The 136915-nt window shown below is 28.9% G+C and overlaps 1 protein-coding gene across 1 annotated transcript; it reads right to left on the reverse strand.

The window, feature by feature from the left end:
• Window positions 1-22198: 22198 nt before the first annotated feature.
• Window positions 22199-121174, reverse strand: LOC123305365 (protein vestigial). The gene is made up of 6 exons (XM_044887064.1): window positions 120902-121174; window positions 77621-78005; window positions 76252-76434; window positions 65098-65314; window positions 62867-63117; window positions 22199-22295 (listed from the first exon to the last, which is right to left on the reverse strand). Exons 1-6 carry the CDS (start codon window positions 121136-121138, stop codon window positions 22246-22248), a joined length of 1323 nt encoding a protein of 440 aa, XP_044742999.1. The 5' UTR covers window positions 121139-121174; the 3' UTR covers window positions 22199-22245.
• Window positions 121175-136915: the final 15741 nt, after the last annotated feature.

Raw genomic sequence — 136915 nt, forward strand, 5'->3', positions numbered from 1 at the left:
AAACCACCCACTTTAACAAGATCAACATAGCGTTTGAACAATATCCAATCTAAATTTTAAATTCACTTCCTTAAAGGATAACTATTTTGAACATCGTTGTACTAAGAATAATACTATGAATCAAGACAACTCTACTTGAATGAGTTTGTTCTTAGTGTGTAATTATAATTGCTTTCAAAGAACACGACGCCTATACACATCGACGCTTTTAATATTTTGATTATCTTCGTTTAGTAGTTATTATATTAAAATATTTTGTGCCCTATAATTAAATTCGAGCAAACTTTAATCAAAGAGTTAATTTAATTGCTTAATACATTATTTTGTGCACCTGAGTGAACAGCATTATATATCATACAAATTTTTGATATATTATTTTTTATAAAACGTAAATTGGTAGATATATTTAAGCAAATGATTATACGAGTATCTTTCTAGAATGGAATTGATAGTAATCTTCTAAAGTCTAATCTTTTAAGGTTTAATATAATCTTTATTACTAAAGATATTTTTATACCATATATATATGAAATATATCAAGGTATACTCAGTTTAGTTCCGAGTTTGCACTTAGGTATTATAAAATTACCAAATCAGTCCATTTCCGGTTGTTCGTCTGTTAACGTGATAACTCAAAAACGAAAAGAAATATCAAGCTGAAATTTTTATAGTGTGCTCAGGACGTAAAAAGTGAGGTTGAGTTTTCGAATGAGCAAGATAGGTCAATTAGAGCTTAAGTTTGTTAGACAAATTTTATCAAACGTTAGAGATGAAAAGTTTTATTGTAAAAAAGTTTTCTTATAAAAAAATTAACAACTTTTAAAAACATTTTTTCTTAAACATCACTGTTTACCTGTGAGGGTGCAAAAAAGATTAGAACATTATAGTATGTATTACCTGGGAATATCAGTTATATGTGTGGCCCCATAGTCATGTTATAAATCTTTCTTGACCTACATTACGAAAAAAAAAACGATGTCGTTATCAACGCTGTCTATAAATGATATTTCAACAATTAACTTGCTCATTTGTTTGTTTTCATTGTTTTTTTGAAATTTTCAGAAACACAGTTTTGCTACTGTCGCTTATTTAAATGCCACCCTTCTTATATACAATAAATGAAACAAAATGGGTATACATTGACAAAAAGAATTGATGTGGACGAATCACCCTTTATAAATTCAATATCTGTATGACCGAGCTTTCCTCGGTATTCTTAAAAAGACACAAATTTTATCACTAATAGAAGACCGTTTTAAATGTCTCCACACAAATACCAATTTGAATGTCCCGGTAATGTATTTTATTTCATTAACTACGATATACACCAATAGATGTCAGGAAGAGTTATAATTTGCATTGCCGGTTTCATTTTTTCATGAAAAGACGGATAAAACGACGTTTTTTAAAAATGAAACCTTGCTAGATCGACTTTTCGCCCCAAAAAAACCCTGCATACTCATTTTCATAAAAATCGTTGGAGCCATTTCCAAGATCGTTGATATATATATACAAGAATTGCTCGTTTAAATATATAAGATAAGATAAGATATTTTATATGGAGTTCATTTAGAAAATATAAGTTGTTTGTTGCTGGATTGGAACCTGAGACCTTAAGCGATTCCTAATTCCTTTCAATTTTCATGTCTTTAAAGAAACAAATTCGAGAGTGGAATTCAAAATCTAGGTATCTGGATCCAAAATATGTATTAATAAGAATGAATTTCTAAAAACCAGACATTTGGTGAAAAAGTGTCTAAACTGTCGTGAGAACTTATAGGAAATACTATGAAAATTTATCGGAAATACATCATTTCCGTACAACTTTTTTAAGCAATTGTTTCATTGATTTTTCAATATAGAATATTTAAAATAACTTGAGCTTATAGCAAGATTCGCTATGAATATAAAACTTTGCACAAAGCTGCGTTAAACATCAAACGATAGGTGTTAAAAACTATAATATTTTATTATAGAAGCCATGGAAAATAATGACAATTTGATGTACACTCTGTGTCCCAAAAAAACGGATTAGATATCTATTATATATATTTCGAGTAGGTAGATGTTAATCACAGTACTCCTCCTAAACGGATAGACAGATTTTAATGAAATTTTGTTGTCTGTTCAAGTGAATCTGATGATGATTAAGATTTATCATTCGATCCACTACAACTGTTTTTGAGGGTTCTGTACCAAAAAAAATTAAATTTTATTAATTGGTGGGAGCGCATATAAATCATATATTATAGCCAACTACATACATACATATACTCAATGTCAGAAAAAATGCTCGTTTTAAAACATTCTAAGTGTTACTATTATAACATAACATATGATGAGCACGCTTAGAATGTTTTAACTGTGGCATTTTTTATGACAGTGAGTATACATTATATTACAACTTATTATGTACTATGTATTTTAAATAGAATTGAGATATTATTTCTTATTATTCAGATATTGAAAATAAGTGTTTATTAGAGCTATATGCGAGTGCAACAAAGGCTGAAGGTTAGGCCGTGGCCGATGGGTTTAACGGGATGGGTATAGCGGGATAGGTTAAGCGGTTGGGTTCATCAGGATGGGTTAGCGGCCAGGTTTAGCATAGTATAGGTATTAATGAAATGGAGTTACGTTTCACAGGACAACGTCTGTCGGGTCCACTAGTAGTGCTATATTGCTCTTTACAATGCTTTAATGATACTGTCGATGCTTTTGATACTTTAATTTTTACTTTAAGTATTATTATTTCTTTACAACTGAAAAAAGCTGGTTATCTTCAAGCTCAAGTCACCTGCTTCAAATTAGAGACTAAACTTATAACAACCTTGTAAAAATGCACACACATGTACATATAAAGAGTATGAAAAATATACACGCTTAGGTGCTAAGATAGATGTATACTAAACACATCTTAATCTAATTAAAATCAGCGATCTTTGCATAACAAATGGAATGGTTCGATGCAAGCCAATTACCGAAAATTGTTAATATTCTCATCAACTATTCTTGCGGTACTCTATAAGGTTCACAAATACTGACCTTTTGCATTTGTGTACCATAACGAACATATTACTAATAAACATCTTACCTACTTATATTATATGTTTACATCAGGATGTTTGAAAGTAACATCTGTGAATTTTTATGTTTTTAACTTTCTGCCAGATAGTACTTTTTTTTAATTTCTGTTAGTAGATTGTATTCACCCCGAAAAGAAAATGTGTATGTCTTTATTTTTTTGTCGCGCAATATAATCCATTTATAAATTCGATTGACGAAAAATTTTCAATGGCCTCTAATAGCTTTGGAATGTTTGATAAAATGTAAGCTTTTATAATAATATATAAAGTAGTACTTTAAATTTTTCTTGTCATAACGTTTCGTTAGCAGTATTTATACGGTTTAAATCCTAATTAATATTGGTATCCAAACTAGGGAAATGCCTTCCTGTCACTACTGTTTTTCGTAAGTAACTAACTTACAAACTTGTAAAATATTTTCGCGTTCTAATTCCACGGATATACTTGAATGGGTAGATATTATACACATGCGATGTTATACTACTCATACAAGTAATTCAAACTTCATATTTTTATTACAAGACCAAACGTATAATTGTTTCTAATTTTTGTGTAATTTTTTTTAAGTCAAAGTCCTTTATACGTGATATTTTTAATAGCTTTGGCCATATTATACCACATAACATATGAAGGCGAGACTATACACTTTCATTGGATTAACGCCCATTGCGTATTTTCATTAAAACAACTAGAAAGAAATGAAAAAGTTACTTAGTAACCAGGGATCAGACTAAGTAAGTACACACAAATTCCAAACAAATGTTCGTTTGGTATTATCATATAGCACAGCAGTGCGAATCGTAGATTAGTTTAAAATGGAAAATCGAAAATTGAAAGTGTAATGTATGATGATGTATATGTGAATGTATATGTGAAATGTGTATGCTTTTGCTGTGACTATATATACAGGACGTCAAATAGCCCTTTTTCACACCCTTATATCTCAGAAACTACTTGAGCTATAATGTTGCGCTTTTCAACTTAAGGAGATATATACCCTGGGACGCCGTAAATCAAAGCTCACGTTCACGGCTCTCATCGTTTCCGAGCAATAACGCGTCAAAAAACGGCCACGCCCCGAAATTTTGTTACTCACTGACATAAATTCACAGCAAAACTGAGAAATGGTAGAAAGATGCGGTTTTCATTAAATTAAATTAGAGAAAAATCATACCCCAGAAAAACTTCCAAATATCAAAATTTTTAACGGGAAATGGGAAATTTCGCTAATTAAAAGTGCATTTTTTCCCTATTTAAAAATACATGGTAAAATATGAACCAATCAGAAGGCTAGTTTTTTTTCCTATACAATTTGTATGGTAAAACTTAAATACGCTTAAAAATTTGTTATTTATATAATTTTAATTAAATATTGATTAAATTTGAATAAATATTAAATAAATATTCAAAAATTAATTGTGTATTTCAATATTTCCAACTTAAAATATTATAAAAATTAAATAAAATATATCTTATTACTAAGACCCTATGAAATTCAAAGTACCATGTAGAAAACATATTAAAATTATTATGTTACATTAATTAGGAAAATTTTAATTTGCTTTTATAGCGAAAACTGTAAGAGATAGAACAAAAGTTTAAATGCAAAAAATGTTCCTTGCATAAAATTAAATAATTCTGTATGAAAAATTTTGTTGTAAAGGTAATTGTTTTCCCGTGAAAAGCAAATAAAGTAAAAAATTAAATTGCAATTTTCGGAAAAACGGTAAGAGATAGAACAAAAGTTTACATGTAAAAAATGTTCCTTACATAAAAATAAACAACTTTTGTTTGAAACATTTTTTCGAAAAAACAATCATTTTCCCTCGAGAAAGTAAATAACCAGTCCTGTTTTTTTCGTTAATGCAAAATCCAACTATTTTTGTCCTTAAATTTAAAAAAAGTATAAATATAATTTCACAAGAAGTTTTAAGCCATTTTGCTTGTATGTCTTGTAGTGTTCACTACTAACGGTTGCTATGACAACGAATTTTATTTTCTTTAAAACAATGGTATTGTTATGTTCAACAATAAATAATCTTGCAACCCAATTTTGAAGCCGACACCCTCAATCGATTACGTTGAAATTTTGTAAGCACGCTGACTTTGAATGACATTGAATTTTTATGGTTGACTTGATCAAATTTTCTCTTCGCTTCCGCCATATTTTGTTAAATGGGGGGGGGGATGTTATTACTCAATTTTAAAGCAGATATCTTCAACCGATTGAGTTGAAATTTTGTATACACGTTTAGATTTGATAACAAAACATGGTAAGGTTAGTGGCGTTATTATTTTTCCATCACTTCCACTATAATTGATTTATCTATAAATGATTCAGCTAGACCGATTCTAAGGGACTTCTAAATTATAGAAAGATGCGATTTTGGACATTCGACAGAGACTTGCTTGAATTGAGGGTCAACCTATGCGCAGTACTATTACATGTAATCCTCGTGTGCGCACAAGCAATTTTTAAGGCCTACATGTGCGCAGTAACAAAATATAAATTTAGCGTATGCGCAGTTGCAAGATTCAGGATAAATGCATGCGCACAACTATAATTATTGATTAATCTGTGGGCACTTCCCGGATATAATACCCAAATATGCGCACTAACAAAATATAAAGTCCCTGTATGTGCAGTTGTAATATTCAGGATCAACCCATGCGCAGTATTATTACATGTAATCCACATGTGCGCACATGCAATATATAAGGCCTACATATGCGCAGTAGCAAAATATTAACCAAGCTAATGCGCAGTTCTAAGATTCAGGTAAAATGCATGCGCAGAACTATCATTTGTGATTAATTTATGCGCATTTTCAATATTTAGGGACCAAATATGCCCATTTACAAAATATAGGGTTCCCGTTTGCGCAGTTGTAATATTTAGAATCAACCTATGCGCAGTACTACATCATGTAATCCACATGCGTGTACTAGCAATATATAAGGCCTATATACGCGCAGTAACAAAATATAAATTCAGCGTATGCGTAGTTGTAAGATTCAGGATAAATGCATACGCACAACTATAATTATTGATTAATCTGTGCGCACTTGCCGGATATAATACTCAAATATGCGCACTAACAAAATATAAAGTCCCTGTATGCGCAGTTGTAATATTCAGGATCAACCCATGCGCAGTACTATTACATGTAATCCACATGTGCGCACTAGCAATATATAAGGCCAACATATGCGCAGTAGCAAAATATTAATGAAGCTAATGCGCAGTTCTAAGATTCAGGTAAAATGCATGCGCAGAACTATAATTTGAGATTAATTTATGCGCATTTTCAATATTTAAGGACCAAATATGCCCATTTACAAAATATAAGGTCCCTGTTTGCGCAGTTGTAATATTTAGAATCAACCCATGCGCAGTAATATTTCATGTAATCCACATGCGTGCACTAGCAATGTATTAGGCCTAAATACGCGCAGTAACAAAATATAAATTCAGCGTATGCGTAGTTGTAAGATTTAGGATAAATGCATGGGCCGAACTATAATTTGTGATTAATCTGTACGTACTTCCAATATATAAGACCCAAATATGCACACTTACAAAATTTAAGGTCAATGTGTGCGCAGTTGTTGTATTCCAGATTATCCCATGCGCAGAACAATTATATGGGATCAAAGTGTGCGCAATACCAATATATAAGACCCAAATATGCGCACTTACAAAATATAAGGCCCCTGTATGAGCCGTTGTAATATTCAGGATCAATCCATGTGCAGAACTATTTTATGAAATCAAGCTGTGCGTATTACCCATAAATAAGGCCTAAATATTTGCAGTTACATAACATCTGTCTGTCTGTCTGCCAACACGATAACACAAAAACGAAAAGAAATATTAAGATGAAATTTTTATAGAGTACTCAGGACGTAAAAAGTGAGGTCAAGTTCGTAAATGAGCAATATACGTCAATTGAGTCATGGGTCTGTGGGACCCATCTTGTAAACCATTATAGATAGAACAAAAATTTTAATGTAAAAAATATTCCTTATGATAAAATAACCAACTTTTGCATGAAACATTTTTTCGAAAACATGACTGTTTACCCATGAGGACGCGACGCAAATTAGACCTAAATTATATAGAATGTATTATAAAATAATCAATATCAGTTATATGAAAATGAAATTTTCATTACAATATTTATAAGTAACACAATTTTGATGACATCTTGTCCGCCATCTCTCTTGACGTACGAGGCTCAGTATTCAACAGTAATTCAATGTATTCATAATGTTGAGTTTAAATTGTTACAAACACTTTCAAACTAAATACTATTGCCTTGCAAAAAGAAGTGATATCCCACCAAAAACATAAATGTGAAAAAAGGCGTAGATGTCACAGAATCCCAATAAACTCAATTACGTCAGCCCAAAAAAGTTGTGAAATCCCGTAGAGAAAAAAATTCTTCGAAAAAAATTTATAAAAATGACATAAATTTATTGAGTAACTTTTCCGTAAAGACGCATTAAAGTATTACATTAGCAACTTTTCGGTGACGTCATACCTACACGCACCTGTATAGGAGAACAAAAGAAAATCGTTAACCCCCTACTACCTCCCTCCTCCCCTCTAATGTTATGACGTTATAATTTTTTCACAACTTTTTTTAAACATCAAAATTTAAATTTAAACAATCGAAAGTATTCTTCAGATAAAAGTCAAGCACTTACTTAACAAAAGCCTAATTTTTTTTTACTAAAGTACGAAAATTATTGGTTTAAATTTCTTGTGTAGGTTTCTCCTTAGTACGTATTTATTTTATATTTTACTTCGCAAGTTTTTTATTTTTATATTCGTTTTTCTATTCCGAAAACTTGCGAAGTAAAATATAAAATAAATACGTACTAAGGAGAAACCTACACAAGAAATTTAAACCAATAATTTTCGTACTTTAGTAAAAAAAAATTAGGCTTTTGTTAAGTAAGTGCTTGACTTTTATCTGAAGAATACTTTCGATTGTTTAAATTTAAATTTTGATGTTTAAAAAAAGTTGTGAAAAAATTATAACGTCATAACATTAGAGGGGAGGAGGGAGGTAGTAGGGGGTTAACGATTTTCTTTTGTTCTCCTATACAGGTGCGTGTAGGTATGACGTCACCGAAAAGTTGCTAATGTAATACTTTAATGCGTCTTTACGGAAAAGTTACTCAATAAATTTATGTCATTTTTATAAATTTTTTTCGAAGAATTTTTTTCTCTACGGGATTTCACAACTTTTTTGGGCTGACGTAATTGAGTTTATTGGGATTCTGTGACATCTACGCCTTTTTTCACATTTATGTTTTTGGTGGGATAATAAAAAAGAACGAGAGGTGCCGTGGGACACCTGGTAAGAACTACATTCCTTTCGTACATTTGTACTTTTTATTTAGAAGAAATTGAAATTGAAATTTTTATTTGATATTTTTTTGAAAATTTAAGGTAATGATTTTAAAAATCAAATACTTGTTTCAAGAATTTAATTTTAATTGTTGAAATACCATGCATAGTCAGTGTTGATTTCTTTATTACATTACCCATACAAACATGTGACACATACATAACTGATAATCAAGTATAGTATATTTTACAAAATTTCCGCCTAATTGACGCCCTCACGGGTAAATAGTGATGTTTACGAGAAAATGTTTCAAACAAAAGTTGTTTAATTTTTGATAAGGAACATTTTTACATAAACTTTTGTTCTATCTCTAACGGTTTACGTCCTGAGTACGCTGTAAAAATTTCATCTCGATATCTTTTTTCGTTTTTGAGTTATCGTGCCCACAGACGGACGGACGGACGGACAACCGGAAATAGACTAATTAGGTGATTCTATGAACACCTATAGCAAAATTTTGTTCATAGCATCAATATTTTTAAGCGTTACAAACTTGGGACCAAACTTAGTATACCTTGCATATTACATATATGCATGGTATAAAAAGACTGATTTAGTAGTGAATCCAATATGTACATTACCTACATTTGGTTTGATCAGGATATTTATTATGACAGGACATAAAAATTGCATTGTACTTACTTTAAATTATCCCTGTTAGCTTTATCTTCTGATAACTTTCACAACTGAATTTTTTTATTGTTAAAACATATGATTTTGACAAGAAGTACAAATTGATAGTTATACAAATACCTTTTTGCATTTTCCCAAAATTCATAGCAAGTTTAATCGATTGAAAAAGTTTTAGTTTCTTTGGTAACGTGTGATAAGGAACATAGTTCCAAAAATATAAAGAAAGTTATTGGTCTAATCCCTAGAAGGTATATCAGTACAAAATCATATCTTGTATAAAATGTAATATGTCATCATACGTCCTTAAAATATGTGACAGCCAGGGAATAAATTCTTAGATAGGATATGTTAATTATAATTTATGACATTTTTTCTATTCGAATGATTAGTTTAGATATATATAATTTTGGCAATAAATATTATATAAACATAATAATATTAATAATTAATCATTTTTATGTGTAGGTATTATGAATACCGTTGTCTTAATTAAAAATTTTAAACTTAGTTTTTTTTTGTATGTGAAATAAATCAAAATTTTTTGATGGATTGCATGCAATCTAATATTTGTGATAAGTCGGAAGGAACGTATGTTCAGAATGTTTTCTTTTTATAATAAAATTTACTTTTTGTATATGAGCTTCTATTGAAATAAAAAATTAAAAATTAATTTTTCTTGCACCTATGAATGATTATGTACTTACAAAAGTTTGAGACGTTGGGTTAGACATTATTATGTTTGATAATATTAAGTAGTTTGTTCATAAATAGGATTTTACACTCATTTTTAATTTGTGACTAAAATGAAGCAAGTGAAGTCAATTTACTTTAACATCACTTAAAACGTATTTACATTCTTTTTTCTGTCACAATATTATTACTTATTATGACAAATTAATTTTGAAATACAAGATTTGTCCCGCCCATCCATTTCTCAAACAATCTAAGATTCCACAGTTGTTTACTAGATTCTAAAAACTTCGTACCAAAAATTCGACCTTGTTTAGACTGCCGTTTAGTTAAATTTTCTGGTTCCGGTCAAAAATTTAATTAAAAAGCCTTTAAATGTTATATTTTGGACGATTCCAAGTATTTTTTGACTCGTGTTAATTTTCACCAAACCACACCGTTATCGATTATAGTGTGCTATGGACGTAAAAGTGAGGTAGAGTTCGTAAATGAACAACATAGGTCAATTGGGTAGGACCCATCTTGTAAACCGTTAGAGATAATACAACAACTTTTGTAAGAAACATATTTTTCGTAAACATCACTGTTTACCGGCGAGGGCGTTGATTAGGTGCAAATTATATAGTATGTATTAAATGGGAATATCAATTATATGTGTATGTATGTGTGGCTACCTAAGAGTGGTTATCTTTCTTTTCTTACATAACGTAAAAAAAAATTCCGTGTTGAATACAAAATAAAATCTTTTTGATCTTCCAGCGGGACTTGGTGAAGACATATTCCAATGAATTAAATTAGGAGTGATTTTTCTAGTTAGATAATGCATATATAGGAATACAAATATTCAATTAGGTACACTAAAATTAGAAGGCAATAAATTTTCAGCGTTGGTCACAAATTAATATCTCTATGAATGTTATTATCGAGAGTGTCTACACGTGCCATGTTTCCCTAGCAGGTCGAAAGAAGCACATATTATTAATTGGGCATGAAAAATTAAGCGGAAAAACATCTCAAATAAATGCTGATATCAAAACACCCTGTCTTGGTGCATATACATTTCCAATAGGATTCCATCTCGATCATTTTAATCTTTCAGTAGGTATCATTAGGTCAATCTAATCTCTTCGCATGATTTTTTCTTACTTTATTACAAAATTCTTTGTGGGTACTTGTATACTTGTTTTGCTATAGTTTTTGCATTTATGGAAGAGCGAGTTTTAATAATAACAAAAAAGGTATGTCGAAATTAATTTTTAGCTAACCTTTTTGAAACCGCAGGCATATTCAAAATATACATTATCTATTATTATTCATAAGTTTTCTTTTAAAAAACATATTTTGACAATCAATACGAGATAAATCGTAGTTTTTCTATTGATGTAGTTGCAGGGAAATAAATAAATGTTAAAAATTACTTACTCATGGAAAGTTCGGGTTACACTTACTCCAATTCTATCCTTATTAAAGATAGTATTCAAAGTTGCCCAAAAGGGACCACAAGTGTTTCTTTAAGGATCTTTGCGGTTTACGCTAGGAAAAATTTGATGTTGATGTGTGTGTGTGTGTGTCTGCCTGTCTGTTTTTGCCTGTGTGAAACGGATGAAAAGAATTTGATTTTCGTTTTTATGATTAAAAACTAATTTATTTGAGTGTGTTCTGTGCTTAGCTTCCAAGAAGAAATTTTTGAGGGTTTTTTTTAAAATTTAGTAAACACTTGTTGAAATAAGCTTTCTCTATGTACTTATGTACAAATTACGTTTAACGTAAGTAGATATGTGCATACCTAAGTAATAATAATAATAATAATAATGGGGGTTTAACCTCCGTTTTTCTACCGCATGCCTAATCACAGAGGCCACCCACATCATTATTTGTTAATCTTTATTTATTCCATTACAAACATATTTACAATTACATTTTTGATGTGGGTGGAGTCGGTTACTTCGTTCTTATCCAAGCGACGACAATGTGATCAATTCTGCACTCCCATTAATTATAAATTGTTCACACTGCCGCTGCCTGGATTCGAACCCGCAACCTAAGTCTAAATAGTCCAACGTTCTAAAACTAGCATACCTAAGTATGTATGTACATGTACATACAAAAATGTATATAAAAATAATTCAATAGATTTTTGATCAAACTTTTTTAAGGTACTGATCACTTGTTTATAATTTTGTTGATTTGATAATGATAATCAATTTTCCTTACGAAATATGATTGGTTTATAGAATTTTCCTAAAAGAAAATTTGCTGTGTCAAAATAGTTTCTACGTTACAGTATTATTTTGCAATCAAGAAATACTTCATTCGAAGTATGCATGCTTTCTTTTATTATTATTATTTCTTATTTTATCTCTTGTGCTGGAATTTTACTTACTTTTTCTTGTAGCTTTAATAGATTGTATTTTCAGGTCAAAAACATAAATAAAAATATATATGTAAGTATATATAGGTAGGTCAATGAAAACACAGTAATACAATTTGTAATAACATTTTATTTTTATCTCTAAAATTTCATGTATAAATTCAAATAAAATTATTTCAAACATAAATTTTTATCATTTACTATGAAAAACAATTAATTTTTGCGTTGCGTTGCGTTGCTTACAATTACAATAATATGTATAAACGTTTTAATTTTGACTATTCATCATCAATAATATTAATTCTAGAAATTGTTTGTATTTTTCTTAACGCTGTGGTTAAAGATACTATTTCGTATCTTTAAATTCATTTATCTGTACACCAATTCCTTAAAGATACAACTGACATAATTACATTTAATTTGTAAGTTTATCGGTTAAACTCGAAGCAAAATTTAAAATCATGCTTGACTTGAACATTTAACTGGCATGAATTTTATATTTAATTATGTTCAATAGAACTGCTTTTAGAATTTTTTATCAAGAAACTGAAATTCCAATTGAATTCTATAAAAATGATTACTGAATTTGTTAAAATCTCGTTTATCATGATTTAAAAATTCGAACGATTTTCAATAAGAATATTTTCTTCCGATTGAAACCCATTTAATCCGATTCAATGAATGGATTTTTGAATACGGTTTAATAGAAGGTAATTTCTGAAAAAACACCTCTTTTAAAGAATTGCTAGCCTTTCAATTTGGTGTCATCTAATCGACTATTTTAACAGTTTTGAATTAATCCATTAGAATATTTTTTTCCTTATTTAATTCCTTTATCTTCGAATTGAAATCTTTCAATACAATTCACGAAAATAATTTGCACATAAAAATAAATTTAATTAATTCTTTGATATTCATAAATTACGTAAATAAGATTAAAATTTAATTTTAATAAATGATTTTTAAATAAATAAATAAATAAAAGTGGTTCAATATAATATAGAAATACGAACGTTAAACGAAACATGATGTGCTTGGTCTGCCGTATATTATTATTATTACTTATCCAGTATATATAACCAGGGTTATTATTAGTAATAATTTTGAATGGAGTATGCACAGTGACGTCACATGATCAAGGTGTTCGTTTAAATTTTAGAAATTTTTTTTATTATTAAATATTTATGAATAAAATTTTTTTTCCAAAATTATTAAAATTTTTTTTAAATAATAAAATATTCAATAGATTGCAAAATTATGAAAATACTCAATTTGAGATGTTTGTTCCTTTTTTACTGGGTTAAATTGTTTGGCACTATATAAATTGTACGACTATTTTTGCTAGTTTCAGCTTTCATTAATACTCAACTCTGGTTTCCAATCGAATAAACTTTTTATTTGTTTGCCTTTGTACAAGGTCATAGTATTTTGGCTTACTATCAAAATTATCAATGATTACACTATTTATTGTATTGACAGCAGACGTACCAATTTGAAATGTTTTTTTTCGTGTTCAACTGGCAAACTCACAGATAATATGCCATTAAGACGTACGATTCTTTAAGAAATTTTTTATCCGCAGGGTTTTTTATCGAATTGTTTGAATTTTATTCAACAAAATGATTATATTGTACGAAGCGCCGCTTGTAATTAAAGTGATCATTAGAGTAGTAAACTTCTAACATTATGATAAAATAGAGAACAGCAATCATATTGACAGCGCAAAGTCAATAAAAAATATTTTATAGCACATTTTCGTTGGTTTTTTTATACTTTCGGTTGCGATCCGATGCTTCAAAACACTTCCCGATGTTACACTTTCCTAGGATGTGTATCAGCTATCTTTATAATTTAAGTTTTCTAAAAAAAAAAAATGTAATAATTGTTCTAGAGAAATTTTCTCAAGTATTCATTAATTCAATCCAATAGATCTCGATAAACCGAATCGCCGTAATTGGGAAAATCACCAAGGCGGGTAGGAATATAAAGCTGTAACTTTCTTTTTAAAAATCATTAAAATAGAATAAGATTTAATTATTCTTCAAAATGATGTTTAATAAATTTTACGATAATTTATCAGTTTTTTTAAGTTGGAGGTAAGAAAATCTAATTAATATAATAGTGAAATTTTCAGGATAGAGAAAGTAATCGTTGCAGTTACTTTAACAAAAACATATTCTGCTATGCTCCTTATCTGAGAGCATGGCGATCTGTATAAGACTTTCCTGGAGACTGAATCAAGTTATGATAAAACAAGTATAGTGATCTCTTATGGTTTCAACAAGTAATATTTTCCCTGAATATTTCACTAAATAAGATCTTTTTCGTCTATTGTAACTTCTGGCACAGAGTATTTACAGAAGTAGGTATTTGCGATTTGATATTGCTATTCAAAGAAATATTAAACTACAAAATCTTTCTTTTGAACACTAACAAAATTTTTTTGAAAATGTAGAATTTTTTAACACTCGATATATTTCTTTTTATTGAAATATAAATTTAAAAAAATTGTTGTGTCTAATTTTTATAATTTCAACTAATCATTTTTTGTTTCATTTTTAAAAAGCAACGATATAATTTTGTTGTATTAATAATACACAGATGAGATTGCAATTTCTGAGCATTAAATATCCGTGGAAAAATCTTTAGGACATCTACGGAATGAAAATTCTCGAGAAATATTTCTGTGTATAAAAGTTACGTTTGTTGAATGGAGTTACAACTGCTGGTTGACTTTTTTGATAGCTTGCATAAGGGCTAAATATTTGAGAGGGTATACTTGTTTTAAGTAATTATGTATTTTATAATGTTATTATATGATATCGACGGATACGTTCAACTGCGTCCAAACGGCAGTGCTCCCACTGTGCTGAGTATTTCTCTCAGTGTAATACTGAAATGATCACTTTTATACAGGTCACGCTTAACGAACGTGTAAAAATTGTCTGTTGTTTTTTTCTTTTTTAAATAATCCTCATGGTAGCCTCTTTGTATTTTCATTACAAACACCATATTATATTGGGTATAATACAAGTTAGGTCAATATTTTATTTATAAAACTACTAAATAAGAGGATGAGGAAAGTGTTTCTACTTGAGATAACTAGCTAGGAATAATAATATATTTGTACAATTTACGAATAAGTATACAACATTCATTGCCGTTCTAGCGAATATTATCAACAAAAAAGTCGTTTTAAACAAAAATTTTGCAATTTGATAGATAGATTTACTAGATCTAGAGGAAAAATTGGTAGGCATTTAATATATGTTTTTTTTTAATTTCCTATAAAGATTTATTTTCATGTTAAAAAGTGGAAGCGACGGGAAGTTAACGAGGTAGGTATATATTACTCACTAAACAGAGCATAAATTAATATTTCAAGATAAGCTTCTTTAACGTGAAGTAGTTTGGAAAAAAATAATATGATCTTATCAGGCAAGTTAAGAAATTGTAATAGTTACAAGTCAGTTCTACAAGATTGTCTAAATTTTTTTACCACACATTTTTTAGGTCCAAACGCTGTAATTCTAGATGTAGTTATATTTTAATTTTCTTTTTATTAGTAGGTATTATTTGTTTCGTATGCTTAAACTGATGAAAAGACTTTAGATATAAGCTTAAAATTTGGACTCTTTTCATTCACAATTGGACGAAAATTTCACTTCAAAAAAATTGAGTGATCATTTTGGAAAAAACTAATCTTGAAATATTGCTTCCAAAAGTATACATTTATTAAGAAAATGTATAATAATGTTTAATTCTCATCGCTTCCACCAGCGTAAATTAAAACGACTATAGGCAATCGAAATTTCACGATAGGCAATCGAAAATGAACGCATTCATCTAATATAACGTCTAAAACAAGGAATTTATTAGATTTAATAACAAATTTAACAATTTTTCCGTTAGATGGAGTTAAAAATGCGATAATGTAATCCATGGGAGATCCCGCTTTGGTCGAATATTTACATTTTTTATTATTGGAAAAATCTGCAATACATTTAGATCAAAAAAATAAAAAAATAACGAAGGTAATTTTCCTTATATAATAAATTTTAATTTTCGAAAGAAAAAGTTATTAATTACGCTTAACTAGTTCAAAGATGATTTAGAACCCGTCGAGACTTAAAAATATTCGTTTTAATGCCATTTATAGATTTTAAATCATCAATAAAACACTATATATTCACAAAATTTTTGTTTAAACGGAAAATGGAATTTAAATGTTATGTAATTCTGAATTCACATTATAGACATAAACTCTAAGCAAAAAAAAAAAAAAATTATGATGGAAAATTATTTCGTTAAGAAAAATTACTCTTCTCATATACGAGTTATTCATGTTAGGGATATTTTTCCCCACTCGATTACAGAACAACCACGCCTGTGATGTTGTGCGTTAAGCCACACCCATGAAATCAACGGAGGAGAAGTGTAATTTACTCTTGGATGTAGTTTTAAGATATATGCTAAGTACACTTGAATGCAATAAAAATGATTCAGTTGAACAAATAAGTAACTATTATTATACTTACTAATATTTATTGCATTCGACTGTCTCCATTCAAAAATCACAAAATTTTTGGTAGAATTGATTTGTCGTGAAATATTTGAGAAATTTAAATAACTTCACATATTTTAAATATTATATGGTTTTTAAATACATATAATATATCATTTAATTTGAACTTTGTCGCCTAGAATTAGAATTCAGAACATTTAACATTTTTATATAAAATGGTAATTTTTACAGAAAATCTTAACAATAGAATTAGGTATAAATATTTACATTAATAATATTTTTTTTTTACAAAATTGCACTAGTGTTTCTTAAAATTAACAAGACAGTAAAATATGGCCATATTTGTTTATTTGAACGAATAAGTAATAAAAAAAAACTTATAGCGTTTTCTACGGCAATCAAACAAAAAAGTACTTTTTTAATTTCACTTTTTGATTAAATACATAAAATATTATTTTATTTACATTCAATTTGTTGTTCACTTAATTTTGAAAACATTTATACATTCGATTAAAATAAATATAGTTTCTCACTGGTTCATATAGTACGTATTTCGATATAATTTATGTTTTTAATGTTAAATAAAATCAGTTCTTTTCTAAAATTTTAATTTTTAAGAAGATATCAAGTATGGTTTTTGGAATTTTGAATATAGAAATTTATCAAAATTCTAAATTATTTAATACAACAGAATACATATAAACCCAATTAATGCTTAACTTGCATACTCTGCTAAACGATAATTTTAAATCTGTTACACAGAAATACAGAGATCGGATCGAATAAATTATTCCTTTAAAACCATATGTTTGTTTTCTTCAAATTATTTTCATATTCATGTCGGAAAAGCTTGATTTTGGTACGATCGTGAATTTATGTGCGACAATGACACCTATTTAATGGACAAAATTAGTGTCGTTGCTCGGAAAACCATGCACAAAAAGAGAACTAATCCGATAGCGATACTATCTTTCTGTTTTTAATCTCGTGGGTAAATAACAATTTTCGGTACTTGTTGTTCCGGTACAATCAATTATTTCGACTTTTAATACCTTTTGATAGTGGCTATCATAAAAACTTGAAACATTTAATGTTTGATGGTTATTATTATCATAAGACATCTAGATATCGAAATGCAATTATTGATTATCTCGGTACAAATTAAGTACATAAATTTAGCATTCATTATTGTGAATTTTTCAAAATTTTTATACAATTTATAGTAATAAATAAATTTTACTTTGCCTATGTTTAGTTTCAAAGCTAAGACAAAAGTAAATAAACGTTTGATAATTCTTTTTAGTTTAATTTTTGAAATCAATTATTTATATTTAAGAGAACCTTTTCTATCATAAAGAAAGGAAAAAATATATCTGTTTAGGATGCTGGGAGTAGCTTTCAAATGGTTGAGCGGATTTAATTCACTTTATTTTTTATTATTTCCTTGCGCTTCCACCATAAATAAATAATTTTTATTACTTTGGATTGCTTTACGTCATTTTTTGTTACAATTTTGCCACGCAGCTTTAAAGCTTAGTAAGCGGCAAACAGTAATAAAAAATCAATGTATCATATTAAATAGTATTAAATACAATGAACTTGCTTTTTTGAGGATCGACGCAGAAAACAAAGAATTTCAATATGAGGTATTCGTATGTCACGCTAAAGTTACGCAATTTTAACTGTTTTACTTTGAAATACAAAAACCTCATATATGTTTGAAGGCTACTGAAGATGGCAGGATTTAATAAATTTGGGAGTTATCATATAATATTAACACCCATCCCAAACTGCGCCGTATTCCAAAAAATGCAAGTTTTTTGAATTATTCCCTAAATTATCTTATTTTTCGCTTAATTTCAATGAACAATAAAATGGGTATTATGATTCAAAACATATATGATTATTTACTAAAATTCTGATCACTATTTACCGGATAACAAGAACTGTTTTCAAACAAATGAAATGGAATTCGAATGGAATGCTGTACCGTTAAGATACCTTCACTCAGATCCTCAAATATAGATGAATCATTATAAAAGTAAGTAAATGCCGCTTCATTTTTAAGCTAACAGAATATATTTTTATATACCTATTTGGAAAATTTTGAAAACCATTCTTTGTTAATACATTTAGACTTAATAGTCTATTAAAATTGAAATTTAAACTTCTATCAAAACGTAATCCTGCATTTTTGAATATAAGTTCGTTGTGACATAGATTTGAAGTATAGGTACATAGTTAATTTTTAAGTTATATTATCGGGATAGAAAAATATTAAAACTTACTCCTAAAATCACTTTTATTAGTTTTAAATAAAAATGTATATATCAAAATTTTCTATAAAAATCATTTCTAATCACTTTTGACATATTTGCAATAGAAACCGAGATATTTGCAATAAAAAAATATAATTTATAGCTCAACCGCATAAAAAATGGAATCATTTTCCTCCAGAAAATCAGAAAACCCTCCAAAACTACGTTTTTCAGTTCTATGGTTATGAACAATTCGGTATCAAATCCTGTCAAATGAAAAGTATCCAAAAGATATTTTTTATTGCAATTATCTCGGTTTCTATTGTAGAAAGTGATTAAAATTGATATTATAGAAAAAATTGATATCTACATTTTTTATTTAAAACTTTTCCATATTTTCGTATGTTTTCGAGATTGCAAAAGAGTGATTTTAGGGGGTAGTTTTTAATGTAGAGTTCTAAATTTTTAAACTAAGTATACGTAGTTTAAATCTTCATTTAATTGGACTATAAGGTATTACGATACCATATGTAATGCCACTAGCTAAACCATTTTAAGTGTTATTACTATAACATTACATGTGATTCACAAACAATATTATAGTTGCAACACTTAGAAGGTTAAAACAATTGAATCTTTTTTAAAACGAAAAAGTAAAAACGAAAATATAGGTCTTTTGTGAAAAATTTATATCGATTCTCTGTACGGTATATGAGAAAATATAGTCGCGTTTTTTGGTATAATTGCTCGTTTTTTTTATAAAGATGCTGAATATAATTGACAGATACTTTCTCCTAAATCGTACAAAGAATCGACACAAATTTTTGAGACGTATATAAAAAAAGTGAAATAAAATTTAAAATTTTTAGTATTCTTTTCATTTTTAACACATGTACTGGATATCGAAATTCTTTAACTAAATGGGAAACTTAGTAAATTTCCAAAGGCCCTGTAAGAGAGGCTGTTTTGCTTAACTCCTACAATTTTTATTGCCACAATTATTTTTACAATGCATAATCATTTTTGACAAGATATATTGTAAAGTAGATAACAATTATTACGGTATGCAGGTAATATTTAGAAGAATATTTGAATTGCAATTATCCTACTTGGCACGTGAAGTCGTTGTTCACCGAAAAATATTAAACACATTTACTCGATAAAACTAGTTCTACATATATTTAAGGTAGTACGAGCGTCAAGGCAAGTATAGACTTGTGGTTGAAATTACTTGTGCCTTATTTTCAACTTTGATAATGAATTTTGTTATAACTTCATGAATTCAGATGAAAAAAAGAATACTTACTTTTCGTCTTATATTGTCAAGTTGTAAAATAACTCAAATTTAAAAAAATAATTTTAAATTTGTGTCCTCACTACCGTGCTCATAACTAGTGTTGGAAAAATCCATGAAAACAAATCATCCATCTACCGTTTTCCCATATAAGACCAATTTAAAAAATGCCTACTTATTAAGTCATTTATTTATTTAAATAATTGGGCAATACCCTCTCCCCTTACAGTCCAATTTCATTAAACAAAAATTAAGCCTTTTATCGAAAATTGCCCTGGCGCTTGGACATCCTTAAATGGATTGTTATTTAATAAATACCACATTATAGATGTTTAAAACTTAGAGATATTTGAAAGTTTTATCATATAATTTTCTTTAGAACTAATCAGGTTTCTACAATTAGTCTCATTTTCTTAACTGATAGTGAAGTGTATGTAGGAGTTTGAGTATTTTTCTACTAAAGTTTCTTTTTTTCTTTTTTGTTTATTCTGAATCGATGTTTAAATTGATAAAGAAAAATTATGATTAGCTAATTCGGTTTCATGATGATTGCATTCCAATTGAAATATGCTTTCGAATTTCGCTTTAGGTAGGGTATCTCATTAATATTGGAAAGGTAAAAAGGAATCACATATAATTTTTAAGTTGTGGGCTTGTTGTTTTCGACATACGATGATAAAATTTCGAAGTTAAATACGAATAAAAAAATTAAGCAAAAAATTTTCTGTGTTTCGATTCAAGATTCTTTTTGCAGAAATAAGAAAAAAGTAGGGTAATGACATATAACCAAAAACATTTCAATTTTGAAATAACCGATAATATAGTTTTGAAGAAATTTTTCCATCCAATATCTCGAAAATGAAAAGATTATTTCGATTTTAAGAATAAAACACCATTTTTACTATTTTTGTTCGGAACTTTATCATCATATATATCTCGAAAACGAAAAGTCTTCGATGATAGACTTATATGATTTTTTTTTCATTTTTATACAGAATAACTTTATAAAATTTATTTTTTTTTCCAATATTAACCGTACAATCTGAATTCCTGAAATCACTGAGTTTAGTAAAAACATGTAAGACTCAATCATTGAGGTTAGAAAAAACATGCAAATTAATAATACCTCATAATTTTTAAATATTTATATTTCCATTTTATTTTAATGAAGAGCATTGTAGATATTTTTTAGCTCTTTAATAAGAAAAGATCGAAATTTCACTTTTGAACAAAAATTATAAATTAGATATGTCTGTTTCCGCTTCCAACCCTTGTTTCCAATTTACCTCGGTGGGAATATGGCCTTTTTTTTCTTAAAAACCCATTATTTCAAGTAGTAGTAGGTACAGCCTAAGTCACGTTGCAACGTCCCTTTTTCAACCCTTTCAAATGAAAAAGTTTAGTACATGTAACATCATGATCTATAAACAATTTTCTTGTGGCATTTGCTCTAAATAATATGTATTGTTGGTGTTGGCGCAGGAAAAATTGTACAAATCGATTTGAAAACTACTACCCATTTTTCAAAACTAAAACATTTTCATATGTGACACTCAATGTACATGCTTTATAGCACATCATAAAATAACAAAAAAAATGGTAGGGCTAACTTGTGTTTTAATGCTATTTCACTATTTTTGTTTTTATTTAATATGCACATTTATTAAACATTGGATAAACTGGTAGCACATTCAATTAAAACATAAGGATAGAACTGACTTATAAGAAACAATTTTACTTGAATTTTGAGTGTTTTTTTATTTATTTTTTTAAGTTTTAAATGGGAACAAGTCACTTAAGGTCTCTTTGAATTTAACTTTGAAAGAGATAAAATTTTTTTTAAATATACACCATTATTTAATAATTAATTAATATCATACAATAATAACACTTTGATAAACAGTTTTTATAATATTAAAAAGTCACTATATAAATTAAAATATCACTGTACGAAATAATAATTAAAATTTAAAACCAGTATAAATCCTTTGATGACTCTTGTACTTGGGCTTCCAACCCTGTAACAAATTAAAAAAATTCGTTATTAGTTTTAATTCTATTTACTTTCGGGAAATCATTTTTTTAGGAAAGGCGAAAGAATAAATGTCTTTTTGTAGTAGTTCAGTAAAGAGTATATTAAGATTAGTTCACTTAGGATTAAATATATTGTTGTTAAAAATAAAGTTTTGGTGTAGGTGTTTAATAAAAATCACATAATTAGTCCATTTCCGCTTTTCCGTCTTTCCACCCATCTACAAGATAACCCAAAAACTAAGAAATATATCGTAATCGAGCAATATAGCCCAATTAGATCATGGGTCCGTAGGACCTATCTAGATAGAACAAAAATTTAAATTAAAAAAATATCCCTTATGTGAAAATAAACAACTTTTGTTTAAAACAATTTTTCGTAAATATTTCCATTCCAAAAAACAAAACCAAAAAATTATTAGCAAAATTTTCGGAGAAAAGTGACCGCCATTTTATATGCAATAATCTCTTCTTAATTTTTTAAACTTATCTCATTTATAAAAAAAAAATATACATGCACTGATATCTAACACTTTATATATAGAGTATTTCATCGATTAACTCGGTCAATTGTATATTTTCACTTGTTTTATTTAATATTCAATCAATTTTGAAATATGTTAAAATTCACCCATGTCACCCTAGCCCCCCCACCATCGCAAACCAAATTGGCTCAACCCAAAAAATTTTGTGCTATTTATGTGCTAATTAGTTGCTCTATTCCCGATTTTTGTGCTCCAGCCGTTTGGCAGGAATCGACGATTGAAATTGGGGGGGCTAGGTTGACGTCACGCTAGCCCCCCCAAATCGTAATGACGACACAAATTGAAAAAGTGAATACATGAGAATTTTGTGCTATTTATGTGCTAATTAGTTGCTCTATTCCCGATTTTTGTGCTCCAGCCGTTTGGCAGGAATCGACGATTGAAATTGGGGGGGCTAGGTTGACGTCACGCTAGCCCCCCCAAATCGTAATGGCGACACAAATTGAAGAAGTGAATATATGAGAATTTTGTGCTATTTATGTGCTAATTAGTTGCTCTATTCCCGATTTTTGTGCTCCAGCCGTTTGGCAGGAATCGACGATTGAAATTGGGGGGGCTACGTTGACGTCACGCTAGCCCCCCCAAATCGTAACGACAGCACAAAACCAAAAAGTGAATATATGGGAATTAGTTGCTATTTATGTGCTTTAAGAAACCGGTAAAACATTTACGAAAATGTCTACCGTTTACAGTGAAACCTATACATGCCCTTCCCCTACTAAAAAAAATTCGTTCTATCCAAAAAATTTAGTGCTATTAATGTGCTAATTAGTTGCTATATTCCCGATTTTGTTGCTCAAGCTGTTTAGCAGAATACGACCATAACTTAACACGATGGGACCAGGTAAACGTTAAGCTATTCTTCATCACCATGTAAAATACAATACAAATTCAATTAATAAATTTTTGTGATTTTGTTGATTTTTCGTTGCTCCGAGTATCCACTGTAACATTTTCTCAATGGCACTACTTTTTACAGTGAAACATTTACATACCTTAAAACTAACGACACAAACTCTACATAGGTTACTCGTATAATCGATAGTTGTATAGAAAGAATTTAAATATCTGTCTATCTAAATTAATTATATAGAAAATCCAACAAGTTTAGATAATGTACCCGTGTACTCAAATTAATTTGATTTTTATAATTTGTTTTGAAATCTACCACTAGAAGTGTTGTCATCAAAGGGTATGTGAGCAACGGCTGTGATTACGCAATTATTCACGAATATTTGTATTGCTGTGATCCGAGTACCCGTAAAATTGATATTATTTTTATTTAAAATTGTATCGATTTGCAATAGAAAAATCCTCTCGAGCTATGTTTCAGCACCCGACACATTTTTAATTGTTTATCGAGAATTAAATAACGCGTAACAATTTTCTAAAAAGTTGCATAAATTTTAATTGCTTACGAGTGTCCGGGCCACGTTGGTGCACTCTGCATATTTTTCAACCGTATGTTCTCTCTAAAACTCAATACTTTTTTTTTTGGTAATACACATTGCTGATTAAAAAAAAAAAAAAAAAAAAAAACAAAAAAAAAAAAAAAAACTGGTTCGAAAAATATAAATTTATTCAATAAAACATAAAAATTTTGCATATATACATATATTTTTTTTACAAAATGTAATAGTTATGAACTTATTCCCACAAAATTTGGGAATGTACGAAATTATCGTGCGGATTCAATTTTAAAAGAATAAAGTTATATAGGAACGCGTAAATTGGGTTTGCACGTGGTACATGCAAATGCGGGTCATTAATAAAATGTTATATCGATAACAATGAAAATATAATTACCAAAATAAAATGTAAATTTATTAAAGGTGCAGGGAATCTTTGCGGAAAACGCTACCTTAGAAATCCAGTTAGGGAAGCGGTTGCACAAAAATTAGATGAAATGAGCGTTGCAAAATTAATGGTCGATATGGCAGAAAATTTAATGGAATGCGGTGATAAAATTGAGCCTCCGCATTTGTTTAAATCAAATGTTTTACGAAATGCAAAAAACAAATCAAAGCAACAAAAATATTATCATAAAGATCCGGTTAGTTCAATAGAAATAATGAAAATGGGACCAATGAAAAATGTAATTCATAACATAGGATTAAATCCATTTTTTGTGCATTATTGGTCGAATTTTCAATTAGATGTGTATCGTTCATATGCATCAAATGAAACTGTGTCTATTTACATCGATGCTACAGGAAGCATAATAAAAAAAATTAAAAAGGCTGATAAAACAAAAACAGGCGAAATATTTTTGTACAATTGTGTGGTGAAGAAATGGACTATTTCCTGTCACACAGATGATATCTGAAAGGCATCATACGGGAATGAAGCAACTAATTAGCACATAAATAGCACAAAATTCTCATATATTCACTTTTTGAATTTGTGCCTTCATTACGATTTGACAGAGTTAACGTAACGTTAACCTAGCCTCCCTACATTTAATCGTTGATTCCTGCTAAACGGCTGGAGCAATAAAATCGGGAATAGAGCAACTAATTAGCACATAAATAGCACTAAATTTTTTGGACAGAACGAATTTGTTTTGTGGTAGTAGGGGAAGGGCATGTATAGGTTTCACTGTAAACGGTAGACATTTTCGTAAATGTTTTACCGGTTTCTTAAAGCACATAAATAGCAACTAATTCCCATATATTCACTTTTTGGTTTTGTGCTGTCGTTACGATTTGGGGGGGCTAGCGTGACGTCAACCTAGCCCCCCCAATTTCAATCGTCGATTCCTGCCAAACGGCTGGAGCACAAAAATCAGGAATAGAGCAACTAATTAGCACATAAATAGCACAAAATTCTCATATATTCACTTTTTGAATTTGTGCCTTCATTACGATTTGGCAGAGTTAACGTAACGTTAACCTAGCCTCCCCACATTTAATCGTTGATTCCTGCTAAACGGCTGGAGCAATAAAATCGGGAATAGAGCAACTAATTAGCACATAAATAGCACTAAATTTTTTGGACAGAACGAATTTGTTTTGTGGTAGTAAGGGAGGGGCATGTATAGGTTTCACTGTAAACGGTAGACATTTTCGTAAATGTTTTACCGGTTTCTTAAAGCACATAAATAGCAACTAATTCCCATATATTCACTTTTTGGTTTTGTGCTGTCGTTACGATTTGGGGGGGCTAGCGTGACGTCAACCTAGCCCCCCCAATTTCAATCGTCGATTCCTGCTAAACGGCTGGAGCAACAAAATCGGGAATAGAGCAACTAATTAGCACATAAATAGCACAAAATTCTCATATATTCACTTTTTCAATTTGTGTCGCCATTACGATTTGGGGGGGCTAGCGTGACGTCAACCTAGCCCCCCCAATTTCAATCGTCGATTCCTGCCAAACGGCTGGAGCACAAAAATCGGGAATAGAGCAACTAATTAGCACATAAATAGCACAAAATTCTCATGTATTCACTTTTTCAATTTGTGTCGTCATTACGATTTGGGGGGGCTAGCGTGACGTCAACCTAGCCCCCCCAATTTCAATCGTCGATTCCTGCCAAACGGCTGGAGCACAAAAATCGGGAATAGAGCAACTAATTAGCACATAAATAGCACAAAATTCTCATGTATTCACTTTTTCAATTTGTTTCGTCATTACGATTTGGGGGGGCTAGCGTGACGTCAACCTAGCCCCCCCAATTTCAATCGTCGATTCCTGCCAAACGGCTGGAGCACAAAAATCGGGAATAGAGCAACTAATTAGCACATAAATAGCACAAAATTTTTTGGGTTGAGCCAATTTGGTTTGCGATGGTGGGGGGGCTAGGGTGACATGGGTTTAAAATTCGTGCTTGGTACAGACTTTGGGAACGAGATCAATGACTTTCTTATTCAGTAAATATTAGGTAGCTTTACATACTTATATAATTATTCTGTCCGTGTGTATGTGACTGATCTCCTAAACGATTCTCAGGTGTCAGGTTTAGTCTTAATTTATTTCAATAACGAAAAGAAATTTTCCTTCAATTAAATCTTCGTAAAATTTTCTTTTTCTTTCTACATAATGGCTTTCTTTCGTTCGCATTAAAGTAAAAATGACTGAAATTTATCAAAACAGGCTATATCTGGTTAACATTCGATATTAATTGAGTGCACATTAGATTTCGGACCAATTTTTCGGGAAAAATATGGAGCTATTAATTATTTTTCAAAGTTAGCAGAGATACACTGTTGAAGTTAATTTTAAAAGAACTTTATAATATGTGATTAAAGATCAGTGGTAAATAACATTTTTGAAGTTTTTTTGGTAGGCATTGTACTGTTTAGCTGTTTTGTATTAACCGACGCAAAAGAAATGGTACGTTAATTTTAACTTTTTGGAGAGTATTACTTTGTGTAATATAGTATCAAAATTACTTCAAATGTACAAATGCATGAGAAAATTTTCTACAATGTAATGACAATAAGCCTTTAGTAGTATTTTGGAATGAAATATAAAATGTTAGTGGGTGTGGTTTGTATTACGTATGCTGTAATATTATTGGTTAAAACTTGTATATGTACACATAATATGTAATGGTCATTTTATACCCCTTTTCCAATGGTTTGTAGGAGCAAATACTCTCTGAATATTGTAGTCAATTATATCATGTAAATTGTGGGTGTTATATTGTTCAGAGATGAGGCAATGTGTTAGGAAGATTGTGGCATTCTGAATAATATACTGTAGAAGTAAATGTTCTGGATGTACGTCAAATTTGGAAAGAGCGAAATATAACCTTTGATTGGGTAAACGAGAGAAGTATAACACCTGAGTTATGTACTTTGAGCTTCAACAAAGTTTTAGCACAGTGAATGAACGATTCACTCTGTTGGGAGTAGCCACTGTCTTTCTGCAATTATTGATTTAAAATGCACTGGACTTTGTAATGGTGTATACCAGAAAATGTACCATTTACACCAAACAAAGTTATATGTATCGGTCTTGAAAGCAGTGACGGATTAACCATCATGCGGATTAAGTAACTGCCTAGGTGATTTACGAAGTTAAAAAAAACGACGCCAATACTTTCATACCGCCTAGGAGCCCCGGAGAATTGCATTGCCTAGCGTCCTTGAGGTGGGTTCATCCGCTCGAAAGATACACCTAAATAATATTCAAATATATTTTTATTTATACATAGACTTATTTATGTTTTGTAGGTGGGACCGCTGATCATTGCTCTAAGACAACGAGAAAACAAGCTACACGAAAAAACATCGTGCTTTCACTGTTGAGCATGTTTTTAAAAATAAGTAAGTTTAAGCAAAGTTTTCGTGCGAAATTTGATTGGAATAGTAATTTATACTCATCGAATGTGACAATACCAATTTTTTAAAAGATCAGAGAATCGGCCTTAATTGACCCCTCAAATCATGTGATTTAACTCCATTCGATTTTTTTCTTCGGAATATTTGGAAATATAAAGCTTATACGAACAATTTTCCAACCGTCCACGCTTTGATCCGTATAAGATTTTATGAACTACCAAAAAACGGTCCAGGATTGAGTGCCAGGTATACTAGACTGACACAGTCATGGCAAACAGGACTGTTCGTTCAATGGCTTATGCTTGGAACAAAACTTGGGTGCAGGTATGGCAAGCAATCATCGACCCAGCATAGTCAAATCTTCCCCTCGAGGGAGAAAATTTAAAGCTATATCATGAAAAATTGGCCACATTTATGCAAAATGGTAAAAAAAAGTTCGACAAGAAAGTTCATAAGTGCCAATATAACCTTGGAGTTTTATAGTTTATGAATTAATAAAATGTTTAGAACTTTTAATTAAAAACCTATTTGATCAAAATTACTTGTTGCGTTAATTTCGAAACACGCTTTATCAAAAGTCCAGTTTCAGTCTAACTTCTACGTAGGTGTATTGTAATTCTACATAAAAGTCGAAGAAGGATAATTTTAGTGACCCATAACTAATGTATAATACATTGTTGTCCTGTTTTCTGAGCGTAAAATGACCCCTCTTACAATATACAGTAAAGTATTTATATTAAAATTCATATATCAATGTACAAGTCTGTATTATTGAAATACCAAAAACATATTCTTTGAATATATTAAAATACAACCCCATTTATTATAGCAACCCTGAACTATGTGTGTGTGTGTGTGCATTGTTCCTGTGCATTTATTCTTATTCACCTGTTTTAATATAAACGATCCCCTAAGTAATAAATAAATTAATAAAACATCCCTTATTTCAATATATTATTTTTATGAATGCATTCTAATTCATTAATTTTCACCCTCAACTACAAATTTAATAATAATAACTGAAAAAACATACTTGAAATTAATATACCTTCAATGTGATGATGCCTACCTAATATCATATTATCTAAAAATTACTAACCCTTATTGTAAGCTAATTCATAAGTACAGTAGAGTTTCGATACTCAGGACTCAATATGAACCAGGGATGTTCCGATTATTGAGATTGTATGAAAATTCTTGTAAATAAACTGAAATGAAGCATTTCAAATCAAATTAATAATTAAAAAAGTAAAACAACAGAATGCGTTAAATAAAATCTGAATAGAAAAGAAAGTCTAGTAGTTTACATAGCGACTTTAAGAGTCGGGGTTCATTAATGGGAAAATTTGAGTCGGTCGAGATTTTAACAAGCCCAGACTGTTAAAGTCGGTATGTAAACTACTGGACTTGTTTCTTTTATTCAGATTATATTTAACGCTGTCGGGGTTTTATTTTTTTTTTTAGTTATTTGTCTTATTTTTGACTTTTTAGTGTCCTATCAATAAAAAAACGTTTCTATTATATTATATTGAAACTTTTGAAACAATTTATTATTATACCATGTATATATGAAATATACATAGTATATTATTCGTCCCAAGTTTGTAACGCTTAAAAATATTGATGCTACGAAAAAAATTTTGGTATAGGTGTTCATAGAATCACCTAATTAATCTATTTCCGGTTGTCCGTCCGTCCGTCCGTCCGTCTGTGGACACGATAACTCAAAAACGAAAAAAGATATCGAGCTGAAATTTTTACAGCGTACTCAGGACGTAAAAAGTGAGGTCAAGTTCGTAAATGAGCATCATAAGTCAATTGGGTCTTGGGTCCGTAGGACCCATCTTGTAAACCGTTAGAGATAGAACAAAAGTTTAAATGTAAAAAATGTTCCTTATAAAAAAATAAAAAACTTTTGTTTGAAACATTTTTTTGTAAACATCACTGTTTACCCACGAGGGCGTTAAATAGTTGCAAATTTTATAGTATGTATTAATATAGGAATATCAGTTGTGTGTGTGTTGTGTATTTAAAAGTGAATATCTTTTGTTATTTACGTGACGTCAAAAAAACAAACGATTGCGCATCAACACTGTCTATACGATTGCGCATCAACACTGTCTATACATGGTATTTCAACAATTAACTCAGTCAATTGTTTGTTTTCACTTGTTCCTTATTAAATTTAAACGTATAAGATATATATTTTTGCAATCCTCTTTTAATATCCTTTATTTTGACAGCATACTCGATAGGTTTTGTTAACTTTTTTTAAACTTATTACTATTTCGCTCCGAAAATCCGAAATTTTGTGTCGTTTTTTAAACATTTATATCAGAACACTTTGGTTTTTGAGACAAATATAACGATACCTTAAATCCATTGAACCGTTTGGAAGATGCGAGGTAATAAAGAAATTTACAAACAAATATATATACGTACATACATACATACATACATACAAGATACGCGCGAAAAACATAACTTCTTCTTGATAGTCAGGTAAAAAAGAACTGAAAAGTATTTAAGAAACGCTGTACACACACACCATTAAGCACGCGTTGTTGCAATTCTATTCTGTTTTTTGAATAATAACTATGAATCATATTTGATGTATATACAAACAAACAACATCATTTTTGAGTGATTGTTTAGAATGGTATGGAAATTGTGGGGGGGGGGATGAAAACTGTTATGATTACTAAAATTTTCTGCCTATCGAGACTCTAGTATTGTGTTTTTAAATCCTACAATTTTATCATTTTAATAATAACTTTAACTAAAAAATAATAATACAGAATGAAAAAACAAAAATTAATGGTAAGTAATGCATTATAATCCTGAACAAATCTTTTCATTTTAACTGTACATGATCAATCACTTAGCACATTCAATAGTCCTCAGACTCCATGTACAAAAATGTACTCTTTATGGTCTTGCAGGCAGCGTTTTACATCCAAAAAATTATCGGTAATTCTAATCGAGAGATAATTAAATAACAAATAAAAACCCAGCTGTCCGACCTTCAGGAGGTGTCCGTTGACTTGACCTTAGTAATTGCAAATTTTGCTGAGTTTTGGCTATTGAAGGTAGGATAAAATGATTTTCATTTTTTAGCCGATTCTGTTTCTGTTAGACCAATATGGATTATGCGGTGATACGAATGAAGTATCATAAAATTTATTATGAGCCAAATTATTTTATGGTTCATTTATCTTGGCTGTATATAATACCAGAATTGAATTAATATCATCTTAGATGCATGGGTTTTCCGCATTTTACAGCGAAACAATTACGAAATATTTGGTTTCGATTTGAAACACAAAAAGGTTCAGAATACCTTTTTTTTTCTAGCTGTTTTTGATATATTTTCAGTTTTATCATGTGTAATTATACTTTCCAATGAAGTAATATTTATACAAGTAGAGAACGGTATAGAATAATGTCTCAAAATTTACATTTATGTGTTTTAAAATAATTTTTACACTGAAAATGATCACTTCTTATAGCACTCTTATTTTAACTCTAAATATTATAATACTAACTAAATACTAACTAGAAAATATTTTCGAGAGATAATTTAAATAGTAAATAGCTTTGATAATATGTATGATTCATGGTACATAATGTGTGTTTTATAATGTAAGGAACACACCAAAATATATAAATGTACATAGGATAGCCCCCACTGATTGTAACTGAAGGCACTCTCTTCCATACGCAATCGTTACAATTTTTCTCTATAATAAGTACCATTTAATGTATGCGATTGATACATTAAAGCCCTACACGTTTCTCTTACAGAAATCCACTATTCTCAGCGTTCAACAACAGCTTTTATTTACTGACCCAATAAAACATATAATTAACTTATCTATATACTTCATAATCCTTAAAAACAAAGATATACCTAATTGTATATTTATATGTCACCATACAATTTTACCATACACATTATTCTCTATAAGTGGTGAAATATGTTGTTAGATTCAAGGTACAAGACGTATTTGAAACTTTAACTTTTCAAATTTAACGCTGTGTTTAAAATTGGAATATGGTATAACAACCTACTCATCAATTTACGTTAAGTGTGATATATAAAACAATAGGGGATAATTCTGATGCCGAATTGGCCATATTACCCATAAAAATGTTAGACTAGAAATGTTAGAAGTTATAAACAATCAAAGATTGATTTCAGAGTTTCCCATTTCCTTCTAACAAAACAAAGTGTTATATGTAAACTCTAGGGCGATACCCACGTTTGACGTCACTAGTGAGTCGTAATCGTCACTAGTGATTTTTAAACGGTCATATCTTGCATACAAGCAAAGACTTTTTAAAAACCAAATTCACTTTTCTGCATGTCCAGTAAGAATTCTACACCTGAAGTAATAAAAAAAACTTTAGTCCGATCCTCTATTTACAATGGTTAGCTGGTAAATAGACAATCAGAAGTTACTTTTTTGGTAAAAAATTATGATTTTAGTTTATTTGAAAACAAAATCTAATTGAGAATTACTTTTCAGCCTGCAAGCAATCTAACCAAATGCTGCCCAGTAAATAAAAATATTGGTCGGGAACTACAGAATGATTTAAGGTAGGTACTCTTGACATTATACATGGTACTCTTTCCATTATATATTACCTTATTATAAGCAGATTTTATATGATGAAAAATTAGTCACAATTTAAATTAATTTGATTACTCTTATAATAAATATCAAATTACAAAAAGAGCGGTGTGTTATATAGTTAATATCAGGTTTTACGCTTCTGTTTTAACTAAAAAAAAAATCTTGAATAATTTTTATATACACAGGAGTGCACAACTAGCTTCGTATGCTATCAGTGAAATATATTATCGTTTATTCAACTGTATAGTTACAAAAATGAATATACACAATCCGAACCGCTTAATACACATCAATTGTGGAAAACGGGTTACAGTTTTGGAAAGAATTTTTCCTGTAACAACCCCAACACCACACAGTATTTATTTAAAAAAAATTCATAATAGCAATTCATTCTCGTTGGGTACTGACAACTGCTAACATAAGAATGTAAAACCTCTTTCAACTTTGTGTTTATTTAGATACTTCTAATGATAACTAGTACAACTCCCATTCTATTGAAAAAAAAAGTAGCGTTCAAGACATCTTAGAAAATAATGCATGTTTAATATGATATAACAACTTACTCAGTAGCGATTATTACGATTTGTATACCCTATATATATGTAATAAATATATCAAGGTATAGGTAATCGTAAAATATATATGATGACCTCTTGTTCTGTCATCAGATTATGCCTGGTTCTTCGGGTTTCTTTAGCTAACGTAGATTCAAAACGGTAAAAACCTGACAATTTTTGTTTAAACATTTAACCGAAATGTCAAAGTCATGGACACATGCTACTGTCCTCATAATGATAATGACATATTTTTAGGTTGCGTATCCTCCGAAAAGTAACGTTTTTCGAAAAAATGTTTTAAACAAAATTTGTTAGTTTTTTTTTATGAGGATCATCTTTCTAATTTAAAATGTTATTCTATCTCTTACCGTGTAGGATCTACGTTGGCTATTAAAGAAACCCAAGGAACAAGGCCCAATATGATGTCAGAGTATGATATCCCCATCAAATCCAATTTTTATGTATGCCAAGAAACCACTGAATGATTTACGGTACTACCTCTTACCCTAAATTTAATTATATATCATTGAATAATAATAATTTGAATAAAATTGTAAATATTTATCATTGAAAACTCGACATGCAGTCGACTTTCAGGGGATTTGGGATTTGCTATATATTTATGTAGCTGGCTGGTATAGAAGAGAAACATTATGCATAACCCATAATAATGCATTAAAAGTTGTAGCACAACCAGGTACGGTCATATTATTTGCAATAAAACAACATAACAGTCAAAGTAAAGTACCTAACTGACAAGTAATGTAAATTACGCTTACCATTATAATATATGCAGTATATCATCACGATTATTCTTTCATATCATGAGACAATTTGCAAGTAAAATAAATGTATACATGAATTTAATAAAATTTATTTGTTTATAGTAATTTTGATTTGTTATATTTGATTTGTTTTGCATAAATATGGTTTAATCATATCATTCTTCATAAAAATATGTTTCATAGAACAGGAGTGAGCGGGGAGACTATAGTAATGAGATGTTTCTTAGAATTGGCACTATGTTGTCTTGCTATGGGCATATCGACAGAAAATTCTAAATTTGTGTATACTTATAAGTAATATAATATTACATTAAACAAAAAATTTGAAGTCGATTGACCGTCTCTAACTCAAGTTAAATACAATTAAAGTTCGGATAATTAACATGGAGAGCATAGGGAAAGGTTGCGTTTTATTGTGTTTTTTAACAAGTTTTTTAATTTAAGAAAAAAACTAGATTTAAGATATTTTCAAAAAACTAACTGAACATTCCTGAATTTGTGCATAAAATAAAAACCAAAACTATTGACCGCTTCATTCTTGAGATTTAGTCACTCAAAGTTATTTAAATTTTTTGTATAACAGAAACAATTATATTTAGAGTACAAGTAGTGTAAGAGAGATGTCTATTATATACAGAATTACATATGTTTATTATCAAGCTATTCCCAAGTAACAATTTAAGTTTTATTATGAACTACACAACATTCTGTAGCCTTATATTCACATGCCTTTAATAAAACTATTCAATATGTAAAACTGTCATACGGCTCCATTAAACCCGTCATAAAGCTAAAAAGGCCTATCTAGATTTGATCTTCAGGACTATTTCATAAAACTCTTTTAAATCTTTGTAAGTTTTATTAAAATAGCATTGAATACATTCAGAAGTCTTCCATAAGTCTATTCATAAAACCAAAAATTAAAACAATTTAATCTCAATATTATCTCCATATGGTATAACAAAACAATTTAATCTTAATAAGGCAATCACATTTAAAAGTTATTTAAACGTGCTGTACTTATAAAATAATGAATATTAATTCCAAAAGGTTTTATGTAAATATTTACATAAAATGGAGGTAATAATTAATAGTTTAGAAAAAATGTATAATGTCATGTTACATGATTATTAGTTTTAAATAATTGCAATATTCAAATTTTTTTGGGTAAACAAATTTTACTGTATATAATGTATAAAAAACACTTAAAAATGACATTACCCTTTAAAAATGATTAAAATTTAAAAGAAAGTTAAAATTTATTGAAAAAATAAAACTTCAATAAAGATCATTATTTTTGTTAAAAGCAACATTATTCTATTATATGGTAAAAAATTGTTAAAATTTGTGTGTTTGTATGTCCACAATTTAAAAATATAATAAAAAATTCATATAATTATTCATTTTTTTCCAATATGGATGCACTTTCGATTTAAATGTCAAAATAAAAATATGGCTGATTCACTGAAATTTAATTTTTTTTCTATTGGTTTAATGAAGGTTTTATAAAGAATAATTCCGAGTCAATTTGTTCTTCAGACCAAAGAATTGTATTACTTCGATTTGAAGTAGTCTTAAAGATTGTCTTATAAAACTTGAATAAAACTACACCTTTAAGTTTTATAACGGTTGTATAATAGTTCTAGATAAGACATTATATTACCACCATAAAACTAAATATCATTAAAAACGATTTGAGACACAACAGTTTTATCATGGTATTAAAACGGCTTATTAATGACTCTTTCAAAACTGATTTAAAAGTAAAAGTCTGTATCAGCAACATGGGTTTATTATTAGGTACGTAAGATGCTTTGGAGAATGTTTCAAAAAATCAATTACTCTCAAGGTAACTTTGCAAGTTAAAAATCCAGGATACAACCATTTTACATGCTCACAACCTTAATAAAACCTTAAAATAACTGAACAAAACTAAATAGCATATAAATTGTTACTTGGGTTATCATACAGAATACGTGATAAATGGACAGTCGAGTTTTAAAGCATGTTAAAATTAATATTTATTTGAGTGTGCTAAGCATATCTATACGTACATACCACTGCTGTATGATGTAGTACACTATTTTTACAATATTGTACAAAAACAAATACCCTAAAGCTACATGAAAAACTAAATTTGAAAATAACAATTATCATCAGAGCCATAAATAATTAAATAGGTACTTTAAACACGTCATAAAGTTTTTATTTTAATTTCATTGAAGAGAAGAAGATTTACCTCGCCCCTCTCTTGTTGGTTGTGTATTTCGTAGAAGTGGAGTACATAGTTTGACTGAACAAATTTTTTTGTTACATTTTTTGGAATTTATTTAGTCTGTAACGTGTTCACAGCAAAGGTAAAAAAAAACTATGTTATTAAAGGGCGAATTTAAATAAAACCTTGACAGCAAAAAGGGCGTGTTATCCATTACAAAATTAGATTGATTTATAACAGGCTTGAAAACTCAATTATATATCAGCAAAACATAGATCTGTTTGTGCAGAACCCATTTTATTCCACTATCAGAACCAGGCATACGTCTAAAATAGTTGACATAAAATTTTTTAATTATTCATGCTCAAGAATCAGTCTCGGTATTATAATCCAATATATTTTTTTTAACCTAGATATTTTATTTTTATGATTTTTCTATAGGTTATGGAACGATTATCAAATAATTGTGGAGAAGTGCGGGGCAATGAATTAATTTAACAGTTAAAAATCTATTTATTCAGTCCCTCCAGTAGAATTACTTTATATTCTTTTTATTTATCGTATCTTTTAACGTCATCGTAGCTCCCTAAATTGGATTTCATTTCTTCGTATCTTTTTTTGGCATCGCATTTACCTTATACAGGATAATTTCTTAAAAGATTATGTAATTAAATACAATTACAGGGCTTAAATTTCACTTGTTTTAATATTTTTGTGGTTTTCATCATTTGATGAATACCATTTTATTGTGATGAGTTTTGATGTCGAATTTAAAGAGATAGCTAACGCCTCCAAACTATCGTACTATTGGCATGCTATAGAAATTGCCGTCGAGGAAGACATTTTTTCAAAGACTTAGAACTAAACTTAGAAAAAGTGTATCAACTTTTTTACGAGGTGCAATTATCTAAAGCACCTTCTTCCTATTTAGTTCATTAAAATTCTTTGAATCAAGGCCGGTTGTATGTAAACAATAAATTGAAAAAATATATGTTTTTATGTATGATATGTAAATATAAATTACATAATAATTATTTATAAAAAATATATATATAAATATTTATCAATTTATTTATAAAAGTAATATTATTATGAATTTCCTTTTTTGATTAACTATTATCTTATAAACCTTTGTAGTAAATAACGAAGAAAAAAAAATTATTTAACCTACAAATAGCCCAGGAAAGGTTTTTCTGCTAATTAAACAATCCAAAGTGGAGTTTTTTCACCGGGATAATCTTTATTCATGTGCGCAAGAAAATAGTCAAGGTCAAGGGCCGCGAAATTTTTTTTTAATATCTCGTAAATTATTAAGTTTATTGCAGTTTTAGCTACTACAAAATTTGTTTGTGAGTTAATTTTACACAAAAAAGTTTCTGTGCAAACTATCCATAGAAACAATAGTATTCGCAATATTTAACTGAGAAAAGTTAGAGTAAGTCGCATACTTTAATACATGAAAATTATCAAAAGGATTTTATAAATTAAAAATATTAAAAAATAAATAAATTAAATATACTTTTTTTAAATAATACAAATGTTATTTTTAATTTTTTTTTTGATATTTTTTTAATCCAAATATCTTTTGAGAAAAGAGAAACTCTTGCTTCTACAGATATTTTGTACAGAACTTTTTTTAGGTTTATTTAACTCACAAACATATTTTATAAAAACTAAAACTGCAATTATAAACTAAATAGTGCACATGATACAATGCAATGGACTCTTCATAGTTCAATTCCTACATCCGAATAAAGATAATCTCGGTGAAAAAACTTTACTTGAATTTTTTAAGAAGAACGACATTTTAATTTTCTTATTTTTATGGGTTAAACAAACCTATTATCACATTGGCTTTGTTGCCTTATTGACATTTTGAAGAAATTTCTACCCTGCTCTTTGTAGTTAAAAGTTTGAATCAGGTATAATATAAAGGTTATGAAAAAGCAACGTATACTTTACAATTGGCACCTAATCTTATTCTAAAAAGATTGATTTTTGTTAGAATTATGTTGATTCAATTGAACACTAATACTTACTAACACTAATAATATTGAACAATAATACCTTCTCATGGGCAAAAATCATAGGAGCTGTCGAAATACATTCTTAGTTAATCTTTTTCAATGGATATCGAGTACTTTCCCCACATTTTTCAACATTTTCACTCTCAGCCTCACATCCCCATCTTCGCATCAGGGCTGTTATCCGCCTTTACCGAAGTCCCCCCCCCACACACCCTCTGCGGAATGAAAACTACATTGGAAAGAATACAGATTACGAGCAAAGCTCGACTCTGCCTCTCCGTCTTAAAGAAGTTCGGGAAACTAAAGTATTTTATGTGAAATGAACTTTATATATTATACTCTTTTAATCGAAGGCTTTATCTGCAACAATAATTATACTAATTATGGAAACATGAGTGTAATTATTATTATAAATATAAAATATAAATTTAAATTAATACTATAATTATACATATTATAATTTATAATATATAATTTTTTTAAATAATTTTTTTTATTTAAAGTAATTATTACATTTGCCATTGTATTAATTCAATAGTATTATATTAATAATATTAATATAAATGAAATTAATGCTACCGTCGAAGTCAGAGTTAATGGGATAACAAAACCAAGCAATCAAGATTTAATCGTTTTGTAAACATGCATTTGCTGTCTCATATAATGGAGATTGCAAAGCCACAATCTATACGGTAAGTCCAGCCATAACCAACCAAGCACAATACCTTTGATAAACTCCACCGAATTCTATTTGTAAAAATTGTAAGCATCGTCATTCTGGTAAACCGGTATTGTAGTGGGTAACATAATAGTTAATTCTCCACTGTGTGAATATTAAATCGCCAATTGTAAGAAATCGTTCAATTTTTTATAAAAAAGATGTATGCAATGTTTGTTTGCAAATGAGGAAGCAATAAAATAATATGCTTCTAATATTAGAAAATCGGAGATAAACCCTTTTGTCTTTTACGTTGGCTTAGTGCTAAAAACTGACGAAATGTATGCTAAAGTTATTAAAAATCATATATGAATTGAATGAACTTGTAAGCTAAATTTCTTAGCCTACTGATTTTGGCCTGAGAAAACCTTGATTATTGTTGTATTACTCCGCTAATTAAGATTTACTAAATTTGTATTTGAAATTTTTCATTTTTCATTTCGCAATGATCTTTCTTGGAAAATAAGATATTAAAAAACAAGTCTTGGTTGTTAGTTTTAGACACACCACATAACAATTTTTTATACGTAGTTAAGCCTCTTAAAATGCCCATTGCTGATAAAAAATTCGACATAATTTATCGACATTGCTTCTTAAGCTATTTGATTTTTTATAGTTATCGTTTTTTATTAGGTTGCTTTTTTATGTATATAATATTAACACTATCTCAAAACAACATAACAACATCAATCAACATCGTGTTAACCCCCATATCATTTGATTAGCCTGTTACGAAAGTAAGTAAATTTGAAAAAATAAAAAAATTCTCCACGTAGAAGCTGTGAATGAACTTTTAAAGCTAATTTTAAGGGAACAAAAGAAAATACTCTCATTTATTCCATGTTGCATCGTGGACTTCATGTAGTATAAAAGCTAGTTGTACCTTGAATCGTCCATAGTTCGACAAATATTAGGATTCGCAGAAAAAACTTTCAGATGATCAAGTGCAGTAAAATTTGTTGGTTAACATTGCGTTTGGTTAATTGTTTTTCATTTGACTGTTTTCGATCTTTATATTTTTACAACAGATATTTTACGATTTGTGGCGATATAAATATTCATTATTTTATTTTAATAAGTAAGTTTTCAGTTTCCTTATTGTTGTTAACTTTTTTCTCGAAATAAGGTAAACTTTTTAAACACTATTTTTTTGCTCATTTTGTATATTGTTTAATCATAAATCAGTATTATTATTTTTATTATTGTTATTTTTATCATTGAAACAAAAAAACTAATGAATTAATTTTCCTTTAGTTATACAGTTAAACTGCTTTCAAAAGCAAACATAATAACATACCGTAGTTCAATGGTGTAGAGAAAAAGTTGTTAGCAGAAAGTTAACCAATTTAATGTAGAAGAACTCACTATTTTTTGAAAATACAAACACTTTCATTTGCGAAAAAATTCCCATCTTGTATCTTTTCTATTGTTTAAATTTTCTATCGGCTTGTTTCGTTTCTGTAGCTAACAATCAGAAAAATTCGCGACTGGTGTGTGGCATGATAACGAAGTTAAAAAGAGGAGCTTTAACACTTCTCTTTTGCTTTTATGTGATTACTATAGTTTTACAAAATGAAGATTTTGAGAGATTGAAAGAAAGCTCTAAGTGCCTACTACTACCGTTTACGTCTCGAATACTTATCGGACATCAGGAATTTCATAGATGGACTCGTCTCGTCTTGTACACCTGTACATTTTTGTAAATATGTAGTATGTTGACAATTTCTTGCATTATTATATTCAGAAGATGTTTAATTTACAACTCAATAGATATTAGAATACTTTTTGTTCGGATTACACCAAACCTCAATACACTAAAAAAACGCGTAAATATTAATCGAATAAGCATTTTAATAGATGATGTTCATTAGTCATAGTCATAAAATTTTCGTACCGAGTCCTGCAGGGCCACGCCATCACAAAATTGACAAACTTTTTCTGTAAAAATCTGAATGTTAGTTCAGTGCACTTACGGACTGACCCAAAAGTTTGTATTCATCCATAGAAGATTATTTGGGGATCTTAAATCTGTTTTTGTGTATTTTGATTTTGTTGGACTGCGGTTTATCTTCAAGCCCATTTATGCCAAAGAACACGCTATACGATTGATAGAAATAATCAAGAGATCAAGCTGAAAATTTTACAGCGTCCTTAGGACGTAATAATTGAGTTCAAGTTCCTAAATGAGTAACATAGGTCAATTGAGTCTTGGATCCGTAGAACCCATCTTTTAAACTGTTAGAGATAGAACAAAATTTTAAACTCAAAAAATGTTTCTTATACAAAAATAAACAATAAATGGTTTTGAAGATAAAAAGCAGGAAAATTCAACGCAAAATCAACAAATTTGAACGAATAGAGCGCAAGGTATGGACCAAAACGTAAACAAGTGATTTTCCAAGAGGAAAACGAAAGAGTTGATTTCCCGAACACGCAAAATCCGATTTAAGGTCTACAAACAATCTACTATTGAATGAATGACTAAAAACATCTGGTGTAAAAACGTTTCAATCACTCCTCTGCGATTTACATAAGTGCACCGGACCATGCCATTTTAGATGAAATAGATTGATATATTTTAAGTTAAAAAAAGAATTGGTGTAAGTGGTGTCTTACAACGACACATACAGTATTTTTAAAGTATACACAGAAGGTATCTAGTTATTGGATAAATTTGCATATTTTCAAAGAGTATCTTGCACCTTTTCCAACGAAGAGGACGTTTAGAATCATGTGATAAACCGAAATGTTTTCATGTGCGTATGCGTATTTAGGTAAATATTGTATAATATACAAGTTAATATCTCAAAAAGCTGAATTTATAACGTAGTTTTATTGTATTATTATGTAAAAAAATGAATAATGAAAAACTAAATGAATGATTTTATATATAATATTATATAAGTTACTACATAAATTCGTGCCGCCCCAGCGAACACCGACCGCTACACCAGAAGAGTTAAATAGTAATAAAAAGTTCCATACAAGAGTCTTAACTCTTGCTTACATGCTAAGGTTGAGCTATAAGAATAAAAACGTACTGTATTTTCTTGGAATTATTATTTTTAAGTCTTCATCATTCATTCAACCATGCCTTATTATGCGTCATCGCTATCGTTAACTTTACATTATTTCGAACTTAATAACTTATAAAAAACATAGGATGTTTTGGTACGGGAGATGCATGAGAAAAGATTGTTGCGTCGAGATTTTAATACCAGTCAAAGACATCCTTACTATCTATATACCAAGATTCGATTCAAAAACTCCCAATGAGATCACCAATATTTAATTAACCCAGGGGGGGGGGGTATTTCGACATGCCTATTTGGCAAAACAGGAGCAGATAGCAGACTAGTGGCGATGTACTCTATTTTACTACAAATTGCAAACTTTTATAAAAATTGTGTCACAACTTTGGGGATAACTATCTTCACCTTGTATTTATACAAAGGTGATTAAACGAAAATTTTTTCAAGTTGCAGACAAGTCCATCGCTACTCATCTGGTTTGAAAACCTCCTCGGAGATTTTCTTTTAAGGTTTATACGTTGCCCTCTAATTGAAAATACGAGATTGATTGACATTAAAGTCACGTGGCACCCTATTCCCACGGATTTTTCTTATGCATCTCCTGAAATATTTGTGATTAAAATTATTATGAAATGTAGCAAAAAATTTGGTAATAGAGTCAAGTATATTATCTTTGGAATTCAATAATCAGTTTTAAAATTTTACCGAGGCATTGAAGCGTTACGTTAAGTTTCGATAGCTTATTTATAGGTTATTGACTTATCATATCAATCATATTTCATACAGATTCTTTAAACATAAAATACAGCTTTATATTTAATATGTTGACACTTAATTATATAATTTATACGTATTATAAAGTGAAACATTTATTTGTTTCTCTGTCTGATTATCTTGATTTAATTTAAATTTTCGAAAACCAATTTCAAGTTCTCAATATTGAATTTTTGTTTCCATCAAGGAATAAATCAGGTTACACAAGATGGTGGGAGCGCAAATAAATGCAAAATTCATACGAAAGTTCATATGGTGAATAGGTAACTTGCGTTTCCACCATTGGTTCACTACAGTCAAAATCTGTTATATCCTTATTCAAGGGACCGGTAGTTTGATCGTCATAATCGATAGTTGTTATAAGAATATTTACATAATTTTATTCAAAGTATGTGCAAGTTTATTAATGTTTGTCATTATTGCTGACTAATTCCAATGAAAATTGGTGGCTATATTCGATGTATGAATTTATAAAATCCCAAAAAATTTTAATAAGGCTTACAAAAATTTGTTCAAATACCACCCTATCTTGTTTTGTATAATTGATAAAGTACGTAGTTACATGTAACAAAAGTGTGTTTGTACATGCGTCGGTCATTATAGCCGAAATATGTGCTTATAATTCCATTGAATATTGATCGCAATAGCCGATATATTCAGCGATATAAACGATTTTGTTATAGCCGATTCATTAATATATTTGTTAGCACAAGGATTTGGTCGGGACTTTCCATTGTCATCGTCGCTATAAATGGTTTTGGCTGTATATCTATAAATGATTTATTCTTTTTGCATTTATAATTTAAAATTTTGTTTGAAGCTATAGCTAAACCTGGGTTAGCTTCGCTGTGGCTCAAGCTGATTTATTATAAAATTCAATCTGATATCTTATTTTGCGTTACTGCAGCTATGCTGGGGAATGTAAACAAACCCCAATGTTATCATCGTTAGCTCGGCCACGCATATTAAACTCCGTATTACCTAGAAAATTCGGTGATATTATTATTATTTATGATTTTTATCTAAGTCCCGTAAAACCCTTGCAATTTACCATTTTCGAAGGAATAAAATGTTGGATCACAAACCAACGGAAACTCGAAAACTTAATTGTTATATAAAAAGATACTCATTCTTTAATTTATAAGTTCAAATAGAAAAACTTTTATCGAAGAAAATTAGTAAATTAGTATCTCATTCCTACAATGGATATTGGTGTTTCAAGTCAAACCCTTTTATTCTGACTCGTTGAGCCAATTTTTAGGGTTGAAAAAGAGGTTTTTGAGCGACCTAGAACTTTGAGATTATATTAATTCTTATCGAATTACATTTCACTCAACTGGACTCTTTGATTGAATATTACAAATGGAGCAGATAAAATAGTTAGAGTTATCAAAATTTTTTTTTGAAAACTTTTTTATAATTTGCATATGAATATTAATTATTTAATATTTAATTGTTTAAAATGTAAACACAGAATTTCTACAATCAAGATTCGATAAAAACCCATTGGTATTTGAGTCACTTGATTTGTTCAGATTAGTGGATTAATTGCATGGAAAAATCCATTATAAATAAAATAAAACATTGCAGAAAAAGCTTTGGCATGTATGCGTTTAAGCGAGACTGTACACATAGTAGCAAAATAGTCTTATTATGATTATATTGTGTTTTAGTAATATTTTATGTATATACAAACAAACAATATCATTTTGGAATAATTAGAATAGAGAGCAGTGTGGAAAGTGCAAGCAGCAGAAAAGTGTTTCGATTACTGGATGTTTTTGAGGATAAAAGTGTTCCGATTACTGAAACTCTGCTGTACGCAAATTAAATTTTTTGGTGATTATGTAAAAACAAAATACAAGCATTTATTCGAGAAATTCTAATAACAGTTGGTTTTGTTGAAATAGAGTGATTCAAATTTCAGAACAGTAATCTTATCTAACATTCTCATATGTATGAAGACAAAAAACAAAAACCATTATAGATAAACCATTTATTTAGGTTACTTGTGAAAATAATTTATTGTAATGGGTATATATTTCACAGCAAACAAGCGATGTTCATAAACAAACATAAGTAATCTGTCATTACCACGAATTTATTGTCATTGAATTTGTACGATAACTATTCACTTATATCATTTTATGGCAGTAAATACTCTTCTTTAAAATGTATGTAAGTTAGTAAGTTAGTTTTAAGTATAAGTAAAAACTACTCTAAGAGCTCCTTATAAGCTTTTGGGCAAATTTTCTGATAAATTTGTAAGGCTTGTTTAGTTGCTAGCTATAGACAAACGCTCTTTTTAGCGAGAAATAATGCAATGACTCAAGTTTACAAGAAAGCCTCCTGGGTATAAGTAAGTTTAGATATTAAACCATATTCTTTTTTTACCCGAATGGTGCGGATTGGCAAGCCTGCTAGTTTATTAAAAAAAATATACTTAAAACTTTACTTACTCAAAAAAAAAAAAAAATACTTGGATCTTCAAAAGTATAGCAGGAGTATATCAGTCTTACATTCGTCTTTAAATTATAGAGCTTTTAGAGAGCAGTAATGCAATAGTATAATATCAACCCAACCCAACAATCTTTTTTTGTGGTAACGGGATTCGATCTTTCATCGTATTTTGCATACTTTATAGCTTAATTCCAAACCAACTGAGCTGCCTTGAAGGTTATTTTGTAAAACTAGCATACTGTGGTCGCATGTGTTATATCCCCGAAAAACATCCCCATGTCAATATTTCCCTTACAAAATATATTTTTGACGAAATAACAACACTTCAATAAAGCCAAGACCAGCACATGTATCAATGAGTGAACGCAATTACAAGGTTAATCAGAAAGCCAAAAAACCAGTAGAAACATGTAAAATCGAGCCTGTTAAAGGCATGGCCCACCCGCGGATAAATAAATGTATGGTTACTTGAAAATATCCATACCCAGAGAGCTTGATCTGCTTTTCAGAATTGATTAGCACTTCTGCGCTCCCCAGTTTTTAATACATTTCATGTCATACTTTCTTGCAGTTACATATTATACCTTCTTGCTTTGTTTATTTTTGAATTATATTTACACTTGATTGGATTTGACCTTGATTTTCATAGAAAGGAAATGTAATGATGAAACCAAAAAGCAACAAGCTATTCATGTGAATGTGACTCTTATGATCCACATCATCAACTTCACTGGTAAAAATGATTAATATAATTTTTTTAACATAGATATGTAGCTTAAACACGCACTTTCTATTCGAGAAGCCCTGGGATCAACATCCGGCACTTTTTTTTAATTGATGATTATACAAAATCATAAAATTCAACAGTTGTAAATATTTCTGTAGATATTAGTTTTACAGAAAAAATGATCAGGGGATGCATTATGCAACTCTGCTAATTATCAAATTTTCTAGTTATACTTATAGAAGGATTGAAGGGTTTAATTTTTTCCTACAAACAAAACTTCCGAATGTCTATGCACAGCTTTTGTCAATCTTTTCAGCACATGTTGATGTTATTGACTCAACGAGTGGCACAAATACGAGATGGTTATCACCTTAACGAACACACATACATACGCGCAGGCAGACATCCATCTCAAAGTATTGTTTATACATTTTCCTGATTATGAAACGTAAAGATATGTTGTAAATTTCGATTTGGATTTTCGGACCCATTACAAGAACTTTCCTTATGAGAAGTTAATAAAAGACAGAACTATTACCTATAGTTTTTGTTTACATACAAAAATGGATTTCGATTTAGATGGTTAACTACAAAACTAAAGAATAAAGAAGTATAACTGGTTTAGTATTATAAAAATGATAAATTCGAATAGTAGTTTTAGCTAAACTATACAGTTGGTTACTAATGATTTGATAGGTTATTTAAAAATATTTGTTTATTAGTTCGTTAATATTATTCTTTCTTAAACGGTTTGTGAACTGCAAAAAGCATAACAATTTTTAAAACTGGTAGTTAAGGTGGTTTTCATAAAAGATACCGCTTCTATACACAAAAAATTATTATAGAATTTATAAACAGACATTTTGGTATTTGGTTGTGAACGAAAAAAACGTTCTAATACACTATCCTTTATGGGATAAGAACACATCAAAAATGTATTGTAACACTCACTGCTACTGTTGTCAACTTCAATCATATACCGATTGTCTCCAAATCTGAGCACGATATTTCTTTTGAAATAATTAATACTGCACCTACAATAGTATATTATAAAATTAGTACGATAAGTCAATTGCACAGTCAATTTATTGGAGCTAAAAGTACGGAGGATTAGGCTACATTACCAGTCGAGTGTCTAATTAATAGACAACCAGCAGAGTTGAATACCCTTTTGTTCCTTACGATATGATAGCAGAATTTGTATGTCTTTCCGTTGATTTTCCATGCAATGACCAACAGCAATCCAGTGACAAGTAAATTGGCGCACGTAGTAAATAATTAGCTATTTGTCACACGGAAAACAGTACAGAAATAGAAACTTATCTTGCCAGCATGAGGGAAGAAATATGTTTAATATATGTGATGAATTTTCCCACCGAACGACTAACTTATAAACTAAGCCGGATTTTGTTACATACTGTTTTTGACTTTGAAGATTTAGGAAGTAACATTACTACATTGTATCCCCTGATTTTTCCCCATTTTTTCGCTTAGTATTTGTGAAGATATTTACGGTCAATGATTTAAAAGTTTTGGAAAAATTAAATTCAAAAAATTTTCTAAATTTTATAATTTTAGAATGTTACCTATTAGTTTAGAATTTAATTAAAGTAAAAATACTTAAATAATAGAAAATGGCCAGATAGTAAATTTTTTATATTAAACTTTCCTCATTTTAAAACTTGCTGTTTTACTTATATTAATCAAGAAATTCTCAAAATAAACAAATGACTTGACATTATTTTACAATTTTGCCCAAATTTATAAGTTTAAAATGCCAATAATATGTTTGGCAGTTCTTTTTCACAAATCTGCCTGTCTGCAGGTATCACCGTCAGCACTCAGCAACTCAAAAACGGAAAAGAGTAGCGAACGGAAATTTTGTCAGCGTTTATAGAGCTAAGCAGTACCTCTGAAGTCATGGACAAACAAAATCGTCGGATTGGTTAATAAGTCCATAAGCTCGAAAAAAAAACGACAAATGAGAAAGAAGTACAAAGAAGATCAAATAGTCATTTTTTTTTTTTGAAATGGAAGGATTTACGATTATATAACGCATTTAAATCATCGGAATGGCAGTAGTGTAGAAATAATTATGCCGCCATTCGCTGTAAGTTCTTGGATTTCAGGGGATTTTGAAAAAACCTTAACATACAAATGTAAATTCTTATAGGCACATATTAATACGAGTCTGAAACATTTTTTATTTGTGAAAAATTGTGTTCTGCTTTTAAAAATTGTAAATTTCACAATTATCAAAAATTTATTACCTAGCGATATACTTTATTTTATTTTTCCATTTCAGATATTCCTCAGCATTTTAAATTGAGTCAAAATTCATTATTTCTCAACTAAAGAAAATTTTGACAATTTTGATAGCTACAACAAGTATACCGTTTATAAGAGACATAGTGTTTTACGTGTATTTTCTGCATACAATGTATATTTTTTTCTTAAATTAAATTTTTTTTCTTTGTTTTTATTTTCAAATTTGGCGGCATTGTTTGAAAACAATTGAAATAATAATACCTACATAGGTAAATAATAATGACATGCGTATTTAATTATATTCAATAATAATTATTTGTTTCAAACGTAATTTTAAATATTTGAAATAACATTTGATTGTTTTGTATGAATCGAAAGATATTTATTATAAAAAAAAAAGTTTTGTCTATCTTATTAAATGTTAATTTTAATTTCTTTTTCAGCGTGCTTGATGCACATTGATTACTTATTAGTTATTGTTTTCTTATTATTATTATTGTTATTATTGATTTATACATATAAACATAAATACATACCATCATATGTATGATTATCACGGTACAATAAATATTAAGACGATTTTTACAAAGAAAGTTTTAACATATTATGTTAAATAGCAAATTTTGTTTTGCTTTAGTAATTTTGTTTTTTTTTTCTTTCAAATAGGGATTTTATTGTGTATAATAACCTATATTTTTTATTTTCGATTTCATTATATTTCAAAGTATTTATTAGAAGTCAATCTTTTTGTTTTGAAGATACTTTTATTAGCTTCATCTGAATGAATTATTCAAACAATCAATTTTTCATTCACGTTTAATTAACGTATTGGTTTAAAGTTGAATGTACAATTAAAAATCATGAAAATATTATAGCACCAACTACCGGGCATTATAATGTAATTTGAAAAAAAAAAACTATATAAATTTAATTATCTTGTAGAAATACAATATTTATTATTATCTTGTAGACATACCATATTCAAATTTGATGGAAGTGTTGGGAAAATTATATTAAAATGGGAGAACTAGTACCAAATTCAGTTTCTATAAGCATACACTCTTCAAAAGAATCAACGGTTCTGCTTTTAATCAAAGAAGCTCAATATCATAATATTTCATGTGATTTACACAAAAATTTTATCAGTTTTGTTAGATTTTGACATCATTTTATATTTTATATATCATACTCTTATTTTCTGTAATTTGATGCCAAAAACAATAATTTGGTAATGTTTCTTGTGTCAATTATTTTGACTCTAAAATCTGTTTCGATTAAACCCTATTATATTCCTTTTTCATAAATCTGATAAGAATGGAAAAAAAACCTGGTATATTCTCGAGAGTTGCGTTCCCGAGGGCGAAGTGATTTCAGCTAGTATAAAATTATGAAAACTATTTTAAAAATATGTTTGATATAATTTATATGAAAGAGCAATACATCTGGATAATTGTAATCGAAATTAAGTTATCAATATTAAATGATGAGGTTAGTAGAGCCTACTTTTAAGAATTTAATCGAGAAAATGCATTACATTTTCCAATTGGCTGCGTTTGCAGAATAAAAAAATTTTACAGAATAATTTATGGTTCAATTAGATTGACCAGATATATAATCATCATTTTGAACCATAAATTACAGATTTCTGTAAAAGTTTAAAGTAGTAAATGTCAGATTAAATTTTATTTTTTTTTTAAATATATCTTTATAAATTAGAGCTCATGTGTTATTTTGAAGTATGAGCTATATTGCTGTACAGTATCATTAAAAACCATTTGCTAGTTTTAGCGTGAAAGCGTAACAAACAAACAAACAAACAAACATCCTTACTTTCGCATTTATAATATATAGAGATAGAGAATATATAGAGATAGAGATTCAGTACGTACATGTCGGATCTTTAAACAATAAACTGTGTTTTAGTTTTTATATCCTTATTATGTTGGTGGATCTAAAAATGAGATTATGATGTGGAACTAACGATATCTTGTTAATAAATAGTGAACTTTTGATAATTATACAAATAAACAAATTTAATGATTTTTATTATTAAAACTAAAAAACTTATTTTAACCAAAGTTTATATACATATAAATGAAATAAGCTACTGTAGATATGACTTTTGGAGATCATACTAATAGCTTTCTGATAAAAAAAACTATTGTATCCATTTCACAACGGCTACAAGAATTCATATTCTATATTTTGAATAAATTCAAACAAATTTCTAATCAAAACTGAAACGTTTTCTAATCCCTTTATTTTAACTTGTAGTGTTTGGGCTCCTACCTGCCAAACAAACTTTGAATAGGTTTTTAACCCATTTCCCGTAACCCCATCGAGCAGAAACTATGTAGACTCGTGGCGATGATAAAAAAATGTATTATCCCCTAGCCAAAAATTTTAAAATTATTTTAAACTTCATACAAATTTTATAAATAAAAAAAAAAAAGATTTATCACGTTTGATGTAATTACATGCATTGAAAGTAAAAGATATATTCTTCCTACATAAAAGTTATTATATAAGTGGAATTAAAATTTTTTCCCTTGTATTAGCTGAAAAATCTTTCAAATTAAAATTGACTTATATTATCTTTAATTAAACATAAAATACTACATTTGACCTAATCTGAACGGGTCTATACATCTCAATATAACAGCAATTTAAAATTCAAGAGCAAAGTTAAGTTCATAGCCTTAAAAATTTGTATCGCCTTTAATATTGGTTGTATCGTTTGTACAAAAGTTTTAATACCAAAATTTAACACACATATGCACACATAAATAATTTATAAAAATGATATTAAACTATTATAGGTCTTGGAAGAAATATAATTCTAACAGGTAATTGTTACAGCGGTGTAGCGAAATTTTTCGTCTTTTAATTTCTCATGGCCCAGAAGTTTTATTTCATGGCGAAATAAAACTACGAACATCCGCTTATAAAGACATTAAAAACATATTTTCGCTAAACATAGGATGTTTAGCGAAATAGTATTTCAAGTTGTTCAATTATTATCGTTATTTTTAAATCGTTCTTAATATATTCGGGGCTCCCTGAAGAACAATCACTTTTCCAGCATAGTGAAGGAACGCTTTATATTTGACCTTGAACGCAGCCGCAAATATTTCTATGTTTTATAATATGAATTGTCAAACTTCCAAAATCTGAATTATTCCCGGACATTTTTACCTTTTTTCGAGGTGAAAACAAATACAATTGTTTCAGAAAGATGGTAATCGCAGTGTATACCGCGATAGTTTGTTTTAATCATATATTATATTGTGAAGTTGGTAGATTAAATGTCATTATTTCTATTTGGCATACGAAGGCGCCGTGAAAAAGCCTTATCAGTACATACACATCTTATATGAATAAATAATGATGCCGACAGTATTTAAGCGCATTACAACACGCTAACGAAATAAAATGTTATTATTTATAGTAAAAACCTCTGTATATAACGCCTATGTATGTAAAACATTGTCTCATTTTTCAACAATATTTGAAAACATTTATTTATGTTACCCTGCAGCTTCATGAGTTTGTAATTTTTTTATACACCCAAAATTTTTTTAAAAAGCAATAAATAAAATTATTTTTAACTTTCCACGAGGAAGTTCTTGTAATGAGCTGGAAATTCAAATTAGATAGAGAATCGTCATTTCTATTCCAGTTGTGATCAAGTACAGAAAATATGTGTAACTGACTGTGTTTAATACATACGAAGGCAGGCGACCTAGTATCACATGAATCATAAAATAAAAATTTTTTGGAAAACATGAAATCTTCTAAAAATAAACATATTACCTACCGACTTCTGTCAATAATTTTCAGGTGAGCAATTATTCTTTGTCGACGTCAATGAATTGATTTTTAACTAAGGATATGATTACCGTCAACTTCAAAACGTAATTACTCACAAGAAAATTATTGAATGGAAAATTATTTCTTAATTTTTTGTACATTTATTGTAAATTTGGTTATATTTGTACACACTCCGCAGTGTTTATTATAAAGTGAAAATACTATATTCTTATCTTCTAAATTATTTCTCTAGCAAGTTCTTCCCTGCCCACGTAAGATATACATTATTCTTAAAACTGTACCGCTTAGGAAAAAGCAGGCTAGAGAAATAATATTAAGATTTAATTTTGCTCATTATGTAATTTATTTATCATATTTGTAATAAAATTGCCTATAAATAAAAAGCAAGTAAATTATCACGTATATCTATTATTTTTATAATTTTCGTTAATCGATACCGATACATAAATTGCAGAATTTGGCAAGGTTTTATTTTACATATTTTATTTTATAATTTTCATATCATCGTCATTGTGAAAACGAACCTTAAACATTGACAAAAGTAACACCGTTAAAGTGAATAAATAATAAGAAGTAACGTTTAACAAAGTACTTTGAAAAATATTCCTCCTATTGCTATGCGCTTTTGTTCGTAGCATTGAATAATATGTGTATCATCTACCTACCTTCTACATCAAAGGATATTTTTACTTTGAAATATTATGAGGTAAATAATAGAAATAATATTATCCATAAATATTTTAGTCTTTGATGTGGTATTTTATTTAAAAATATAAACCTGGAAAACTCAAACAAATCAACAATTTTCCTTCTTTTCATTGCTATTAAATATTAAAACTTGTTTGTGTAAAATTTAAAATATATTTTACGTAACTAATCAATCAACTTCGAAGTCACATCAGCAGATCACATATTAATAATATTAGTATAATTAGTATTGTCAAAATTATTAATACCTTCATAGATTATGAGTTTTAAAACCAATTTGCTGTAACCAGAAAAAAAAAAGTATTATTCATTAAAAGAACAAAATATAAATTTTATTATCTGCGATCACGTGATCGAAAGCAGTTTGGATTGGCTGTCATTGTGGCGACAACAATTAGTAAATATTTGAAATATTTAGGGAATAATTAACCCAATACAATTGACTTTTAGGTTCGGCCATATAGATGCAAGACTATTAGACCTTGATAGCAAGTCTACGATTGACAACAGCTTTTATACTAGTATAAACATCAAACCTATTTGACTGAAAATGGCAGCATTATCTTTGAACAAATCTAATAAATATGTTCATTTTATGTTTATTGATAGGTTATGACATCACAAATTTCAGTGCATAGTTACGTGTGTTGCAATTACCGTTTTGATGGGTTATTTAAATAGAAATTTTTATGGGTCCTATGAATACCATCTGAATTGGTTAAAGAAAAGATAAAGAGAACGAATTACCTGAGAAAAAAATTGTATTCGAATCGTTTACAAAAAAAAATTCAAATACTCGACCAATAAATCTCTGTGGTATAAAAGTGAATTGAATTTATTTATTGGACCCCTAAAATTAATATTTTTTATTAAACATTACGGTATTTTTATACATTTACATGATTATAGTAAAAATTAAAAGTTAGTATTCATCTTAATATTGACTAATTATAATATTTTTAAACTAATAATTACTAATTTACATCTTGCATCAAGTTAATTAAATAATATACATAAAAATTAATTAGTAATTTAATTCTTAAGACTAATCAATTCAATAAACTAATACTGTTTCTATAAACTTATCATCATTAAAAAAGTAAATAACAGGTGTAAAATATTTGGAAATATGGCATACTCAAACGATCTGTAATTCACACATTGCCTACTGTAATTAGCACATTTTTAAAGGAAATTAAATTAGAATTTTTTTCACTTACTGTACATTCTCAAGGTTCTATAATGTAGGTTGTGAAAACACCTAACTAAAAGTGTTTCTTATATCAAAGTGAATATTTTTAATAAAAATCTTGTCTTTTTGATAAGAATGAGATTAGTAGTAATAATTGAAAAAACTGTCACCAATATAATAACTAAATTATTATTTTCCCGCGGCTTCGCTCACGATAATGATTCGTTTCAATTGATTCACTTAATGATTCATTTGGTGAATCATTGATTCATTTAAAGAATCCTAAGCCTATACTTTAGCCCACTTGACCACGTTTAGCCAGCCCACTAAACACTAAATTTTCATCCATCTTTTGAAAAATATGGAAGGTGGTTTACGGTCAAGGAGCCTGCAACGGTCGTAAAGCTTTACGCCCCGGGTGACCATTGTCCCACGCCACAGGAAAAAATTGTAAAAACATGATGTAAACCCAAATTAAGCAGTAAAGGGAGGATGATTTGTAGTAAGTGTAATGTATTCGATTTATGCCATAAATTTCACAGCATTTCACGTCGCAAAAAAAAAACCGTAATTTTCCAGCATATATAAAAACGAACTAGTTTTGGAAGTGTTTTTCCCTTTTTCGAGAAGTTGCAACGTTTGACCTAAAATATTTCGAAGTTTTCTGTTAATTTGACTTTTTTTTAAAATGGAAATGATAGTTTTAGAGATGTTTTATCCTATTTTCGGGGTGTTATGATATACTGAGATATTAAAATGAATATGAACTATAACATGAGATATGATTGGTTCCAAATACAAACTTTCATCCCCTATTTCAATCTCATTTAGTTTTATTTTTGCCACAAAAAGAACCCTAGGTCCCTTCTTAAAGTCTCATATATCTTCGGCCCATATAAATCGGAAATCGTATAAATTGGCTACGCAGTTTAGGCGTAAAAACATAACAGACAGATATTTTTTTATAACGAACATTAGGCTGAAAGGCCACCATAATTTAGTTGGCTTCTTAAACTGTTCTAATTTATAAAAAATAATACAAGCACTGAGATTAAAAACTTTTTAAACAAGGTATTTCAACAATTAATTCAGTCAATTGTTTGTTTTTACTTGTTTTTTAACGTGAATTACTCATCAAAATAATTTAATTCAACATAAACGGATTCATAATGGAGAAAAGACATTTTCATGTGATATTTGTAATAAAGGATTTAAAAACAGCAAAGTCATTAAATTTAACATAAAAAGATTCAGCGTAGAGAAAAACTTTTTTCATATAATTTTTGCAATAAAACATTTACTTATCAACATAATAGTTTAAGAAAAATGGGTTCATAGAAGAGGAAAGCCATTTTCATGTGATTGTGATTTGTATTAAAGGATGTAAGTAATCAATTATTTTCTTAATAAATGATAAAAACTGTATTTGATCCTATTTAAATTAATATAAGATAAGCTACAAAATGATGATATTAAATGATTGTTTTATAGAATAAACAATTTTGCGGAATTATGCGGTTATTGCGGGATGATGAGGTTGTTGTTATTGGGTGAGATTTAAGTTCCTCGCACAATTTGTCAAAAGTTTGCGCATGTGCAGTAATATTTATTTGATCATGGCGAATGAAAGTGGATTTAATGATGTTAAAAATTTAATTATCAGCGTAATTAAAATCTGATCAAACTATTTTTCTATTTGGGCAAACGATAACTAACTTGGATTGATTAAAAAAACAAGACAAAAAGGCTTAGAAACTAAAATAATTAAAGTAGAAAGTAGATTTAGGTGAAATTGTTAAAAATTACTGAAAACAAGTTAAAACAAATCATTGAGTAAATTGTTGAAATACCCTGTATAGAAAGTTTTGAATATGAGTGCTTGCATTAGCTTCTTTTTTTTTTTAAATTAGAAGAGTTTAAAAAACCAACACAATTATAGCGGCCATTCGACTGCCATTTATTTTTGAGAATGTTCCACAAGTCCAAAAGTTGTTTATTTTTTTATTGGGAACATATTACATTTAAACTTTTGTTCAATCTCTAACGGTTTACAAGATGGGTTGTACGGACCCAAGATCCAATTGACCTTTGTTGCTCATTTACAAACTTTGTCTTACTTTTTACGCCCTGAGCACATTCTAAAAATTTCATATTGAAATTTCTTTTCGTGTTCTTGAGCTATCGTGTCCACAGACAGACAGACAGAAGGATTGCCGGAAATCGACAAATTAGGTAATTTTATGAATACCAATACCAAAATACACTTCATAGAATCAATATTTTTAGGCGTTATACACTTTGGACTAAACTAAATATACCTTGATATATATTACATAATATATATATATATATATACATAATGAAAAAAGTGAACAACGGGCAAACAATACTGATGATCGGACAGTTAGGGTTGAACAATGGACAAACGAATGAGAAAAAAAGTAAAAAACAATTTTTCCCCGTCAACTTGAAAGAGCTTATAATCAATTAAAAATTTTTATTTGAAATAACATAAAAATTATTATTATTTTAATTAAAAAATCAGATAAAAAAATATTAGTATTATTTAATAAAACCTCTGTTTGTATTTAAATAAAAGTGTTATAAATGAATACAGTAATACAGTATATTAAAACGAAACTGGTTTACGTGAGTAAAACGCGAATTGTTACTAATATAGACAATCGGTGGTGCACATTGGTATTATATTTTAATACATCCTACTTTCAAAGTCTATTGTATAGATAACGCTTAAGTTGGATAGCGTCAAGTTTATACGCACACATATATATTCGACAGAGAACTTTTCACACTGGAATCTGTTTGTTTTTGGTATAGCCAGTATATATATATCTCTATATATTATATATGTGAAAGTAAGCATGTTTGTTTGTTTGTTTGTTACGCTTTCACGCTAAAACTAGCAAATGGTTTTTAATGAAACTGTACAGCAATATAGCTGATATATCAGAATAATACATAAGATACAATTTATAAAGATATATTAATCAAAAATTTAGAAAAAAATTAAAAATTAATTTAATTTGAGATTCACCATAAATTACAGATTTCTGTAAAAGTAGTCATAAAATATTTCACAGCCATCTTATCTGATATACTCAATGAATAATTACTATTATACATTTAAAAAAATAGAAAACCATACATATATTTAACCTGTGCAAAACAATCCTTACTATTATTTCGAGTGTTATAGAAAGTGGATAAGCGAGAGCAATCTTTATCAATATTTACAATGCAAAGCGGGTGGGTATCACTCTAGTATTATATACGTATAAGTAAAGAAATATTATTATATCAAATAGACAAGTTGAGCAAGATTCTTTTAAAAATGTATCTATTACTATATTATATTATACAAGTCAAGTGGCTACTTAGTATACCTTATTATTATATATTTAAGTCAATGTATAGAATAATACATAATATTGTGTATCGACACTATCATTTATGTAAATTTTATATATTTACACTTACCTACACAATCTTTATATTTACACACTGATTTTATATACAAAGGTTGTGTGGCAGGTTCATCGAAAATCTAGAGAAAGTGATTTTTTAAATATTTTCTACCCTTATATTTCGTGAGTAGAATGGAAAATTAAACAAATTAAAACAAGCAATCGACTGAGTTAATTGTTGAAATACCATATATAAACAGTGTTGATTACGGAATCGTTTGTTTTTCACGTTATGTAAGTTGAAAGAGATGGCTACCCACAAATACACAAATGACTGTTATTTTCATGTAATACATCCCTATATATTATTAATGTGAACGTAAGAATGTTTGTTTGTTTGTTTGTTTGCTACGCTTTCACGAAAAAACTAATGAATGTATTTCAATGAAACTGAACAATAATGTGTCTCATATATCAGAATGACACATGAGCTATAATTTATAAAGAAACATTAAAAATAAATAAAAAATTAAATTTTAAATGACAACTCCTCCATCTATGGTCATTAATTTGAACCATAAATTGAAGATTTCTGTAAAAATTTAAAATAGTAAATGTCAAACAATTCATAGCCATCTTTTCTGATATAAGGTTTTAGAAGTCGGGTTAGTCAGATCAAGAGAGGCGGAGGCTATAAAGCGGTGATTTTTTACTTTTAAGCCCAGTGAAGCGGGAGGGTATCAAACTAGTACTAATAATTTGGGCCTCACGGATATAAGCAGTGATGTTTACGAAAAAATGTTGTTTATTTTTTTATAAGGAACATCGACCTCGACCTTACTTTTTACGTCCTGAGCACGCTGTACAAAATTCTGATTGACACCTTTTTGCTTTTTAAGTTATCGTGTTGTCAGACACAGATTTTGCTCGTAGCATCAATATTCTTAAGCGTTACAAACTTGGAACTCAACTTATTATACCTTGATATATTTCATATACACATGATATAAAAACAGCTAAACAGATATTGATTCAAATTCACTGCGTAGTTTAACAGACATTAGTTCTTCGACGCAAAAAAGCAACATTTGTTGTGAAATTTTTGTGGCTAAGATCTCCATTTTTGGCATCTGATTTCAGATTCTCATTTTTATCGTTAAACAAGTACATGGTAAGAAATTTTTTGTGGATATTTCTAGGTCAATATCGATGTGAACGCCATACTGTATACAGTTGTGAGCTATCCGCTTCGCTGGGTAACTTCGGTTTTAGGTACAAAGATTATTGTGCTATAACCTTCACTTCATATCACTTATCTTCCTTATGCTCAAAATTTCATTTTACCTCTGAGATTATCAGTGTTTCTCTACTATATTATGCATGTATTCTTCATAAATACCTATTGAATCACTCTATCTATTAGAAAAAACCGCATCAAAATCCGTTGCGAAGTTTGAAGTATCTAAACCTTCATAGGGACATAGAAACAGACAGCTGGAAGCGACTAGTTATTACGGACGAGTCAATTCAGTATGAGTTTCAAGCCCATGCTGGTTGGAGGTATCCACAATACTTCTGGTGGATAGCCCTATTCAATACTGTAATATTACTTATGGTAACATAGATAATATATGTATCTGCCTCTATACCATACCAGTGTTGTAGTAAACGCCATGCATTTCTTACCGTGGTGATACTTAACTTTTGCCCCAAATTATTTTTTCTATACTATTCTTATAGTTTATAATGTAAAATATTGGCAAAATCAGATATCGAAAATTGAGGACTAATCATAAATTCGAATTTATTATTTATCGAATTCCAAAATGGCCACCTTATAAATTTAAAAAAAAAAAAAATATACCATAATATTTTAAAACAATTATATATGGTAGCTTGCTTATAATGAATGCAAATATATTACATTAAATAAATAATTGAATATTGTAATAGCGCCACACTTGTTTATTTTACAAAAGTGTTTATAAATTATGCTTTATCGAACCAATTTCAGTTTCATGCAGGTTTTTTTAAAGCTGCTTTAATTCAGATTGTTCTTAGAAACCCTTGAAAAAAATACGATCCACATTTGAACATTATTATCCGGTTTTTTGTAGAGATCTGACAAACGACAAAAAGGTGGAAGCACTCGAAAGAAAAAACGTAGAACTCTGGTTGCACAATATTCCATCTTATGTTCTTGAGTACAGAAAGTTTATTAGGTTTTTCCCCGAAAAATGACCCTCAAAATTTTATAATAAACAGACTCACAACTTTCGAGTTTTTGAGAAAATTGAGACTTTTTTATAAGGAACATTTTATACAATTAGCCCAAGATTCAATCTATTTTGCTCATTTACGAACTCACTTTTTACGTGTTGAGTTTGCTACAAGAATATCTTTGTTTTTTTTTTAAACTACCGTGAAGAGAGGCGGACAGACAGGCACACTAATGGATGGATGAACGGACCTACGGAAATGGACCAATTAGATGATTTTATGAACACCTATACCAAAATTTTGTTCGTATCATCAATATTTTTAAGCGTTACAAACTTAGAATTAAACTTAATATACTCTGATATATTTCATATATATAGGATATGATAAAAATAAATTTTTTAACATCCCAAACTCAGAGAAGCATACCGTTTCAGAATCTAGCTTCTATATTGAGGGTGTGTGTCGTTCACACCATATTTGTTTTTCCTTACTACTCACTCACTTGAATTACATGAGAAATATGCGTTATGAATCAATTCCGTGAAATTTATCACATATAGCGTGCAATAAAGTAATAATATTACATTTTTAGCTACATAAAAAAAAGTTATAGAATATACATGCGTATTATTATTATAAATAAATGTAGATATTTATTTATTATATAGGTACTAGTTTTATATAGACATGATTCTAAAGAAAAACTTGTCTGGAATTCTTGTATATTACAAATGATGTTCGCTTCAATTAAAATTGTTATTCTTTGATATACCTACGAACAATCGGAAAAAAACAAAAGGTTCGGAGAAAAACAAATAATCATATTAAAAGATATAAATTAAATAGAAATATGATTGGTGTATTATAGTTACGTAGATCTTATTACGGGATTTTAGACGGATTTGATTCATTACCATAAAAATCAAACGTGAAACAACACAAATAATATGAAATAAAATTGTTATTTTCAAACATTTAAATGTGTCTTATTATACTATGCATATATGTAACATGCAAGGTATACTAAGTTTAGTGCCAAGTTTGTGACGCTTAAAAATATTGATGCTACGAACAAAATTTTGGTATAGGTGTTCATAAAATCACCTAATTAGTTCATTTCCGATTGTCTGTCTGTCCACCCCTTCGTCCGTCCGCCTGGACACGATAACTCAAAAATTAAAAAATATATCAAGCTGAAATTTTTACAGCGTACTCAGGACGTAAATAGTGAGGTCGAGTTCGTAAATGAGCAACATAGGTCAATTGGATCTTGAGTCCGTAGGACCCAATTTGTAAACCGTTAGAGGTAGAACAAAAGTTTTTATGTAAAAAATGTAATCCTTATCAAAAAATAAACAACTTCTGTTTGAAACATTATGTATGTGTGACATGTATGTATGTGTAATGTGATAGGGTATTCAAAACTTTCATTGCATGATACGGGATCCCAATAGCCACTATAACAGCGGACTTAGAAGCTGTAATTTTCTCTTGACAATTAGCATAAAGTTTATCATTGCTAGCTAATAGTTTAACTCAGTACTATAACTATAAAATTCATTCACTAGGAATATAGGATTGAATTAAATCACTTGAAAGACGACCTTAAAGCTTTGAGTGGTGAAATAACCACAAGATCAAAAAACGAACCAAAATTTGAATCAGTCTTTATATAACTTTTTATTAATTGACTCATTTAATAAACTAAAGTCAATGTGTGTGGTCCATGTTTTTAATTGTCATTAAATTTATAATATTTTTGTTTTTCAGGTACTTTCTACGTAGGTACTTTACGTACTTTTATAAATTATTCCAATTGAATTCACTTCAGTTTTAATGAATATACCAATTGCTATATAAAATTTGAGTGACCAATTTATATTTTAAATTTATCATTAATTAATATTTGTACAATACTACTTATATATTGTCAATATGTTATTGAAATACAGCGTGTTTTTTTTAACTTGGCACTTGCATGAAACTCAAAAATAAACTACTTCATAAACTTGAATTCAAAAACCCGTATCTTCAACGGGTCAAATTCGTCCATTTCAGATTTAATGCAAAACTCTGCTTCATATAAGAATGTTTTTTTATGTCTGAAACATTTTTTTGAAAATTAAATAGTTTAGGCAAAAATTGAATGCAATAATCAATTTAGTGTGTTAATCATTCAATTTAAAAAAAAAAAGTAGGAGATAGACAAAAATTTTAAATATGAAAAATGATTAATTCAACACATTTTATTTGCTTAAAATCCACTTTATTTAAGATTTTCTCAATCCAAATATTTTGTTAATGTTAATAACTTCCACAAATTAACGCTCTCAAACTTAAAAAAATGAAAAATGATCTTTATAAAAACACAAACAATTTTTATTATAAACGAAATAATATTGTTTAAAAATTTGCATTCAATTTTTGCCTGAACTATACGGTTTTCGAAAAAATGTTTCTAACAAGAAATGTTGCTTTTTTCCTAATTTAAAGTTTTCCCATCTAATCAGTAATAAAGCGGCGTGAATTTTTCTTTGAATAAATAAACTTAACATTTTCAGTGTCCACGAAACCCTGCCAGTACCTGGAGTAATTACCTTTTTTTTTTAATTTTATATATGCGTGTACGCATGCAGTTTTTGAAAAAGTTTTTTTAAAAGTTAAACGATAATTACTCCAGGCACCAGCAGAAGCTCTGCAGACATCCATCAAGTTTATACGAGATACCAAGCAAACGAGTCTGAAATCACCAAAAATGGATTTTATGGGTCATGAAATCTAGGAAATGATCTTTTTTCATATGAAGATTCATTCATCTAATGCTATGCCAAGAATTTGGGATGTTAACGGGTTTACCTATTATCAGTCGCCCCTCCATGTTACAACACCAAAAAGAAATTTTTACACGGCTTTAAAAATCCAGTAACTTCACACTTTAAACGAAAAATAAAACACTTTTGGGAAAACCATATTTATTTATTTTTATTAATAGAAATAGGGCTCGGGTAATGGTTATATTGGCATCCGGTGTACCATGAGTGAAAAGTATAAGATCGTTTAAATATTTATGTAAACATTGATAATAATAATTATATTAAAGATATTTTCTATTGTACATTTAATAAAATATGATTTATAACACTTACCAGCCATCGTTGGGTATGTGGCTGCATATGCAGCGGCTGTTGCCGTGTCGAGATGTGACGTTTGGTGGTGTTGCCAATCACCAGGTCCAGGCCCCGCTTTACACTGTGAAGCAGCTGCGGCTTGATGTAAATGGTGATGTGACAGTCTTGCCGATGGTGGTGGGGCTAATAATAATCCGCTGTATGCCGCTGCTTGATGAGCCATAGCGGCTGCCGCCGTTCCATGATGGTGATGGTAATCATGAACAGCCCTAAAAATTTATTATTTTGAATAATTTTCTAAGAAGACATCAAAATATTTTTTGGTTCTTCCACCAACAAATAATGTGAAGCATCTACCTATTTATGACATCGTAATTCCCCATTGGCTATTGATTATGTCTTAAAGAACAGGGCAATAAGAAACTAAAACGTGCATAGGTTTTTATGGGAGGAATCGTTGAATAGGTTATTAAAGAAGGTAGAACCGCGGAGTGATATTAATTTAGAAGATGGAACTTAAAGATAGAGGTGAAAAAGCACTCCTTTTGGTTTATTCCAAATATCTTGGTGCTATTAAATTTCCTCAGTAATGTTATCAATCGTATTATCGATATCATCATATAATGTCGTCTTCTGCAATATCAGAGTCTTTTAGATTGTCATAATTAATCTCCATGCATTCTTTACGAATAATTGTATCTAATTTACAAATTTATTTTTCAAACATAAATTTGATTCTTTACACACAGTTTTATCGAAACTTTACTTAGTTACGAGATATTTAGAACAAATCAAAAGGGGTGCTTTTTGACCCCAATCTTTAATTTCCACTCTCTAATTTTATAGCACTTCTCCGTTTTTTCTTCTTTAATAACCCATTAAAAGATTCCTGCTATAAAATCATGTGTACGTCTTAGTTCCTTTCTATACTACATAATCAATAGCCCAAAATGGATAAACGGATTTCAACGTCAATTATTTGCAAGGGTTGTTTCATCGAAACGTAATGTGTTTGATACAACAATTCATTATTAAACAATTTTTTTAATTTTATACCATAGCTTTTCCTTTTAAAGATATCTACCCTCTGCTCAAATGAAAACCATTTTGCATTCTATACAAATCTATAGAATTTTATGATTCTTCAAGCGAAAGTTGCTTTTTGCGGCAAAGTAAGATTCTGCAACTTGATCCCTGTTTGACCATGAGGATGTCCTCGCATAAAAAAACTAAGCACAGTAGATATTTTCATTCCCCCCAAAATGGCCCAGCATTTATATCGCTTTTTATGATTTTTTATTCCATTTTCAAAATAAATGGGTAGAAACTTTTTTAAAAATTTACCTGTTTCGTATATGCAATCAAAATATTTCTTAGAAAATTTTAAAATCCAATAATGCTAATACTTTCAGGTCATTGACAAACATGGAAAATCGATGACAAGAAATATTAGGATAGTTATAACTTTACCTGCCTTGTAAGTGCGTAAGTTAATATTAGACAAACTTAGAGAGGATAACCAAAACAAAATGGATACGTTTCTATATTAGTTGCAAATGAGCATTTTCAAAAGACCTAAATGACTTTCTAACTAATCTCAAGAACCAATCAATCTATTTCATTTTTTACCATGGCGGATAGAGAATTATATGTAATATCAAATGTAAATGTAATATTATCACAAGGTAGGGCCCGGAGTGCCATTCGAAATTTCAAAGTCTGGTGACTGGACGAAAAGAGATAAAACTTAAATTTCTCTAGGTACCATTTTGAATTTCCCTCTCGATATCTAAACGGCGTGTTTTCACTCAAAATAATAATCACATCAGGTCAAGCGTTATTAAGGTTGGATACTTTTAAAATGGTGTACAATATATAAAAATATAACTTCCGTAATAGCCGCAAAACTCTAGTAGCCGATGGAATGATTTGAAATTTTACAAGCCGCTGCTTTTATACCCAAGAGTGTTTATACAAGCTTTGCATCCCGATAATCTCACGGGAACGTCAAATGTGTTCTTAGACTATTTTTATTTACTCCCCCCCAGTAATAAATATCAGACAGTCACAACGATGCGTAGCCGGGCTTAGGTAGTATGTTAATAATTTCAATTTTCAAATTATTTAATTTATCATTCTTTAATTTTTTTAAAAACTCAAAAACACATAGATTTTCTCTAGTTTTAAGTTTTTACTTTTATCGGGAGTCTCCTGCTGGATGATTTGTTTTAATTTAACGTGAGAGATACCTGTGATGATGATGAGCTGCAGCCGCCGTGTATTGTTGGTAATGTGTGTGCCAGGGATCACCAGTCGTATGAACTGCTGCTGGATGGTATGGATCCGTTGAATATAAATCAGCACTGCTCATGTGATGACTCAGACTACCTGAGGCACTGGGAGGTGGTTGGTAATGACTATTCCAAAATGACGGTGGGAAATTTCTAGCTGACATTGGTGAAGTATCTAAAATCAAAAAAATAAATCTGTAAAAAAAGGATAATATTTTTCCATAATATTATTTCATAACCCAAACTACTGTTGTTGTTACTACTATAATCTCAACATAATACAAAGACGGTTAAAAGGACACCATCAAGTTTAAACTATGGTTTAGGGAATTTGTTTTCATGTTCTATGTGATTTATACATTATAATTATATTCTTTTACGAATCGGTTCGATGGTAATATTATTCAAAAAGACACATTGGATGTTTTTTATAGTTGTTCTTTGTGTAGAAATGCCATCATATTTAAACTCACAGATTTATTTAAATTACACAAAAGTACGCATCTATGATCCTGAAAATATATTACGAAAGGTGTTACGATCTTAAAAACAAATTCATGAAATAGTATCTTCTTATTCATAAATCGAATGAAGGCTCGTAAATTTCGTATTATTTTATATTTTTAGTGTTAATTATTTTGTATTTTAAATGTATTTATAAAAAAAATAAGAAAAGGATTCAGGGACGTAGAGATAAAGGAAGGTAGTGAACGATATAATAAAATGATAAGAAAACTGAAATGGAACTTCACTGGTGATATAATGAGGATTGTTAAAAGAAAATGGACGAAGGACGGCATGGAATGGTTTCCTAAAAACGGGAAAAGAAACATGGGAGGGTGATCTACGAAAAGTTCGGGCAAAAAGATATACGAGAGTTAAAAAAGAACAGGAATGGATAATTTCAAGAAAAACTATAAAATATATAAGAATGATCCAAGTAATAATTATTTGTAATCGTTTAAAATCGAATTTTTACAATCGTCGGGACTTTGTGGAAATATATTGCATATGATGAATTACAATAAAATAAGTGTGCTTTTCAATTATTAATTTTTTATTAACGAGCCACAATGCCATACTAGTTTGAGGATAATTACTTGAGAACAGGAATACTGAGTTACTGTTTTATTTTGGTATTGTAATAGGTTGTGATGTGTGAACACAATATTATCAATTACATAAGATCAATTAAGTAAAAAGCCAAAACAACACAAATATTTAAGGAATGTCAAAAGAACAACGTCGGCTTCCTTAAGTAAATAATTGTAAATACATAGATAAATATTACAAATAATTTACTAAAATTAGAATAAACATACACTAAAATTAAGGATTTAATGTCGAAAAATTAATTAGAAATTAATTAAAAATTACGAATTTAAAATAGTTAAGTATGTATGAAGTATACCTAGTCGCTTTAATTAATTCACAACTTCCAAGACTGGTTTTCTACAATGCTATTCGTTTAACGGTAGTAATACATTTTCCGATCCTAATCTACAAGCTTCGGAGCTTCGACCATACAAAAATAAAAATTCTCGAAAGAAGTATAATTATGATGTTGGACATGAAACTAAAACAAGTGAAATTTTCAAAACTTAAAAAAGCACCGAGAAATTTTTCGGGAACGGCACCCTAAACTCGAACTTAAAACGTATCTAAGAAAACTCTCCATTAAATTACCTTTTCCCTTACACCCTTCTCCAAACTGAACCGATTTTGACTCCCCAATAAATTACCTTTCAAACGCGATGAAAGGGCGCCACGATGCCACAGTCAGACACACATAGCGGTCAAACTTATAACACCTCCTTTTTGGTTCGTGGGTTAATAAAAAGATGGACTTAGATCACTGTCTTTTTAGTTCCATTTCAACTACGAATAAATTGAAAATAAACTGAGCGGTAAGCAAGTAAGCTTAAATAAGAACTATGGACGGAACAAACCATAAACTCAGCAATATTTAACTCAAAAAGAAGGTAGGAGCGCCAGATAAGGCACTGCAGAGTTAATCTAGTAAGGTTGCAGTGATACTTTTGTTTTCTGAAACAGGGTCACAACCAGCCGAGATGAATGTCGTATTAATAGTACTTACATTTTGTACTACATCCTCATTCAAGCAGTGACATTTAAGGATCGTTCCTTGAAGGGTAAACGAAATATGAAAAATAAGCATTTTATTCATTCAAAATGCGTCAAATAGTTCTAATAAATATGGGTTAGTCAACTAATTTCAATTAAATTCAAAGTCTTCATTAGAAAATTTGCAATATCAGTAGCTTGAGCATACATTGGAATTTCAAAAGTAATTCTTTAAAATCTTGTATATGAATTGCAAGTAATATTAGTTTAGCTCCACGATATGAACAACCAATAAGAATACAACAATCCATAGTTGTTGACAAGGGAAACAGTCTCAATAATCTGATAATCTTTTTACAATCACAACAGTGAACACGGTCATACTATTAACAAAGGTCTTTATTCAGTAATATAAAAATGAATTTATTTCGTTTGTAAGTATGTGTGTATTTTCAGTGTTGTTTTCTAACCATTATGTAGTTTTGTTGTTTTATTTTTCAAACTGTCCTCTGTGATCTTACCGCTGCTGACTCGGCAAGAGAGCCAACTATAAATTTAATTATCTTTCTTTGTTTAATATGTTATCATTTTATTTACATTGTCTCATTCTTTTATTGAATTTTTATAGTTTTCTCACGGCTACGACAATATAATATATAGAGGAATAACGCGGAGTAAAGACACACATAACCTTTTAAAACGCGCTGCGCTCTTTACATTATCAATATACATATAACACTCCAATTCTTCTTTACACTACAGGAATTGGTAACTCTTTTTAGTAATCCTTACATTTTTTCAACGCTGAATTGAAATTTTGAAACCAAAATTTTATTTGACTTTCAAGAGCTTAAAAGGAACACTTTCTCAACGATATCGCACAAAATACGGTTAAAAACTATTAGTATTAATCCTTTAACATGAACATAATCTTTTGTGAATAATATTGAGGAATAAAACTTTTCAAATATTACATTCATAGTATAGTTATAATTTTGAAAAGTTATAATATGCAGAATCAGTCACAATATTTCTCCAATAGACCAAGACCAACACCAGGTTTTAGTTTCGAAATAGTCTTGTAAAACCTTTGCAAATGTCTTTTCATCTTAATTTTATATTTTTAACATAGCGAGTTCTTTGTGTTCAGAACCTTAGGAAATTTTGTATACATTTTTGTACTCCAAGCTGAGACACTTTAATAATATTGGATTGTATCATAAGTTTTCAGCATGGAAAAAAGACAATCGATTCTACATTAACGAACGAATAGAATATAACGGCGTATGCCTAAAAAATAAAAATTGGTTCCCCATCTTCGAGTTTTAGTCCGTTTAAAAGGAGTAGATTAAATTTTTATTGAAATAAAATAATAATAATATTGGATTATCTTTATTAAAAAAGGTGTATGTTACAAATCAAAAGTGTATTAAGTAAGACCAAAATCGTAAGCATAAAACTTATTTAACTTTTTTCTAGATATTATTAGGATTTTGCTGGGTACAGGGTTCTTCCAAGAAGGTGCTTTTAGAAAGTTATCCTTTATTCTCTAGCATATCGTTAAGGAATTTATACGATGGCTCTTATGGTCGTAGATATGATATAGGAACTGTCCTTCCCGCCTCCTTTTGAATCGTTTAACAGCGAAAACCAGATTATTTTTATTATTTCTGTCAAAGTTAATTACTTTTGTTGCAGTTACTTCCATGCCGTGGCTATAGCCTTGGTGAAACGGCACAGGTTCTTGTAGAAAACACACTTTCAAAATTTAGTTATGCTTTGCTACACCTTTAGGAAATTTCCATTCGATTAAACTTATATACAATTTTGAAACATAACTAACAAAGAACAGACTCACATTTCAATATACATCAGAAGTATCTCGCACTTTGTACTGTATAATCTATCGTCATCAGCTCCCGGAGTGCTATATCAATAGCCCATGGTTGCTTCATCTTACGATACCAGCGAGCAATATTGTCTTTGACTGAGTGTTTCTCTATATTATTTTATTATTGCAAAGGTCACATAAGTTTTTTTCTTCTTTGAACAATATATTTTGTCGTTATATCCTTATCAAATTCGATCAATAAAAATAAAAGAATAAAAGAGATGAATATTTTTTTCTTTTTCTTTCCATATATATTGAAGGAATATAGAATACTTTGTATTTTCATAAAAAAAGTTATTCTCGTAAGATTTTATTGGTGTTTTTGTAGAATTTATTTTTTAGGTTCCGTGATTTAAACCCTATTAATCTTAGTGACGTGGCGGTCACATTATTTCATAAATTGTGAATAAAAAAAATTTTTTTTTGGTTTCAATGTGACAATTGTTTAAAATATTTCTTTGCAATTGGTAAGCTAAAAACTTTTCAAGAAGCAAATTTCATCGTTTTATGTTCGATGCTTATCAAATCATCGTATGTGATTGTTTCGTAAATTATTTCTTTGAGTCTCATATTTTAAAATAAATTTTACAATTGTATTCTTTTCAAATTGATAACCTTAAGTCTTTCCAAGAATTTCAATGGTCTACATACTCTAATGATACTTTTTCCGCACATTTTTTCTAAGAAAATGTTAATGGGTATGTCAAAGTAGCAATAGCAAAATAAATTAAAAATTTCCCCGCATTCTCTCCCTTCGTTCTTAAAACTGCATCTGATAAATTGGAACAAAAACCAGAAAAAAATTATTTGTACCTATCGTTTTTTATTCTCTCATTTATATACCGAGTGAGTCGGCCAATGATGCCTGAAATGTATGAAATGACATGTATATTAAAATAATTCGGTAGGTAAACAATAACTTTGAAAAATTTTGTTTTTCAAATCCAAATGTAAGAATGAACCCCTTCGTAGTTTTCAGTTTCTCTTTCGTAGTTTTCTCCTCTTTGCCATTAACACTTGAAGCCTTAAATTTTTTAGATTGCCAGATCGAAACTCATGTGTAGTCAAATAAAATGAAAATTACAGATCAATATCTGTAGTTTGACTTTCCACAATTGAATCTAATGTCAGGAAATATAAGAGTCGGGGTTGGAAAACATGAGATCATAGTCAATGTCGAGAGATATAGTTTTAAGTTTTATTTACGACAATATTAGATGAAAATAATCAACAAGATAATTATTTTAAATTTGATTTCTTTTATAAAGAAATAAATCATGATTTGAAAATGAATGAAAAAAATATACACGTCATGAAATGTTTATTTATTCAGTTAAACCACATTGATTTAGAAATGCGAGATTTATTAGTAAAATTTTATTTTAGCAATATTTTTTAATTTTTAGGACAAAGAATATTCGATATTTCATCCAATAAGTGTCAGATTTTTTGCGATTGAACACTGTGTAGTTCTAACAGGTATTTCTTAAAGGCCCATTAAATCGATTTCTTCAACTTTAAATCGATATAAAGTACATAAAAATAATAACAATCGCTATGATATTGGATCAATTAAAATGGCTAACTTTTTTAGCCCTAAGAATACCGTGATTGGCTCCATTCATGCGTAATCCTAAAGTGGTACTTTCAAAGTTTTTATCGAGCAGATACAAACCTCAAATATGCCGGCAATATCATGGTTAATTTTGGTCTCTAATTATTCTTATGTATGTAGTTGATCGGAACAATCTACCGACTTCTCATGTTCCGACAGAAAATGGAAATGTCACACAAATGAATTTTCCTTACTCTTCGAATCAAACACGAAGCCCTTTGGTCCAAAATAACTTTTTAACACAAATGGAATAAAATTAACTTTCCAATGATCCAAATATCGTTGCGATTGATATTCTTTTTTATGTGTTTAATTTCAATTAAAAGTTTATTCCCTTTTAAAAAAGCACTCTTCGAAGGTGTACATTCATGAGACTTGTTAATAGAGTAATAAAAAAAATTCTGATGTTTGTGTAAAAAATGGTACCGACTTCGTTGAGGTATTGATCGAAGCATATTAACGGCAAATATGATCTAAGAATTGCGTAACATTCAGTCATGTCGGTCGAGTTTTTTTGTATAGCTTTTTATTATACTGGTTAACCCTAGTAGATGAGTTGGTTAATGCCTAGCCAAGTTCGTTCGCGGTATGCCTAGGGTAGCGGGTTTGAATACCGCCAACTCAACCAAAATTAATTTAAGTAATAGTTGTGATGGGCTGGTGTAGTGCATGGTATATGCATGAAGGTGGTGCACTCTGCCTCTAAAAATAATTGAAGGGCTGAACGTCTGTTTCTCTATGAACGCACATAGCAAAGCAGGTTGGTGAATGAACGTCCTTAATAATAAAGCTACCCCAAGAGATTGGCGGTTGCTGACACACTCCATATAGTGTAGACTATAGTTCTAAACATAAATCGTTTCACTCTTAATCATCATCCCATGCCTCCTGCCTAGCAGATAAGAAATGGTTCATCGTCAAAGTTCATGTGACAATATGCGGTATCTCGGTCTACCATCTAAATAACATACAATTAAAATATTGAAATAATCTTACGTAAGCATACAGGTATATAATTAGTAAAGGAAATAAATATAATGATTAGATGACGAAAACGAAATGAAATTCTAATTTAAACGAGAGAACATTTCAAATTTGAAACCAGCTGAAATACATTTTTCATTTTTAAAATCATGTACGAAAAGCAAGTTAGAGGTATCTATCTACATTGTTAAATTTGCCTTAGCTTTATATTTTTTTGCTTTGATAATCAGAAAATTAATATTCAAAGCAATTTTAGCTGACCAATGTTATTAATCTTAGTTCGTTAGTGCATAAGTCATAATCATAATTTAAATCAGCGATAATACTACTAAGTATATAAATAGGAATTTTGATTGAAAATTTTAGATTATAGAAATTTTATAATTTTTGTATTCCAAATATTATGTATTCCAACAGAGTCGCAAAAATAGTAAGACAAATCGTCTTATATGGCCTGTATTTCAACTTTTCTTTTTAGAAGTAATCTTTACATTATTGAATATAGCCCGAAGCCCGGCAGCAAAATTATGATGTCATGATGAGAGCAATGGCTAAATAGATTAATTTTTTATTTTATTTTATAAATATAACGCTTTTCTCTTTTTATTAGGTATTTTTAGTAGAACCTGAGCCCTACTTTGTATACTGTGAAGAACATATTCTGGTACCAGACACACGAAATTAAAAAATGGTAAATTACGCGAATTTTTTCTTACCCGCATAAGTTAAAAAAACAATTTTTTACATAATGACACTTTCATTTATATGATTATTTCAAATTTAAAACAACCCCTCGCTAAGAAGAAATTTACGATAATTCTGAATAATTAAGAGTTCTAGTTGATATCTTATATGATTTTTTATAATTTATGATTCATTAGATTGAGATTAGGATTAATTTTTTTCTATACATTTCATAATATTTTTAAACATGATACGATGTAATTAAAAAATACATAAAAAGTTTTTTTTAGTTATATAATTATGTACGAAAAAAAAACCATTCTGAAAAAAGTTTTAAATCTTACTTGACAATAATATTTAAGGCTACTGTAGACTTCTTAATTACTCATTTGCATTCTCTTTCTAAAATATATCATAAGTAATATTTGTTTTTAATAAAATAACAAAAAATTTACCATAAAATACTTCATTCTCCATTTTCGAAAGGTATACGTCGTATCTGTCTTCTATAATTACTACTACTAAATTACCATGTCCTGGCGGACGTTGGTCCTGGCTTACATGGCTTTCCATAAATTACGATTATAGGCCATGTCAATTCGTTGAGAAATCAATAAATTCTGTGCGCTCAGGTACTTTATAAACATTTTTCTTTTGCGTGCTCTAGATTTTTTTCTGGTAAGTACTAAATATTCTATCAACTGTCTAATCACATGACCCAAAAAATGCAATTGCCTTAATCTAATTGTACTTAATAATTGCTTTTTAACACCAATACTACTTAATACTGTTTCATTGGAGATATGTACAGTCCATGATATTTTTTTTAAATTCTACGCCAGATCCACATTTCAAATGCTAGCAACGCTAACTACATTCGCTGTGATAATAATTCTTTGATCACTAAATTAAATTTTAATAAGGTAATCTAGTATTCGAGCTTCGATTCAAGCAGGCAAAATAAAGTATTTGAAAAAAAGAAAATTAAAGGCCTTTAATACGTAAAAATTACTGAACTTCATATGTATATCATACGGTATCAGTTTTTAACATTAGATTTCAGACGTACAACACAATTGTTTAAATATATTCAGAACAACCGCGTTCTGATGTTTTTAGTTTTTTTTCCTTACCTTTAAAACTCGCGCAATTTAGCTACGACTGTTTATTTAAAAATTCATTCAATTGAAACATCACGCACTTTAATTAAAAAAATTAAAATACTAATTCTAATAAATAACCAATCAAACCTGCATTGGAAAGAGTTGTTGAAAAGAATTTAATTTAAACAAAAATATATTTGAAACGCACTATTTAAATTAGAGTAATTAATAATAATTTCTCTAATTATTCAAAAAATTATTTCCTATTCATAATATTTTTCAAGAAATTAATTCATTAAAGAAAATAATAGTAATATCACCTCATCTTCTACTTTAACATCCAAAAGTTCTAATTAAACACTAATTACTTTAATATGCGAGTGGAAGAATAGGAAACAACTTAACATCTGCTGCATTTCATAATGGAATCTACTTTCCTACAAGACTCGGAACGAACCATCGGAAAAGGTGACCCTAAAGCCCCTTTCTAGTTTAAAATCAGCTGATAATTTTTTTATTTGTGAATATTTTAGTTCAAATTTTATTTCATCAGAAGAAAGTGATCCCTTCAGAAAAATAATGACTGTCCAATTTTTGTTTGGCACACTTTTCCGAACAAGCTGGATGTTCCCCAACGTTAAAAACGACGTTTCATATTATTTTTTGAATCAGCCGGTCAGTAAATTCCATATACAGGAAATATTATGGATTTCATTTAAGTGAACGGTTTAATATGTTCAGCTATTGCTACAAATAGTAGATATTAACTGGCCATTATCGAAAAATTATGTGACTATCTTCGTACTCTTGTAATGTTGTTTTTCCATATTCGACTTCAATCTAGCGAATTGAATGTTAGAATCAAAATATTCATAAATAAAAAACTTATTATCTTTTTAAATGGAAAATATTAAAGTTTTTGTTTACTTATAAAAAAGCAGGAAATGTTTCAAATTAAGGGAATAAAACAGAGGGTGTAACTAGGACAGCACAATAAATAACATGATTCGGAGTGAAAGGACCAAGTCTAACCCTTCTCCCCTTCTTCTGAGACACGGAAGCTCTCAGAAATTTATACAAAAATATCAATTCGAATAGTCATCATAGTTTATTACTTAACACAGCCTTTATGGTACTGATCTGATTTGCTACTGATTTTTTATTGTTACTTATGTTATCAAGTTGAAAAATCCATTGCGCGTTTGGAACCAGTGAGAATGTTCGGTCATTGAGATTAACATACATATAATATTTAAAGTCTGAAAACAATTTGGCATTTAACCAAGAATTTAAAAAATGTCAAAACATACTTACATACATCTTTGTTTAGTGTATGTATTGCTATATAAATGTTTACTGTAACTTTACCAACTCAGATACGGGGTATTATTATACAAAACGGCTATAAGTTTTTATTTGCTGTAAAACTGTCAGACTTCTTGAATTACGTGCCAATAAGAAATTCTCTTTCCTTTATTTTTAAAAACAATATTATTTTTTTCAATTGTTTACATTTCGAATTCGATTCTCTATTTTTCTGTTTTTACAATTTATTATTAGTTTTGTTTCGTTCAATCACTGTGTTTACTGTTTAGTTTATTATTCAATTCCCAAGAGTGAAATATTGATTTGTTAAGGAATAAGGTTAGGCTAATTAAGGTTATAGACTTGGTCGAACTAAAGTGGGAGAAACATAGATCATAGGAGAAAATATAGTGCATATTTTTATCACACCCGAGATGTCTGCCTCCTGCCATGCAACTTCTCTACCTAGTCGTTTAAGTTTAAGAAGAGCTTCATTGTAGTAAGAGCTTTATACTAAGTGTTGGAGTCTTATTTTAATATCTTCATCTTAGTCTTGGGCCATCTATAAATTAAGTAATTTGTCTTGCTTATTTCCTCATACATTAGTACACATGCAAGACCAAGCAAGACTTCCAAGGACAAGATAAATGAGTATGACAAACAAAAACCAAAACAAAAACTTGGTGTTGGTTTTTTCCAGAACTGTTACCCACGTCAAGTATATATTTCTTTGTAAGTCTTTCGAAATAGCCAAAAGAGGTGTAAGAAAATAATTACAATAATTTATGTATGATCACCTCCTTCTGCTACTTATAGCCCCCTTTCCTTCTTACGCAAAAATATTTCGGTATAATATTTTTCAACCCTTTTCTTTACTGATATCGTGATTTAATTATTGAGATGGGAAGTGGATAAGTTAAATTACAGAAGGGAGAGAGGAGCAAGAAAAGATTGTCTTAGATCTCGAGATAATGAATATGAAATTTAAGCCAATATTGTTTTTAAACTACGAGCGCTTTTACCATGAAAATGATTAGCTAATCCGCTGATAAACTGTTAATGCCATCAATTTTTATTTTTATAGTTTAAAAGCGTATTAAAAAATTTTGTTACATTCGAATTCAAAATTTTCTTTCAAAACTTAACAAAAAATACTTGTACTTTTTTTTTGAATCATATTCCCAATAGTAAATGAAAAAATATTCCTTTGAAATAATCTTCAAAAACCTTTTTCTAGATGCCCTGTTTACTATACATAGATAATATATGTAGGTTTAAGAAAATGGCCGAAAAATTTCAAAGTTCACAAATCACTTTAAACTTCAAATTTATAAATTAAAAACAAAATCTTTTTTAGAGTCACTTTGAGTTTTAAAGGAAATCGGGCTTAAATTGATAAACCACACTTAAAATTAAATTAGACAAAAAAATTGTGATTTATTTACCTTTTCCATGCGAGGGTGAACTTTTATCTAATGCTCTAGAAAAATGTTGATCAACTACTGTAGCTGCGTCTCCCGTATAATGTGTAAAAACGACACAATTTGCTGAGACGTATTGTGCTCTCGATGTACAAGACGATCCAAGTCCTTGGCATGAATCATCATCATCTTCATCAACGCCTGGTCCTAGAAAAAATTTAAAGCATACAAATATAATTTAAAAATACTGATATAACGGAAATGATTTCAAAACCTCGACTTAAATTCACCGACTAAAATGAATTTCCGAATTTAATTCAGACGATTTGTTAAGTCTTTACATTTATTTTAAATTGTATATTAATGCCAAAACAACGACAGGAAAAATAGACCTGCCAGTACACGACGAACAACATCTGTACTTTGCACATAGGTAGTTTCTAGGAATTATAATATAAAATTTCATCCGATGTGATCAAATTTTTTCTATGAAACAGGTGTTTGAGTTCCAAAATAGCCCCCAAACAAATTTATTCAATATAAATTAAATATAAATTGTCGATCAATAACCATTCTGTCGCATTTAAAGTGAAGACACCCTCATATTTTCGTTATTTATAGGAATATCGATTTGAAATCTTGCACACATACAGGGTGAGGGGTCACATTTTTTACGATACTAAACTTAATTAAATAAGTCCGTTTTTCATTATTTTGTCTAGCGTCAGAAATGGTTTGATATCGCAAAAATTATTTAAAAAAGTTGCTTAGAATATTTTTTTATACCCATTTAACAATTTTCATGACAAAATTCTCATTTTTAATTTTTTCATGATTTGGTCCACATTCATAATTATCACAAGTTCACTGAAATATTTGAATAAATAACACAATTAAATTCTCAATTCGTCCAGTTTTTACATTCCATAGCACACGAGTTATAAAATTAAAACATAAACTTTTCATTCGACTAGTGTTGGTAGGAATTCGAGAAGATCATGTATTGCACGGCACATTATATTATTTCCTCTTGTCGAAAATTAATCAATAAATCCCGAAAAAAAATGGTTAAGTTCGACTTGCCATGACCGAAATATGTCAAAATAATACTTCGATCGCCAATTTATTTCATTTTTTAAAATTTGGCGGCTATTTTAATAAAGACCTTACATATTACCTACCAATTTTCGCCGAAAAAGAATTGAACTGAAAACTGCATGCAATATTTTAGAACTGTACCCATAAGTATAGTATTAAAAAGTGTACCGATAGGGCTACAAAGAACGTATCGCAACGCAAAGTCAGAGGAAAATGATTTCTACGTCATAATGCTAAGAAACAAAGAAATCCGTGGGTGTGCGATAGCTATAAATTAGTATATAATATACAATACCTTCAGTACTAGACCTTTCATGCAGTGAAACGTCTTCTTCAACTTTATGTTGACCCAACGGCGCACTACGTATAGGACTTGGAGCTGGTGAAATACCACTGGTTGTATTACCACCACCTCCACCACCTTGACCAGCACCGCCAGGAGAACTAACAGATCCAGCACTACTATGACTTGCCGATGCTGATGTTGCCGAATGTGCTAATATTCCACTTCCACTTACTGTTCCTGAATGATGATGAAGACTAGATTGTACTACAGAAGTTGATGAAGTGGCCGCTGCCGATAAGTGTGCAGCTGACGAATGTAAATATAAATCACTAGGTAACCCTAGTGATGATGTTGATGGTTGTGGATTATCCGATAATGATCTTTGAACATTGAACTGGAAAATAAAATGAAAAAATGAATGAATATCTTCGTTTGCGTTAATTTTATGATTTGTTCCAAGTAATATTTAGAATATATTTGTTAAAAAAAACGCTAAAATATAAAAATACGATGTCAAATTCAAGGCACTTTTCAAAAAAAATTTATAATCTATTGGGTTATTCTGCAACTAAGATATACTCTATGTAACGTTTTCAATAAGAACTTGTGTTATAGACTCCATTATGATTGGATTAATAAAAATTTCAATGTTTGTTATTTTTTGTTTCCAAGGAATCAAAATTGTATTTTAATTTTATTTTGCCAAAACATTTCAAAAATAAAAAAAGTAATGTTTTGAACTGTCAAAAATTATAAGAAAATAGTTTTTTGGCATAAATTAATGATAATTTTCAATTTTTGTTATTTCGTTTTTATAGTGTTAAAAATATATTTTGATAAACAAAGTGCTATCTGATCTTAAATCAAATGTGTTCGATATTCATTAATTACGTATGCATTTTGGGGGGAGAGGGTTGAAAAAGTCTTATCATGTGCTTATGTGGAAAAGGGGATAGGACTTTAAACCCATTCTTCCGTAACATTTTATGAGTTGGAATTCAATATTAGAATTAATGTATGCACTTCGCGAAATAAAGTTTCTGAATGAAAATCTTAAATTTACATCAAACAGTAATTATTATTCGGCGACACGAGATTGAATCTTACGTAAGGTGGGGGAGGGGGTTTCGAGAAATTTTATGTATTCTTACGAGATGGGAAGGGGAGAGGGGTTAAAATCGTCAAATTTTGCTTACCTAATTAATGAATGGCCCCAAAAAATTGTTATTTTATCAAAGATGATAAAGAACGACGATAGCGATACATTAAGCAGTATCGTGACATTAGAGCGCTGAAGTATTTTTTTTTAAACTCAATTTTTATAATTTACACCAATTTACCAATTACATGAATATAAAACTGAAAGCGTTTAATAAATGGCGTAAGGATTAGTCACTTTAACTAGAATTAAAAACAGATTTCTCGCCCTTAAATTTATGAAAAGCAAACGTAAAATCTTTATATTTCCAAATAAACATTAATGAGAATTATCGGAGTAAGCTGGAGTTTTTTTAAAGAAATTTCAACAAATGATTTTACTTTAGACTAGAGCAGAGTCCCGATCCATTTTTCGATCAAAGGACCGACCCTCCATTTATTAACATAAATGTGACTTAATCTCTATTAAACATTATTAATAATGAACGTTTGGTTCCTTACCATAGGTGTATACAATATGGAATACTATTAAATATAAATTTCAAAATTAAGAATAATTTACGTGTGATTGTGCAATTAAAATAAATAACAAGCTTTTATATGTAATTACGAATATAATTTTTTTTTAGAACGTTCACTAGGAGTTGTACTTAATATACACAAAATCAAGATTATTAAATCCTTTCTTTCGACACTATTATAGAAATTACCTTATGAAACATTTTCCTAAACAATATGAAATGTTCTACTGAATATAATATTTTTATAAATGAGGAATTTTGTAACTGACGAAAAATAATTGTTAAAAGAAAAAAAAATTATGTTTTCTTATCATTAAAAATGAACTATAAAAAATTACCTATTTAATTATAATATTTCTTATTAACTTGTGACCATATCAAAAAGAATGAAAAAAAGAATTTATAATATGTGCCTCTTTGTACTAACGCTTATCTATAAACAATTTATTTTTTATATAAATGGCCTTAAAATACATATAATTTTGCATATAGGTAAATATAATTATACAGCTAAAAAAAAAAAGTGAAAATAACAATTGACTGAGCAAGTTGTTGAACTGCCCTGCGTTAAGTAAAATTGTTGAAATGAATCGATAGTGTTGATTATCAATGTATTAAAAACAAAGTTTTTTTGTTTTCGAAAATTACGATCATTTTTCGAAGTAGAATTTTCATGTTTTAAAATGATTAAAATTTTTAATTAAAGAAAATTTTTTCGAATATATTTGGTATGATTTTAAAATCTACTATTCAAAGCTTCATACATATTTGAAGCCTTCCATCTACATATGATAGTTTTGGAGAAAATGGCAATACAAAATTTAATCTAATTTGTTCGCTCGCCCTCGGGATACAATTCGTTATGACCTCGTTTATGACTTCAAAAACTTTTATTACGTCCTGAACGCGCCCTAAAAACGGACTAGTTCGATATTTCTCAATTTTGTGTTCGAGTTTGCATGCTCTCGGATAGACAGACAGACAAACGGGCAGACGGAAATAGACGAATTATATATTTGTTATGTATACCTATATCAAACATTAATTTTTCTGAGCGTAACATACTGGGGCATATATACAGGACGGCTATGGTTATTAATGAAAAATTCAACTACTGCGAGGGAGGGTGAGGGAATTCAATGAGTTTTCAGTGACTTTATTGATTCCTGGGTGGTTCTAGTTTGAAGAAAAAATTTCTACCTTAACAGAGATGGAAATTAAAAAATTTAAGGTTGAAATTTTTTGAAAATTTTTGTTTTATGGTACTTTGGTCATTAAGAAGAACGAAACTATACGTGCTAAAATCACAAAAAAGTACAAAATAAAAATTTTACCAAAAAAATAGAACCGAAGGTGTATAAAGGTTTCTTGTGAGAAACTGTTTCGAAGTCGATGCCACCCATATCTCAGCTAAAAATTGATTAATTGGCGTCTACTTCAAAACATAAGTCCTCACAAGGAATATTAGTGATAGGATTGTTATTGGTAGAACTTTAAGATCATTTTCACTTTTTTGTGCATTTTTCTTTTTGACGTCGGTTTTTTTGTTTGCAAAAAATTTTTATTTTTGTAATTGTAACTATGTTTTTTTTTTATCTATCAATAATATATTTGAATTCAAAGCAATATTTTCACTTTCTCATTTTGTAAAATAATTAATGCATTATTATTATTTATAGCCAAATAATTAGGTATTATACTACAACTAATAATTTTTAATCATTATTATTATAAATTATATTATATTATATGGGTTATTTTTGTATCAGCTACATGGATATCACTCTAGTTATATTTTTATCAGTTGTGCTATTATCATCTAATTATTAACATAAAATAGTTAAAAAAAATCCTTTAAAAAAATTTTTATGTCATAAACGAGTGTAATATAATGTGACATATTATCTATAATTAAGGTAGTACGAGCACCAAGGCAAGTTTATTTGTGGTTGAAATTATTTTTAACATATTTTAAAATGTGATGATGAATTTTGTTATAATAATTTTGTTACATAACTACACGAATGTAGACGAGTAATAAGAATACAATTTTTCGATATCTGCCTTGGTTTTTGAAATAAAGAAAGTTAATTAAACAAAATATTAAATTTTCTATATTTTGAAAATTAATCCAGATATTGCAAAATTTTATTCTTACTTTTCGTCTTATATTATCAAGTTATAACATAATTCACCATTAAAATTGAAAAAATATACTTTTTTTAATCTTGTGTCCACACTACCGTGCTCAAGCATCCTTAATTAGTTGGGCACAACGCGTTGTTTTTTTTTTTCAATAATTTATTAAGGTTTTAACTTTAACTTAAATAGTTTTTATCCATCTACCATTTTCCCATAAGACCAATGTTAAATATGCCTACTTTCGAAGTCATTTATTTATTTAAATAATCGGGACCCCCCCCCCCCTAAAATTTTCTTTAGAATTAGTTCAACTTCATAAAAGAACTCAAGTCTTTAACCCAAAATTGCTCTGGCGCTGGTACATCCTTAATATACGTTTTTTTGCTATTTTTGAAGCCATGCTATATACATGGTTTTAGTTCCCAAAATACCTCCACGTAGTTTTGGTTCACTTCTATATTCTTGCTAGAAATATTAAGTTTTTTATTCTACGCAGAATAACTTTAAATGTACCGGACATAACGAGATCTATTGGGCTATGAAAATTGAGTTCTGCCCATGTGTAGTTAAAAAATGTAGTAAAAAATGACACGTCTCTATATGCGATAATGAATAATAAGGTCAATTCATACCCAATAGTGATAAATGGGGATATAATTTTTGCTTAATATATTTTTACTTTTTAAAATTAAAATTTTGAATTTAACATTAGATTAGATTAATTCTGTTACCTAGTTACCATTTTTCGCAATTTTTGTACAAATTATTACATTATCATTTTAAATAAGAGATATAGAAAGCAGTAAGTTTAAATAATAAACTACAAGTGCGTACCCTACGAGCTCCGTTTATGCCATTTGGTAAGATAATTTTTAAAAATTAATTCAAACTAATTCCTTTATTTCTTATGCCAAGATTGTAATCAGCCAGTGGGCTAAGAGAGGGGGAAAGATCGTGAGCAGGTTAGTCTATACTTTTAAATAGAAAAATAAAAATCTCAATTCAAGGGATTCTACTAGGTAAAAAGTAATGCAGAATCTCTAAGAATTACGAGATTCGTTTTTTCGGGTGGTTATTATAAATCTCATATGCAATAGCAATAATTTGATTAAATTTGTGCGAGTCTTTAGTGATAGCAGTATCTCCCTACCCTCTCCTTGACGACATCCTGGGGGAGGCCACATATTGTTGAATCTAATTTTGTTGAAAAACAAAATAACAAGTTTATAAGATAAGTGATGTTTATTTCATTTATTATACTGTTTGTCATTTGATTTTAATACTAGAATAATGAATCTTATTTTTCAACCTTAGTCACAGTTCAAAATATTTTTAATATATTTTTTTAATAATAATAAAAGTAATAGCTCCATCTAGCAAAATAATCTAACTTTATAATTGATATGATAAATTATCTCTAAATAATTATAAACAGATTGACATTACTTTTTATTTCGTGAACAATAAAAAAAAGTTGGTTTCTCTTCAATAATTATTATTCAAAGTTGAATGAATTACAAAACTTTAGCAGATGTTAGTTTTATCTATTTACTATATTATATTGCAACACGATAAACAACCTCATAAATAATTTGTTAATTAATAATTAATTAACAAATTGGATCTAGACAAACCATCTCAATCAAACCAGCATAGAGAACAGAGTCGGATTATCTTTAATGAAGCTATATATACTCGTTGTGTGACGTCTCCTATGCCTCACAGCTATATGATTGGTTGACGTTTGTGTCTAACTTTAATACCACATTGATCATACAAAAATTACTTTGTCAAAAGAGATGTATAAGAACGTATCAATTACTCGCAGATCGAAGAAAACGTATTGTAAGCAATATATTTCATGTAAAAGTAAAATTAATCTATTTCTTGTAAGTATCTACTAAAAATAGATTGACTTCTGAAGTCAATTCAGCATACTGACCTGCATAGAAGTGCTATCTGCTGATTCGTAAATAAGCCACGTCACCATAGTAACCTAAGCTGTTCTCCTAATCTGGATTGAATTTCAGAACAAAGGTATTGTGTGATGCATGTTTTTACAAAGCGATTTTACAAAAAATGTATTTTGTAAAATCGCTATGTAAAAATGCGATAGCATTGAGATCTACCCAAAGGAATAAAATGAAACTGTAATAGAATAGTGTATTCTAGAATATGGCGAGTCAAAAATTCATGAACTCCATCTTTCTGCCACGTGGTAAATAAGTCGATTTGGAGCATTTTCTCTCATAGGACATATATATATGGCAGAACGGTCATTTCCGAGATAAAGAGGTGTGTAAAAATTTGAGACCCTAAAAAGTGGACCCTAACTGTCTGGACGCAAAGGTAAGTCAAAGACCAAAAAAAGAAGACAAAACTTTTTGGCGGTTTCAAATGGAATCTCCCTTCTCCTCCTCCCAGAATCACTCTAAATAGTGGTAAAAGCAAACTAACCAATTTTGAGAGTGTTCATAAAGTGTATTAAAAGAGCGAAACTACTTAAGGGCTTTTTGGACTGCAGGACAGGAGTTCATGGTAAAGATCGTCAGCCACTATTGAAAACAATAGACAATATTGTGAAAAAAAATTTGAAATTAAAAAATAAACCGATCATAAGTTTGGCGCAGTTACTGTTTGTATGGAGAAGTCATATTATATAACTGTCGCACATAAAATATTTTGCTGTCCTATTTTTTTTTCCTATTTCGCACACCAACATCACTATAGAAAACAGTTTTTTGACAAAATGGAAATTAATTGAGTAATAAATAATAGTCTAAGGCTCTACAAATTCACGATCTGTCCCTAATTGTACTCTCGTATGCGGCGAAAAAGCAACGTTGCCAAATTTTATCTAACACCTTTTTGTTTTCTTGACGAATATTTGTTTAATTTCCAATCTTTGATTTTCATTTCTTCAATTTCTGATACCTAATGGTAAGAGATTCAGAATAATTTGAATTTCCAAGTTGGCCTTAAAAAATTTAAAAAACTTTGTTATACATTTATTTCCTGAGGCCGACTTAATTCCGTAAAAATAAGATTAAAAGAAAAAGGATGGATAGAATTTTGCATTCAATTTCTGCCGAATCTTTACGATTTACCACAATAAGAAATGTACCTCTATCTCGACTTTTAAACTATCATGAGGGTCAAGCTAAAATTAAAGACCACCATTTGCTTAGTTCGATCTAGCCGATCGACCAAGACGAACCATCCATCTTTTATATTTGTTTGGATGAGGTATGAGAATAGTCCCCTACAGCACTTAAATTTCAATGTAAGCACACGTTAATCGTCTTCGTTGGTAAAACAAATTATGGGTGGTAGTAAACGAAACAATTAAAAACGAAAGTCCCTGTTTTTATTTTAAATAATTTTAAAATAATCTTTCTTCACTCAAGATCTGTTCTGTTATCTTGATTTGTAGATACTGCTAACTGAAATCCTATCTTTAGATCCAATCTTATTACTTTATAAAGCTCTGGTTCAATCTTTATAGCTTTGGATTAATTAGAATAAACAAATTTTTCAAACTTCCAAATGCAATATTTTGTAAAACTCTTATAGTTTAAAATTGCCTTGAGAAGTTTTTTGAATTTAAGACTAGAAAAATGTTTTACATAATTATAAGAAGATAGGACCATGCGATAGAGATATTTAAATTTTTTTCTTGATCTATGATAAAAGAAGGCAGGTGCACAGTTTGATCATTAGGTGATTTACTTATTAGAAAAAACCTATAACTATGCCTAATAATAATACGAATATCTATTGCACTTTAAAATATTAATCCCAAACTATGTTTAAAAGTGTTTATTTAATTCAGACGATGTTTATAAGATATAATCTCTCAAATTATTAATAAAATCAAACTACTTGGCTTTAAGTATCGTTTTACATTATTTATGTGCATTCTTAAAACAGGTAAGTTCCATCATTGGGTCGTAATTTATAATGTTCATTAATTAAATAACATTAATATTTTGTTTCTCATTTCTTTTAAATTTCTAACACACATTAAATATTTACATATAAAAAAAACTATGTATTTTAAATAATGGTATGGGCCTTCGATGTTAACGCCATTTCTAATTAATAACCTACAGCACTAAAGGAAAATTTGTTGCAAATTAAATTAACCCCGACAAATGTATAGAGTTTATCTACACTTTCTGTACCAGTTATATACTAGATTTAGCACGGCTCAAAATAAATTGATTAAGTTTAATTTGCCTTTGGAAGAAATTGCTTCATTTGGGAGTTAGGCGACCTTGAAGTTGAAATATTTAAATCATTCTTGGTAAATTTACTAGAAATACGAAATATTATTTTACTAAAATTCAACAAAATTTTTCATATCTCAATTTTTTCGATGAAATTGATTCCAATGAATAAAATAAAAAATTTTTTGTAAATTTTAAGAATGAAATATATTTGCCAAGATTATCTTTTTCATAAGTTAGCAAATTTAAATTCAACACATTCAATCCTGTACCATGGACGTAGAAAGACGAGGGGTTTGAAATCTAAAAACTTCACGATACACGATTCAAAGAATAAATACAGCTTTCTTCTACGGTTTTTAATGCGCACCACATCTACAATAGTCCTTACAACTTTAGAAAGAATAGGAGCATACTAACAGAATAAGTAGGGACAACTAGAAGGATAATAAGTGCCATTTGGTGGTTCGTGTACATATTCTTCCTTGAGAATGTAAAATTATCGTCGAGTTTTGCGGTTTTTAGGTATTTTCACACTTCCACCTCCTCTCCAAATTCAGCTAAAGAGTTTAAAATTACAAAGTTCAAATTACATTTCGGTTGAGTTAGCGTTAAGTAAATGTCTTTTCCAGGTGTCAACTTTCCGACCCCATCCTACTTTTTAATGTCCAAAAAAATATTTAGCCTTGATTTTCGCAGTATTTTTAGCCTTGACTCACCTCTAAAGTTCCTCCAAATCGAGCGAGAGAAAGTTACGTAGCAAAAAAACCATCCATAAAAATTGTGAACAAAAGGCAGGGTAGGTAAGGTCAAGGAAAATGATGGCTTTACCACGGTAATCCCAATTCAATAGAAAACATTAAATAATGAGAACCTTCTTCTGAAGACCTTAGTGATGAGCTGTGCTGCTCACGAGTTTTTTTTTTTTTAATTGTTAGTAAGACTAATTTCATTACATTACAGCACATTATTGATGATATTTTTAACATTTACAAATATCTAAGCAAACTCATTATATTTAAATGTCATTTAACAATAAATATAAAAATAAAACAATAAGAAAAATGAATCTATCAACAAACAAAAAATCAAAAAACAAAATAAACGAACAATATAATAAATACAATATACAACCATAGTTTATTCTCAATGACAGTTTTGATATCTCAATCAAAGATCTATGTAATATCAGCGGCTGTTTGATTTGGTCCGTCAGTCTGATCAATACTAAACGGGTCCGCTCGATTAACGAGAAGCATATCTTACATAACATAATAGTAGTATCTCTCTTCTATATTAAAAACATTCAAGTTAATAATATCTATCAGTATGATAATAATCATACAAGAAGTTTTAATATAAACAGATACAGATTATCAGGCGACGGGTCTGAATCTAATACAATGATCATGCTGTGTCATTTTATTTAGCTAAATAAAATATTTTTATAAAGCTGATATTACACAAGAAAACTATCAAAATACTTAAGACGTATCGATTTCCTCTAATTTAAACCCTGATATACAACTTTATTGTATATTCAATTATAGAAGAGAGTAACATCAGTCACATATCTGTACGAAAAAAAAGGAAAAGTTTGTGGATTCGATTCACTCCAGGGGTTTTTTCTTTAAGTTTAGTATTGATTAACAGTGATTTACATTGACAACAACATGATTAACAGTGACTTAAATATTTTTAATTTTAAGGAATTTATTTATATTCTTCTCCAAGAAACAACCAAATTAAATTAAAAACTTTAAACCTACGTACAGAAGGATTTTAAATCTACGTAGGTACAGAAGTACTTACCGGTTTATCAAGTCAAACATTGAGGAAGGATTGGCAACGCAAAGTCGTCGAAATATACAAAAAAATTAAAAGCATTAAAATGATCGGTGTATCAATGACAGACTTTTACTGAGACAAAAATTATATGGCAAAATGGGTCACAAGATTATGAAAATTAAAAATAGTTTTAGTCATAACAATGTTTTAAAATGGTAGAAAACATCCAAAAAAACTTTAAAGACCAAAATGCAGACCCTTTTATCAGGTATAGACTCCTGCCAGATTTAGAAGAAATAGAATCAAACACTAGGTGTCACCAGTGACAATGTCCCAGAGACAGACAATATAGCAATCGATAGATGTAAATATGCGCTATAACAGTGTACCCGGTCTGTCCCGTCAAATGTGAGCAATAAAGATGGGGTAAAGTATCAAAACAGTAGACGCAGACATAAATATCTGAGTCTACACGGTAAGAAATTTTTTGTGGATAAAATATGTCAGTATCGGTGCAAACGCCATACTGATTTGAAAATTGAGTTAATGCAGGTCGGGCGTCGGGCCCATACTGCTGGATATCCCTATTCAATACAGAAACTTAACTTATGCTTACATAGATACTACAGTATCTGTTTCTATACCATACCAGCATTGTAGTAATCGCTATATATTTCTTACCGTGTACAACAATAATCAAATTATAACACAATTTTTATTCCTAAACTTTTGAATTTCAAAAGGAATGTATTTCCTTGTGTTTGTATTTTTGTAATCTATTGTACCTATTTTAAAATGCTTTCATTATCTTCAATTCTATGTATGTATGTATCAATGGATTTTAAGAACCAATTAAAATTTTATATTACTATGTCATCTACAAAATGAGGTCAAGTTCGTAAAAAGTGAGACCAAGTTCGTAAATTAGCAGCATAGGTCAATTGGGTCTTCATCTTGGAAACCGTTAGAGATAGAACAAAAGTTTAAATATAAAAAACTAAACAACTATGAAACATTTTTTCATAAACAGTACTGTTTACCCGTGAGGGCGCAAATTAAGCGTAAATTGTATAGTATGTATTATATGGGAATATCAGTTACGTATGTGTGACATGTATCTATGTGTAATGTGATAGAGTAATCAACACTGTCTATTCATGGTATTTCAACAATTAACTTAGTCAATTGCTCGTTTTCACTTGTTAAAACTGTATTTCAAATTAATTAAAACTATAAACCATCACACACGCTAAATAAATTCAAGGTTTCCGTGCACCTCCACCATTATAATTTCTATTCCTATCGTATTTTCGAATACCGTCATGAAAGAATTATCAATTATAGATGAATTAAGCAAGCCTATTAACTTCAATTTTATTGATTTTTATTCTGCTTTTTTATCTTAAAAATTTCCGACAAACAATATACAAATTTGAGATTTAATAATAAAAAGGTAATATTAATTATAACACAATAAAAATTGTATTTTATATCTTATAAATAATACCATTAATATTATTGGATATATGTATTTTTTAAATTGTGTTTAAATTTCTCATTTCAAACAAACCTTTTGGTAATGTACCCACAAAACAACGACAAGAAGTTAATATACCTGTAAATAAATCTTATGACTGTGGTATCTGGTAGGGAAATGACATAGGTATTACTATAAAAAAGGATCATGAGAGATATTTGGTATACTTTAAAGTGTAGTAAGTAAATAGCGCAGATTTTAACGACATTTAGTTTGAGTATGGATTCAGTAATTTTTATACCATGTGTATATGAAATATTTCAAGGTAGAGGAAGTTTGTAAATTAGTACATTTCCGGTTGTCCGTCCATCTACATGTCTGTCTATGAACACGATAACTCAAAAACGAAAAGAGATATCAAGCTTAAACATAAAAAGTGATATTGAGTTCGTAAATGAACAGCATAGTTCTATCAGGTCTTGGGTACGAATGACCCATCTTGATAAACCGTTAGAGATAGAACTAAAGTTAAATTGTAAAAAAATTTTCCTTATAAAAAAATAAACACCTTTATTTGAAACTTGAAATTTTTTCATAAACATTACTTTTATACAAACGACTTTGGCTTTCCAAGATTGACTATCTTTCTGTACTTACATGACTTAAAAAAAGCAAACAATTGCGTAAACAATACTGTATATATTTATATTTGGTGTTTCAACAATTAACTCACTCAAATGTTTGTTTTCACTTGTTTGTATCATTTGTAAATAATTTTTTATTTATCTCTTTCAGACTTAAAATTACCTCTTATTTGGAGAAAAATTTTTCATTTTTAGTGGTGGATATAATTCTTTAGTTTTGCTGGTAATTTATTTGTAGAAAATTGTTAATTTAAATTCCCCGTACATGCGTTTTATAATGCAACTTTTCGCGAAAACTGATGAGAATAGCTTATTAGTGATATAGTAGAAAAAATTCACATTTTCCTATAATTCTTTTTAATTTCTACTTTCAGTCTAAAAACAATAGCTTTCCATATGATATTGTTATACTGCGATTTTTTAAGAATTTTATTAATTGACCGTACTCATCATATGATAATCATCATATGATATAAAATATTTTTTTAAATCTTTTAAGCCCGTTTGCTTTCAAGTATTTTGTAATATGCACAGTTTACCTACGTTCTTTAAAGATATTGAATGATAAATTCTTACTAATTATACCCCGCAGCTTTGTCTCCGTAAAATTATTTTTGTCATTCTCTGAGTTAACTTAAACATATATGATAATCAAACCAAATTATACGGATCCTGGGAATTTTTTTAACGTATCAGTACCATAGTTAATGCCTTACCTAGGTTGTCTTCACCCTTTCTTTGGTGAACTTCCAAATTAATTTTCATCCTTTTTGCTTTATCCAAAATATTTCAAAAATTTTAAATGGAATGAACTTTTATCAGAACTTTTTAATCATTAGAAAAATTTCTATTTAATCATCTTCGACAAACACGATCGTGTGTAATTTAGTTTCATTAATTAATAACTTAAAAAATTCTGACAGTCCAAATATTGGTGTGAATCATTTCTTGAGCTATATGAACGAATACATTTTACTGTACCATAAACCATGAAGGTATATCCAATTATCGAAGTTTCCGCCCAAAATATACTGAATTTGTGGCGCTTGTAATTTCTTCAATAGTTACAGTGGCACACCCAAATTGAAATTTATGATAAGTCTAACTTAAAAATTATATACATTACCATGAAGGTATGTTTGTTAAATGGAATCAATAGAGAATAGCAAGACCGAGATCTAACTCTGTAAGACTTATTTTCGCCCTATGAGTCTTGAAACTTTTACCAAACTTAGGTACTGTAGAAAATAATTAGTGAACCGCCTAGAAAAAAATCCTTTTTTATCATATCTGATTAAATTTTTCTTTCGGGCGTTAATTTTTCTTTTCGTTCTCATTATTTAATTTTATAAAAATAATATATAGATAACTGATTAATTTTGTGACGATTATTAAAACTATGAACCCAAAAATCCTGAAATACTACCATGAGACTTAATTGAACCTTATTAGTTCAAATTATTGCTGATACAAGATCAAAACCAAGACTCGATTGACACAGACCACGACTGAGATTATTTTTACAAGAACAAGGCTCATCTGTGTAAGATTAAGACTCGATTTTACAAGACCAAGACCAAGCTAAAACAAATAATACAAGATAAATATAAATCAAGATACAACGGTCAAAATCAAAACCAAAACCAAGATACTTATGGTCTTAGTCTTGCTCTTGGTCTCGCCCATCACTGTAACAGCACAATGTTTGCAAAAAGAAACTAAGAGCTTTGTAATGAATGTATAATTTACACCGATGATGACTACTAGATGAAAACAGAAGTCCTTGACCTTGAAAATACATACAGAAATATTTCGACGGTATATAAAGGAAACGGTGTTTTAATCTATTACTATTTGAGTATCTAGGTATATTTAAAAACTAAACAAAAAAAAGTTCAACTCTTGTTAGTCTTAAGTTCAATCTATAAAATTCTCAATAAATTATTTCTAAACATGTTCTTTTTAATTTCAGAATGAAAATAAATAGGCTTGTTAATTAAAAATTTTAAGTAATAAATATTTTTTTCAAATAGATGAAAGGTAGATATAATAATGTAGTATAGGTAAACTATAGTTTGTTTCTGTGTTCAAGCATCAATGTTAATGTTAATGTAAGTACGCCACTGGATGGTGACGGTTTGATTCTGTGTAAATGTTGGACCAGCGTTGATTTATACACATCGCTCATCTCTTTATACACTGTCCTATCGTTGTGAAGAATGCTTTTGTTTTAATACCGCTGGTACCGCCGCCATCCATTCAATGTAATCATATGTTGTATATATTATTTTACAACTTGTAAGATTATCACATTGTCTAGGATTATCAACTTTGACTTAAATTATTATCAATTTAAATAAATACTTATACACTACAAGCCCACGCTTAACTTTTTCGAGTAAGATGATCTACCAGGAATCATCTTGAAAAAGATACCCTTAAACAGTGGGTCGCATTTAGGATGAAGACACCCTCATATTTTCGTTATTTATAAGAATATCAATTTCAAATTTCGCAAAGTTATACAGGTGATGAGTCAAATATTTAAGATATTTAACTGAAAACTGAACTTTAAACTCAGCCTACTACAAATTGACAAATAGGGCTGATTCCTAATATTTTGCCTATCGTCAGACACGGTTAGAAATATCGAAAAAATAATTTGGAAAAGTTTCTTAGAATATTTTTTTATACCCATATTCATTATTGTGGTCCACAATCATCATTATTACAAGTTTATTGAAATATTTGAATACATAACACCAATTTTTACATTCTATAGCACACTAGTTATAAAAGCTAACTTTTAATTTTATAGCATGTGTGTTATGGAATGTAAAAACTGGACAAATTGATAATTTATTAGTGTTATTTATTCTAATATTTCAATAAACTTGTGATAATTTTAGGTAAAGATCAAAATAATGAAAATGTTAAAATTGTAAATTTTGTCATGAAAATATGGGTATAAAAAGTAACAACTTTTTCTTATAGTTTAGAATCGGCCCTATTTGTGGCTTGCGATGGTGAACATAAGCATAATTAGTTTTAATGTAAAGGAACTTCGTTACTAAAGAGCGTCCCCCGATCACAATCCTTTTTTTATAAATAATTTAAAATATAATGAAATAAACAAAATACAGCCGTTTTAAAATTAATTATTTCGCGAAGTTCCAAATTTTCAAAAAATGAAGGGACTCATGTTAATATTTTCAAATATGCATAATATTCAAAATCGGGACTCGATCGGGACGTAAAAAGTGAGCAAAAGTTCGTGAACGAGCAACATAGGTTAATTGGGTCTTGAATATGTAGGTCCATCTTGTAAACCGTTAGAGATAGAACAAAAGTTTAATGTAAAAAATGAAACTTTTCACTTCTTCTAATTCTAATAGGTGAAAGATTAAAAATATTAATATTATATATTACATTCGCAATTGATAAACATGTTATTAAATTTTTTGGATTTTCAAATCCCAGTAGTACTTCCCCTAAATAGAAATCTGCTCTAGAAATAGGCTACAAGAATAAAACAAGAAATATAATGCCGTCTTCCACGATGATAACAGATTTCCAGATAAAAGTTTGGATTTTACATTTAACACCGAAAGATAGGATAAATATAAAATCATTTTATCAACCAATCTATTTGTAAAACAAAAATAATAATTTAAAATATGAAGATTCTCATCATAAATTGTCTTTGATTCTTTGTTTTTCCTGTTTATATTCATATTTAATTGTGAACAAAAAGAAATAATATTATGTAATGAGTTACATGTTATATTTATTTGAATAAATGTGAATAGAATTATTTAAATTAATATGAAAAAAATATATCAACACGGAGCATTTTTTTTTTAAATTTCGTGATTAGCAGATCTCCATCACTAAATACAGACGCTGTTTGAAAAGAATCATTTAACAAAAACATTGAATTTTACCTTGACCTTCAAGGTCGTTTAAAAAAAATACTTTATCAAGTCATAAATAATGGCCCTATTAGCTCAATTGGTTAAGGCGTAACCAATTCCGTCCGCGGTGTGCTTAGGGTAGAGGGTTCGATTCACGCCGTCGCATCAAAATTAATTTAATTAATAATTGTGACGGGCTGGTGTAGTGCATGGTATGTGCATGAAGGAAGTACACTCAGCCGCTCAAATTAAGGGGCTGATAAATAAAATTATCAGCGGAAAAGTGGTAAAACACATATGTGGTATCACAATGGGCTCTATAGCATAAGTGTCCCCTTCGTGGACAGCCAATATATCCTAACCTTACCTAACCTAAGTCATAAATATGACTTGATGTACATCAAGAATACTAAATCAGTTTTGATACCGAAATTTCATTCATCAACTCAAATTAAAGTCCTTAGGATGATCTTTGGATGAAATATTTGCATAAACATAGTTTAACCAAGGTCATTTTCGATAGTAATTGAGTCAGACCGATAAACATTAAAAGAAATTTTTGCAAAATCATTCTTCGATGCAGTGTTATGATTTATGCATGCAATTGTTAACTTGGTCAAATTGTCCACGAAATATAATTTTTAACAAAATTACTTCTTCGCATTAAGAAAAAAACTGTCACATCTTTCATTCCTACAACGGAGTATAAAAAGCACAGTGGTGAAGTGAAAAAAACATAAGACTGTCCAGACTTCACCCTACCTTACCATCACACAAGGTCCAATCCACGCAGGAATTTTTTGCAGGTGAACTAGATTTCATGTTAATTATACTGAATTAAAATTGTAAATTATTTTTATTTGTTTCATGTGTATAGTCCAAGAGCTTTGGATGTTATAAAATATGTTAACACTTTAAGTGTAACAAAGCAATTGTATAGGTACAATGAACAACATCAAATCAGCAGTTTTTAAATACTTACGTGGTGGACACTTTATCATGATTTGATCGAAAATTTTCCAAAGTTTGTTATTTTTTGTTTCCAAGGAATCAAAATTGTATTGTTTTTTCAATTTTTTAAATAATCAATAAATTTCAAAAAACAAAAACCTGATATCTTTAACTTTTAGAAATTAGAAAAAAATTTTTATTTGGCATAAATTAATTGTAATTTTCAATTTTTCTATTTTGTCTTGTGTTCGAATTATTTTAACAAGTGAAAATAAAAAATTGATTGAGTTAATTTTTAAATATCGAGTATAGACAGTGTTCATTACACTATCGTTTATTTTTTGCTTCATGTAAATAATGAAAAATAGCCACTCTCACACACAAGTAATTGGAGTATCTTTCCTCTCACTTCCTTAGTGGTTGATGTTTGCGACATTATGGCGCTAAAATCTTAATTGACAAGTGAAAACAAACAATTGACTAAGTAAGAGTTAGAAATACCATTTATAGATTATGTTTATTACACTGTCACATTACACATACATACATGTCACACATACATAAATGATATTCCCATATAATACATACTATACAATTTGCGCCTAATTTGTGTCCTCACGAGTAAACAGTGATGTTTACGAAATAATGTTTCAACCAAAATTTGTTTATTTTTTTATGAGGAACATTTTTAACACGTAAAATTTTGTTCTATCTCTAACGGTTTACAAGATGGATCCTACGGACCCAAGACTCAACTGACCCATATTGCTCATTTACGAATTTGACCCACATTTTACGTCCTGAGCATGATATAAAAATTTAAACTTGATATCTCTTTTCGTTTTTGAGTTACCGTGTTGACAGAAATGGACTAATGACAACCGGAAATGGACTAATTAGGTGATTTTATGAACACCTATACCAAATTTTTGTTCGTTGCATCAATATTTTTAAGCGTAACAAACTTGGGACTAAACTTAGTATACCTTGATATATATTACATATATGCATGGTATAAAAAACCCAATGGGTGCTTTTGTCAAAAAAGGGTAAAATTTTAACGAATATATTCAAGTTTATAAAGTTAAAGATTTCAACTCTTTTACGGTGTTGTTTTTACCCCTGGCTCTTAGACTAGCTGTTAGTTACATAAATATATTAGTTTGTTATTACAGTAAGTACATGAATTAAATAGTCGTTTCATAAGTTGATTTTGTACTTTATATTATTTATTATATTGTTTTTTATTCTTTTTTTGTTGTCTTTTTATTAAGTTACTTTATTTACAATCAGCCAAACAACTACTGGAATCATGTTTTTAAAAAGTTCTTTTATATTTGCCAGTCATATACTCAGATGCTACACACACAAGTTTAAAACTTTAAAATTCTTCGAAAACGTGCAATTTTTACGACTTATAGTTATTGAGCTTCATATTATTCTCTGATATGTTGCTTCGCCGTAAAATCATAATATTACTAAAATTTTTACTCTTTAAATTTCTACTATATAATTTTGATATCTAAAGCTATATAAGGTGTCCAATAAGTAACGCACAATCTGTCAACATGAGTACATAATGTTACAAAAGTACATTCTGATTTGGCACAACATGTTAAAAAGTACATTCATGTGACCTTGAAATGATCATGAAAGGCCCTGTAACATCTTGACGTTGACATTCATAGTTGTTTGAAAGCCAATTTTTTATTTTTATGACTTGTGACCTAAGTACACATTAAATTATCAAAGATAATTAATGAGAACCTCATATATTTGAAATAAAATTTCGAATTAATGCCTCGATCAATTTTTGTGTTATAAGTACGCATTTCCTATGTAAATGACATTTTGTTGGTATGAATTGGCTGATCGTATTCTGCTGAAACATGTTATTTCTCTCTCACAACGCCGATGACTAAAAAACACGTTAAGAATTCTTTAAATGAGGAAAGTAGCACGTTTCTAGTACCTACTGGCGGGAAATTCGGATTAGAAATTTCCCGCCAGTAGGCATCATATTCTGTTCAGCAGTTTCGAATCGACACGTTTTTCTTAAAGTCTGTAATATCACTATTAAAAACTATATCACTTTAACTTTACTTAAATTTTCTTCAGTTTCATGTTTTTGAAATTTATTTGTTTTCTTGTAAAATATATTATTGCGTTACAAGTATAGGATCATACGTGTGTTAGAATGTAACGGAAACATTAAACAAGATTTTAACCCCCTTCAAAACGTCGGATTAACTCAAAATTTGGCACTTATCAAGGACCGATGACAATACAATAATTTAATACATTTATTTGATTATCTTGATCAGGATTTTATGATTAACGATTTCCATATCTGAAAGTCTTATATATTTGCTTGCGCTCCCACCATATTTACACTAATGGATTTTATCGAAAAAATGGGGGACCCATGCTATATAAACGTTCAGTTGATAACTCTTTTCATTTTTGAGTTATTAAATTAGTTGCTCATGAACAGATGGATAGGCGATCGGACGGACAAACAAAAATTGTCTTCTTAGGTGATTTTATGAATACCTATTCATAAATTTTATTTGTAGCAAGAATATTTCTAAGGGTCAGAAACTTTCTAATTCACTTAATATGCCCTGATATATTTTATATAGCTATACATGATAATAAAATTTGCGCATTAGTTTAGGTAGGTAATTACATATAGATTTAATAGAACGAAGTTACCTTTACAAAACGGTGAAAAATGAAGTTATGTGCACTATATAATGAAAGTGAGAATAAGGAACATGTGTTACTTGATTTGGTATATTTGTCCAGAGCGAAATACCTGAGGTAAATAATTTAAGTGTATCATCAATATTTAATTATGAAGCAATACTAGCCATTATTTATTTTTATACCATGTATATGAAATATATCAAGGTATACTTAGTTTAGTCCCAAGTTTGTAATGCTTAAAAATATTGATGCTATACGAACAAAATTCTGGTATAGGTGTTCATAAAATCACTTAGTTAGTCCATTGCTGGTTGTCTGTATGTCTGATTGTCCGTCCGACAACAAGATAACTCAAAAACGATAAATATATCAAGTTAAAATTTTTATATTGTGCTCAGGACGTAAAAAGTGCGGTCGAGGTCGTAAATGAGCAACCTAGGTTAATTGGGTCTTGGGTCCGTAGAAACTCTTCTCTCTTCTTGTTAACCTTTAGAAATAGAACACAAGGTTAAATGTGAAAAAAAATAACAACTTGTGTTTGAAAATTTTGTTCGGAAACATCACTGTTGTCCCGTGAGGGTACAAATTATGTTAGGAAAATTATGCATATATGTAGTACCTACCTATGTATACAGGTATATTTTTAAAATTTTTACGTTACATATATTATGTATGTGTTTGTTTGTTATAGAAAACTATATATAGTAACAAGAAAAACACTCTTATTACTTTGTGTGTAAGAATTGCTATCTTTCTTTACTTAAATGACGAAAACAAACAAACGATTGCGTCTATTCATGTTATTTTAGCAATTAACTCAGTCAAAGTTGTTTCTTTTCACTTGTTTAAACTTTTCCTTATGGTTGAACTTTCCGTTCGAACGTTGCAAATTGTTGAAATTTCTACAAACTTTCATTGGATTCAGAATATAACATGAAGTAAACTGAGCAACTTTATGCTCTACGGTTTTTGTAAATAAACATGCAATTTACTTAAACGATATAACTTTGGCGCTATGTGGAAAAACGCACAGCAATATCCCTTATGTAATACGTATTGCATATACCATTTAAAAATATCATCATATAGTACAATATTGCTAAATTTGAATATTATTTTAAAAGAGTAACTAATTTGTATAAATATCTTAAATAAGGTAAAATCAAATCTCCCCATGTATAAAAATAGCATAAAACTGTTTACTAAAACAAAAACAAAAAAAAATATGGTCAGGCCAATGAATATTCATACGAGATGTTAGAAATGAACAACTGATACGTCATATTTTGTTACCAGTTTGTTGTTGATATTATTTATGGTAATTCAATTCAGTAAAACAACTTTTTTTATTTATAAATATATTAATTATTTATGATTGTTCATACAAAAAATATGCATATTCAATACATGTATATGGTGTCAATCAAAAGTACTAATATTATAAATTTATTATTTTTATAAATTAATGTACGAAGTATCTATTATTTAATTCAAACAAATCCAAATTATTCAATTTTTATCAATAATTGTACAAACAAGGATCAATAAACTTACGTTGTGGGATTAAATATTCGGATAAAGTTCACACGTAGGGTCATACCAAAAAAAACAAGTGGAAACAAACCATTGACTGAGTTAATTGTTGAAATACCATATATAGACAGTGTTGATTACTCTATCACATTACACATACATACATGTCACACATATGTAACTGATATTCCCATATAATAATGGCAACATAGTGCTATAATACATACTATACAATTTGCGCCTAATTTTCGCTCTCACGGGTAAACAGTTTTGTTTACGAAAAATGTTATGAAAAAAAGCTGTTTATTTTTTTATAAAGAATATTTTTTGCATTTAAACTTTTGCTCTATTTCTAACGCTTTACCAGGTTGGTCCTACGGACTCAAGACCCAATGGATTTATGCTGCTCATTTACGTCTTGATTACACTTTCTACGTCCTAAGTACGCTGTTATTAAATTTATGCTTGATATCTTTTATCGTGTTCACAGACGGACGGACGGACAACCGGAAATGGATTAATGTGATTCTATGAACACCTATGCCAAATGTTTCGTAGCATCAATATTTTTAAGCGTTACAAACTTGAGACTCAACTTTATATACTATGTATATTTCATCTATACAAGGTATAAAAATTGCCCTATTGAACAGTGATCTTGTTTTTTTGCATCTATTTCATGCAAAAACAAAACGTGTTCTCTAGGGTAAAAATTCTCAAAAATTTTTATATAAACATTTGTTCGAAAATAATTTATTACTAATTTTATTGTGGAACATTTTTTGTTTAAGTTATGAAAGTGAATTATTAAACAACGACAATTAAAAACATAAGGGAGAAATAAACAAGAAATCAAATTAAAAGGCCTAGCCTGTCGTCGTACATTCTACATTTTACACCAGAACGTAAGTCTACTTATCATGAAAAAAATTATTCTTGAATGTTCTTTTTCCCGTGTTAATGAACAAAGTGGATTTAGGGCTGGCAACTTTCCGGTTTCGGACCTAAGCCTCAGGTTTTTGAATATTTATCTCCAAATTTTTTCCCATTGTTATAAGAAAAATTATAAATTTTCTTTATTTTATACAAGTATGTAAAAAAAAATTTATTGATAAATTTATGTATTTATAGCTATGGAAAATAAATTAATTAGCTGATAAATACATCCAATAAACTTTTATTATTTTATATCATAATCTAGTTTTTAGGAGAATAACGATAAAAATTTCCCAAGTAGAGTTAAGAAAGAAAAAAACCAATAATTTCCGACTTTATTGAATTGATCACTCATCGTTTCAATATATCCTGAACAGAAACAATTGTATGCATACACTGCATAGTATTAACTATCAAAGTTCAAACTACAAAAAATATGTGTTATGAATTTAACGATGCCGAAAGATATGAAACAAAGGAGCGATCGGACGAAAAAAGTTGAAAGTTGAAGTAAGGAAAGAACTGAACAAATCCCCATGGTGAATATGATCTTTTGAGGCCATATAATTAACTGACAAATTCCAAATTTTGTATCCGAGTACGAGGACCTACAGATTAGGTAATTACTTAGTTAATAAAAATTAACGCCTTTTTTGTTTCACAATAATTATTCTCAAATTTAGTAAAATATGTAGGTTAGTGATGCACCGGATATCCGTGTATCCGTGCCCGCAGATATCCGCCATAAATAAAATATCCGTTTCCGTTTTTTTTTAGCGAATCATATACGGATCTTTTGTATGTATAAATTAACAAAAAATTTATAATAATTTGATTATTTTAAGAGTACATTAATCTATAAAAAAACAATAAACGCATCATAGCATGCCTGTCCTTTTATAAAAATATCCTAATTTTTATACACTGTATATATGAAATATATATCAAGGTATACTTATTTTAGTTCCAAGTTTATAACGTTTAGAAATATTGATAATACGAACAATATTTTGGTATACGGGTTCATACAATCACCTATTTTGCCCATTTTCAAGGCAACTCTAAAACAAAAAGAGATATCAAGACGTGAGATGTGACTTTGAGTTCGTAAATGAGTAACATTGGTCAATTGGGTGTTGGAACACAAGTATAAGTGTAAAAAATGTATCTAAAAAAACAATAAACAAACTTTTGTTTGAAACATTTGTTCGTCAACATCATGGTTTACCCGTGAAGGTGCAAATAAGGACAAAATTTGATGTCAACTTTCTCCAAAACGATAAAAGATACTTTTTTCGAAATTTTCGAAAACCAAAATAAATGGCGGCTCGAAGACCGCCACAATTGTGTCTTAAACTTTACTAACTTATTAAAAACAATGCAATCACTAGCATTCAACTCGTTCCATACAGGGTATTTTATCAATTAACCTAGTCAATTATTTGTTTTCTTTTGTTTATGTTATTTCTGCCTGCCTAGTTAAAGCACACACTAATCAAATTTTTCAGCTGACGATCTGTATTTATCTGATTTCCATTTTTTCCGATCCGACACTTCACTAAATTGGAGGTTTGCACTACATAATAAGTGTATTATATTAATCATGGCAGTAGCTAATTGGTGTCGTTTAAAAACTACATAAAGCTTTAATTTCACCATTTTTAACCCTCTCCTCTTTTCTTTGCCACGCTACATCACAGTCTTTGCGATTCATATAAATTATACGCCACGAAAATTAGACCCCCTCCCTATAAGTAATTCATTTCGATTAATGATACTCAAATACTAATATTTTAAAACCATTTACTTACGTTGCCGCAGCAAGTATAAGTAAATGTGACAAATTATATTAATGACTTGGTATCGTGACAGAAAACTAAAATTTAAAATTAAAAAAAAATAGAGTAGAACTGTTTGATGAACTACAAATGTCACGTTATACCTCCTTGACTCATCTTGTCATACCAAGCGACTACAACCAACCCCCCTCCCCCATGCATGCGACCGAATTTTATGAACGGTCCCTATAAAATTAAAATTAACTTTGAAAGATTTAGTGTTTCTTTTTGAAGTCTAAATACCTCTAGAAAGAAAGTATAAGACTTCAGGAAAGGTTGCCTAATTATACTAGAAAAATTTTGTTTCTAAAATTTTGTCTTGTTTTAATTATTTCCACTTTTCCTTACCTTCCCCTAAAAACTTCCTTTCTTCTTACATTTCAATTTGGCTGACAGTCAAATGGAATAGTTGTCTCATGGAATCAAAGCAACAATTTAATATCCAAATGATTAAATTCTATGGCTGAGAGCTAGTGCGATATATTAGTATCATACTTTAAATACTCAAATCAAATAGAACTATCGTCATTAAAAACAATAGCTTCTTATCAAAAACATAATTATAATTCTGTATGGCATATTAATTTTATGTGAAAAACAAGTGAAAACAACCAATTGACTGAGTTGACTGTTGAAATACCATGTATAGACAGTGTTGATGACTCTTATCACATTACACATACATTCATGTCATATAATACATACTATACAATTTCCGCCTAATTTGCACCCTCACAGGTAAATAGTGATATTTACGAAAGAATGTTTCAATCAAAATAAGTTTATTTATTTTTTTATAAGTAACATTTTTTACTTTTAAACTTTTGTTCTATCTCTAACGGTTTACAAAATGTGACGTACAGCCGAAAATGAACTAATTAGGTGATTTTATGAACACTTATACCAAAATTTTGTTGGTAGCATCAATATTTTTAAGCGTTACAAACTTGGGACTAACCTTTACCTTTTATATTACATATATACATGGTATAAAAACAGAACGAGGCTTTCCTGTTTTGATGTTGTAATATCACGGATTGTAGAAGCGATCTTTGCGGACAAATGTATGTAAATGTTTTTGTTTGTCTGGTATTAATTTTAATAGAACCATTGTCTCAGACATGTATATTATCTATTTGACTAATTACTATGTCAAAAATTCCTCCTTTAATTTTTCAAAAATTTTCAACGTCGATTTTTCAACAGGATTCAGTTGTTAAAATAAATGCAGCAAATAAATAGAATAAAACCTGTTTATTTACTACGTTAAGCAAAATTTTAAACTAGTATTAATATATTAATTAATTAATGATCAGATATATTATAGGTAGTATTTCATTGGTACAAACTAATAAATGAAATAATTATTTATTTTATTTGAAAATGAAATCTGATCGATTTATGCCTAATCAACACAAAGTAGCCTACATTGGTTCAAATTCAGTTTATTTAGAACCTTTAAAACATATGCAGGAACAATTTTATTTTTTATTTAAACTTTTAACTTTTTAAGTCAGTTATAATTTCTGAGCTAAGATATTACCATTGTATAAAACGTCCTTCATTATCACCACTCCTTACACTTATATAGTTAAATTTTTTCCTTTCAAAGAAAACAATAGCTGCAGTGAGAGGAGCACTCCAGCACTCCTAAATATGAATTTTCAAATAAATTTTCTTCATTCTAGTACTCATGCGCTGACCAAGGTACTTTTTTTATAAACTAACTAGATTGATACCCGCCCGCTTCATTGGACTTTAAAGTAAAAACCACTGCTTTATAGCCTCCACCCTCTCTTGATATACACAGTTTTCAATTTTGTTAAATGTAAAATAGTCATAATTAATTGATTATATCAGAATAGTTGGCCATGATTTTTTTGCCATTTACTATTTTAAATTTTTACAGAATTCTTTGATATTTGGTTCAAAATGATGATCATGGATCTGCTCCATCAATAATCATCATTTTGGACCATAAATTAAAGATTTCTGTAAAAATTTAAAAAATGGTAAATGTCAAATTGAATTTAATTTTGGTATTTTTAAAAAATATATCTTTTTAAATTATAGTTCATGTGTTATTCTAATATATCAGCTATATTGCTGTAGAGTTTCATTAAAAACCATTCGCTAGTTTTAGCGTGGAAGCGTAACAAACAAACAAACATGCTTACTTTCAAATTTATAATATATATAGGGATGTTTTATTTTTGTAAATAATTAGAGAACTAATTTATTTATATTTTTCTGCAATGTCCAGTCTTATTTAATGCATGTTGTGACAATTGTTTCGATTTATTAAATAACAGTCATACAAACGTAAAGTTTAACAAAAAATTTTTTGTTTATATAGTCAGCGTTAGAGAAAAACTTGAAGCTTATTAGAAACATTTGTCAGACAAAGATAAAATTAAAAATTGTTTTTGTAGATTAAATTATAAAATCATACGATGTAAAACAAAATGATGTTTTTAAAATGATCAAATGAGTTAAAATATTATTTGTGGTTAAAATGTAGATAAATATAATTAACAGGTACATTAAAATATAGAATAAATAATTAAAACAGGTACATTAAATAGATTATACGTACTTTACAGTAAGGAAAACAATTTGAAGTTTAAAGGTCTATTTGTTCTTTGAGGAGAATTTGTGTTTGTATACCTACATAGCTTCAAGAACGTCCAATTTGTAATCCTTACTTATGAATTTCTATATTTGATGATATATTATGATTCATCCACTAAATGTTTCGCAAAATTGGAGTAGGGCTTTATTTGTCTTAAATAGCGCCAATGTTCCTTTTTTCTTGTGTCAAAGAATCTCCTTGTTTGACCCCATTGGAGATACCCTTACAATTTTGGCAAGTTAGTTTGTAAATCCTTGATTAATATAGATTAATATTCTGGATCTTGCCAGAAACCCCATTGGTCCAATTTTTGCATCCCCCCCCCCCCTCTACAGAAACAGCTAAATGACATTTTTTTTGAATCAAGTAAAAGTTACTCTAGGTTATTTAACGTCAAAAAGGCTCTTTATGATTTTTTCGTAAACATCTTCGTTTTTGAGATATTAACAGTTTAATGTTTGGAAAAACTCCAAAAAAGCTATTTTAAAAGCTGAAAAACGGGGCTCACAATTACATTTTTGAGCTTATCAAAATTCTAAAATAATGTTTGAACATCCTTTATGAAGTTCTTTTTGTCTCCTCTGTCTCCACTCTTCAACTCTGTCTCTTTCAGTGTTTCGGCAAAACAAAACAGGAAAATTTGAATAGGAGGAGTCCATAAAACATGAAGTATTATGACGAAAATTATTTGGTCTGTGATTACAACACTCTGCCTTTATACTTTGTATACGTGAAAGTAAAAAATTTAATTTTATGAAACAAAAATGAATTATTATTCTTGAAAATATGTTTGAGGAATACTAAGCAATATTTCTTCAGTGATATATCCAACCAATAATAGTTTGTATTTGTTATGAAGATCATTTAATGTAGGATTATTATAGGTATATTGATAATGATTAAGTTTAAATATTTGTATTTTATTCATTTTTTGTTTTGTTTCAAAAATTTAAACAATAAATTTATTATTTAATTTAAAATGTTTAAAAAATTTGATTTACTGTCAGTTTGTTTTTATATTTCTGCTAAATAAACATAGCATATAGTCATCATAATTTAAAAAAATATTTTTCAGCAGACTAACGTCATTCTCATTTAATTTTCGATCACATTTTGGTAATAAAATTATAATTTTATACATTAAATTAATTTTTATACTTACAAAGAAAAAATTAAATAGCAATGCATTTTATTGATTTCATACTATACGAATATTTTTTTTAAACCACATTATTAGGTATTTATATCATACTAGATTGATACCCGCCCGCTTCACTAGGCTTAAAAGTAAAAACCACCCCCTTTATAGCCTCGCCCTCTCTTGATATACACAGTTTTCAATTTTTTTAAATGTAAAATAGTCATAATTCATTGAGTATACCAGAATAGTTGGCCATGATTTGTTTGACATTTACTATTTAAAATTTTTACAGAATTCTTTAATTTACGGTTCAAAATGATGATCATAGGTCTGCTCCATCTATAATTATCATTTTGAACCTTAAAAAAAACATTTCTGTAGAAAAAGTTAACATTAAATAGAATTAAAAATAATTTTGTTTAGTAATCTCCACTCAAAGGAATAAAAGTAATAAAAATAGTAATCTTCTCTCAGAAATATAAAAATTCAAAGTATATTATGTGTCCATTAACCCCTATTTTTCCCATCGTAGTTTGAATGCTTTTTTTAACAAATTAATTTTTTAACTGATTTGTAAAAAACTGTGCAAAAAAGCATTACCAATTTTCAAATAATGCAAAATTGGCGCAAAAGAAATTTTTTTTTTAATATTATTTCATCACGATGTTTTTGAAACCAATTACAAATACGAGAAAAATACAACCGACTTTTTTTCAGAAAATTAACTAAATTTTTATTTTCTTGTATAACGTATGATTTTTGAGATATGTACAAAAGAGAGAGGAAGATCATCTTCTAATTTGAGGGATTTTTATTGTTTTATGAAGTATGAACCTTTAACAACACCTTTACGTATCCATTTCATACAATAGTGATGTAACTGCGACGGTAAATTATAAAACATATCCAATTAATTAACAATAACAAACAGTTTATGTGTGTAATTTAATAGCGTCGGCTTTAATAGAAATCTACCTACTTAAAATCAAATTACTTAAATTTCAGAAAACAAAACAAAATAAAAACATTCGAATATTATACTACAATTAACCATTTTAGTAAAAATAACAATTAGAAATGACTTTATATTTAGACACTTTTAAGAGAATTTTCTATTCAAGGAAATAAGCTATTGGTTTTAATTTATGTAATTATGTAATAATTGCCCGAACGAAATGAAATTTCATATCTAATCTTATTTTGGTATAACAAAGAATAATTTAGTTCGCTAATGGGCAAAATCAGAGTGGGTACAAGAAACCAAAGAGAAGAATGGAAATGCAATTTTTTTTATTTAGTAGGTACAATTGAATTTTTAATATATAAACAGTAATCGATTAGACATAATTTTGTTTATCATGTGATGATTTTTCGTTAAATAAAAAATTTAATGCTTCCTGGTTTCTGATTGAGCTGAAATTTTGCATGAACATTTAGTTTGGATGACAATACATGGTAAGGTTGTGGTGTCCTCATTTTCCCATCGCTTTCACCATATTTGATATATATACATTTTTTTAGTCTCAAATTAATAATTTTAATAAAAAATACTTTTTAAGGGACAAACTTTTATTGTACTAAAAAGTAGAATTTAATTTTATCTATGAGTCACTCATACCCGACTATTTGTAAAAGCTTCGGGTGCTTAATACCAAGAATGAATCGAAAAATAATTAGGCAAATGGAGTAGATGAGGCGTTCCCATTTATTTATGATATTTGAAATTGAGCCCCTCAAGCTTTTACAAATAGGGTATGAATGACTCATAGATAAAATTATTTTCTACTTTTTAGTACAATAAAAGCTTGTCCCTTAAAAATTTTTTTTATTTAAATTTTTTTGCATTTAAAGATTTATTTTCTTATCGGGCCCCGAAACAAAAAGACTGCTGTTATATCCCAGTTCATATCCAGTGCTTTTCTTAAATTTATTTTCATTATGACTTTCACTGGTTTACAAAATATTGATTAGCTCCTCAAAAAATAAGTTTAATTATGAATTCTGTTAGAGCTTGGGGACAATACGCGGTAATCAAGTGTAAAATTTTAGGTTGACATAATAGCTTTCGAAACATTCAATGCTGAAGATTTCCAATACTGAAGATTTAGAAAAAATACAATAATTACTTGAAACAATTTATTTCATCTTTAGCAAATTATTTTTTTTGTAAATAGTAGTCGTTAATGACCTCGCCGTTAAAAAGCGACTTTAAATAAATAAATAAGTAATAATAATTTGTTTCATCAAAAAGGTTATAAATAATCAAGAATCTGGGAATAACAGCCCCATACTGGACTTAATAACTTTCATAAATAGAAAAACTAGTAAAGATGAGAGCAGTCACTTTAATCGTATCGCATATAACGCAAAAATGAATTCCTCATGCCATTATTATCTTTATAGGAAAATATTTGGAAAGTATTAAACTGATTTTCCAAATTAATCCTAGAAAAATTAACATTTTACATAGCATCTCTTTGAAGAAAAGACATGTTCGAGTTATTTTAAGTCAAAGTCACCATTGTTATAACTTTATTGTGCGTTATAAACTTTATTCTGTGTTTCTCTATTCAAGTCCGCATTGTTCATAGAGAAGAAAGCGAGACGGGTATACGACTCTTATACCTATCTCAGTTTCTCTAATAGTAATGAGATAGATAGAAAAAAAAATGTTGTCTCTCTGTCTTACTCGTATTTTAGGTTGTCGCTGTCTTACTCGTATTCTAAGTTAAGAGTCCGAGGGACTTCTCATGTCACATTTGCCCATGCCAGCGGAATATAATAAAAGTTAATCCTTTGAACAATTAAACCTAAAATTTGTCTGTTCAACAGTTCAATATAGTATTTGTATTTGTACTCTAAGGAACATTAAAAATTTTAATAAAATATATTGATAAGAGAGAAGAATGAAGAAGGAATTTGCTTAGTATACGCAGCTCGTTTGTTACAATTTTTTTTTTTGTTCTTATGTGAATGTTATAAAAGAAGAAGACATACAAAAGATTTTAAAAACAATACGGCTTGTTTGCTCTTTAAGTGCTAAAGACAATATTTATGTTTGGTAATAAAAGAATGTATTGTAATAGCAAGCAGCACAAATAACGGTAGCTTTTATTTTTATTTTTAGGGTAAACAGATTTTTAGTTAAGTTATAGCCACATAATTTGTGTTTTTAAATACTGGTACGTTTAAATGTCACAAAACTTAAATCATTGATTTCTAAAACTAGACTACTGTTTTAAGTGTAAAAGCCGTCGGCAAATGTATTTATTTGTATCGTTTAAGATATGAGAATAAACATTTCAACACATTTTTTTTTGCGTCATCAGAATATAGCCGATATAATTTATTTTACACAAAATATGATCAGTTTACAGATAAAAGTCTGCAAATTTTATCTACAATTTTGTATTTATATTTGTTTGTATAATTTTTTATATAAAAACAAAAAACTATAGGCTAGGTACACTTTATTATATTAGGCTTAAGTTATAAAATAGCATATGACTCATTTTTCAAGTACTACCTTATTATTTCATAGCTCGTTTCGAAATTCTAATATACAGGGTGGACCATTTCAATCTATTATGGCTAATATCTCGATTTGTAGTTAGCCAATCATAAAATAACAAAAGTTTCAAAAACAAGAGTTTAATGGGAGACATCATGTTTTGCATTAGATTGGATTTAATTCTTCGAATTGATTCAATAGTCAATTTAGAAAATTATAGGGAAGAAACAGAATAATACTTTAAATTAGAAAGTTGATCCTCATAAAACATTTTTTCAAAATTCATTAGTTTTCGCAGGAAATGCGGCTTAAAAATCTGTCATTGCATTTAATCGAAATAAAATCAGGTAGGCTTAGAAAAATTTTTTAGACAAAATTAACCAAGGATAATAAAGGCTATTCATCTGTGTTAATAGCTTTTGAGCCCAGGCAAATTTTTAAGATCATGAATATCAAAGTCAAATGTCCTTGAAACAAGAATTTCAGGTGAAATTCATGGACACAAGTAAATGTTCTCTTGACAACTTTTGGCTAAAGCATTTATCTCTAGTAAGCGCGTTTTTTCTTTCCATCAAATGCAATAATAAAATATTTTTCCGAAAGCTAACGATTTACAAATTTTTTTAATAAAAGATGGAAGTTTTTTTATTAGAATCAACTTTCCACTTTAAAGCTTACCGTAAACAGTAAATAACAAATATGAATTTAGAGTTATTCTATCTCTTAATTTCAATTCAATTTATATAATTGACTATTAAAGCGAAAAACTAGGTCCAATCTCATGTCCAAACATGATGTCCCCCCTCCTAACCTCTGCAACTTTGATTTAAGTTACTTTTTGATGAGTTAGTTTCAAAATAAGCTATTAGCCGTAGTAATTTAAAAAAATACACCTTGTATAGGTATCCTGTAAACGCTTTTGATGAGGTAGACGTTGATAAAGTTTTGAATTAAAAACGTAAAATTTGCATATGAGATTTTTTTACAGAATTAAGAAAAAAGACCACAAAAACATATGACTTTTCATTTTTTATCTCAAATAGGCTACAGCGGCTCTTATTTGTAAATTAAGAATTATCGGAGAGTAAATATTGGCTAGTATAGAATAACTTTTGATTTAAATAAAATAAATTCGATAATAAGATGATTTAAAAAGTTTCATCGCAGAGATAATACATGTAATACGATGGGTACAGTATTTTCCCCTATAAATGAGCTACTTTCCATTTTTATTCTACAAAATAACACAAAATTAAATTTCTTGATAAATAAATAGATATTTCATAATTTTAACGTAGTAAGATCATTTTTTAAAAAAATAGGAAGGTGTTATTGCTAGTTTATAATTTTTTTGATAGTTATAGATTCCATAAAAAAATGTGTAAAAGTTTTTATCAAAAAATGTACAAACAAGAAAATTTTTTATTAGTATTAAGATAAAAGCACAGATTAAATGCTAATTAAAATAATTGGAATTTCAGTAAAAGTAAAATCAAACTGGTATTTCATCCATGTTTTATTTTCAGTCTAGTAAAAATAATTATACCATGTATATGAAATATACCAAGGTATACTAAGTTTAGTCCCAAGTTCGTAACGCTCAAAAATATTGATGCTACGAACAAAATTTTGGTATAGGTGTTCATAAAATCACCTAATTAGTCCATTTCCGGTTGTCTGTCTGTCTGTCGTCTGTCCGTCTGTCATCCCGATTACTCAAAAACTAAAACAGATATCAAGCTGAATTTTTTATAGCGTGCTTAGGACGTAAAAAGTGAAATCGAGTTCGTCAGTGAACAACATAGGTCAATTGAGTCAGGTTCCTACGGACCCAAAACTTTATTAGAGATAGAACAAAAGTTTAAATGTAAAAAATATTCTTTATAAACAACTATATAAAAATAAACATTTTTTGTCTGAAACATTTTTTCGTAAACATCACTGTTTACCCGTGAGAGCGCAAATTGTATAATATGTATTATATGGGAATATCAGTGACATGTATGTATGTGTAATGTGACAGAGTAATCAACACTGTCTATACATGGTACTTCAACAATTAACTCAGTCAATTGTTTGTTTTCACTTGTTGTTTTTTTTTAGTACCTACTTTTTTTTTAAACAAAATATAAATTGAATAAGTATTTAAATGTATGATTTTTTTACATTTATTTTTCATATTTTACATTAATTATGCATAGTTAATTTTGACGTGAAACAAATATTTAAGATTTTTCATGAATTAGATGTATTAATCTTGACAATACTTCCGGAGCTACAACTGCTATTTGAATTGTGCATAAAATATTTTTTTTACCTTTATATTTTCATAAATATTTCATTCATATAATTAAATGTGTTCATAAACTTGTTAAAACCAATTTATATATGATATTTATTATGTTATATATTAGTCGGATAAAGGAATACATAAAATAGCCATTCTTCGGGAGTCCTCAATTACAGCTCCGATTTTGATGATTTTTTTTTTCAAAATGATTATTTTTTTAAATCAGAAACATTTTAGATGGGGGAAGTAATTTGGAGGTGGAATAGGCAATGCTGCGACTGACATATCGATAACCCAGCCCAAATCACTAATGATAGTACTTAGTTTGAAATTTCGAGAGAATATTGATTTTATACAGTAGTCATTTAAGAAAGGATTTTTCGAAATGCATTCCCTAATAGGGTGAAATAGAGAATAAAAGTTTGTAAATAAATATATACAAACCGTCACTTTTGAGTTCACTTCTTAACTGATTTTAAAAACTCTTTCACCTATAGAATACTACATTATCAACATGTGACATAGCCGTATTTTCTTATTCAAAATAATTAGGGATTCTCACTTAAAGTTAAAATCCATTAAATAGTTTCAAACAAACTTTCATTCCCTATTAGCGAATGAATTTCGAAAAATCCTTTCTTAAATGACACCTACAGTATAAAATCAATATCATCTCGAAATTTCAAACTTCTATCATCAGCGAGTTAGACTGTCCGTCAATATATCAGTCGCGACATTGCCTATTCCTCCTCCAAATTATTTTCCCTAGTGAAATATTTCTGATTTTAAATAATATACAAAAAGAATCATTTTGAAAAAAAACCAAAAAGTAGCTGTTATTGAGGACTCCCGAGTAAAAACATTCATTGATGCGACTATATAATATATCATTTTAGCCAATGATCTGGTCTGTGCTACCGGAACGGAAAAAAATCTACATTACAATATTATAAATTTGAAAGTTGGTTAATTTGTTCGTTTATGTTTTTTTTGCTTGTTTTGCTGCTTACTACAACGCTAGTATGGAATAGAGAGACATGTTATGAGTAATATTACAGTATTGCATAGGGCTATCCACCAGAATTATTGTGAATATCGCCAAATAGAATGGGCATGATCCCCATACTGCATTGACTCGTCCGCCATAACTATTGCTAATATTACTATTCCCTCAATACAGTATACAATATGTCGTTCACACCGATACTGTAAAGGATTCACAACGATACTGACCTTGTGTTGATAGTCACAAATAATCTCTTACCATGTAGTTTAAGTAATTATCCGTTTTTTAAATGCTTCGTTATTCATATATTATGTTGTAAACGAAGTAGTGTCCGACCGAAGCTTCGGCTTCGGCTTCGGCCAAAAAAACCATCCTCGGTCCAACATTCGGCTTCGGCCTGAATTCAGGCCGAAGCCGAAGCTTTGGCCGAAGGTTCTTAGCAAACGTCGGAATTGAACGAATTGTACTAAATGTTATTATTTTGAAATAAATTTCAAGGTAATTTTTTTAATCATCTTTAGATTGGGTGGTCTTGTGGTTACGATGTCCGCCCCTAATGCGGAGGGGTCTTCTGGTCAAAACCCACCCACGCTACTAATTTTTTTTCAAATATGAAATATGCAATATTTTTAAATTAAGAAAATTAAAAAAAAATTAATATTAAAAACACAAAAGATATACCGAAAAGATATTAGTTCCTACCAGATGCCCACAACACCTCTTGCTCTTTTTATGTTCCACAAGGGTTGACTATAATAACTAACAAGACTTAATTTATGTCGTAAGAATTTATCAAAAATAATATTTATCTGCGAAAATCTTTATCTTGCTCCAACGCTCTTAGGTACAAATACGTGCAGCAGATATATTTATTTATTTATTTATTTATTTTTTTGAATAACCATATGTTTTTGAAGAATTTGACGTAATGTGTTTTATTATCTGAGGTGTACTTATGTTATTTTTAGACAATAGAAATAAAAACGTACGTCATCAATTTTGTTGTTCTAATATTAGACTTAGTAACGTCAAAATATTCATAAAATAAACGAAACTCGTTGAAAAATTAATAATGCAATAGATAATGTTGAATTATAATTATGTTTGTAAAAAATTGTTGTTCTTCATGTTTAATTATAATAAAGTTTTGCAAAATGTTATTACATACTACATTTCAAATAAAATGATTAAAAATTATAAATGATACATTTGTTGTAAAATAGTATAATTAAAAAAAGAGATAACAAAAATCATAAATGAAAATATCTGTTAAAATATCGTTTTAAGCAGTCATTAGTTACTATTAAAGATCGTGAGCCCATAATAAATTTGTTGGAGTGATAAATGTATGTTTTGTAATGAAGACATTGCAGCTTAAATCTATGCTAACGAGTCGAATTTGACAGTCACAATTTAAACTTCACTTTCTTATCAAACTTGCCTTTATCAATTCTCGAAAAAGCAAACAAAAAGAATCATGGAAAATTCAATTCATTGTTCACCCTTTTTTAGCTTTGTTCACAACTTAACAAATCCTTAAATTTCCATTGAATTTTAACTAAATCATGCTCTACTATAATAATAGACACTGAGCCCACAATACCTTGAAAACTTTATAACTCTTTTTGTCTGCTATTTTGAGAATTGGGTAAGGTAATTTTGGTAATAGCCTTAAAATCATAGAAACCGCACTCATATTTTTCAAATTGTGGGCTCAAAGTTTATGATTACAGCAGAGCCTACTCAAGATAAAAATCGATGAAAACTTTATAAAGCTTCAGTTATAAAGTTGTTAATTTAAAACGAGTTTCAGAATAATTTTAATAAATGATTTTTATTTATATTGATGGAAATTATCAGTTCCATATTGAATCCCTCGAGCATCATAAGATTGGAGCAAATCTCTTAAGCATTTCAGAAATTTCATGAAAACCTATTCAGTATAAATTATATTTCTCCTGAATATTGTATATACAAAATATAATAGTTTATTTTTGCATATTGAAAAATTTTTAAAACTCAAACAATTCTTCAAAAACAAGCCGTTTATATCTAAAATATACCGCTGAATGAATTTTTACTTTATCGTCTAGTTTTTTGCTTTGCTGTTAATAAGAAAATGATTAAAAATCATCAAAAAATTATTAACCCCAGAAAGGAGCATCGTCATGGTGGAAGCGCATATTAGTCCATTGAACATTTCTATAATATTACAACTATTCCACCAAAATGATATTATGTGATTTTCATTTACTCTATTTTTGAAAAATTATCTTTACTATATTTAGGTATCAAGCGGGTGATTGTTTTTTGTAATTTTAATTTTTAGGTTGGTTGCAGTAAAGTTTTTTTAGCTTTAATAACTAGAAAATAGTTTCTTTCCTAGTAATTATAGCAATCCTAGCCTGACAAGGAATCTTTAACTTAACGAAAATATTTGTTCTTAAAACGCAATTGTACTAAATATCAAAAAATTCAGCCTTTTAATATTTTTAAAAAAATGTTAGTTTTTAGCACCCCCTCTTCGACCTACAAATTTCTACGGAGCGATTTTGTCAGCAAATCTTGATGTTATTACACAACAATTGTCACAAACTCTAAATCATTATCACTTTAAACTCAATAAAAATCGTGCACGATTTCGAAAATCGAAATCGAAAAATTTCTACGAGCGAACTTGTCAATACATTATGTTAATTATAAAACGTAATTATAAGTTGAAAAATTCTATTTGGATTTTCGGGCCCATTATCATAATTTGCCCACACTAGAAGTTAAAAATTTAATTTTAAATTAAAATTTTGATTTAACCGATTACTTACAGATATTAGTACCTTTTCAAAGTTTTAACCTAATTCAGGAAAATATAATCCTATTTCTGATTTTTAAAGAGAAAGTTTTTTACGAATGCCGGACAAAGAACCTATCTAGTATGTGAATTTAAATGCATAAATATAGACCTCTCCACGATATCTATTAATTATGATGGTCTATTAATAAATTCATATTCACAATAGATCAATAAATATACAAATTAATATAAAAATATATACGTATTGATAAATGTATAAGATTATAAAACTAAAGAATTGAAAGTTTTAATTTTATGTGAATTTAATTATTATTTTTGATTATCGATATATTTTATCTGTAGAAGTCAATAATATTATTATCTTGGTTATTGAATTACTTTTAGAACATCAGTATTCTTTTAGTTAAGTGGAATAAATAACATCAAGTATTCTTAAATTCCAAAATTGATAAAAAGATAATTTGTTTTACGCAAAATCGAGTGCATCGTAATTAAAAGTTAGTTGGCCGTAATTTTTTCAAGAAATGTTTTTAAAAGATCAATAAAATGATATTGTGTCCATATGTTAAGTATCAATCAATTAAATATGGTTTTTTTAATTTTTGTTGATGATTATTTTGTAAGAAGGTACCAACCTAAATGACAACATTTAGGTTGGCCATATAAATTTCACGAAAATTTTTTGGCGCAAAAAGCGTTGCATTCTGGTTTTTAGTCAGGATGTTGATTTGATTCTTGGCATTGCAACCAAGTTTTTATGTGAAGGATTACGTTCACAAAAGAGTCATTCGCGATAACTGTACTTTTTCATATCAAATCATTCCGTACCTTATTTAAATATGAAAATTTTTTAGATAAAGCATTTATTTGATAAAAAAATTAAATAAATCTTATATTATTTCTCTAACCTATTTTTTTTGGGTACGCAATATCTTCCTTATTCCTTTCTCAAATTCCATGATTTACCCCTCTTTTTAAAGCTTATCTTGCTGGCAAATGACGAAAAATCACCGTCTAAAAATGTACCGCTTAGGAAAATCAGGCTAGAGAAATAATACCCAAAGTTTAATTTTATTCATCATGTAATTGTATATCATGTCATTTAAACAAATTCTGCAAGGATCAAGCTAGTTAAATTTATTTATTTTTGGAACAAACAATTAAAGAGCAAAATTTGGAATGCGTTCAAATGCCCCGTGTTGCATTGCAAGTAGCCGTGTGCACCACTTACGGGGTAAGCAAAGGAATCTGAGGTAAGTAAATGCATTCCTTAGTGAAGCACTTCTTACTGTCAATTCACTTATATTTATGATTACAAAGCTAATTTTGTTTAAAAAAGTTCGGTCACTGATACTATAGTACAGTTTTTTTCCTCATATATGTTCGGGATATGATGATACGCGATTTGCGACTGACCATTAAAGAACATTTCCTAACAATGAAAACATCTTCCTGAAAAAATTTCCTGTATTTGCATTGGAAATCCATTTAAATAGCTGTGCAAATACATTTTACAACTACTGGCGGCTGGTGCACTTTGTATTTGGATTTTTTATATATGTTAATATCTCTAAAACAAATAATTAAGATGGTTTTATTAGATCATATATTATCAAATTATTATTAGATATGAAATACATAAATTAATATTTTTTCTTCCACAGAAAGACTTATTGTAGCCTCGCCACTTAATAAGCCCACTTTTATATTACCATTTGTGTTAGTGATTGGTAAGTTCACTTTCTTCATTTACTTCTATATTCAAAGATTGTTGCCAGACGTAAAAATAGAAGAATTAAGTTGATTCTAGTATCTTTTATTAAGATTATACTTAAGTACCACAAAAACAACATATATCTTGATTGATCTTTATTCAAAAGTAAAAATAGTTTTCTGGTTTTTGTATGTTCAGTGCATGTGTATGGGTAGTTATTCAACGGGTATTTGCATTATATGAGGTAAATATCCTGTATAATTAAAGCTATTATTTTAATTGAAAACCTTTTAATTTTCAAAAAAATTATCAGACATTTAACATCAAAATGTTTTTTTTTTCTTTTTTTTAAATTTTTTATATAATAAGTTTACCTTACAGAATAACATAAAGAATCAATTTATAAATCGATTATTTTCTTGTGTATTTGTATATAGTACAAGAAGTACACATTATAAGATCAAAAATTGCAACACTACTCTGAAAATTTCGTGATACGTATTTTAAAGAAATTAAAATAACATGTCAAAGTTGCTGCCTTTAGAAAATTTGGAAATTAAAAATGAAAATTAAAAAACAGTTGAATTAAACTGAAAAAATAAATAAATTGATGAATGTACGGATTGAATGTACGGGTTTGCAATTATCCGCGAGAAACTGATAAAATATGGGGCTTCACGCAAATCAGCTTATAAATGGTGTTTTTTTTTTCAACTTGACATTTCCAAAAAAATATATAACCATCCAAGTATGACAGAATTTTGAAAGTTTCTTTGAATTTTCTTAAAAAACAATAGTTCTCACATAAGAAATCAATGAAAATTCGGTTAGTTTTTGCTCAAATCACAAAAATATTTTATTCCCCTTATCTTTTTTCCCCGAAAAAAAAAGAATTATTTTCAAAAAATGTTTTTTTCATTTCGAAAATTAAGTTGATCACTAAAATTAAACATGCATTTCGAATTAATCGAGGTGTTCAAATAATCAAGCTTTTGTTTGAAATATTATTTTATAAACATCCCTGTTTACCTATGAGGGCGCAAATTAGGACAAAACTTTGGTGCCCTTTTCTCCAAAACTATAAAAGATAGATAAAAGTTGAAAATTTATAGGTAACTTTATCTAGTAATTGAAAATGAAAAATTCTTGGAAAAGAAATCTGGAAAATTCTTTTCTAATGTATTAAAAATTATACAAGCACTGGCATTTAACGCTTTCTATACAGAGTATTTAAACAATTGACTCAGTCAATTACTTGTTCTCACTTGTTCAATTTACATTTTCTATTTCGTAATTTTAAAAGGTTCTTGAACTTGTCATTTTATATTCGTTCAAATTCTTTTAGCCAAATTTTCCGTAAGGTGCTAAGATTTTTGAGATCAGAGTCAATTAACTTTCTTTATTGCTTGTGCTATAACTAATATATCCAAAGACAAAAAGTAATTAGTTAGTGGATGGATATATTTATTTGTTTTATTTTGTTATTTACATAACATTATTTAAGGACGTGGTGTGTTGATTCTGTACACTATATTTTTAATAACATTATTATTTTTGATTTTAACATGATTATTAGTTTAAACTTAACATTTAACTGAAGGTTTAAGAATAATATTTTAATAATTTTATGAAAATATTTAGATATAAAACTGAATTTTGTCTAAATGATATATAATAATGATATTAGCAAATATAATAATGTCGATTTAGAAATAGCTCAATATTTTCCTGACTTTTTTCATATTGGGTACTTTTTCCTCTTCGAATACCATGTTAGATCACGGTAATTCTTAAATTGATAAAGTAAGTTTACTTAGAAATATTTACGCTTATGATAAATTACGAATTTTTAAAAATTTTCAAAATTGTTATAATAATATCAACAGTGACCTCGACATACAACTCCATATCTAGTTATAGGCCAGTCTTGAAATACACGGAGTACCTGCGTTGTGAGCAGAATGGTTTAAGTCTTGACATTGACACGTAAATGGCGACTCCAATACCTACTACCATATCTATACCATCTTTAATAATTATCCACTTACTACCTTTAATAATTATTATCAAAAAATACGTGCCAAAATTTGATGATATTTCGACCATAATTTCTCAAAGTAATAAAGTTTTGTGATAGGTACTGCCGGCTGTTCGCGCTTTTCGGGTTTAGCAAAGAGCGTATTGTAGGTCAATCCCTTTGCTTCCACAACCACCTTTTTCACTAAATTTGGGAATAAATATTTTATATTTGTTCAGGTAAAAAAAAAACACCAATATGCATAGCCAATATGCACATGGCCATTCTATCTAGAGCCACCATCCAGTTATTAATCTGGGAAGTATTGTGATTCTAGCAGAACACTTACTAATTGGTTGTATTTATTATCTACATTCAATACCACTCACTAACTCAATTTAAATATACAGATTTAAATATATTTCATCCTTAACATAAAAATTATAAAGATATATTACAAAGAAAATAATTGAGCGCATGGACCTAAAGAGCTTTTTATGAACTTTTTAGTCTATATTTTCTTCAAGAACAAGCTGAAAACTTAATTCAATTTCTTTACACTTCTCTTTATATTTTTCCCCATGGCTTCCACCAAATTTTAAAAAATTTATATATGTCTACATGTATTAAATTTTTACATTAATTAAGTAAATTAATAGGTCGAGCATAGATGGCACCATACAGTGTGGTTCATAAGTACGTATTTAAAATTAGTATAACCTGGTCACTATGAATATTTTTATGTATTTAATGTATGTATGCAATGTATTTCTGAAATTCTCACAAGATAATTATTTATAAATATTTGATTTTAATCATTAAGAAAGTCAATAGAATCGTATTGAGTAATTCATAAGTCGATAGAAGCGAGTATCAGTACAAATCAGCATCAATTAACAAAATTAGTATTTTTATTATTATGTACATAAGTACTTATGCATCACACTGTATTGCTTTAAATTGCGTCCATTTTTGGATTCTGATTTGTTTGCAGTCTGAGAGGCAACATCAAAAATCGTAACCATATTTTGTGTAAAAAATATATCTCTATAGTAACAAAATAAAATAGTATAACAAAACTATGTAATAATAATTAAAGTTGTACAATTAATTGATTTTGATGTTGGATAACTTCTGAATATTGGTCGTAGACGGCTTTTGATATAAAATTTTAAAAGCATGGCCATAAAATTATTGATTTCTTTATGTTTTTATAATAATAATTAATAAGAAAATATCTATTTTTATTACTTGATATACGAAAACTTAAAAAAAAATATTAAATACAATTTTATTACCATTCTTTCATTGTGCTAGTTATTCAATAATAGATAGTAATATGGAAAGGAACATAGTTCTTACCGGGTAAATATTTCTAAAGCTCAACTATCTACTTCAAGTTGTACAAATTTATCACATACATAAGGCCCTGACATCAAAGTCTTATTCTCTTTAGTTTAACTATACCAATGTATCGATACTGTCGTTCACAAAAATATGGCACTTTAATATTTACTAGCATATATAAGTGCCACATTTTTTTGAACGCGAGTATGTATTGAAATATCCCTATATACAACTATATATTATGTAAAGCTATCCGCCGCTCCTACCGTATTGCCTGTACGTTTCATACAGATTTTTAAAAGTAGACAACGGATTTTGTACCAGTTTTTTCAATAGCATAAATATCAAAATTTTGAGGAAGATTTTGTGTATCAAATATTTTTTTATATTTTTTCCGAACTTCAATTTTTGTCTCTTGGGACTACTAAACATTTTCAGTTCTACACCTACGGCTCACAGGTTTGAGTGTAAACCTACTACAGAAACGGTCCAAAATCCATTTAAATAATTATTATATTTACATCCTGCTGTGGGAACATGGTTTTGTTATGTTATGTCAGAAATATTTTACTTATGACAATTTTGGATATTGCGGTGTTTATGCCAAAAATGCTTAATTTAGCTAAGCATATGGTGCCGTTTAAAATATATATTTGATTTTTTTTGCTGTTTCTTATTCGAAAGTCATTCAATAACCAATGAAAAAATACTTTAGTCAATCATATTTTGGCCCTATATACTAGAAATTAATTATATTATTATAAAAATAGCAGAAAATCGCATATAAAATTACCGCCAAATGAAAAAATTTTGTGGCACTGTGAAATTAATCGCCTCAAAAGTATAATAATCAATAAATACTATTACTAAGCAATTAACTATTAAGCCCTCTCAAAATTAATCTATATAAAGAGCAAAATGTTGTTGCCATAGAAAACTTAATAATAAGTAGTAAAAGCAATAAAATCTAATTACTATACCCTATCATATTGATGAGCCGTAGCCGGTGCAAACGGGCTACCTGTTGTAGGACTACCAAATGAACCATGATGATGGCCACTGGATGATGGAGTTGGTGTATGAGGGTGTGTATGATGACGATGATGAGCTGCTGGGGGTGGTACAGATCCACCACTAGCCGCTGCACCCGCTGCTGCTGCACGTTGATATAAATATGGATAATATGCTTGATACATCTGAACCTCGCCACAGCTCATAATTATTAATACACCACTTTAATAAAGTCAAAAACAATCCACCCCGCACGTTTCAAATTGTTTACACTGTGAATTTGTTTCAAATAAATCACTTCACTAATCATTTAGATATAATTATAAAATTTATAACAAAAATACAACAACAAAAAGAAAAACCTTTTAAAATTCACATTTGAGAAAAAAAAGTCCTTAAAAAATTTATTTTAAAACTATAGGTATATTCTAATACCTAAATGGTGTCATTAACTTTGCACTATTTAACACAGATTACAAAAAAAAAAAATAAAAATATTTAATTGAAGGAAAACAGGTTGAAAACACTATGAAATAGATAGAAAGTAAAAACGTTATTAATAATTTCCGTACACAAATATGTAAAAAATGTTTGTAAATATGTCATTTATTTTTCAATGAGCACGGCACGGCGTCAATTTCAGTAAAATCGCGACATAAAACCGGTAAATAAAATTATTACTCGATATCATCATCCACACTCACTCATATTATACAAATCTCTAACTGAAGATATTGAATGGTGAACCCCCAAACATAATCAACACACAATACACACATTAGGAGCAGCAAGAAGTATTTTACACAATATTAACACACATGAGATTGTATCCCCCTACAAAAGTTAGGTGGGAGGTTGTTTTGTATAAAAACATGAATAGTTTAAACACGCCCTTTTAATGCTCCCACTCTTGGTGCGTGTTTAGAGCCACGCCATTTAGAAAATAATGTTGAAAATCGTTATGTAGAACAGTGTAAGAACCAATCAGATATTGTATTACAATTTGATATTAACCAATTGTATATGATATTCAAGAATAATTTACTCTGGAATTTTCATGTTTGACTACTTATTATTTAATATAGTCAAGTAAAAATATAAATTTTTTTGTTCTTTTTTAATTCTAAAATTATTGTGTTTAATGCTTACTATAGAATACTATATAATACTACCTATCTACTATATGTATGTTCATAATTACAAGAGTACCTACTATAATAATAATAATAATATACCTACTTTATTATATACCTGAGCAATCCATTTTTGTTATTATTATTATAATTATTCAGTTATTGACATTCGTTATTATTCTTATTATTATTATTCAGATAATTTATTTTATATTAATAACTACATGAAACCCATTGAAAAAACTATTATAAAATTCGGATCTTTTAACTCGTAATTAATCACAACACACCAGGCAGTGTTTGAATTTCGATAACTTTTATCGAAAATTATGAATTTATTTATTAACGTGATATATTTGAATTTACCGCGTTAATTCTCTTGGTAGCTACATATGAGCTCGTAACAGGAGCGGTGCTCTTTTGTGTATGGCTATGCTTGGAAATTAAGCCTAGATTGTTTAACACCCCCATGCGACCGTAACATTTACACGTGGCACATATGTTATAAATGTGTAAGAACCAAGAACAGAAAAGCAAATACTGTGTGTTCCAAGGACCATGGAAAGACCGAAAACTAACATTTTTTACATTTATTATCACAAATGTTATTATAACTTTGTTCAGCTTTAAATAGAGATTAATTGTTAATTAGTATGTAAGTTCAAAGATACTCATTAACAAAAGCCTTACTTTCCATGCACATAGTGTTTTATGCCAATTAACTGTAACTTTGTAATGTTTTGTCGCGTTTTATTAAGGGTAAAGATTTTCCGATTAAGGCTGATAAAGGCCCTACCGATCTAGTAACACGAATTTTTGCCAAAAAAAGTTTCTATTTTGTTAATCTTTAATGATAGAAAAAGGACAAAATTTGAAGTTTCCCTTCTTTTCTTCACATTATTTTTAGTTGGCCGGATAAAACCTTAAAAAATAAATTTATCCATTTTTTATATTCTACACAAAAAACGATGTTTTATATTTTAAACATCTCGAAGGGTTAAATAAAAAAATTTTTTTAATTATGCAAAACATTAAACATTTGATTTATTATTTTTTTTCCACACTTTGTCTTCCCTAAAATTTTCCGATTTAGTTTATAGCCTGCTGAGCCTCTACCTAAATCCTTCACTGATTTTAATCCTATATTTTCAACACAAAAAAACCTAACCAAAAAATATAGTAAATTATAGGAATTATTTTATTATGCGTTATGGCTTCAAATTACAAATGTTAGGTGGTGGTATCGTACTGTCACTGTCGTTGTAATCGCAAAAATTAATATCATAATAAGTAGAATACACCACCTACAAGCTAAAAGTTACAAGTTGTTAATTTTGCTAAGTTAAAAAAATTCCTGCGCTCATATAAAAATTAGATCGAACTTTTAAAACCTTTTAGTTATAAATTAAAAATTATGAATGTTCGAGCTAAAAAAAAGGTATGTTCAAGGTAGGTTTGTCCTTAAATAAGAACCTTTGAAATTTTTAAATTTTCGTCTCTAAATCGTATTTAATAATTTGGATGATATTAAATGGTGGAAGCGCAATGAAATTGTGCAGCATATCAGTTTAACATAGATATGCTGATATGCTGCACAATTTAATTGCGCTTCCACCATTTAATATCATCCAAATTATTAAATACCTACATAGATATGCATTGAACTGAAAAACTGAGTAACATATTAAGAAACTTCTATATCATCTAGTTTTCTTGAAAAACTCATTTGAAAAACAAAAATTCAATTCAGGGGGTAATCTAGACGATACTGACTGTAGAAGCAATCTCGCAGTCTTGCAAATTGTCAGTTGATAACATCCCAACAAACTAACGATGCCTCATTAGTTTGTTATAACAACCCATGCGGGAAACAGAAAATGGTAAAATTGAAATAAAAAAGGAACCTTAACAAAAAGGTAAAGTGATCATTTCCCAAATCTGGAGGCCTCTAGTAGCCCACACTAGCCTCTTTCAACCCCGACTAGTCCCTTGAAATTTACGAATTCCGATTTTTTGCTTTATCAAAGTAAACAGAAATGAGGGCGTAGAAATAAATGAATATTATTTTTGGATTAAACACCCTAATAAAGATATAAAAAGAAAGAAAACTTTAGCAAAAAATCATGTATTTATTTTGTTAATGACTAATTGCATTTAAATTAAAAGAGAAAACTAATATTTATCGTAAACAATTGTCATTTTACCTAGAATTCATGGAAGTTCCAAAGCCAGTCTTGATCATATTTGGAAATAAATTTTGTTCTTCTTATTATAGACAAAGGATATTTTCTATCAACCTATTCCCACAATTTCGATATGAACACATATTAGATGCAAAAGTTTGCCTGCATGTTTTATATCAATTGCAAGACCTACTAAATTTTATGCAACAGAAATCTGTCTCTTCGTATAGGTATAGTTTTAATATTTCACGAAAAAATCCTTTAAACTGACCTTGTAAAAAATTTGAGACGAACGTTCTTCTTCTTATGCATCCAATTATTTCACAAGCTCGACTTAAATTATTACTTTTAAAGGTGCACAATTTTCTTAAAGCAGCTGTTAACGAATAAAATTAACTTAAAATATTTTCGGCGGTTTTTACTTGTTGTAAGTCATTTGAGAGACCTCCAGGAATTTGAAATCTTAATGTTGTCACCACTTTGTTCCCGTTGGTCAACCTTATTTATAAAACGCAATCTATTTTACATGTTCTAATAGGGATTTAAGCCAAAATTAAACATTCTAAAGATAACCTAAAAAAAAATATTATTTGCTTGCTAATTCTAAGCAGAAGAAATATGGATTAAATTTTAAATCACACCAGTTAAAATGTTTTGGATTGTTTAAACGATTTTCTAATGCTACATGAGAATATTTATCATGACGATGAAAATTTTGAAAAAATTTACCGATGGAATTTCCGAATTAATTTATTACAAACGGAATTAATTATTGTCTAGCTACATACAACACAAAAGAGTAATATTCGATAAGACAAACATCAATTATAACTCTTATTTTCTTCAAGTATTATGAAGACTTTTACTTCTGTTCGTCAATCAAATAAAAAATACGACTTTAGTCTCTTTTCGAACATCACAACCTCTACATCTACGTTCAAAATTTTAACTTCTAATATGCCATGAAGTATTTGAGAAGAACAACCTTTAAGCTAAAGAATTACAGGTTCGTGGAAAACATTCCTGGAAAGTATCCATTGATAACAAAACACGTAACGAATCCTTTCTATATATATATCTTGATTGCTAATTTAATGCAAGCTGTCAAAAAAAGGTAGCCAATGATAAATCAACCAAACATAACTCAAAATCTTTGCATGCGACTATTTTCTCAGGCATTTTTATCTGCATCTCTCTTTTGTTAGGACCTTTTTTCGGTGACGTTTTTTGGGACGATTGTTCCAGGCATCTGTAGTTTCTGCAGCTAACATCGGACATATGATATTTAAAAAAAAATTATGTATAAATAAGTATAAATAAATTATTTAAAATGTTATGGGTAGGTTTATAAGATAAAACGAACTTCTATTCCTTTTTTGCATGCAATTTGCAATTATAGTTCCAATCACGATTTCTTTCTGTAGAACTAGTGAAATGAATCGTTTATAAATATTAATTTCCCATACTACTATTTAGAGGCGTATAACCATTACACCGATAAGGTTTAGCCTAAAATTTGAATAATTGAACACATTAAGTTTTTATTTCAACTTATTAGACTGAGGCATAATAAATCAAAAATTCTATGATTCTTTTTGCCTTCTTTTTGGTAGACTGATAAAGATAACTTAAGTCATATCAAAAAATGAAGGTATTACTGGTGCTCGAATTTCAAATTTGTGGAAATTGAGTTGGCAGCATTTGTTTCTACTTATTAAAAACAAGGGCACGATATTTGTTATTCGAAAGGATTGAAAAAAACTTAAAAATAGCATTTCATTTTAAAACTCCAACAACTTTCTTTTAACATAAACTTCATGCAAAGTAAGACATCGTTGAAATACGAAAATCGAAAAGTTCAATTGAAAAGTTTGATACTTGAAATTAATTTTCTATATTATCAAACTTAACTTTGAATGACAGCCCACAAGAATCATTAAAATTTCACTGCATTGTGGACTTACGCCAGGGACGGATTTAATCTTATCGCCGCTCCTGGGGAAAGTGAAAAAAGCCACCTCATTGCAGAAGCTTTACTCAAAATGAATAAAATTTAAAATAACTCAAATCAAAAAAAACTTTTTTTGTACTAAAGATTATGATAACCTACTCATATATTGCAATAGATATTTTAGAGAAAAATGCGTCCAACTTTTTGATTTACAAATTTGTTAATTATATCTTAAAGATTTAAGCGTTGACGTGTACATCTGATTCGAAGCATAGAATAGCTAGGCTCTTCAAGTGTAATTTTGTAATTTTCTTACATGAAATCGAATGTTCTGCACTACAGTTTGTTACAGTAAATATTCGATGTGATATTTCCACATTCGAAAAATCAGTGTAAAGCTCGTTCGTATACAAAAGTTTCAATAGATTGGATGGTGCACAAATTTTTCATCAAATGAAGACTCGAGATATGAGAAATAGAAATATCTTAAACAGTTAGATCGTCTCCAAATTTAATTCTTTATTGTCCAAATTGCCAATTTCAGTGATAACCAAAGAGTTTTTTCTGAATTTTTTTATATATTAATTATCTTTTTCGCAATTAAGAAACGAAAACTTATTTGCAAATCTTCAGATGACAGCATGCATGATTTGATAAATGCAAGTTATTTAATTTACAGTTTTACTTATATTAATCAAAATTGAAAAAATTCTTTAATTTAACTGTATTAATTATTCTTTTTTTAGAAAATTACACTTTTCCAAGCATTTTTGAATACGCAGACAAAATGTTTTTCCCTCCCTCCAAATTTTTGTAAATTTGTTGCCCAGGGTGCTAGCCTCGTGTGCCTACAGTATATATTTATAATTGAAACCCTTATCATATGATGGTATAAATTGGTTTGTGGAAAAAACTACTTTCTGGTGATTACATGACTTCGAGTATATGGGAAAAGCCCGCTTTTCCCATATTTAAAGATTAATTTCTTGACAATGTGACTAGACAAATTTTCCGATCGGAATCGCATTTATTCCACCCAAAAATTTTTGAAAAGTAAACTCATGTTTCTGTAACGAAATTTATGTCGGCCAGTGAGTTATTGAAACTTAGATTGTACATAATAGAGAAAATGTCGTTGTTACCAGTGGCTGAATGTGAGGTCTTTTTTTCAGTCACGACAATTCAATCTAGATAAAAACATTGTTTCTCTTTTATGGAATTAGATAAGTGTATCAGTTTTTATAAAAGTAGAACAAGTGTCTTAATAATAGGTAGTCGTGTGGACGTATGCCAGCAAGCTTCTTCGCGGTAAAAAAAAGTAGAGTTACTACCTTTATAACTTCATATAATTTTATATTTTTCATATTTTTAGCGAGAGCATATTTGGAATATTTGGATTAGAATTAAAATTTAACGAATCCAACTTATATGACACTTTGAATCGATAAATTCAAGAGTTTTCGATCTTGTCTCGATATCATGGACAGTCCTATATATAATTTTAAAAAGTTCGAAGCATTCTTCCATTTTAGATATTAATTTGAGCTTTAGCAAATCAAACTAATAAATCGCCCACCCAGTGCGCTATTTAAGCTCTTTCTGCTGCACTATACGACAAAATTATTTTTGTGGGCCTGATCCCCATGGTCCACATTATCAATTTCCCAGATCATGAAAACTTTCCTTACAAACCCTTCCTTAAAAAGTTGCCTTAAACCCTGCAATATTGGCTATTTTATAATAAAAAAGGTATAGCTTCTTAGCCTTAGACACTAAACAAGCGGTTTGTATGCAAGTCCTCTGGCTCTGCAAAAAATTTGTAACTATTAGTTTTACACATGATCAGGGAATAAATTTTTATTTAATTTATTTTCTACTTTTAATTTACTTATGGTTAAAATTTCCACTTTCTTAATGTTAAAAGAAAATTTTTTTATGTTAAAAAAAAATTTTTTTTTTCACGTATATTCAGGTTTTTAAGCAACGATTAGTGAAAATTCAAAATTGTTATCAACTTCTAATCACGAAAAATCATGAATGTAAAATGCCTTCGAACAAACAAAAACACGTGTATTGTCCTGATTATGAAACTAATTAGAGATATGTTGAAATTTGTAATTTGAATTTTTGGAGTCATTCCAAGAACTTCTTATTGAATGCGACAAGTAAACTTGGCTCACTTGAGTCGTAGGTGGTGGTAATTGGCTATATGTCATTTCCTGGAAAATAATGCCGAAAGAAAGAACTACTAATCCTAAATTCTTAGAGAAAATTCGTGTGTACTTACACCGTTCGTACATTATACTAAGAAAAGATATCTGAAATGCGATTTTTCTTTGCCAAACCAATATCATTACTTTATTACATAGTTAATAATATATTGGTTTTCCTAATTCATACTCTTAGTAACGCATCCTGTACAAGGTCACAAATTTACCTATCCTAAGTTAGAGTAATTATATCAGAGCAATATGTTAATTAGTAAAACGAAAAGTGTCTCTTATACGTTTGTACATAGTATACACAGCTTATTGTTAAAGAGAATAACTATATATAGGGTTTAACTTGACCTATGCGTGAAACTCAAAAAATAAGATTTATCGAAGAAAATGCTACAAACAAAAAATGTTAATTTCGAAGGCGCACATCTTTTGAGGGTTTTGAATTCAATCTAAGTTTTCGGTTCAATTAAAACTCCCTTCGAATTCATAAGTGGCAAACATTAGACAAACATTTTAAATTCGAAAATGTTTTTTTATAAAAACGCAAACACGTTTTTGTAAACCAAATAGTTAAGACTTTAATTGATAGCAAAAGTACTCATAAGACTCTGTAAGAAACTACCTATCAAGGCTTTTTACGCGTTTTTCATTCAATTTGAAAAAAATTGTCTTTATAGAAAGGCAAACCACTTTTATCGGAAACTTTTTTTCGAGGAGTGCCTGGATTCCGCAGAAGGCGAAGGAAAAAATATATTTTAGGAAAAACTTTTCAGTCTGTTTTTGCCTAAACTGTAACGGTTTGCGGAAAAATGTTTCGAATAAAAAATTTTACCTTTTTAATCAATAGCAACTATCTAATTTTAAGTGTGCATATATCTATTACCAGGTATGAAATACACTAGAAGTACCCTGTAAGATTCTATAAGAAACTACATATCATAGCTTTTGGAGCATTTCTTCATTCAATTTGAACAAAAATGGTCTTTATAGAAAAGCAAACAACTTTTATTGGGATTTTTTTCGATGAGCCTATATTCCGCAGCAAGCCGTAGATTCCGTACGAGAAAATAATTTTTGGGAAAAAATTTTCAGTCAAATTTTGCCTATTTTGCCTAAGTTGCATGATTTGCAGAAATATGTTTCGAACAAAAAATATTACCATTTTAATCAATAACAACTTTCTAATTTTAAGTGTTCATCTATCTTGTACCAGGTATTGATTAGACTGAGCTTTTGATTGAGCCTGAAAACCGAAGTCAAATTTATAGTCTGCATAATATGTACGCCTACCTAAAAAAGACACCATGTATATATTAGAAGACCATAAATGTAGACCAAATAACTTTATTCTTAATACTTTAACCGCTATTGATAAATGGTAAATAGCCTGGTAGTCTGAATTGGACCTACTGAGAAGGGTGTACTGATCATTTCCAATCTTATTCCAAAACATTTTGTGGGCTTCACGGTATTGGCTCAACTTTCGCTTGACCGAAACTGTATCTGACGTCACCTTGATGAAGTCTATTTATAGTCTAACACTCTTTTTCCATTTCGTTTTCATTTTATTTAACAAATTTTTTTAAGTATTTTGTCCTGATTTGATAAATATAAAATTTCACGTAAAATCGCTTTTTTTTCTCCGTACACGTATATTTCTACCAAAATTATATTTTCAACAAGCACAGTTTTATTTATAGTTAAATTACGAAATATTCTGAGGAAAAAACCATTAACATTTAAGAATTTATTTTTATTATTTAAATGGGTGAAAATACCTGAAACAAAATCTGGTGTGAAATACCGCATAATCTTTATAATTTATCTTATCGTTGTAATCTAATTTTATAAACTTTGAATACAGATTGTAGTCTAGATAGCAGATTGTGTGGCACTCACGCCAAATATTTAAACTATGTAGTTATAGATATGTATAAATAACAGTTGGAAATATTTTCTGACAAATTCTGAAAAATTATCAAAACTTTACTTTTTATAACATTCTTGGTATCAATCAATACTTGATAAAATCATTCTTTAAGTATTATAAGCAGATGTATAAGCAAGGTAATGTATTGTAGATATATTCGTTATCTACTAGTCTTGTTGTATACCTTGTAATTAAAGATGTTAATTAAATGTTCTATTCCAAAATTAGTTAGATGCTTTATACTGAATTTGCCATATTACGCTGTAAGAAAAATACTATAGTTGCAAGGAATATGTTCTTGATTCAAGAAAATATATTCTAAACATGGTAAATATTTTTGGGTTCTAAGTATTTAAATTACTTTTTTACAAGTAATCGTGTTCAATAATTAATTTTTGAATAATATGACGTGATATATCTACACGTTTTTTGTTATAAATCTTTATTTTTGTTGAAGAATAATAAAATGATGTGCTTTGAGTACTAGCTCAAAGCACATCATTTTCTTATTTCAAATGTTTCATTTATTAAATTCAATAATATATTCGTATCTACTGCTGTATTATCCGGTCAAATTAAACCAAAAAATAGGAGTGAAGGTACAAAAATTCGCACCCAGCAAAAGTTGGTTAAATTTTTCAAAACACCATCATAATTGAGATCTAAAAGGTCCTCATCGGTCCCATACCCGGAAAAAACAATTGCTCGGGTTCAAAGGTCACAAAAACGGCTTTTTAGCAAAACGGTAAGTTTTATCATAAAATTAGTTCAGATCAATAAAATGTAGATCAGATAATTAAATATAGCTTAATACTTTTTTCTTACGACCCACCGTTTCTGAGATATAACGGTTCAAAAAGTTGGAATAGTTGTCAAAAAAACGTCATATTATTCTATGGATGGACACATAATTCTATTACATTGAAACATTGAATAATATCTTCTATCAAATTTAAATCAGTAATTAAGTGATTTATGCAATTTTGTTTCTTATTTTCACAATTTCTAATGCAACAAGTTAAATTAATTGCCATTTTTCAATAATTTTAATTTGACATTTACTATATCATTAACATGTAAAGAATTGAGAAGAACTAACAAGTTACAAAAACCCGTTTTTGTGACCTCCGACCCCGACGAAATGTTTTTCCAGATATCGATATCTATTTATGATGGTGTTTTGAACATTCTTACAAACTTTGAGTTGGGTGCGAATTTTTCTACCTTCGGATGTTTAATTTGACCGGATAAGTAAATAATATTGCGGAGCTTTTGTCGTTTAGAAAGTTGACGGTGTAGATTATGAGGGTTGAGCTCACAAGAACAGTTTGTTTCAAATTTTCTAAATTTTAAAATAATGACGCAACAAATTTAAAATAAAGGTCGTAAGATTAACCTTTTTTCAACACAGATTATTTGAACCGACTTTAAGAGCTATACTTTAATTTACAGCTTCTAAGTTATAACAGCAGAATTTCTTCAATTATGTGAAATTTCTTTCTACAACTTCGATACAACGCAGTAAATAATGAAAATTTAACCCAAAAATACTAAAATCGGATTAGATGTGGTATTAGATATCGATATAATGAGGAATTTCGAGTATCGATTACAGCTAATTTCTAAAAAAATATTTGTTTAGTAAGCAAATGAAAATAATTTTATGAAAAGATTTTTGAGTACTAATTATTGTAAAGAAAATTTGTTATTTAACCGGATTTATTGCTTTTTAAAGGCGCATTGTATATAGAGCCCTAAATGCCACACTACGCATGCCTCACACCAAAAAAATTGATATTGCATAACCTTTTAGAAGTTGGCATCCACGACATATTCCTTTTCGCAGTTAAGTCTGTCTGTAGTGGTGTCAATACATATACACGCTAAACCTGTAGACTTTGCGCAACACATTGTTTTCTGCAGAAAATAATAATCATTACTAACTAACGAATAAAAAACAAATTTTCTCATTGTGCCATATCGTTATCATATAATTTCATAGGCATTTAGATGTCATATACAATTCCATAGGCATTTACCTATACAAGGGTATTGGAGTCTAATACAAAAATTAAATTTATTATAGGGATGCTTCAAAGTGTACCTACAAAAACAGAAAAATTAAAAATCCAAAAAACATTATACACCTGTTTTTAAACCAATAATCAATTGTTACTTTTTATACCATGTATATATGAAATGCACATAGTATATTATGTTTAGTCCCAAGTTTGTAACGCTTAAAAATATTGATGGAACGAAAAAAATTTTGATATAGGTGTTCATCGAATCACCTAATTAGTCCATTTCCGGTTGTCTGTCTGTTTGTCGTCTGTCTGTCCGTCTATCATCACGATTACTCAAAAACGAAAAGAGATATCAAGCTGAAATTTATAGCGTGCTGAGGACGTAAAAATTGAGGTCAAGTTTGTAAATGAGCAACATAGATCAAATGGGTCATGGGTCCGCAGGATCCATCTTGTAAACCGGTAGAAATAGAATAAAAGTTTAAGTGTAAAAAATGTTCCTTATAAATAAATAAACAACTTTTGTTTGAAACGTTTTTTCGTAAACATCATTGTTTACTCGTGAGAGCGCAAATTATGTGCAAATATTATAGTATGAATTATATGGGAATATCAGTTATATATGTGTGACATTTATGTATGTGTAATGTGACAGTGTAATCAACACTGTCTATACATGATATTTCAACAACTAACTCAGACAATTGTTGATTTTCACTTGTTAAATAATAAATATTATGACAATACAATTGATATAGATAATTGTTGAGTTTTCATCGTTCTAATTCACCTGCTTAATATATTTGTATTTTTGTAGAAGTATTTAATAATTAAGATTAAAGTCTATTTTTATGCGATTTGTATGTTAAAAAATTAGGTATGAACGCCACATAGCCTCCATGTACAAAAGCATAAATGTTCCAAAAAATAGGCCTAGGCTCTGATCTGGACGCCATTCAAATTGTTAGAATCCTTCCAAAAAACATCTCTAGCCTACGTCAATAAGTTTCTTTCACTTTTAATTCAAGCAAAACTGATAGTGACGTGTTTGATAAATGGCATATGGGCTAGTCATTCTATTTAAATTTAAAATCGATTTGAAAAAGAGCCTAGGATTTGTTATGTATAAACTTTTGCTTATTAGTACGTCTTGCCTTAAATTACGTATAAACCCGAACGTCATTTTTCAGTTTTGCTTCATCTTTTATCGATAGTATGAACGGCATCAAGTTCAATTTTCGTAACAAAAGCAAATAGTCAAATCATTACATTGTGAAGTAAATAATTTATAAATGGTTTTTGAGGAATCTAGGGATCCCAACTCATTTTTCGAGCTAGTGATAGAACCAATGAATGCTCAGACTTTTACAGCCACTACATTTTGTTTTCATGCATTTTAGTCAATAAAATTATCTGTTTGTATTTTTTAATGTATAATTTTTAATAAAGAAAATTAATTCAAAACTTCAATAAATAGTTTAAAAATTTGAATGGGTTGCACCAGGATTTAAAGTTACAACTTTTTTCTCTTAAAAAGTATAGTTCTCCAAGTTTTTACTGGTATATCAAGGCAAGAGATAACGATAATGGATTATGTTATTCATCGAAAGAATATGAAAAATGAAATAAAATTTTTCTATATTTACCTTGTTTTCGAAATAGTAAAACCCAAAGGTTCTAATTAAAACATTTTGATGCCACAAATGGTATTCATTTTATCAAAGATGTAATCTTACGTAATAATATACTTTGCTTTTAGTAATTCTCGTTTCAGAATTTAAAAATACACTAGTAACCAATTGATAATTTTCTTGGACTTCGTAAAAGCTTTGAAGTATCTTTTCTTCTTAGGTGATTACTTTGCTTACTGTTTCAATTACAGAATTGCAACCCAAAATAGATTTGTTTCGATCGATTTCATCTCTAGAAGAGATAGAGCAGAGGAGTGTTCATTTCAAAATTAATTTTTCTAAACAACACATCAAATTAGATAGATATTTTGGAAAAACTAAAACCTTTTGATAAAATTTGCAAACCTAAGATAATTTGTTATATTATTTTTCTTCCTTTGTAATGGATTTTCCCAATGGTAGTATAGAAAATGTAAATCTCAAAAAATTATGGACTTCATCAAAAATATTGATGCTATTTTTCTTCTTTTGCCAACTCTAGTGGCCCACTTGGTTAAAGCGTAGCCACGGTAGAGACAATGCATACGGAATGTTCTTTGGTAGGTATATACTCTACGATCCTTTTATTGTCATACTTTATGATATTCCCAACCAGATCCTGTTCATGTTGCTTGCCATTTTGTTTATTCAATTAACTGATTGATTGGGCAGAATGGTTCAAAATTAGATCATCAAACTAATTCAAAAGTCTGTATCGTGAGTTAACCAATTCAATATACGTTATGTGGTTTGGGTAGCGAGTTTGATTTTCGTCACCACAACAAAAATTAATTAAATTATTAGTCGTGATGGGCTGGTCTAGTGAATGGTATACTTATGTATAAAGGAGGAGTACTGAACCTCTCAAAATAATTGAGGAGTTGAAATAAACAGTGAATATATTGATCAAACACATTTTCAAAATCGGTCACTGGCATCCGAATGAGTGTCAGCACTGGTAAATTTGCCCTTCAAAACCTACCTCAAAATCTACTTTTTCTTCTTGTCCTTTCACGCCAATGGGTCAACTCAGAAGTACCTGAAAACGTAAAGATCCATTGACAACAAAATATCATTCATACCTGTGTATACTAACATGAATGTATACATATAGAGGTAAAAATATTGTCATGTTCGTAAGATTAGATTGTATTGATATATTTATAAAAAAGATGCCGCTATAGAAGTAATATAAGTTGAAATAATAATTAAGATTAGAACATGAATTTTTTTCTAATTAAAAATATAAAAAAAAAATTAAAATGTACTAAAACTCTACTTGGGTGGTTTTCTTTAAAATGTAATACTATTTTGTGTTTAAACCGTTCATAAATTTGGCCACTAATACCATTATCAGATATTGACCAGTTGGCTGAATGGGAAAAGACCCATAAACGGTCTTTTAATTTTTGTTTAACTGTTTTGTGTTATAGATTTAATTGTATCTAATAAAATTTTATGTGAATGAAATTAAAAAACAAAAAGTATAGAATAAATAAACATAAAATAAGAAATTACTATAAGATATGTTTATTATTTTTATAGTTCATTCATTCATCGCACGGAAAAAGTTATTTTCATTTTTTTATACTTAATAATAATGCCCTTTTTACATGGTGGTATATAGAGAAGTCGTAATAAGTGTTAGTTTTTAGTCAATAGTGCTTTTAAAAATATTACCATTTACATAAAACACCTACTTTTATCAATATTAACCAAGCTTAAAGCTTTATAATCATACAAAAATTAAGAACTTTCTAAGTCTCATTATTTATACTTCTGTAAAAATTTTCGATTAAGCTTTGTTCACCCTTTAAATCAAAAGTTATTTGGTGCCTAGCGGCGGAAAAATATATATTGAAAATGGCAACGGTAATGGATAGAGCGATAAAATCTAAGCCAAAAATGTCATTCATATTTCGAAAAATCAATACTTTCCGAGCTATTGGCGATTGAAATTCGGAGTACTTAGCTCTCAAATAATTGAAAAATTGGACGCTTTTTGCAAAAAGTACTCTGCACACTTTTTAAAGTACCATAAAAAACCTTGAAAATGAAAAAAAGTTTAAAGTCATTTGCACGAAAATTAACGGATTTATAATGAAAAGGAAGTTTTTTGAACCTTTTTTTACGTTTTATTCTTCACAAAAAGTGATGAATTAATCAAGTCAACTAAAATTAATGTTTGCCACTTTCAAATTTACTTCATTTAGGTACGTATACCTAAACCTACTGACAATATGGTCAAAAAGGTTTTAGTAGTTTCTGATATATATTTTTTGAAATATTGGAATTGCAAACAAATTTTTCGAAAAAAAAAAAGAAAAAAGAAAATATGTCTTTATTGTTAAATAACTCGAAAAATAAGAAAGTTACAAAAAAAGTTTGCAAAATATTACAATTCTGTTCCTGCAATCTTACAATATTGCAGGAGCAGAGCTAAATTTTTCTTGTAACTGTATTAGTTTTCGAGTTTTTTAACGATAAAGACAAATTTTCAGTACCTAAATAAAGTAAATTGGAAAGCGGTAACGATTAATTTTAGTTCCCGTGGTAAATTCATCAGTTTTTTTGCTGAATAAAGCAGAAAAAAGGTGCGAGAAACATTCTTTTAATTATAACCCCGTTAATTCTCGTGCAAATGCCTTGAAACTTTTTTCATTTTCATGGTTTTTTATAGTACTTTAAAAAGTGCACGATATACTTTTTTCAAAAAATGTCAAGTTTATTAGTAAACAGTTATTTGATGTTAAATACTCTGAATTTCAATCGCCAATAACTCGGAAATTCTTTTCGGAAAATATTTAAATGAACTTTTTGCTTCGAATTCATACTCGATCGATTCTCGTTATCATTTTCAACATACA

The sequence above is a fragment of the Chrysoperla carnea genome, chromosome 1 (assembly GCF_905475395.1).
Source record: "Chrysoperla carnea chromosome 1, inChrCarn1.1, whole genome shotgun sequence".
Classification (NCBI taxonomy): Eukaryota; Metazoa; Arthropoda; class Insecta; order Neuroptera; family Chrysopidae; genus Chrysoperla; species Chrysoperla carnea.

What these genes read in the sequence shown, in the direction of transcription:
- LOC123305365 (XM_044887064.1), bottom strand. Translation starts at nt 121,138, where the DNA reads ATGAGCTGTGGCGAGGTTCAGATGTATCAAGCATATTATCCATATTTA. An exon ending in TTCACCCTCGCATGGAAAAG is followed by an intron (nt 65,315 to 76,251) that starts GTAAATAAATCA and finishes TTTTGATTTTAG; the next exon opens with ATACTTCACCAATGTCAGCT. An exon ending in CACATACCCAACGATGGCTG is followed by an intron (nt 22,296 to 62,866) that starts GTAAGTGTTATA and finishes AATTTGTTACAG; the next exon opens with GGTTGGAAGCCCAAGTACAA.